The 144,179-nt window shown below is 32.7% G+C and overlaps 3 protein-coding genes and 1 non-coding gene across 4 annotated transcripts; 2 read left to right on the top strand and 2 right to left on the bottom strand.

The window, feature by feature from the left end:
- Positions 1-2,313: 2,313 nt before the first annotated feature.
- Positions 2,314-62,958, top strand: LOC118191516 (epithelial sodium channel subunit gamma-like). Its single transcript, XM_085822941.1, has 13 exons — positions 2,314-2,389; positions 8,074-8,411; positions 12,802-12,925; positions 15,210-15,349; positions 27,063-27,181; positions 28,677-28,837; positions 35,994-36,092; positions 41,467-41,635; positions 50,536-50,599; positions 53,925-53,970; positions 55,977-56,008; positions 61,720-61,792; positions 62,305-62,958. The coding sequence occupies exons 2-13, from the start codon at positions 8,134-8,136 to the stop codon at positions 62,455-62,457; spliced, it is 1,458 nt and encodes a 485-aa protein (XP_085679067.1). The 5' UTR covers positions 2,314-2,389; positions 8,074-8,133; the 3' UTR covers positions 62,458-62,958.
- Positions 37,404-37,476, top strand: TRNAT-CGU (transfer RNA threonine (anticodon CGU)). The gene has a single exon. It is a non-coding gene; the product is annotated as a tRNA-Thr (tRNA).
- Positions 62,959-102,255: 39,297 nt separating the features above from the next.
- LOC118191510 (uncharacterized) lies at positions 102,256-107,493 on the bottom strand. Its single transcript, XM_035362319.2, has 3 exons — positions 106,198-107,493; positions 104,949-105,104; positions 102,256-103,031 (listed from the first exon to the last, which is right to left on the bottom strand). Exons 1-3 carry the CDS (start codon positions 106,724-106,726, stop codon positions 102,427-102,429), a joined length of 1,290 nt encoding a protein of 429 aa, XP_035218210.2. The 5' UTR covers positions 106,727-107,493; the 3' UTR covers positions 102,256-102,426.
- Positions 107,494-113,268: 5,775 nt separating this feature from the next.
- On the bottom strand, positions 113,269-128,115 carry LOC146995864 (uncharacterized). Its single transcript, XM_085822993.1, has 2 exons — positions 127,984-128,115; positions 113,269-113,637 (listed from the first exon to the last, which is right to left on the bottom strand). The coding sequence occupies exons 1-2, from the start codon at positions 128,026-128,028 to the stop codon at positions 113,269-113,271; spliced, it is 414 nt and encodes a 137-aa protein (XP_085679119.1). The 5' UTR covers positions 128,029-128,115.
- Positions 128,116-144,179: the final 16,064 nt, after the last annotated feature.

Raw genomic sequence — 144,179 nt, forward strand, 5'->3', positions numbered from 1 at the left:
TTTTACCTCCTCCATGTTAATTGAATTTGGTATATATTTACTAATATATTTTCTTTTATTAAACTGTAAAAAACGTTTTTCGAAATTTAGGTTTATTCCAAATAAAATTGACCCATTTTTATGATTTATTTATAAAATTTGTATTTTTAAACAATTTTCATAAATTTTTCGAAATAAATTTTGATACATAACCTAAATCATTTTTACCATCATCTTAAAGTAGATGTATTACTAAGCATACCTACAAAAAATTAAAGATTTTATTCAAAATTTTTTAAGATATACGCGAATTTACATGCTGACACGTTTTGAAATTTAACGTATGTTTATAAGCGATAATAACTCCAAATGTGGTTTACGCGCTTTGTTAAAATTATTTGAAAGTATGAACGATGACGTTTTTCCCCTTCTGTACAATGAAAAAAAAAAAAAAAAAAAAAAAAAAAAAAGGGAAAAATAGGTTGCTATAAATTAAGAAGTTCGCCAAGTGAATTAATATTGGTGCAAATTGAAAAAAGTGCGCCAAAATAAAGTTTGAATTTCTCGATAAAATTCTCACCAAAAATTACGAAATTTAACATCTAGGCATAATTTGAATCGTAAAATGACAACATGGAAAAAAACTGGTATGTTATTTCAGAAAAAGTTCAATTTTGTGTCAAAATACCAATGTTAGAACGACGCTATATATAAATCTAATATATGTCCTAAGTCGCGCTTTCGGCACATGAAAGAAAAACCAAGCTGAAATCGTCAATCGGCCCTGTAGAACGGGAGATATAGAACTGTTAATTAGGTAAAATGATTACAGATAAAATACAAATCATTTTGATCTGCATGCTTTATTATTTGAATTTTTCTAAATAATGCTTAAGAAGGATGCTTTCTGGATAAAGCACTTTTTTACAATAATTATTTGTTGTTATTGTAAAATCCCCAGTCAAACTCAGTATCAAGACCCTTGAGGGTTTTCGGATTCGTCTTTTTCATTATAAAAAAATTTTTATTTCAACGACATTTAAGCTAACAGGCATGGATTTTCTATGTTTTTTGCACAGTTTTCAAAGTATAACGGGGACCTTTTGTGAATTTCGAGAAAAGACGTATATTATGTTTATCGATTTACATAAAATAATACAGAACTTCAGTTAATAAAAGTTGTATTGCAATTAAAAAGCTAATGCCGATTTCTCTGCAGAGAGGACGGTAATAAGCAAATAATACACCATGCTCAAAATTAATATCGATTTTACCCGTATTGAAGAACTCGATAGCTAATGATAAGATAATCGAATTCTCTCTCAGTTTTCGCATGACCAGAAATTAAGTTTGTTCTCTGAAATTAACTTTCGGTGAAATAGCAATTACGCTTGCTTTTCAGACCTTCTAAAATTGTCTAACATGTTCCTTTGTCCAACAAGGAATTGCCAAATATCAAACAGTATAACTTAATTTATGTTCTTAATAACCGCTACAAACAGCTGCTTCAATAACCTGAGTAAAAGAATCATTAATGAAATTTTTGCAGAAACCTTAATTATATCCAACAAAGTCACGGTAAAAGAAAAGTAAACAAAATTCTAACAAAAAGATATTTTTATTTCGTAATTAGATTTAGATGCCTATTTGTAAATACAAGTTTGATAGAATACATCTGTGCATTAATAAAGCTGATATTAAATGTTGCTTTAGCGATCTTGCTTTAAAAGCTCAAGTTTCATTTTTTATTCTATAACAGTATCTGGATGGTAGAATTCCTTTTAGGTGAATAGGAAAATGAAATGAACAGATTTGAAGGATGTTCTCGGAAACTTTTAAGTAAGGCCTTAAAAATCACGTTTATAGCATATTTAAGGAACTAAAAATCACTTTCTGTGGATTTTTTTCCCAAACTTTTTATGATTTTTTTAAAAATTAAGTTGAATAAGAAATTATCTGCTAGATAAAAAGATGGTAGAAAAATTGCTTGACTTGCAGAAAAATTTTCCATACTGAGTTGATGCAAAGAATTTTATCACGTAAATGTAATTTTTAAGATTTAACTTATATGATTTTTTAAAAATAATTCTATTAAAAATAAATTTTGATTAAGTAATAACAATTTTTTATTAATTGAAAATAAAAATTTTAATAAACCTGCATTATATTAATTTTAAACCAGTTTAGTATTTACTAAACTGACTCAAAACCTGTTTCTCCGCTAAGAGCCATAATATGCTTTTAGAATAAACGAGTATTTAAATGCATATCTTTATGATTATTATTTAACACTATCTTTATTATAGAAGGGGGATCTAATGATGTTGGTTTTTTCTTTCTTATATGAAGATCGTATTCAACAGGTTGATAGCTCTTGCTGTACTGTAGAGGAAGCAGCTTCATGTGGTAGGTGCGTTCTTCCAAAGTTATATTTTTAATTAATTTAAAAATTGCAATGAAATTATCTTTTTATTATATAAATGGAAAATTAAAGTCTGAATGGATAAAAAAAATAATATTAGTATTTTTTTTGGAAAGCCATGCCAATGGAATCAAATTGAATACAACGTTTGTTATGCTTATAAACTAAGCTGAATAAGAAATACTGTGTATGATAAGAAGATGGTGCAGAATGTTTCGACTGGCAGAAAAACTTCCCACACAGAGTTTAATGCAAAAGGATATAATCCAATTGTAAATTTTAAGATTTAATATTTTATGAAATTTTTAAATCATTTTACTAAAAATAAATTTAAACTCATTATTAACAGCTTTACTTGTTGAAAATTTTAAAGAAATTTAAATCTATATTTTGATAATTTTAAAATAATAAAGATTAAACTAATCCAAAAATTTGTAATGACTGTAAATAGAGTCAAACTGAATGATTGCTTCTAGTAGAATGACATCAGATGTCCAGCGTAGCTACAATAATTTAATCAGAGCTATTGTTCGTCTATCAAGTGATTAGGTAAAGCTATATTAAAAATGTTTCGAGTTCAATCATATTTTAAGTTGCTTAATATATTAACGTGTCTGTACTTGCATTCTTGAAAGCATTGTATTATATTTCAAAATATTTATTATTTTTTAAATATATTTTTTAGAAAAAATATAATGAGTATTAAACCACGGACATGTTATAAACTTTAAACTTTCTTTAAAACTACATGGCAAAGTTTTTATTCTTCTACTATCATATTTTACTCGTATTAAAACTTTTTAAGTTTCTGTTAAAATATATTTGTTGCTTTAATTAGAAATTTTAAGACACTTACTTAAAATAAATAAATCAGAGAATAAATTAATGAAAAGAAAATAACAAGGCCTTTTTGTTTTATGAAATCATGAAGCAATTAAAATTTATATTCAAAACAGCGACAAAGGAAGCAGGGTTAATACAATTTGGGGATTTGTAAATATTCAATTTGGGGAAAAGTAAATATGGAAGTTTTTGATAGGTTTGCTTAGAAACAAAATATAACTAATTTCTCCTCCCCTGTCAAAAATAAGTCTCGAAAGATCAATTTTACTAGTATTCAGAGAATTATTCATATTTTTTTGATTCAAATTGTAGATATACTATGCCGCGCTGGAGAGACTATACGTAATTAGCTTCTTTTTTCTTGTTACTTTGGTTTGATTTTGGTTGGTACTTTGGTTTGGTTACTTTGGATTACGGCCAAGCCTCAAGGGCTATCTGTCTAAGGGAAGGGATGCCTTCGTGTTGGACTTTCTAAGGGAAACTGGCTCGTATACATGCTACCCATGGGAAAAACTACGAAAAATTCGGGATTTTATTCTCAATTTAGATTATTGAGTTCTCTTTATTTTATTTTATTATATTTTTTCTTTTACTAATATTTTATTTATTTATTATTATTATTTTCTATTTTCAGGGCTATTGTATATTTATTTGGGGGTATAATTTACTTGAGTAAGGCTCGTGGTATACTTTATGGAAAGCGATGAGTTGAAATTACAATTAACCCCTCCTCCCCCCCAAAAAAGATAGCAAAATATTTTTGCTAAAAATTCTCGGCTAACACATCATATTTTATATACGGTATATACGGTATATATAAAATATTAATTCGTGCATTAAAAAAGCGGTTAGTACTGTAATACTATAGTTTGTATTACTTGCTGCATAATTCTAAGTTTTTTATAATATATGTAAAACTTTGAGCTTGAACATTTAATGGAGTAAATTCATTTTCAAATTATTATTATAATTTAATTTAGGTGTTATGCTGTTCAAATTCTCCAAAATTTAAACTTAGGTTGAGAAAATTAAGCATTACGAGAGAAGCAGTCTGTTTTTTTTCTAAATAGCGTCTCTGTTTTTCATCTCGAAGGAAATAGACTTACGTTATTTTTCCTCTAAACGCACAGTGTTGTCTATAAAATTAATGATCATCTAACCTAATGTCAAATTTTACATAGATTCAGAACTCTGTTAAGTTTGCTTCTCTTTTGTGTACTCACTTCTTGGTTAGCGAAGCTATCTTATACAATGTTCCAAAGGTTTCAGTTTCAGAAAAATATAGTACTGCAAACTTTGCGATGTTTAATTCAGTAGAAGGAAGAATTCAGTAGAAGACTTTTTACTTTGGACGGAAAAATGTCACAATTCATTCATATAATTGTTTTTATTTTGTTTCAGTAAGTACAATAATAATATTCTAAAATATAAACTGAATTAAAATTTAAACATATGAATGCGACTTGTTGGAGACGAGATTTCATATGATGAGCATTTCATCTCCACTGCAAAAGATTTCATTTATTTTTTTCTGTGATTTCTCTAAGCTTTAACTCTTAAACTTTTATTATTAAAATAATGAGATTCATAGTGAACAGAGTCTTTACGACTTATTCTATAACTATTATATGGCCAACAAAGCAAAAGCAGTAAAAGATATATATTTCGAGCTTTATATACTAGTTTTCAGTTTTTAAAGCCTAATTAATAAGAAATTGACATATTTCCAAAGCCATATTAATTCCATATTTAATTAGTAAGCATTTTGCAAATTTTATTCTTTGGTGAAATTTGTTTTATTCAAATACGTCGTAAGAAGATGTTCTCATTCACGTTATTTATACAGGATGAATCGTACAAAATATCATACAGTAACGTAGTCAATTTATATTGGAGCTGGAATATATCAACTGCAAAATAGGAATCTATGATTTCCGAAGAACATTTACATCGATAGAAGTTTTATAAGTAAGGAACTGCAATATGGGGAAAACCCTTAATTTTCTGACTGTGACTGTGTAAGGATCCTAAGTTTTACTAACGTTTATTTTATTTTAAAACTGTACTATCATTTCATATTTTCTACTTCCGGCCAGAATTAAATGCTTTAACTTGTTTATGCAAATTGTCTTGCTAACGCCCAAGTACTTAAGTTGAGGCTTTTTGACAAGCGAGAGAGAGAAGGAGTTTTAGGAAGCAAACCGCTTGCCACTGTAGTCTTACGAGTTTTCACTCGGTTGCTGGTTGCCTTTAAGGCCAGAGGTTTAACCCTCTTGATATTTGCAGACGTATCACAGTTTAATCAGCTCGGCGTACTACATACGTACCTTTTTTAAATGTAGGCCAGTCTTAGTGCTAGGCATTTGTATACTAATGCAAAGTTAGCTTTTAGTTAGAGTTTTAGTTAGTAGTTTTTATATTCTTACGTTCAAACCACAAGTGGTTGGTCTCTGTATTCCGAAGTTCGAAAGATCCTGTAATAGATTGAAAATAAAGGGTTTCGTATACCCTTCCTGCTTGTGTTGTCTACTTCACACCTTCTTGAACATAGCCTGAGTAAACTCCCGATTCAGGACCATTCATGTTTCCAACACAAATCAAGAGAAACATAAGTCCTGACAACTGTTTCTTTGATTCGAACTTACACGATCATAAATTACATGCGCATGTTTATACGATATTATAGAAAAGTCGTGCACCTCATAGAAAATAAATATAGTTTGATGGTTTCTAAAAACGTTGACTGCCACGGTAGGTTGTAAGAAAATATCCGTCAGGCCACAAGCGCTGCTATACGATGCACCAATTGTTTCTGACAGTTAGTTTAGAACGTGTAGAATAAAATGCTTCGGGACATTCATTGAGTTGAAAATCTTTCTTCAAGAACGAAGTATATAAGTAAACGTGTAAGATTCGAAAATTATTTCTTCTTTTCCAAATATTTTTTCGGTAGTGCCGAATGGTTAATATTTTTTTTGTGTGTGTGTTAAAATTGTTGCCCCAGTTTTCTGCAATGTCTAAAGTTGAAGAGTTAATTGTAAGTGAATCACATTACAGTCAAAAAGAAACCAGTAACGAGTTATAAAAATTTGAATTAATAGGTATGAGTGAAGATTTTTCAGAAAGATAATTATAAATGGAATTATATCGTCAGATTCTGATAAAGATACTGATAAATGCAATGATAATAAAGGTGATGTAGATACTTCTAATCAAATTTTACAAGATTGTTTAGGAAAAAAGAAAAATTGTTACCGAAGAAAGTACAATTCGTTTAGTGAATAGAATGAATTCAGCTGTCGGCAACTATCATTTTTGTTTCTTTCTTTTAACATTCAGCAGTTATATTATCAGTACCTAGTTTACCTCTTAAGTACTAAAATACGCGTCACCCAAATACAAATAACGCAGCCTGATCCGAAATTTTGCCCTCACTCGAATACGGGTGGCGCGGTATTCAAAGTGCAAATTACAAGACATACGAGTTTTATGATTAACGTTTGTAGTCTTACGTCGTATATATATGTAACATCAAAATGTCTTTAACATATAGGCTCGAAATGGCATCTCTGTTCAGTAATGCATACACGTGTTCTTTTTGCAATACCTGAGGCTACCTTGTGGAGTAGCTGTACACTTGTTTAAGGCCTTCTTAAATGTTTTTCTTTAGGTCTTACAGTGTATACGGATTCTATACGGATTATTTGTATAGTTTCTTTTTTCTCTGATATCCGCATGAAAAGAACTTCTTGAAGTCTGCTTTAGATAAATTAGGTTAACGTAGGCGCAATAATCCCTTTGAAATGATACGGCTGCCGAAAAATCCGAATAAGAACTGCTTGACTTCTTTGGATCAGGAGCAAGTGGCATAGTCTTGCTGTAACTAGCTCTTATATTCATCGACTTCATGAAACATGACCAACTGTATAACAATGGCTTGGTACACTGAAGTGTTCACTGTAATTTCAAATATTTTTCAACAATGAAAACAATAAAAAATACTCTTCAACAAATGAAAATTCATTACTTTTGAGAAAACGATAAGTATAATATATGCAAACATACAAAACGATATACATACAAGCATACATGCAAAATGATATATACACAAACAGAGCTCTAATGTAGATGTCACATGACCTTTGGAAGATAGAGATTGTTAAACTCCTACAGTGCCATCTGGCGACAGACGACAAATTCTCAAATATATATTATAAAATATCACAACTTCAATTCAGTAAGACTTTGCAGTAAGACTTTTTCATATACGCTACTCTGTACAAAGAGCTTTGTGAGACAAAGACGGTCACAATCGTTTCAACAAGTCAATGCTTCTTTGTATAATGTGATAAATCCTCCAATAGTCAACATATTTAAATGCAATCTTTATATTAACATTTTTAACCCAATACTTTCGGATACCACAAGCACATTTGAATTGCTACAAGCACCTTTCATATTTGATAATATTTATTAGATTTTCTTGTATACGTTCTTTTACTTACATAAAAATTTTGGGAATACATGGCAATATGTATTAACGCAGTTACAAAGTACAATAAAATTAGAAGAATAGATTATTTTGACGACCAAGAGTACCTACATTTCAATTCTCAAAATGCATTTCCAACCCATTATTTTAGGTATGAAAATAAAGCAGGTCCAGAAACTTTCAGCAAACATTTTTTTTTTGTGAAAGACTAGTTTGCTAATAACAGCATCTAAAAAACAACAATACATAACCGTTAAATTCAGTTATTATTATAATATTTAAATGCCTCTGGTTCTGTTTATTTGTGATGCTGTAATTATTCCTTTTCTTAACGTAGGTGAAAATAAGCTTATATAGAATTACCGGAAGATAAGGAAATAGATGGTGATCTTGAAAAATGCCACCTTACACAAAAAAAGATCAAAGTTTCAAGAAATATGCGGAGACTTTGTACAGCAACTCCATAGTGACGGGAGTTCCTGAAATCGTTCAAGCTGGTGATTGGCGTCTGAGACTGGTGAGACTGGCTGTTCTTTTATCTTGTCTCACTGGTTTTGTATATCAGACGCATAATTTCTTGAAGTTCTATTGGAAATATCCTACTATATTAGACATACAGATATCTAGACTGGAGGAGATTATGATGCCTGCTTTTACTGTATGCGATCCTAATGGGTAAGTGAAACTTGTGTCTGTTTAGACACACAGGCCTTAGATCTAATGTATACCAAAGCTGAGAATCAACGATACCGGAATTTGTTATAGATTTAGGTCACAACAAATTGGTATTTACTACAGACTCATTGGATAGTTTATTCTCTATTGAATATATTACTCCCTGTTAATTACCAATGAGTTAGATATATATGTCTTATACACCAACTATAGCATCTATTGCCTAAATCAGATGGCTTAATCTTGTATCTAACGATGTACTACAATGTAGCTACAATTTCAGTTCTGACTATTTATAAACTGTTTTCAGTGAAAAAGATTTTCGGTCACAAAAATTTAAATAAAGCTTTTATTTAACTGAGGCATGTAATATAACTAAACATTTAGCTTAACAGTACTTCTGACAGATCAGTAGTAAATTTGTATAGGGCTGTAATTGTCCTAAATAACAATCTGTAATAGAAATTACACATGATATAAATTAGTCTTCAAAGTTACAATGCAAAGTTAAAGGATAGCAGTAAAACTGATGCTAACCGTGCGAAGCTGATTAAAATTACCACTGAGAGTACTTACTTAAGTTAATGCTAGTAAACACAAAAATCTACGGTGGCGCAAATGCTAGCAAATAAAATATGTACGTAAACTGAATGTGAGCATATCATAAAAGGAAACATTTTCATTTCGAGCACATGTATTTGATAAATGTAAAGATGTAAAGTCGAAAGTAAAGATACATTGTTAATCACATTTGAAAAATTTCTTTTAAACGAAGGCCAGATGTAGGAGGTAATCCAGAAACTTTATGAAAGTCAAGCACATATTGACATCTCTAGACAGCTGAGCATTCTCCAAAAGGAAATCTCAAGTAGGTCTGGACAACATGGGAGTATGGAAATTGTTAGACTTTCTAATTCTTTCGAAGGTAACTATTGTAACTGCTAGTTCAAAGAAAGCATTCTAAAACCGGCAGATCGATAGTTTCGAATTGGCAGACAGGTAATTTGGTATTCGGATAATCTATAAATAGCTTTATTTAAAGGCAAAGAGTCTCATCTACTTAATCCTGCATGGTCACAGAACTTTTGTTTTAGATTCGAAACCCGTGTCTCAAGAGCCTTCTTCAAACAAGCAGCCATAACCACGAAATCAGTGTTTTACATGGGCTGCGATGGAAGCTTGCATGCTGTAAAGGAACATAGATCAGGAATCATTATGTAAGGTAAACCCGGACTTAGTTGCACTGACTATATGAAGATAGCTTTAAGTTAAATTATTTCCTCTGGAAAGCATAGAAAGCGAGATGCAGTGCGTAATCTTTCAGCAGAAAAATCGTACTTATGAATATTTCAGCAGAAAGGTGGTTCCCATATTCATATTATATTCAAGTAGCAATTCAATAATTATATTCAAGTAGCAATGGCAATACGCCATATGTCTAAAGTCTAGTATTTGGGCAACGGTTCCTTAATGCAAAGTAGTCATAAATAATGGTTTGGGTGTTTTAGGTTTCCTCCAATAATCTTGATAGTAACCTTCATTAATAAGATAATCCACCTTCTTATGTTTATTAACGACACTGGGTACTTGAAATTATATTTTAGGGAATGTTTAGCTCTTTGAGACGTCTAGTTAATAGTACGTACTTCAGTCCTCTCTAGTTTTGGATCACTCAAAGTCAGTCTCTCATTTACATGATGTCGCATCTACATAATTAACAACATCTGACACGTCATACTTATAATTTTACATTTAAATCAAGATATCATATAGACGTCGAACTTGTTTCTGTTTATTATTTTCTCCTGGTTTTTATGATTTAGTTTTCGCATTACCTGCATATTTTACGCCCAAATAGCAGTAATAGTTTTATGCGTTTAGTTATACACAATTACCGTAGGAATTACCGATGAAATTATAGTCAGCGTTTCTATAGTTAGCATCATTTTTACTGTTAATTTAAATTGAAATAAAATAGAAAAGGCTAATTTCAACTTATAAGCAGATATGGCATTGATGCTAAATCTAGCTGCGTACGCAAATAATTTCAAACAAATTCAATTAAAGTTTTGTTTTGGTTTTACATGTATTTGCTAGTTTTTTCTTCTGAATCAATTTGCATTCGTTTTTTCCATCGAGGCACGTGCTTGTGAAATCAAAAGAGAAAGTATGTTTAATTTAAGCCTCTTAAATTAAAGCAGTTAAGTGGTTCAAAAACTTAGTAGTCTAGAGTAACTGTTACAAGGCTTTAAATTTTGTAGCATATATTAGATAAATAGTTATCAACTAATGATAAAATTTAAGAATTTATATTAATTATTGTTGCATTACGGCAGTTTTTTATTCCCTTTTTCTATAAATTGCTCCATCTGAATCACAATTTTTTTTCTGGTGATCCCTCATAACAATTTAAGTTAAAATACCTTTTAATTGTGTGACGTACAGTACTTCAGAGTTACAGGTACAAAATAAAATCATTTGATTTATTTTTTAAATGCAATGAGTTAAATTTATATAGATGTTTTAGGGAAGAAAACAAGTTCTGAGAAATACAAGTATAGATTAGTATACAAAAAATGCCTACATTCTTTCGCAATAGTGTGTCATTCCTTTTACATGCATTATTTTTTCTATCTTTGAAGTCCGCTAAGGCTATTGCGTTACTCGAGATCCTCATGCAAATCCTTACCCAAATCGTTTTGTGTTAATCTTTAATAAGTCTCTAAACCAAACATATATACCTTCGTAAAAATTGTTCAAGTGTTTGATGTACACATCAAGATTTTTACCGTGTAGTTCGTTGTAAATTGAAATCAAACACAGAAATTTCTGGAAGGAACGAATTAATGAATTAACAGATACTCTGCAAGCTTTTGTTATTAAAAATAACCAAATATACCTGCTATAGAGATGGGTGATATCACGCTTAAAACTAAATTTTTTTTTATATAAGGTGATGATGAAAACATTCATTATCATAATGCTGAAATGAACTGGTTCGTTTGCTCATTTTTTTTTAGTTAGATTATAAGGATTTTTAAGTTTTTACTAACGTTTACTTTATTTTAAACTTTGCTATCCTCTCTTATTTTCCATTTCCGGCCAGAATAAGCACGAGTAGGATTTTTATGCTAATGAGTTGCAAAACTGTAGAAGGTACTTAAGAGTGGCTTCTAGCCAAGAAGAGAGAGAGCCTTCTGTTGCCCTGCTATGCGTGTGCTTTTCAATCAATTCGTGTCTGCTTTTAAGCCAGAATTTAGTCCCTGCTCATATACTAGACGTATTGCATTATTTGTATCTAGCTCACTACATACGCAGTATCAAAAAGCAATCTTCACTTTAATAGTCTCTGCAAAGAATTTGAGTTTAATTCTTATTTAGTTAAGTTAGTTGTTAAGTGAATATTTCTTATTTTTTACGTTTTAGGCTAAAAGTGTTGGTCTCTGTATCCCGAAGTGCGGGAGCACCTATGCGCTGTGTGAAATAAAGTGTAAAGTTAACCCTTTTTAACTTGTTTGTTGATTCATCTTACACACGAAAATTAACTTGAGTAAGCTTCTTGTTCCCACTCAGGATTCCTGTTGATGTTTTCCAAATCAGTTAGAAGGAACAGTAGTCCTGACAAGATCACTAGTGTAGATCAGCTATTTGTTTGGACAATGTAAAGTAATTACAATTATCAGCGCTGTTAAGGTAAAGTACAGTAAAATTACAACCGATTAAAATATATCTGTCGGTTTCCAACAGATCTTTTTCGTTTTCGTCGTTCCTAGCAATGTTGCATAAATCCCAAGGCCATGTACCACATATATCTACACATATTTTGGCATTAATTCTCTTCCTCGATTTAGTTAGTCATAGTTCTTAGATTTATGATTAAACTTTCCTTGGTTTTACTTTATTTCTATAAAGTATATTATATAATTTTATTTTTTGACTTTACTGTGTTTTTGTACAAGAAAAGTATATTGTTCGCTTTTAGGCTTCCAAACTGCATTTGCAAGTAAAATTGAATAGGTTCCCATTTTGTAGAATGTACAACAGGCAACTAAGACAAAATTAATATTTTTGCCTTAGCCGTACAAGAAATATTAGTGCTTTTGAACATACATAAAAATTTTTTAATCCTATATTCTTTTTTAAGCCGAACGTAATATTTTTCCTCTCTGACACGTTTTAACCAGATAATAAATTTTCCAGTCAAAAAAATTTAAGGCTGATTTTTATATTTTTTTTCATACATAACACATACTTTAAACTTTCGCTATTAACTGTAGAGAGTCAACGAGTGATACTAACCGGTAAGATTTTATATAAATATCATATATAACTTCACAGAAAGATTGTCCAGAGATATGATATTCAATGAAATAAATTGTTTATATTACAGAATTGTTCTTTCAAAATACTGCAAAAGTTACCCCTGCAAAAAGCCAGTAGAGGAGCGAAGATTTTGTAGATGCTATCCAGAAGGAAGATACTGTGAAAGAAAGAGACTACATCCATTCGTGAAGGTTCTATTTCTTATATAAAAACTGTTAATATTAGCAATGGTAAAGTTTCAATGTTCATTATTTTATGGTGTTTGTAATAAGTAAGAAAAGATTTATAAATTTTAATTTGTTATTAGTTAACTGTGAGCCATTATATCAACAAGTGGGTTTAGTGAGTGAAAGAGCTTACCGAGAATTTTGCTATGCTTTCTCTCTACTAGTCTATATTTTATACCGTAGGGAAAGCATTAAGAAATTTACAGAAATATAGTTAAATTACAGGACAATGTGACTGACTAAGTTATAAATGTAAGCGTTTAATTATTTCCACAATAATATTTATAATTTAAATTGCTTCTGAATGCATATTTATAATGGCAAAAACTTCATGCTATTAATTTCTTTTTAAGATTTTAAATATCATGGGAACTATTTAATTGGCAGTTTTCATGAATAATATTAAAGGTGTATCGGGATGCCCCACAGCTGGTGACAGGTTTTAGTGATTCAGTGATGCGGCAACAAACTAAGCAGTTAACAGCAACAGAAACTACTTGAAATTCATGCTTAATACAGAGGCTGTTCGCACATTTTTAGACGATTTTGGTAAGCGGTAATAAAACTTCGTTCGCTGCAAAAGAAGTAATTGCAATTGTACTGTGTTTTCAAATGTCAGAATTATCGTCTGTGGCTTGAAAGTTTTGTTTTTATTCAAAATGACGAATTTAATAAAGAGTAGTTCGAAGGCTACATTTACTCTCTTTCCGAAGAGAAATATGCATACTCCGCTATCCAAAAACGATATGAGAGTCATGGTTTTTTGATATCTAAAGCGTGTATAGGTAATATCATCAACAAGAAAGGAAAAAAATGTCAAATTGGAGCCTCAAGTGGGACAAAAATTCCAAACAAGTATCCAAGGAAAAAACGGACATCTTCGACTATTGCAAAGGTAGTACGTTGTTTAATGTTAAAAGAAAATCCCCCTAGTCAAAGGACAGTTTCTAAAATCATTAAAATGCTGGGTGTCCACTGTAAACAAAATGATAAACGTTGATTTAAATTTTAAGAAAGCGAAAAAACGCAATGTGCATCGTCTTCTTCCAAAGCATATCGCTCAACGCAGGACACGTTGCAGAATTTCTATATGAGAAACACTTATCCAAAGAAAAATGGAAAACAGTTGTCACAATAGATGAAGCATGGGTGTATTGAAAGAGCCATTTATTATCATAAAAGGGGAGAAAAAAATTTAAGTACATGGTTCAAAGAATCGAAAGAAAGTTTTTCTAAGGGATTCAAGATTGTTGCTGGTTTTTCTTATAATGGCTAGTTAAAAATAAAGAGAGTACAAAAAATGTCAAGATTAACTCTAAATACTATCAGGAACATATTTTATCGCCAATTTTTCTGAATGAACCATCGGTTTACCCACAGTGCCATCAATCTGTGAGACTCCATCAGGAAAAAGCTAGTAGTCACACATCAAAATCCACTGTAAATTTTTTAAAAGAAATGGAACAAAAACTCATATCAAGGCCATACCCTTCACTGATATCCCTACTAAATCTCGCGATGTGTCACCTATGGGTTTTGTGCTTTCGGACTTTTAAAAACTGCATCATCCAAACGTTGCCCCAAAACCCTAACAGGACTCTGGAAAGCTGTTTGGGAGGAATGGGATAGAATACTTCTTCTGCCACTTCAAAAGGCATTATTATCTTTTAAATTGCGGTGTCGAAAGATAGTTCAGAATAAGGGATGTCAAATAGAACATTTAAAACACAAGAATTTTATGTAATTTAGTTTTGTGAATACAATATACATCGTCTAAAAAATGTGTGAACAGCCTCTGTATAAACTCTGCGGTTTTGGAATAAATACAGCGTTTATATGTTTCAATAATACTCTATATGGCTTTAATTAAAGAAATAAGATCAGAAACGATTGCCATTTGCTTTTATAATTTTTTTACTAAACTATTCAATTTTTTTTCATCGCGAAAGTGACAAACTGACTAATTGTAAAAGTGCTATCTGTTTCCGTTAATTCTAGAAAAGAGAAACATTACTCATGAAATTTGGAATCAAAATCGAAAAGTATTCGATATGTAGAATATTTTTCGTAATAAAATTATTGATAATTTCAACAATTACAATTTTCGTACTAAAATTATTCATAATTTAGATGGGAAGTTCAGTTTCAGCAGAAATTAGAAGTAACAGGGATTCAGAGCAGCTAAGTTTTGCCTGTATCTATTTTTTGATCCCTAACTATTCAAATTTTAATTCACGACTCTTCCTAGATTCCTATGGCAGTTGGATCTATTAGTAAGCTATCATATGTGCCTCAAGAGGAAAGGTTTCATCTTATGCCAAATGCTGAAACATTTGTGTCGTCATGCATATTGAAACAACCACCCTTTACCGAGACTATGAGTTGTGGGTAAGTTCTACGTGGAGAAAATTTAGTATTTATTACGTTTTTTATGGCTACTTAACATTTGTTTGAAGCTGATGTTTTAATTTCAGTTTTCATTAATCGTACTAGAGCATTGATTATTTCTTTGTTTCTTTAAGCTTGTCTTACATTTTTCATTTCTAAAAGTCTTAAATAATTTATTTGCTTCCAAATTCGCAGTTTCCAGATTTTTACTTACACGCAAAATTGTTATCTCGTACAATACAAAAACATGTCATACATAAGGTTAAAATACAAAAGTTGTTATGTTTAGTAATCTACGCACTGTTATGCTAATACTCTCTTTCATAAATATACATGAAAACGATAGGAATTTCTTGCCGCACGCGATTTGGATACTAAATACCTAATGAATGGATTTCTGGAACAACGACGTGCCTGATGTAATATTCCAGAGATCTAAACGGTTTCTTTATAGAATTCCTACAGAAAGAAATAGCCTTTATTTAGGTATGAAAAGTTTAAAGGCCAAATGGATCCGATTTTGAGAACATGACGGTGTATTTTTACCATAGGCAGTAATATGTAACTCAGAGGTTCTCAACTTGCGGGGAGCGTTCCCCAAGGTGGGCGGGAGAACATTCACTTGGGGGCGTGAGCATATCGAAAAGAAAATGTCATTAAAACATTGATCCATTTAGCGAAGGAAAATCAAAACAAAATACATTCTGACTTAATAAAGCATAAAATGCACATTTACGCTGATGTAATGCAGTTATAAATGGAATTGTATCAGTGCTTCACAATGTGTTTAATGATTAACTTGTCAATACTAAATAAAAAAAAACCTGTTTAATAACTATTAGTGAATCCGTTAGGCCTGTCTTGCGGAACAAAGTTTACGAATTAATGTTTAATATTAGAAATAAACAGTTCTTTTTCCATATTTAACTGAGATCTATATTTTGACTTCAAAGCAGCCTACCCTAACCAAAATTCAAACAGTGATTTATTACTAAACTATCTTTTGATTTCCTTGCTTGCCGTGAAGTCTGTGAACATTTCTTTTCGGCAGTTGAGCACCCTTCGGGAACATTTGAAATGACCCCTTTTAACAAACATGTTATACTAATTACTTAGTATAACATGTTTGTTATACTAATTAGTAAAATAAATCAATAATCATTTTGACATCCTAAATACTTTTTTTTTTAATAACAGCAAATTACAAAGATGAGTGTGTCTGCACAGGAATACAGGCAGAACTACAATATTCACTGCAATACAGATGCTGTTACAGTTACATACATGCGGTTTCTTTAAAGTTACAGTTTTAGGTATGCTGCGCAAAAAACAAAATGGGGCAGTTCTATGTCTCCCGCTCTACTCAGTCGATTGAAAAAATTCAAATTGCGTTTTTCTTGTCTCGAAAGCGCGACTTAAGATATATATTAGATTCATATACAACATTGATCTAACATAGGTATTTTGACACAAAATCGGACTCTTTCTGATATAACATACCACTTTTTTCCCATATTTCGATTCTACGACTCAAATTATACCTAGACATTAAATTTTGTAAAATTTGGTGCGACATTTACAGAGAAATTCAAAAATTTACCTTGGCGCATTTTTTTTTTCAGTTTGTGCCAAAAATAATTAATTCACTTGGGGAACTTCTTAATATATGGCAATTGTGCATGAGCGGAAAAAAGTCACTTCGTTCTTACTTTCAAATAATTTTAGCAAAGTGTCTAAACTACATTTGATGTTTTATCGCTTTCAACAAATATGCCATATTTCAAAACGTGCCAATATATAAATTCAATTTTGAATAAAACTGTCATTTTTTGCAAGTATGCTTAAAAATACGTCTACTTTAAGGTGATGCTAAAAATTTTATAACGATTTTATATATAAAATAGTTTTTGAAAAATTTATAAAAATATTTAAACATACAAATTTTAAATATAAACCATAAAACATATCCGGATTATACTAATTCAGAAGTCAAACAACAAAAATCAGCGTTATATTTACAAAATTGACTGTGAAAATTTTGTAAATATAACGCTGATTTTTGTTGTTTGACTTCTGAATTAGTATTTATTCGGCGTGTTATTGTGTCTTAATTATATGCGGATTATATTTGGATTAAGCCTAAATTTCGAATTCTGGAAGAAGGAATCAAGTAAGTTTAATAAAAAAGAGATATTAATAAATATATATCAAATTAATACGGAAATACGGAAAAACAATTGGCATTTCATTTCATAAAAAGTCCGATTTTGTGGCAAAATACCTATATTAGAACAATGATATATATAAATCTAATACATATTCTAAGTTGCGCTGTCGAGAGATGGTAAACGCAAGTTGAATTTCGTCAATTGACCCAGTAGAACGAAAGATATAGAAATGTTTTTTTTTTTTTTTCCTTTTTTTGTCTCAGCGTTGATAAAATAATGTATTTAAATTAACATTTAGAAAGAAGTAAGGGTTAAAACGTGCGGTTAGTGTTAAACCGCCACGGGCGTTTTACATCTGACTATTTTATATGAAACTTTATAAGAACAAAGAAAGCGTTTTCATTGTGTGTGTGATTATGGCAAAGCCTCGAGGGCCATCTGCCTAAAGGGAGGGATGCCTTTCGTGGAGGACTTTCTAAGGGAAGCTGGCTCGTATACACGTTACACATGGGAAAAACCACGAAAACGCCCATGCAGCCAGCCCGTTCGCGGGATTCGAACCTCGGACCGAACTACCAGTGTTCAGCGACTTTACCGCTCGGCCGCTGGTGGGCCCTGTTTTCATTGAGAAACAAAGTTCTTTTAAAAAATAAGTTTTGCTTTTTATAACATTTCTGGTATTAATATTCTGGATACCAATCTGGAGCAGACTTTTAACATCCTCAGCTTTTCACACATGTCATTTTCTATTGGCTTAATACTGATGCCTATTTCCTTAGCAATTTGAGAAACTGTTCCTCGTCCAGTTTCTTTCACATATTTCCCAACTTGATCGCATATTATCTTCAGTGGTCATTCAATAATCATATTTTGTTAAAAATGACATCCCCTCTTTCGACTGTTAGTAGCATAAAAAAGGGGTTGTATAGTCAATAGACTGCAGTAATGCTTTCATGAATATTTGCTAGTGGTATGCTTTCTTTTGATAAGAAAGTTCAATCATCTAACAATAGTTTGTATTTTCAACATTAACAGATAACAATGATTGGCAATATTTAACAGCATTTCAAAAGTTAAACAATAACAATCGTTACATGCACTTTTCTTTTTATATTCCTGCAATAACTTTAAAATATTTCACCATACCATAAGTGTTACATCATTCTATAATAATTTAGCTTAGAATTCAGTTGAATATAGATATGAATCTTTCTTTAGATCTCGAAACTTATTCTGCGTCTTGTATTCATCGGAGAGTGCATACCATTTTACCATTTTACGGAAACCAATTACTGTACTGAAGTCCCTTAGCAAAATTTTTCATCGCGTTTAAAATCTCCTTTCTGTGACCAGGCTAGAAATTGGACTTCGCCACTAACTATCAATTTGGTATTTTGCTCATAATTATTTATTTCATTTAGCAGTCTAATTGGCTTCCAGTTCTTACACGTACACATACATCTGCAAGCTTCGCTAATTTCTTATTTTGTTTGATTGTGTAGGGTTTATATTTATTTTAACTAACATTTATTTTAAGTTTAAACTATCTTTCCTGTCAAGCCTTACTTTCCCCTGGAACTGCCAATGCCAGAATATGTAAATTTGAGTAGAACGCGCAAGGATTCAAATTATCAGCGGAAGTATTCTGATTTAAATAGAAGGAAACGAGTTCGGTGTGATATTCTTACTTAGCGAGCGCGGAGGTAGTTAGCGAGAATTGAAGAACCCCGCGTTGCGGCCTATGTGCTTGGCGGGAAGTAGTGGCAATTGTTCTAGTGAGCTTCAAGTCTGCTGAATTAGCAGCGGTATTGTAAAACGCGGTGAGTTAGTTATTTTAGAGAGCCTCGTAGTTAGAATCTTGTCTTTACTTTCTTTTCAGGTTATTATTTTTATTTGACTGCCGAGTTGGCACCGTTTGTAAGCGTCAAGAGAACGCAATTGTAATTCATTACGTTGAATAAAAAGGGACTTAAACCCTTCACAAGCTTCTATCTTTTATACAAGTTTTCACAGTCACCTCTTGGTTGCGTGCAAGTTGGAGGCGCGCAACGTTATATTGGCGCCCGAACACTTATCGAACTGAAATGGCCGAAAATTGGATGGAAGCCGCTGGACAACACCAAGAAATGACAACTCAGTTAGAAGGATTTGGATACCTGGTCCAGACTTTGAGAGCATCAATCAAGCCAAACGTCTATTTCGACGGAAAAAATTCGGTGTCCGTATTTTTAGAAGGTATAGAAAACCACTTTCAGCTCTACCCTGTGCCTGAAAGACAAAAAGTTGCCATCGCCACATCAGCACTAAGAGGACAGGCCGCGCTATGGTGGAAGAACATAGGCAAATTTCTATTAAGGGAATTTGGAAGCCCGACATATACATTTGAAAATTTCAAAAAATCGTTAGTAAAGGCCTTCCCCATAGTGAAAGATCGCGCACGGCTGGAAGCCGAGCTATATAGTTTCTATCAACGGGATACAGCAGAATTGACGGACTTTATTTTACGAAAAATCAAGCTAACGGATATGCTGTATGGGAAAAAACCCGATGCGGAGATAATTGAAATAATATTACCAAGATTGTTACCCGCTGTCCAAGACTACTTTGAAATTAGAAACCCAAGAACATTGCAGGAACTCTTCGAATTGGCGGTGAAGTTTCAAAATCGCAGAATCGCGGAAAGATCGAGAGGGGAAACATATTCTCGAAGTACCCGAAGGAAGGAGGAAACCAGAAATGGAAATCGCTCATGTGGGGGAAAGAACTATCAAGCTAACGCATCGAAACTCGAAGGTCAAGGCCCAAAAAGAAAATTTGAAAATAAGCATCCGCGTACCCAGAAGACACAGATTGAAAGGAAAGCTTTAAACGACTAGAGGGGCCTGTGAAAGGGAGGGTCCAGACCCCGGAAGTTTTAAAAAAACCCTCAAATAGACATTTAAATACAGTCATCGTAAAAAACTCACAGCTACCAATTATACAAGTCCTGGTTGGCGATGTACCAGTAGAAGCCCTCATCGATACAGGAGCAGAAGGAAATTTCATGAGTGAAAAGTTCTTCAAAAAGAATTTTTATAGGATACGACTCTTTAAAACCAGAAATACGGAAATTATAGCGGCGCAAGGAAAAACATGTCACTGCATCGGGAAAGTATCATTAAACGTACAGGTAAAAGAGGAAAATCTCAAAGTATTAATTTTTGTGGTGAAACACCTGCAACTCTCTCTTATTTTAGGTATGGACGTTTTAAGGGCCGCGAGGGCCAAATTGAATTTTCAAGATAGTTCCGTGGTGCTGGAGATGGACCAGAGGGTGGTGGAACCTGTGGAGACACCTGAATTGGACCTTAGCCATTTGAATGACCAGGAAAGGAAAGCAATACAGCAAGTGGTGAGTAATTTTTCTCATTTGTTTTCAGAAAAACCAGGAAACTGTCAGATCGTGACTCACAAGATTCAATTAAATGCCGAAAAACCTTGTAGGACTAAACCGTATCGCTATGATAAACAAAAAGACTTAATCATCGAAGAACATATTCAGGAGATGTTAAAGAATAAAATAATAACGCCCATAAATAGTGAGTACGCGAGTCCAGTCGTACTATGTAGGAAAAAGAACGAGTTTCCTCCTTCAGATAAAAGGGCTTGGAGGTTTGCTATCGATTATAGAAAACTAAATAGTATCACTAAATTTCCAGTTTACCCTTTGCCGGTTATAGACGAGATCATTAGACAGATCAAATCGACAAGATATATGTCTACTTTGGACTTAACGTCTGGCTACTATCAAATAGCTATGAGACCCGAAGATATGCACAAAACCGCGTTTATAACAAAATCGGGCACTTATGCATTTTTACGCATGCCCTTTGGGTTGTGTGGGGCCCCATCAACTTTCCAGAGAGCTATGGACATTGTTCTAAAGCCTGTCCTAGGAAAATCAACTTTAATTTATCTAGATGATATAATTATAACGAGTAGTACGTTGGAACAACACATTAATGACCTCGAAGAAGTTTTTAAATTATTAAAAGAGGCCGGTCTTACAATTAACGCCTCAAAATGCAAGTTCGCAACTAAAGAACTTAAATATCTCGGTTATAAAATTTCGCAAAAGGGTATAGAAACGCAAGATTCAAAAATAAAAGCTATTAAGAATTTCCCACCGCCCAACACCGCCAAGAAACTTTCGTCTTTCCTTGGATTATGTTCTTACTATCGATCTTTCATAAAAGATTTCGCTAATATTGTTGAACCACTCTTAGTAATCAAAAGAAAAAAGAGTAAATTTACGTGGACAGCGGAAGCTAACACAGCTTTTGAAAGATTAAAAGAAGCGCTTATTAATGCCCCTGTTTTAAAATTCCCTGAGGGGGACGAAAGCCTGGAAATTGCGGCAGATGCGTCAGACTATGCGGTGGGTGCGGTTCTTATGCAAAATAACCATCCGCTGGCATTTTTTAGTAAAACATTGAATCAGACACAAAGGAATTATACAGCTACAGAAAGAGAAACATTAGCCGTATTAATGGCTGTACACAAATTTCGAGTTTATTTCGGCAAATCGCCAGTAACAGTCTTTTCGGATCATGCGGCTGTTGGTAGACTTTACTCGGGAAAAAACCTAACGCCCAGGTTAATAAGATGGGCTTTAAAACTCCAAGAATATAATATCACAATAAAATATAAACCGGGTAAGGAAAACAATGTAGCTGACGCACTTTCTCGTATAAAACTGGACGATGAAGGAAATGAACTTAAATGCGCTGTGTTGACTTCAAAAATTTTAGATTCTAGAGATACGGTTATTACTGAACTGAAAGCTGATCCTGAATTTGGAAATATCTATGCTTATTTGAAAGACCCCGAAAGTTTTGAGCACACAGATATCGATGCGATAAGAAATAGAGCAAAAAAAACTATGAAATAATAGATAATTTATTATTCTATACGAAAACAACAAACGAAAATCTTGAGTATAAGCCAGTCATCCCAGCCTCGCTTCGATTAAGCATTTTGAGGGAGTTGCACGAAAAAAAAACAGCGGGCCACCTCGGGGTCAGAAAGACTATAAAAAGGGTACGCGAGGCGGTATATTTCCCGCAATTATACAAAATAGTAACGGCGTATGTCAGGTCCTGCAATCAATGTCAGTTAATAAATGATATTAATTGCAGCCCGGCCGGGTACTTAAATAGCATTCGCGCTACATTTCCGAATGAAATTTTAGGCATAGATCTCCTTGGTCCCTTCCCCCAGAGCGAGTTAAATAAAAATCGTTTTCTTTTAGTAATAGTAGATCATTTTTCAAAATGGATAGAAATTGTTCCACTTAAACGCGCGTCAGCCAAAACAGTCGCAGATGCATTCTTACACAGATACATTTTAAAATACGGTGCACCGATAAAAGTCATTAGCGATAACGGAAAACAGTTCATTAGTCAAATATTTGAAAACATATGCAATGGACTTGGCATACGCCATATCAAAATGGTTCCGTATAGACCACAGGCTAACATAGCAGAAAGAGTTAATAAAAACATTGTAAAAATATTTCGCAGTTACGTTAGCACACATCACAAGCGCTGGGATGGCTACATAAATGAATTAGCTTATGCTTTAAGAACGGCACATCATGATACTACGGGAAAACTCCAGCAGAATTATTTTTAGGCAGAAAGTTAATTACGCCTTTAGATAAATTATTCTTTGTGCAACAAAGAGAGCAGGAGTTTAAACAAAAGGACGTGCAAAAGCTAATTGATCAGGCGCTTAAAACCTCGGATATGGCAAGAAATAGGCAGAAAATTTATTATGATAGAAAACGCCGTGAAGCAGATTTTAAAGTTGGGGATAAAGTATTGAAGCGGAAATTTTCTTTATCAAGTGCCCCAGACAATTTTATGGCAAAGCTAGCTCCAAAGTTTGAAGGCCCCTATGTAATTCAGGAAATCAAAGGGGTAGTATTATATCTTAAGAACGACAGAGGGGAAACCTGTAAAGCAAGTCCCGACCAGGTGAAAAAATACTAAAATCCAAATGATTTTGAAATCCTTAAAAGTTTCTTGCAGGACTCAAGTCTAAACGAAATAGAAGGGCCAGAGACTGACTGCAACAACTATTCCACCACCCAAGAAACGGAGAACTGAAGAGAGACCTAGCACTTCTACAACCCGGACGTCGGTATCAAAAAGAAAAAATGATTTTCAAACTCCGGCGTTTAAGAAAAACAAAAATACAGATGAACCGGGTAAAGAAACCGTGGTAAAGACGAAAACACCACCTACAAAGGATGGCAGGAGAAATTACACATCAAGGAGAACGCGCACACGGCCACAGAGTCAGGTGCCAGCAAGGCCGCCGTTCCGGAAACTGAAACGACAACAGGAGGCACAAAAATACGACGAACAGAAGAAATTCAAGAAGGACTCCAGACCGGAGGACGTCAACACCAGCCGTCCCAGGCAGAAACGTAAAGGCCAACAACCAGACGATTACTCCGTCAAGAGGCCAGCATGTAGAGGACGCAAAAGAAAAAGCAACGGGGACGACACTCGGAGATCAATAAGGAGAAGATTGACATCCATGAAACCTCTAACTTGGGATCAATTTTGCCAAAAACGGATGACGGAATTTCAAGCATCGAAAACTCAAAGATAAGTTAAAACCTTCTATAAATTTTTCTTTCTGTTTTGTTTCGAAATGTTATGCATAAGTACGAAGTTCTATGTTTTGACGAAAGTCAATATGTCTCGGTTGAGACTTAGTTTTGTTTTACTTTATTTAGCTAAGGCAAAAGTATTATTTTCTTTAAGTGTAAAAGCTAAAAACAAGCATTTTCTGTTGGTCGAAAGACTAATTCTGTTATGTTAAAGCCAAAATTTGGCCGAAGATAAAAATAACTTCGTATTCTTGTATTAATAAGAATTTTAGTTTCAGTGCCGCCAGCTTGGCGAAGAATGAGTAAAGTAAAAATTTATTTTCTCTTATTCATTTTATGGTAAATTGTAAAAAGCATATGTATTAAAAATTTGTAAATGTATGTAAATACTTGAAGGTTATGTAAAAGTAGAATTTAGTCTAGAAGCATAAAATTGTAGATGCTAAAAGTGAATGCTTAAAAGCAATGAAGTCAAAATTTAAGTAGTAAATTGTAGATAAAGTCATGCTTTAGAGCGAAAGCCTGCATGTTTAAAGATGAATGAGGGGGAAGTTAGAATGAATGTGTTTTGTAGGGTTCTCCACCTACATTTGAATTTTTAAGAATATTAAAATAGCTCATTGAGTTGTAGAATGTCGAGTAAGGTGTGTCTATTTGGTTGTTGAATTCTAACAAATCATGGTGGTTAGGGGAAGTGTTGTAAGACTAAAACACGAATATTCCCGTTTGACACCACACACGGTGGAGAGCCAGGGTAAAGTTAAATTAATGCTTGAAAAATTGAATGAATGTGAAGTGAGCAATAACTAAGAAAAACGAATCGTTTAAAAACAAAAGTTTATTGTGTCAAGAAAGTGTAAATTATAATGTATGTAGAAAGATACTGATACTTATTCCTTCCAGATGCTGGAAGGAAAGACCAAGATTGATTGATGAAGTCCAGGAAAAGTTGCTGTAAGAAGAAAGCTTTGTAACGAGTAACAGAATTTTAATATATAATTGTTACATAAGATTTTTTTTTGTGTAAACGAGGCTTTCGCCAGTTAGTTCAGAATTAGATAAACTTACAACAGGTCGTTTGTAGGACCTGCTTCCAAGTTTTCCAAATTCTGGCAGCGGCAAATGTAGGGTTTATATTTATTTTAACTAACATTTATTTTAAGTTTAAACTATCTTTCCTGTCAAGCCTTACTTTCCCCTGGAACTGCCAGTGCCAGAATATGTAAATTTGAGTAGAACGCGCAAGGATTCAAATTATCAGCGGAAGTAGTCTGATTTAAATAGAAGGAAACGAGTTCGGTGTGATATTCTTACTCAGCGAGCGCGGAGGGAGTTAGCGAGAATTGAAGAACCCCGCGTTGCGGCCTATGTGCTTGGCGGGAAGTAGTGGCAATTGTTCCAGTGAGCTTCAAGTCTGCTGAATTAGCAGCGGTATTGTAAAACGCGGTGAGTTAGTTATTTTAGAGAGCCTCGTAGTTAGAATCTTGTCTTTACTTTCTTTTCAGGTTATTATTTTTATTTGACTGCCGAGTTGGCACCGTTTGTAAGCGTCAAGAGAACGCAATTGTAATTCATTACGTTGAATAAAAAGGGACTTAAACCCTTCACAAGCTTCTATCTTTTATACAAGTTTTCACAGTCACCTCTTGGTTGCGTGCAAGTTGGAGGCGCGCAACGTTATAATTCTTTAAAATTTATGATATCATTTTTTGCCAGACTCTTAAATCTGACTTTCCATACCCTAATTTTACTTTTCACCAAATTTTACTTGCTCGAATGCTCGAACGATATGTAAACGAAACAGCATATTTAATGGAAACGCATCTATGCCTTTCTTATATAATGCGGAAATAGTCAAGTCATGTTCTTATTATAATCTCATGAAGCATTACATGGCCTAACATTTGTTGGAGGACCATATTTATGATACGTTTGAATAATGAGCTAACACTAGCATAATTCTATAACAGTTATTTACGTACTATATTGGTTACGGATCTGCTTAATTATGATATTGAAACAAATGCTGTTATTTTCCAATGCTGGAATACTATTCCAGTGAAATTCGCTTTGAAATTATTTTTACTCAAATGTTAATTTTTCTTTTTTGAATTCTGATACATTTTTTCTGAGAGAAAGATAGGAAGACTAAAAATAGAATTAACTGATAATTAAAGGAATGTTGATGAATGATAGTTGATAATTGATAACTGAGGATGAATGGAAAATTGAAAAAATATGTAACGCAATTAAATAAAAATATTTAATGTTTTTAATAAGAGATATTAGAAACTAAATACATTTTTATTTAAATCAATCTGATTAAAAAGTGAAAAAATAATATTCTTAAGAACTGCAGCTATAGCTTTCAGATACCTTAGTTGGTTAATCAATAACAGACAGATTAAATTTGAAAGACTGCTGAGTTTTCAATTGCCAACTGGCAACAGACTGAAATGAAGAGTGAAAAACATTTAATGTGAATCAACTAAAACCTTTTTTTGAGACTAATAGCCCGTTTGGACTAAAACACCACATATTGCTAAAATACTTGTAATAATATTGGAAAAAGAAATTAAAACACCTGATTTTAAATGCAACTAATGATAAACGATCGAAGATTATATTTACCTACTCTTTCCACATTTTTGGCACATAATTGTAATGAACAGAACTCACGAAGTTCTGCAAATGACAGTAATTTTTTTACCATTCCTAATATATCCCAAACAGTAAGTAATTAAATGAGTCAGAAGAGAAATAAACTATTTTCCTAAATTTTCTTTCTTTTAATTTTCTAATGTAAAAGTGCACAATACTTCAAATTATCTTACATTATTGAAGTGTTCTCTTTTGTTTTTTATTAATTTGTTTTTCATTCTAGAAAATTTGTATTGAATCCTTCATGTTCTAATATTGTGAAACAACCCAGTACCTGTTACACATTCAACAACCTGTTCAAGAAACCAAAGGCTACTTCAAGAAATATTTCTACATCAGCAGGTAGCAATATGCCTTTCCTAATATTTAACAAATAATTAGTTTGATCATTTGTTTATTGGTCTGATAAAGCACTAGCTAAACTCTTACTACTCAAGACAAATTTAAGCTTTAACAAAATTTAGATTGAGAAACAGCTCAGCAAGAAGTAAATAATTAAAGATTATTTTAAGCAGAAGCTATAGGTCTATAAATTAAACATAATTTGAAATTAAAGGCTCTGAAGTTTGCATATTGAAAAATTTACGGTAATGTTATTTATTGCATCAACCACCAAAATGTAAACAAGACTCCTCTACGAAGAAGAACTTATTTAAACCAAAGATAATTTATTTGCCATTTAAATATCAAGACCACTCACTCCTAAATATTAATCCAGAATAATTTTAAGGCATTATAAACTCCAAATATATAAAAGAAAGCTAATAGCTGTGCCAACATACAGTAATTTATCATTAACACCGTTGTCATTTTTATGTAGTTAATAAGATTTTAGGCAGAAACAGAATATTTTATAAATAAATGAGTTATAACGCAGAAAAACTGAAATTGTTACTATTTGCTAAAACCTAATGCAAAAAACTGTTCGCATGAATAGATGCTTCAGACCATGGGATACGTCATTTCATTGGACTATTAATTTATACTAACTATAGCATCGTTGAAACATTTATGAGAAACCACAGTTAGTAGACTGTAACGTCCTTTTATTTAAGCACAATACAGTACTTCAAACAACCTAAACATATACACATGATACATAAAATTGTTGAGTTAGAACAAGTGAAGCTATTACACGTGGCATTCAGCTGTTATAATAATACCTCTGGCTAGCACTACGTGCCCTCTCTCTGATCTTTCTGCTAGATACTTGGATACTGTAATTATTCTGTCTTTAGCACTAAATATTTTGGCGCTGTTTCTAGCCCCTTTAAATAACCCAAGAAATGGAAAATCTCGCGTGCAGAAAGTCAGTGATGAGTTCCAATTCGGAGATACATTAGAGGTTTTGAGGTCACTTTGCCTCTGTGAACCGGAGCTATATAATGTTGAATATGTACACAATACGTAAAATAAATGTATTGAAGCAGATGAATGCAAATGAATCACAAGATGAATAAAATACACAGTTATGGACATAAATACAAAACAAACAAGGAGATTTCTCTTCACGCTAATATATGGATTGAGGTAAAAAATGACGTTACCGAAACAATGACACAACATATTTACAACATGCATTTTTATCTAATTTAAGCTTTAAAATTTCTTAATTTTAATTTTATTCTGAAACAAATAAACGTATATGATTATTTTTCTAAAAGAATAATATTCTTTAACTATCTAATTCCTTTTTGCTTGAAAACGAAAAATTGCAATTAATTTTAAAGAATGCTTCAGTGCATAACCTATTTATAAGAAATTGAAATATTTTTCTTATTAATTAATAAGAAAAAACTAATAAAGAAAATACTTTTGTTTTAAACCTTTTTTACAGTAATCGAAATGACATTATTTACTCCACCACATGAATATGATCCGGATATGAAAATGATGTACAAGACAATAAGCATTCACTCTCCCTATTCATTGTCTAATCCTTTTATTGAAGGAATTCTTCTTCACTCTGAGCACAGTTACAAGATTTTTGTTAAACAGGTGAAAATAAAATGTTTCATTTTATGAATGTTTTCTTATTATTTACTTTATAACTTCAACTTATTTGACTGAAATTACTCTTAATATGCTGATATTGACACGAACAGATTTTACTTAGACAGACTTTGTTGTTGTTAATATGTAAGAAAGTTCTCAGGTGCAATGTGACTTAAATGATGACTAAAAGTTTACTTGAAAGTCATTATTTAGGAATTTGGCTACAAAACATGGAACTGTTTCTAGCAATACTAAGATACGAATTGTGATCTGATTGTCTTGGTTTTATTTTAGAATAAACTCTTTACTCACTCAATAAATTTAATTTGTTTTGTGTAAAACTTGTGCGTTTAATTAAAGGCGCCTAACTCACGCCTTGAAAAGATTTAAAAGTATGAAATTGCATATCTCCGTAGCGAATATAATAATACGTAATACGTTTAAAAAATCTAAAAATTCTTTGGGCAATAGATGCTTTTATATTTAAAGCAAAAATGTATCTTTTGAAGTTAAAACTAGAATGAAGCGAGCTAATACTGGATAATTCAAGAATCGTCTTTCTCACATGCTTTGCTTGTGATTGCAACATTTTATTCCAGACTTCGTCCATTTTGTCCAAACTCAGAACAGAGTGGCTGTCTCTTCATTTCTTGCGATGAAATCTTCGAGTTTCTCGAAAGTAAGTTGCCAGCAGAATATTATTATCAGGTTATGTTTGCGAGCATTTGGAAAGATGTCATTAAACTCTGCAGGAAAGTTTCCGTAAGAATGCGTTGCGAAGTAATACTCAATTATAAAAATTTTTTCTTCTTGGAAAATCTCTCTTCTCCGTTTTGAAGCATTCAAAGCTAACAGCATGAATTGCAACCGAAATTTCAAGTGATACATTACTTGTAACAGTATAACGGTGTCATCCATTGAAAGAGTTTCCGTTAGCGACCATTTTTAAATTTACACAATTTTGAGAATCTGATGTGAAAAACTCAATAAACGGGTTAGCTGCAATGTTGTTGGCGTGGCTTGATGAGCCAGCTTCCGTTAGAAGTCCCCTACGAAGGTATCCCTCTCTTTAGACAGATAGCTCCTTGATCGTTTTCCCATAATCAGATAAAACAAACTAAACCAAATCTACCCAGCGTCATTTAACGTTTTGCAAAAACATGATACGTTGACCCCAAACGACTCATGCAAGGATGTAAACGATCCTCTAAGAGATGCAAAGATAAATTTTCTTACCCAATTACTGTTTGACATTGTAGTATAATTTAAGAATGGATTTGCAAAGCAAAAACACGTTGCTGAGAGTAGCATTTTCTTACCTAATAGATATTGTGTAATGCATGCTTTTATTTGTCAGAATTTGTGTACAGAAAATGCAAAATGAATGACGATAAAGACACAGTAAACATATAAATTAGATTAAAGAAATACTGCCAGAAGTAACGAATAATGAAACTGAAATATTAAAAATTTAGCTTAAACAAAACAGAAGTATTGTTGACTGTAACTTCTTGTCAATTTTCCTTAGGAAGCCCTCCATGAAAGCATCAATAGATAGCTCTAGAGTGCTTTGCCGTAATCAAATAAACCAAGCCAAACCCAAAATTATCAGAACATTTTTTACAGCGAATGCAGCAGAAGTTGTAGTGAAGCAGCATTTTTAAACTCAATTCCTTCATTTGTTTACTATTAAACTGAGAAACATATTTAACTTTAGTATCTTAGACTACAAGTAGTTTTTAAATACACTTTACCTTCGTGAACAACACGAATGATTCGGCTAAAATTAAACCGCGTTGCAGCCATGCGTTATATTGAAAGCGTATGGTTCTCTGATGAAGAAATGGAACATTATTACAGAGAATAAGAAAAAAAAATCAACTGTTAATTAAAAGATTTTAGGGGTAACAAGTACTTTGTTCATAATCCGCTAATTACACTACTGGCTATTAAACCTGCAACACCATGAAGGAAAACAAATACAAAAAAGTTATTTATTGCACGTAAACATTATGGCCATAAAGACAAAATGATTAAATTTGTAAGTATTTTGGGGGTTTATGAGATTGCGAAATTAGTAGAAACAGCTGCCACCCCTGGCAGCTAAAATGACCCTTACCCCATTATTCATGAAATCAAACTGGCGGGCCAGACGCTCAGCAACCCATGACCAGTTATTTTCAATGGGTGACAGACCTGGAGACCGTGCAGGCCAGGGCAGCAATCGAATACCCTGTGTATCGATGAAGGCCAGAACATGACGTACGACATCTGGTGTTGCATTATAAACTTGGAACATGGCTTTTGGGGGCCTCGAAGATAGGACACAACCACTGGACCCAAGATGTTAGAAATGTACCCATCAGCGTTCAAATTACCATCAATTCGAACTAGAGATGTGCGTGTTGTGTACCCAACGGTTGCCCAAACCATCACATCAGGTGCAGGGCCACTATGCCGATATCGAATGCAAGCATGTGACGTGCGGTCTCCTCGAACACTCCAGGCAAAAATACTGCCATCAGAATACTGCACGTAGAACCAGGGCTCGTTTGAAAAGGCAACATTGTGCAACTCCTGTAACCAGATTTGTCGATTTACGCAACAGAGTCGCCGTCTCTCTCATTTCCTGATTATGCTTCCTGATTGAAGGTCCGTGATGTGGTCGTACGGTTTTGCGGGGCTGACCTCACAATATGTCTGTCCTCTCTGGCGTTAGTTTTGGGAGGGCGTTGAGATCTTGCACGCCATTCAGTATGACCCTCAGCAATCTATTGATTCCACTTTCGCATGACAGTTGTTGGATATCGACTAGTGCGACAGACGATACTACGGAATGATATGGATAGGCAACGATCCTGTCTCTATGGGATTTCGAAACTTGCTGGTAAGCATTTCCTCTTCTTATTCGAGGCATAACGCGATTTCTGAGCAAACTCCAACCTTACAAAGCACTTTCCGAATGAGAAATTCACCACTCAACATTCATTTTAAGCAGTGCTTCAGATGTCGTTTCTCTCTCCTGCGTCGTCAAATGCGCTGAAATACTTATTATTTGCAAATCCTAACTTCTTCCTTTCATCTCATTTTGGTGTTCGTCAGATTATTCCTTCCTTGTGTTGCAATTTTAATGGCCAGCAGTGTACGTGTTCGCTGAAATTCATTATTTTTGAAAAATAAACGAAAAATCTCAACAGGCTTTGATCATTAGAAACACGGAGGTAAAATATATTTCCAAATTATGTAGGTTACATTTATATTGCAAAAACCTCTCAAAATGTATTCGAAGAGAGTATATTAAGTTTACATTGCAGTTTTAATACAATACCATCAAGCAAAAGTACTAGAGTGCAACAAATAAAACCTGTGCCTTCTTTGACCTGTGTTCTTTGTACCTGTGTTCTTCTTGTGCTTTCTTCAGCAGACAGACGGTTTATTTCTTAAACAATCTTTATTTTGTTGCTAGGTACGTTATTTCGAGAAACTGTTGTGTATCTTTGCCTATGAGAAATCATCATAATGTACTAAGCCGTGATATATCAATTTGCGCCGTAATAGGGAAGTGTTAAATCAGTTCTATTAAATTCAGATTCCGAAAAAGAAATTTGGTATAATAATTCTACAAATTTCAAATAGCTTCCTGATAGTACACCGTTAAGGGGGGGGAGGAACACAACAATTGAGGAAAAAAAATTAAATCTGAAAATGCAGTTTTTTTATTTGAGGGGAGGGGGGTTAAGAAAAGAAAACGTAATTATTTCTATTTTTTATTTGAAAATTAAAATTTCCGTATTACCATGAGAATATGTTGCATTATGAGGCAAAATGTGCTATGTGTTTGACATGTTTTAAAAAACACTCTAATAATACTGTAAGGATAGTATACTATTAAATGTGCACATAATTTTCTTACTAAACAAGGATCTGAAAATAATTTTGAGCTTATTCTCATTATCGTTTCCTAAGTTGCAGTCTACCTTAATCCAATAATCGTTAGATACTTGTTTAGAATTGCAGTCCTTTTCATGTTATATATCAAGACAAGCAAAATAAAAAATTAATAAAAAAAATTAAATTTGAAAGCCTTCAGATTTTATATTACTTGCAAACGGGCAATGGGCATTTTTTTCATTTACAGACACATACACGTTTCGAGAGCATTTGGGATAACGCCACTTTGGCTATTTAAAAACAACATATCTTTAGAATTTCCAATAGACAGTTTCGAGCGTTGAAGATAAAAATGCTTTGTTCCCTACAGCTTTGCCATTGCTGGTTTTGAAATTGTTGAGCTTTTTAATCAATTTGTTAACAAGTATATGGAATAGACAATACATATAACAGATTCAAAATTCCAAATCGGGCTTCCAGGTACTCGTGTTCGGGTGAAGGACTATATTATTCAAACTGATGACTGTAGGTACCGTTGTTTTTTCACAAAGCGAAAAATATATATAAATTCATGCAGATTTTTCATTATTTAGTTTCTTCAAATATAATACAGGGCGATAATATTTGGTGGCAACAATTTGAAAAATGATTAGATTCAAGATACTTCTATAGTGATTCGATTCAAAAGGCCATTTCGAGATTAATTGCCCTTCTGGGCTAACACCCCTTTGGCCTAAGAAATAAACAGCTAAATAAATACGAGACGATTTATATTTAAATGATCGCCAAAATGGGCTCTTTTAAAGCTTAACATGGTTTATCAGTAGAGATAACTGATAGAGATGGTCCAGGTGGGACAGCGAAATATTTAGAGGATATTTGATGAACATGCATTTCGTCTGACATGGGAACGTTATATACCTGCTTCCAAAAAAATCCTAATGTCTCTACAATATCATGAATTAAATGCATTTTTATTTAAAAAGCAGTACATAAACTGGCACATAAATTGGAAGGAGCAGTACATAAACTTGGTAACAATCCCAAAAGAAAGAAATATCATTGTGTTAAATCCGGTGAGTTGAATGGCCAAAGGAGAAGGATGTTATTTGATGTTGCAGCACGTTCAGTTCAGCGTTGGTGAAGAACGCGATTAAGAAGCTGTCGCACATTCCTGTGAAAATGGGAAGGATCACCGTCCAACTGCAAAATGTATTTATCACAACTGGTGTTCGTGTGGGTTAAGCACCACGTTTCCAACATGTTTAAAAATGAGTCAATAGTCACAATTTTTCGTTCTAAAAAAAGAGGCAGCGCATTTTCTCGAGATACACCGCACAGAAAACGTTTATCTTTGAAGAATCACACTGATGTTCTACCTGTGCATATGGTTTCTCGCTTCCCCGGATACGGACACTGTATTTGTTCACCTCTCCACTTACACAGAAACTGGCTTCATCGCAGAAGATGAAGTCTTTCTACAAAACCATCTTCTTTTATTTTAGCTGCATCTCTTCAAGCATGTCAAGCCATTTCACTTTGTATGCTAGTGTAAGGGCCTGCACTAGTACCAATTTCTACGGTTTAAAACATAGCCGCTTACGCAACACATACTTTTTAGGATGTTTAATTCCCTGTCTGCTTTAATAATTGATTTGCAAGTACTTCGCTGAAACGCCAAGCGCACTCTTTCAACGTTTGCATCAGACACACGAAGTCGACCAGAACTCTTTCCTTTACAAAGGCATCCAATTTTCACGGACTGTCGGTACCACCTATTTGTGTGGTAGGTCTTTGGTAAACTATGCACGAGCCTTACACTGCACTGTAACAATAAATCTGGACACTTCCAAACGGAACAGACATAAAGTATCTTCCTGTTGCGACTCCAGCTTGGAAGCTGATACTGCGCCAACACAATAAACATAATAAGCAGACATGGTACAATAAACATGGTAGCGCAAGAGAAACTTGGACAGTTCCCAATACCTAGCTATAGGTTTTCCGCGGTTAAGATAATATATCGATTTATTATTAATTTTTAAACCGCACCATGCATTCATTAACATCCCGTACTTTATGTTTGTGCTTTTATATTCATGTTTATGTTGGGTGTTATATGTATGTATATACTGAAAGTTCATGTTGTATGATATACTGTATGCTTTGTATAATTTTGTGGTATAGGTATATACGTTATATTTTATAATTCTGTGAGGAAACCAAAAATATCATTCTGTTCGACATGTACCATTGTAACCAATGTAAAAACCATTAGCTATGCAAAATCGCATGCTCAAAATTCGTAAACTACCAAAGCGGTACTCTTGTTGTCCTTGGGATGTGTTGCTGTGGATAGGAGAGGGCGTAAGACATACACTTTTTTAACCTATGTTAGACATCAGAGTTCCCACTCTCCATCACCAGTCACCACCACCAGTAGGGATAATCGATATAGATAGCCCAGTGAAACATTTTGTAGGATATTAGATGAATATGCATTTAGACTGACATGGGAACGTTATATATCTTCTGGATATTTAAAATGTAAAAAAAAACTATGTAATGTAATTAATTCTATAAAACTATTTATGTTTTTTAATTCGTTGTAGAGGCATTAGATTATTTTAAAGCAGGAAGACATGAAAATGTGCAATGCCTTCGCTGGGACTTGAACTTGGACTTCCTCGAATACGCGCCGAGCGTGCTACCGTTATACCACAAGGACATGCTGGAAGGAGAGAGAAAATTTAAAGAGCGACTGGGGATTAGGGGACCCAATCGTCAAATTCTGATGGTAAAGAATCATCATCCACCACCTTTTGTTTCTAGTTCGAGCGCCACTGTAGAAGCATTAGGTTATTTTGAAGCAGAAAGACATGAAAAAAATGTGCAGTGCCCTCGCCAGACCTCGAACCTGGATCTCTCGAACACGCGTCGCGTGTGCTACCGTTACACCACAAAGGCATGCTAGAAGGAGGGATAAAATACCTTATAAAGTTATATCATGAATTAAAGGCATTGTTATTTAAATCAATTAAATGAAAAATAAAAAGTACTATTCTTAAGAACTACATCTACTGCTTTTAAATCGGTTAATTGTTAATTAAAACCAGACAGATTAAATATGAAAGAATTACATCTTACGTTTCCCCGAATGGCAATAATAGACTTGAATGACTTGAAGAAAGAATGCAAAATCTCGTTTCGAGACTAATAGCCCTATTCGGCTAATAATAATCCTATACTAATTTTGAATTCTTTGCAGACCATAAAGAAACGAATGAAGTCTCCATACGACACAAATTGTTTTGATTACATAGAAGCGTGGATGAAGAATGATGGAACTGGACCTATCTCTGAGAGCGTAAGCCTAATTTGACATTACTGAATTACAATGAATTAATAAATTATTTACTCGAAACTATCAGAGCCATCACACTAGGTGTAGGGCTCCACTAGGTGTAGGCATCACACTAGGGGTACGACAGTTCACCCCAAACCATGACACTAAATGTAGGGATCCTATGCTGATTTTGAATGCAAGCAGGTGACATGTGGTCTCCTCGAAGCTTCCGCATACGTATACAGCCATGACAGTCCTGCACGCAGAACCGAGACTCGTCTGAAAAAGACACCATTATGCCACTCTTGTATCCAACTTTGTCGTTCGGCGCACCAGAGTAGCCATCATTACCTATGTTGCAATGTCATGGGAAGCCAAAGTAATGGTCGCCTTGATGATGGTTCACGCTGCTGCAAACGTCGACTTACCATACGAGCAGATGCTGGGGGTGATGTAAACATACTTATTTCCTGACTAATGGTCCGTAATGTATTGTAGGGTTTTGTAATTAATGCACGCAGAACCGAGACTCGTCTGAAAAAGACACCATTATGCCACTCTTGTATCCAACTTTGTCGTTTGGCGCACCAGAGTAGCCATCATTACCTATGCTGCATTGTCATGGGAAGCCAAAGTAATGGTCGCCTTGATGATGGTTCACGCTGCTGCAAACGTCGACTTACCATACGAGCAGATGCTGGGGTGATGTAAACATACTTATTTCCTGACTAATGGTCCGTAATGTATTGTAGGGTTTTGTAATTCTATATATATTTAGTCACAATATGTCTGACCTCTCAGGCGTTTGTCATGGGAGGGCGTTGAGATCCTGCATGCCATTCAGTACGCCTCTCAACAGCCCATTTATTCCATAGTTGCATGACAATGGTTGGATGTCGACCAGAGCGACAGCCGATATCACGGAACGATACTCTCTCCATAGACAACGATCCTGCTCTACCGAATTCCGACCAGTTGCTGGTAAGCCTTTCCTCTTACCCTCCTCCCTTCGCTACAAGTGCTACCGCGCATAGTTCGCAAACCCGCACTCAATCCCGGGGTAAGATGTTATTCGCCTTCTTTTCTTACCTTGGCTGTAGTGCGGCTGAATTCAGCAAAATTTAAACAAAACATCAGTATAAAAACGCTTTAATAAATCAGACTGCTACAAACATTGACGAAGTAAAAGGCATCGAAACTGAAATACTGAAATTAGAAACTGTGATAGTTTTAAATAAAATACTTCTTCTTTCAGTTTTCCAAAACATGTCATCCGTGTGTATTTGAAGCGCATTCTACCTCTTACTAAGTATACAAAGTGTACAGCCTGTCGCCACCATGGCTCAGTGGTTAGAGCACTGGTCTCGTAAACCAGGGGTCGTGAGTTCGACTCTCACTGGTGGCTGTCAGCTCACCCTTGTGTAGTTTTCTCCAAGAGAAGACATTTTGCAAAACCTTTTTCTTGGGAAATGATGCTTCACCAATCACTTGCATACTTCGAATCATACGAAATACTACTTTAGAAGAATCAATTGTTTCTGCAAGCAAAAATTTCTTCATTTCTAAACAGCACAGTTGTTACATAATCTTAATAGAAATGCACTCATTACTCAAGTTACTCATTGTTCTGAAAATTACACGTAGTAAATATCCAATTTAAAAATACAAGTATTTTGATGACACAAAAACTGTACTTTGATACTCAATGTGTCAAGAGTTTAGAATAGACCAGGTATGATTAAATGCAATGCTAGTAAGAGTCGCGAAGCAGTTATGAGGATCCGAATGCTTAAGCTACAGTCGTCAAAGCATCATTAGTTATTTAAAAAGTTATAAGTGTAACCTCATGGTTTAATATGGCTTAATGCAATAAGCTGGCAGGCACTTTTCAGGACATACCTTGCAAGTAGTTATAGCTTATGTATTGTGTTGTACCCATTGAAAAACATTTACCACTCAAAAATATTTAGTTTGATTACTTAAGAGGTTTAGAATGCCGAATTCAGAATCAGCTTTAAACACAGTATTTTTTGTATGTGAATTATCATCTCGCATACAATTTAGCAATAATTTCTGTTTCATTATTTTGACGTGGGAAAATTGCATCTTAAGAGAATTAATATTAGTTCTAATTCATGTATTAATTGCTACATATATGGATTTTAATTAAATATGTCAACTGTAAGGTTATTTTAGCAATAAAAGATAGAATTCAGGAATTTACTACTGAGCTATTTCTAATGTTTAGAATGACACAAATTAAAGGAATGATTTTATTATGATTTCTTATACCAACAGAACATTAAGTGCAATAATAATAAGAAAAAAAAACCCTCGAATAATTAAAAAATATTTTGCACTATTTCTACTGCTGTGTACGGCAAGTGAATTATGCGGCACTATATTCTGAGTTAGAATTCCGAATGGCTGGAATCTGCAATTTACAGTAAGAGTTTTTTATAATTATTGATGCCACACTGCAGGCACGTTTATGAAAGTTAACAGTTGCTTAATAATGAAAGTTAACAATTGCTTAGTAATGAAAGTAAATTTCATAAGTATTCTATCGCATAAAAGTGCACATTCTCTTATCCAATTAGTATCTATCTTGAATGAAAGATATATAAAAAACAGGTCAGTTGAACCCGCTGTGACTAACTTAGAAGGAAAGTATTGTTCGCTATATCCGATCTGATTAAAGAGGATCGGAAGATTAATTAGGAGAGGAAGTATTGTTCGCTATATCCGATCTGATTAAAAAATAGATTTCCTCACATAACGTGTAAAAATGGAATAATGAATTTGAAAAAAAAAGGTTAATAGTTCACATCTACCAAAAGAAGCGGATAATAAATTTAATTTATAAAAATCATATTAATTACGATTACAATTATTTTTAGAAGCAATCATTAAACTGATTATTTGCTTTTTTCGATTTCACTATCCGCAGACAGCTTTGCACGATAAATTACTTGGTATAAATATCATCCATAGCAGTTATAAGACACCAAAAAGGAATAGCAAAGAATATTAACGAATTTACTTTTAACTTAACTTCTGAGTATAAAAATAATTTGTGAAGTTATGCTGGTGTGATGCAGACTGCAGAGAAATGTTATCCATATTTGGAAAGGAAAGATTCAATAACCTTTATTATGAATATCCTATGTCCTGCAGAAGACTTAAAGAATGTATTATTAACCATCATTTGAAGGATAATAATTTTAGAGCATTTATACTGAAATAAAACGGATAAGGGTCAAAATTTCACTCTGTAAAGATATTGTAAACCCCAAGCTCCCGTGACTACTCCAACCTTTCCTGAATAGCGAAAGTTTCAAAATTTTCATTTCAACATCAGCCTTGAATAGAGCTCTGTTTAAAAGCTCAGTCAAAAATTTTGAATGGAATAAAAGAAGCCACTCATTTTCTTTGGTTCCATGGTCACTAACACTATATGATGTTTTAGTATACTGAATTAGAAAATTTGAAAGATTTAAAATCAGAATTTTGGGATTAATATTAAAATAACTTACTATTTCTTTTCTATTTACAGGAACTCACTTTGAAATATGTTCTAAAATTAAGAAATTTTTTAACTTTAAAGCTATCTTTCATATTAAAAATAATATTCTCTCTCTAAACTCTAACCTATCTGCTAACTATCATATTAAATAGGAAGAAAACAAAGTTATAATCTGAAACACCCAAAGAAATCTTCGCAACATGTAACGAATAAAATTAGATAACATTTCGGTGAAATAATTTTATTGTAAATTATATGAAAATTATTATAAGAAAGAAAAATGTCATAAAATCACTTTAAAAACCGTCCAGCGTCTAACGCACACTGGACGTTTAAACAAAAATGCCACGTTCCTCAGCTCTAGGTGCTACTTTATAAAGCTCGTAAAACCTCATTCAACCGAAGATGAAGAAGGTCTTCTTCCATGGTGATGCAGCTGAATTTAGCAAACTTTAAAGAAAAGAGCAGTTTGAAAAGGCTTTAATAAGTCAGACCGCTACAGACGTTAACGAAGTAAAAGGCATCGAAACTGGAATTAGAAACTTGATTGTTTCAAGTAAAGGTTTATACTTCTTCATTTATTTTTCCAAAAAATGCAATCCAAATTCGTTGCAAACTCTATTGGCAACTAATTCTACCTATTATTAATATAAAATAACAGAAAGTGGCCGTCATAGCTCAGTGGTTAGAGCACTGGTCTCGTAACTCAGCGGTCGTGAGTTCGATCCTCATTGGAGGCTTTCTCAAGAAGGAAGGGTTTTGCTAAAACAATTCAAAATCTTGGGGAAAGCCAGTACAACATTCGCTTACATAGTTCGAACCGTAGGAGATACTTCTTTAGAAGAATGGGTTGTTTTCCTAAGCAAAAATTTCTTTGTTTTTAGGCTGAACAGTTATCACATAATGCTAATAAAAGAGATAACTACTCATTATTGTTCTGAGAATTCGGCTGTTGTTGTTGTCTCTTCTAAATAAAAAATTCAAAATTTTAATGGCACAAAAAATTATCCTTTGATACTAAATGCCTCAAGTGTTTAACATAGACCAGGTGTACAACAGAGTCCCGCAAACTCGACATAAAGTAGACTGAGAGGCTGTCGAGTTTTACGGAATAAGGGCTGGGCTTTTCATAACTCTTAATATTTAACCCGAGATATTATTTTTATAATGTTTTAACTAAAAAACTCTAAAACTCAAATATTATAATCCTAGAGACAAATGATATATGAATTAAAAAAATCTACTCTTGCCCATTGATCTGTGGGTGGTGGTACCGCATTTTCCATCTGTCGAGCCAGCCAGCACTAGCAGTAAATACAGGCTTTTCTTTTTGAAATTCATCAAAAATTTTCAGGGTTTTCTCTCGTGAAATAGGTCCTGAAGTGGGTGTTCCTTTGTTGTCCTGAAGCACAAATAAATCGCCTTGTTCACTTTTTGGTATTCACCACCTTTCATACTTTTCCTTCGTTTAAACTATCCGTATATGCTCTTTTCACACACTAAGACTCGATTTCGGACCTCTTCGTTTTCCACCGTATCAAAGTAGTTTGTCCAACACCTAAATCCATGGTAATTTTGTTTACACTTTTCCCTTTGTCCAATCTCTTTAAAGTATCTAGTCTTATTTCCATCGTCACTTTAGTTTGCTTTCTTTTCTTTTCGGACGACATTTTCACTTCACAGAATATCCAAAGTTCCCAAAAATATGTAAAACTTATACGCCTGGATCTCAACTGAGGAAATTAAGGGCTAAATCTTTCTGATTCTATCATAAGAAAGGATTGATTTTATGCATCTTTCTATTAAAACTTTAAAACTGCTTGAGAAGTGTTTGTATCGAAATATTATAAAATTATATTTTTTTCATAGGACTGTGTACAGTTTTGTAAAATGAAGCACAATAGTTTGGATGGACGAGGTTGCCAGCCTTTCAGTATTTGGTATCCCCACAATGAAGCAAGATGCAATGATACAAAAAGGGATGCCTGCAAAATTGTTGATGATCTCTTTGTTGTTTGTAACGAAACTTTACAAAAAAGTAAGATGAAGCGATTTCAATCATATGTAGTAAATATGTGAGATGACATTTTGATAATCAGAGATAATGAATTTCTGAAAATAATCTGCTTAAAGATATATGATCTGAAAGAATATTTTCACTTTTCGTACAAGAATTATCTAGAAAAATCGCATACATATCAACTGAGCTCTGTATAAAGTATATTATTCATCAATCTGAGATTACCTAAATTAGCTTCGGATAATTTTCTCTATCCCAGTCTTTTAAAAGATGTGAATTTATTCCTTGAAAAATTTATTTTATACGTGAATAAAAATGAGTAATTTAACTTAGTAAATAAATAATCTGGAAAATTTTATCTTAATGACACTCTGAATTTTATTTACCAATAGGTGTTAATCAAAGATAGACTATGTAATTTATGAATACACCATGTACTAATGAAAAACGTAAACAGTTTCCAAATTTTTGAGTTCAAGAACTTAAATAGGCTTGTTAAGCTAACACTTTTATCTAAAGAGATCTTCAAGATTCATGGAAAGTTTCGGTGAATTACTACTTATTATAATGAAGCAGATGTACTTACCCTCTTCAACGCAGAATTTAAATATGCAAAGAGAGTTATCGCATTTAACTTAGAAATTTTAAAATAATATCTTATGCGCATCTTAATTACATTTCATAATAGTATGATAAATATAATAGAAAGATTTTGCATCGAAAGCGGAATATTTCTGAATTTATTTCGCTAGTTAAAGTAAACGATTCCCAAAAATGATAACTATATGAAAGCAAAATACTCTATGGAGAAATTTCATGTCATTATAAAAATATCCTTTTTGCTATTTTTGCGCAATCATTCTACATTGCTTGAATCTTGTTATGTTTGAATCTTAGTTTTAGATTTATTAAGGTTACGGTAAAATTCGATCTTTAGAACTTAGAAGGCGTAATTTAATTTAAAGTCGACATTTCGTATCATATGATTCTAATCTTATAAAAAAAGTATTTTAATCAATTGACAAATCAAATTTGGAAATGCATAAAGATTTAGATATTCAAATTTCAATTCAATCCTAAATTAAAACTACTGACTGAAGTAAACTGAGACGATTTTCGTAACCTGCGCAGTAAGTTCTTTAGAATTTAGGATATGAAGCTTGCTTTTGCTGTCTCTTGTACATTAAATAGGATAAAATTTCAAACAAAACGCTCCTTATGATGTTATACTGTAAGTTTTTTTATGCATATTTAGACATAAAAATATTTACAATACTTTTGATATGAATTATGCTCTTTATTTTATTCATGATAATGTTTAGATCAATTAAATAATCGTTGAAGGTTATATATGTTTGTATGGTGTCTCTTCATGAGTCATAATTTCTCAAGTTGATTTCATTTTCAGGAAACAGGTTGGGAGAGCATTAGAATTTCAAATCAAAACTTCAAGATTTCACAGAAATAACATTTATTAACGATAAACTTAAAGATATAGTATATTACTTCCGCCTATAGCGGCCATGAAACATAATCAAGCATCAAAAGGGTATGACATGCGTCATTCTTCATGTTCAAGCGTCAAAAGGAATATTTTTCATCGGCGCGCATCAAGAGCGCCACCTATCTACCGAAAAGACGGAACATACTCCGCCCCGATGAACATTGGTTTATTACAACATTATTATAAAGATCTTCAATTTTAGATTTAAACAAGTTTCCCAAAAGTTCAACAGTATATCATATAAAATAACAATGCATAATGACAAATTTAAATTGAATAACAACATTAAATTTAGCACAAAAGTTTACAAATAAAACATACTTACAATCTCTAGAAGGAAAACAAAATAATGAAACTGCTAAATTACCATAATCCACAATTGTGGTCCATTCTCAGAATCTGAAACATAGTTGAATTAATAATAATAATAAAGACACAAATTATGAATATACAATTAATGTTTTTTTAGAGTCTTATTCACTCAATGGTAAGCGGGAAAGTTTATGTATAGGACGCTTCATTTCGCCCAATAAAGTTTTTAGTTTCACAACACGAACTTTTCCATTAGCACCAGGATATAGTTCAATTACTCGTCCAAGTTGCCACTTTAATGGAGGCAAATTTTCGTCCTTTATCAAGACTAAGTCATTGATGGCTAAATTTGGTTTATCCCTCAACCATTTGGTACGCCCTTGTAATTGTGAAAGATAATCTCTAGCCCAACGTTTCCAAAAGCTCTAGAAAATTTGCTGTGTCAATTTCCATCTTTCAGCAGGGGTTAGCTTATTATTTGTAAGATCAGGTTCAGGAAGTGCTGTTAATGTAGTCCCAATTAGGAAATGTCCAGGTGTTAAAGGATTAAAATCTTCAGGGTCAGATGAGATGGAAACTATTGGCTTGGAATTCAAACACGCCTCGATTTGTGTAATTAAGGTGTGAAATTCTTCGTATGTCAGAACCTGGGTCCCAATAGGCCGCTTTAAGTGAATCTTTATTTGTTTCATTTCAGCCTCCCAAAGGCCTCCAAAGTGAGGGGCAGCAGGAGGATTGAAGATGCATTGAATATTTTCACCGCTCAGGTAGTTTTGAAATGCTTCCTCAGAGGAAAGTGTAGCTATGTATCTTCTTAATTCTCGATCAGCCCCAACAAAGTTGGTTCCTCTATCTGAAAAGATTTTTTGGGTTTTCCTCTGCGCGACGCAAATCTTTTCAGAGATGCTAGGAATGCTTCAGTTGTTAGATCACTGACTACTTCTAGGTGAATGGCCTTTGTGGTGAAGCATATGTAAAGGCAAAGGTAACATTTATATCTCGTTCCCGCTCTTCCTTTCCTAGCTTTAATTAAAAAGGGGCCTGCAAAATCTAGTCCTGTATTCGAGAATGTTCTATCCGGCAATACGCGAGAAGCAGGTAGGTCGCCCATTATCTATTATTATGCTTGTTCGATTTTTAAAACATTTTATACATTTCCAAATTATTTTTCTTACAATTTCTTGGCCATTAACGATCCAATATTTCTGTCACAGAGCAGATAATGTTAATGTGGCTCCTCCGTGAAGGTTCACTTCGTGAAAGTGTTTGACTATCAATTCAGTAACTTGGTGACTTTTGGGAAGAATGATTGGCTATTTTGTGTTTTCTGAAAGATTCGAGTTACAGAGTCTACCACCGATTCTAAGGATTTCTTCTCTATCAAGAAAAGGATTTAATTTCAGGATTTTACTGCTGAGGTTCAATTTCTTCCCTGCTTTCAGAAGTCTAATTTCTTCTTTAAATTCGGAATTTTGCATGATTTTAAAAATCAAATTGCTTGCCTTATCCATTGAACTGTTAAAAAACCCTTGAGTTTTAAAGATGTAGGTTTAATATTGTGGCAGAATCTTAAACACCATGCAGTTACGCGTTTCAATTTTTTCCAGGATGAAAACCTGGATATCAATTCAAATTCAGCCTCTTGGCTAATAACAGAACATACAGTAGTTTGACGCTGTTCTACCTGTACCTCTTCCACCATAGGCTCGATCAAAGGATCAAAAGATGATGAACGTAAAATTTCCTCTTTTAACCACACTGGTCCATTGAACCAAAGTTTATTTCCCACTAGATCAGAAGCTCTTAATCCACGTGAAACTAAGTCAGCCGGATTGTCATTTCCCTTACAGTATTTCCCTTGCGAAGGGGATACAACATCTTGTATTTCACGTACACGATTAGCAACAAAGGGTTTCCATTTATCAGCGGTACCCCTGATCCAGTGAAGAACAATTTTAGAGTCACTAAAACAAAATACATTATCTTCTTGGATATTAAATAATTTCCTTAAATATTTAACTATTCTTGCGGCAATAATGTCTCCCATAAGTTCTAAACGAGGCAAGGTTAATTTTTTAAGTGGGGATACACGGCTCTTTGAAAGAACAAAAGACGTACAGCAAGAATCAGGATCACGAAAATATGCAACAGCTCCATATCCCTTGAGGCTGGCGTCACAAAAGACAAAAAGCTCTATTTTATCGAAATTTACACATTCATCATTTAATATGTATTTTCTAGGAATACACAAGTTGAGAATAACTTCAATTTCAAAGTACCAAGTTTTAAATTTTTCACTCAAATAGCTGGGCAAAATTGTATCCCAATCAATACCCAATTCCCATAACTCTTGTAATAAGAATATTATTCTGATAACAAAAGGTGCAATGAAACCAACTGGGTCATAAATTTTTGCCACAATCTGTAATACCTTTCGCTTCGTAACGTGTTTCCAGTCAACTGGTTGTAAAAGTTCTTGTACATCTAATTTCAATGTGTCCTCATCCAAATCCCAAATTATTCCCAGCACCTTTAACGTTTTCTTATCCAAATTATCTTCTTTATTAATTAAACCAATATCTTGCCAATGATTTTTTAAAGATACGGATTTTGATTCAAATTTTCTTAAGTTCATACCAGCGTCTTGAAGAATTTTAACTGCATCAGTTGATAATGAGAAAACTTCTTCAACGGAGTCTGCTCCATGGATAAGGTCATCAACATATAAGGACTTATTTAACATGTCAACAGCTTTGCTATATTTCTTTTTATAACCCTTAATATGATGTTTGATAGTGGCGGACAAAATAAACGGACTTGTTGTCATTCCAAACGGCACTCGGCACATTCGGAAAACCTTAAAGCCTAAACTATTGTCACTATCGTCGTAAGAATGATCAAACCACAAGAACCTTAAAAAATTTCTATCTTCACTATCAATTTGAATTTGGTGAAAAGCCTTCTCTATGTCTGCACAAAATGCAACTTTATGAACGCGAAATTTTAAAATTATATCCAACAAGTTAGGATTTAAATTAGGGCCTGATATCAAACATTCATTTAACGATTTAGCTCCTTCAGACCTAGAGGAGGCATCATAAACTATTCTTATTCTTGTTGTTACTTTTCCTTCACGTATAACGGGTCTATGAGGCATATAATAACAGTTAGGTTCATTTTCAACAAACTTGCATTGTTCAACAATCCCCCTTTCAACTTGTTCTCTAATTATATTATCACATTCATTATATAGGAAATCATTTCCCTTTAATTTATGCTTTAGTCCTAGAAATCGTTGTTTAGCAAAGAAAAAATTATCAGCGAGTTGTGATTTATTGTCCTTCCAAAAGAGTTTTGTTTCGTACCTGCCGTTATTAAATTTTAAACTGTCGTTAAAATGCTTAATAGTATCCAAATCAGTTTCCGAAAATGTTTTTTCATTTTCAATTCCTATCGAATCTAATTTCCAAAATGACTGCAAATCAAATGTGTTTCCTTCAACGGTAGATAAAAACAACGCATTAATTCGAGTATTATTATTTTTTACTTTACCCATCACTGTGTATCCAAATATCGTCGATACTATAAACAAACCATCATTTATCATTGAATTACTTCCTGTTTGTATATACCAGAAATGCTTCACGCCAAGCAGAATATTTATGTTCTCATTAACGGGACTTGTATCCGAAAGTTCCAAACCCTTTTTAGTCATAAATTCTTTAATGTTTTGACATGTTGATGGTGCCTGGAATTCTACTGATGATATTAATTCTATCCCGATAGCTTCTACAACAAGGCAGCGTTCATCGTTTTTATTTTTTATTTTTAGACTATATACATCAAATTCTTGCGAGTTACCGCGCTGATTTCCAAACGAATAAATTGTTAGAGATTCTTTTCTAATGACTTGCAATTCTAAATCGCGCGCTAACTTGTGGGTGATGAAGTTTCGTTCACTACCTGAATCAATTAATAATCTTACGATTCTCGATTTATTTTTTCTTTGAGCAATAACAGAGCATGTCTGTGAAAGCACACTATTTTCAGGTTTTAGAGTGTTACAGTGGAAAGTACATACTAAAGTTTTATTTTGCGTATCTGCGGATTTAACATCTTCCATTTCTTTCGATTTCAAACGGCAGAAAAGTTTATTATGATTTTTTCTCGTTACAATTTTCGCATGGTTGTATTTTTGATCGACAATTCGATGACAAATGTGATTTTAGAAGGCATCTGTAACAGCGACCTTCCCGTTTTAATTTGTTTCGTTTTTGTTCGTCGGAAAATTTCAAACATCCGGCAGATGCATGTTCGTTTGATTTGCAGAATATGCAAAACATTTTTACCGATGTGTTTAAAGCAGAAGCTTGTGATTTGACTTTATAATTTTTGAACCCTTGTTTAGGATTAACCCCTGTGTATTTATTACCTTTTGAGCTATTAATTAAAATACTTGCTTCTCGGCATTCAGTTTCGATTTTAATGAACTCTATTAATTCACTTACTTCTATAGTTTGGTTAGATGTTCTTTTTCTATGGAATTCAAGAGCTAAATCTTCAGGTAACAATTTAAGAATTATTGGGTTCAATAACTGTCCATATGAACCGCTAGTAACATCTAAACTACTTACATTTCTAAAGCAGATTTGTAACTGATCATAGAGCTTTCTTAACTCAAAAACATTTGAAGAACTTTTAACTGGTTCTAACTGTAACAACATTTGCATGAATTTTGATATAATAACATCTTTACGACCAAACCTCTCTTCTAAACTTTTAATGCATAGATCATAATTTTCTTCAGATAAAGCATAACCAGAAACACAATTATATGCTGAACCAGATAATAAACTTTTCAAATATGTAAACTTATCTATTTTAGATAAACTTGGATTAGAATGAATAGCATTATTATACGAATTAAAGAATTCGAGCCATTTACTGGGATCATCAGCAAATTTTTCAATATTTAATATAGGTAACTTTACTGAAGCATTACTTGTAACAACATTATTACCATTCAGAGTACTACTAATACCATTACTAGTTGTAATTATACTTCTTTCAACAACTTCATTACTGTTAATTTTCTTTACTTTACTAACAATCTTAGCTTTAAATGTTATAATTTTTTCATCATACTCTTCACATACAAGTAGTTCGTTATCATATTCCTTTTCATCAATTATGAGAGCATCGATCTTTGAGTCAAGATTTTTAAGTTTCTAATGGTATTCAATTAACAATTCATATGATGAATTTAGATCTTCTAGATGTTCTTTACTTAATTCTTCCGATAATAATTTTTCAAGTTTATTTAGAAGTGTAGTAACTTTACTACGTACAATAGCACGTTTCTTTTTCTCTTTTGCTAAATCATCCATTATGTTTCGTTTTCAAAAATCGATACCAAGAACAAATAAATCAAAATTCTTACCTTTCAAAAGGTAATTCAAAAGGTCAACCCCTTTTCGCGGGTTTCAGACACCAAAATGTGTATGGTGTCTCTTCATGAGTCGTAATTTCTCAAGTTGATTTCGTTTTCAGGAAACAGGTTGGGAGAGCATTAGAATTTCAAATCAAAACTTCAAGATTTCACAGAACACAGAAATAACATTTATTAACGATAAACTTAAAGATATAGTATATTACTTCCGTCTATAGCGGCCATGAAACATAATCAAGCATCAAAAGGGTATGGCATGCGTCATTCTTCAAGTTCAAGCTTCAAGTGGAATATTTTTCATCGGCGCGCATCAAGAGCGCCACCTATCTACCGAAAAGACGGAACAATGTTGAACAACCAGAATGAACTATTGGCAAAATTCTATACAATTGCATATGGAAAATTCATATCTAAACCTTATTTAAACTATTATAGTTCATACATACTGTATGTTTTCCAACGCATAAAAGTATTTGCATTCTTTGTAATGTTTATTCACATAGGATAATTAAATGGGAGGTAGGGATATCTCATTTTAGATTTTTAAGTAGAGTAATTTATGCCAAACATTTGAAACAGAGTAGTAAAAAGTCAATAGCACTTCCATAAAACATATAAAAATAGAACATATGCTATTCTTAAAATCAATCTTCTTAGAATCCTTTTCTTATTTTCTTAATCCTTTACTACTTTTAATTACAAGTTACAATTAGAATTTTTATTATCCTTTGCTCAAAGTGTTTATGTAAAATTGAATGCAATTCAGGGAATTGTTTATTTATCTTTATGCTATCTATTAGCAAATTAGTTAATTACTGCATTTGTATATATTTTTTAAGGGCGAGGCAATATGTTTTCTTCGAAATACCTGTGACTTTTTTTTACTGAAAATAGCTTATATATATTGTTGAATTTCATTATATAAAATTGTGAAAGAGTTTAAATCCCAGTTTGCAAATTCAAATAGTATTCAATGTTCAGTCCTAAAGTAGAATACGAAAGACAGAATCTTGCCAATCTTCCCAAATAGCTCGACATTTACGTCAAGAAAATCACAGTTGTAATCCGAACTGACAACAAGAATTTTTGGTACATATGTGAATAGAATAATAGATTAATAAACCTCAGAGTTGTAATACGAGTTTAAATAAAGCCTTTTCTATGCATGAGCGTAGAGTTATCAGAAAACACATTATCAGGACTATAACATGAACACAAATTAAGTATTTTATATGTTTCTGTGTGTTAGAATAATTGGAAAATGATTATCAGAACTGTAATAAATTAAAATTAAAAATTTGCTGCTCATTTGTGAGTTATAATAATCGCAAAATAAACTTTTGACTAAGAAAGTAAGAAATTCTTTACTATAAAACAGCTGACATGCAGAAAGCTTTAGCTAACAGGCCACAAATTCGTAATTTTGCCTTTTCGTCCGAAAGTGATTATTCTGAAATATTTATTATATTTATAAGCAAAGTAACAACTAGTTACTTTTAAATAAGTTAATTTTATTTTACTTCTCTTAAGATTCAAAGAAAGTCCTTTCACAGATATGCTTCTGTTTTTTAAATTTATAAAATAAGAATATTCCTAATGATATTGAAACCTTTGTTATAAAATTATTGAAATTTATTTATTTATGAATTTTAGTTTCAGATGAATATTCCCAGAAAATCGCAGAAACATGTGCTGCGGAATGCAAACCTGCATGTTGGTAATAAAGAATTCTGTATAATTGTTTGACGAATTATATAATTTTATAAGAATATTTTAAGTGTTGGCAAATCATCCATATTCAGCTGCTTTTATTGCTAGAGGCAATTCCAGTTTTCAATTCCGTTCAGCATAAAATGTTATATTGACTCGTTAGAGTCGTCAAATAAACAAAAGATACTTATAATCAATTTAAATCACGTAATCTTAAATAAACGTTTTATTTCTTTTGTGCTGTTTGCTCTTAGAAAATGTTTTAAATTAAGAACTGGTGACTTCTTTGAAACAGTTTTATTTTAAAGCATTTGGTCAGACTTCGAAATCTTGCAGTTTCATTTTGGAAGTACTAAAGATTAGAATTTTTTTTTGATCGAAGATTACATTTATGCATTTACATTTACCGAAGAGATTACATTGAGACAAAGGGCCCACCAGCGGCCGAGCGGTAAAGTCGCTGAACATTGGTAGTTCGATCCGAGGTTCGAATCCCGCGAACGGGCTGGCTGCATGGGCGTTTTCGTGGTTTTCCCCATGTGTAACGTGTATACGAGTCAGTTTCCCTTAGAAAGTCCTCCACGAAGGCATCCCTTCTCTTAGGCAGATAGGCCTTGTCTGCTTTGCCGTAATTAAATACACCAAAACACACACACATTGAGGCAAAAATAAATTCCCAAGTACCCAAGAGGATACTCAGTTTAACTGTAAACATTAAATTTAATACCTAAATTACATTTTCTAGGAATAATGAAGTTTACCTATCTTGAACAAAATTAGATTGTAAAAATTTGTTTCAGCTTTCAATGCCAAAAATCGTATTTTAGATTAACTCATCATTAAATATCAAAACTTCTGTTCGCAGTAGAAAGTAAATTTAGTTATTCTTAATTTTATTAAAGCATGTGCATGAAATATCCGTTTGAACACTTGCATACATAGAAACAAGATAAAATTATTAAAAGGAAAGATGTAAAAATGAAATTCATTTTATCTGCAAATGAATCCGAAGCATGTAGAAAAAATTAATATGAATTATTATCTATTGCAGGTATTACTATTTGTACGATAATGTACTCATTCCTAAAATAGTGTTATGAGTTATTTATATTTAATGCAAATTTATATTGATTTTTTGAAGTGATAATAGTAAACAGAAGGAAATAAATTTTTAAATTAACTAATTTTGCTCCTGAAACGTCAAGCATACTTAAAACCAGCCCTTACGTTTTGCAGATGTAGAAAAAATATATTATAAATAAACTTGCCATGAAAATAAGGAGATATATTTGCTGAAAAGCATCTTCTAATTCTATAACTCTGGCCCCTGTACCGATAAAATTGATAGTTCAATATGGGCTCGAATCCCAGCGATTAGGCTGGTTGCCTGTTTTTGTAAATGTTTCCCCATGTGTACTGCTGGCCATTAAATTGCAACAACAGGAAGGACTGATCTGACGAACGTCAAAATCACATGAAAGGAAGACCAGGCTGGGATATGCAAATTATTAGTATTTCAGCGCATTTAAACGACCCTGGAAGTAGACACCCCGTCTGAAGTACTGCATAAAGTTGTGTATGGAATTTTTCATTCGGGAAAAGCTTTGTAAGGACGGAGTATGCTCAGAATATCGTGTTATGCCTCGATAATTAAGAAGAAATACTTACCAGCAAGTGGCGGAATTCGGTAAAGGCAGGATCGTTACCTATCAAAAGTGGGGATTATCGTTCTATGCTATCGCCTGTCAAACTGGTCGACACCCAAACACTGTCATGTAAATATGGAATCAATGGGTTGCTGAGGGTCATACGGAGCAACATGCAGGATCTCCTCCCTCCCATGACTGACGCCGGAGAGGAGACACATATTGTGAGGTCAGCCCTGCAAAACCGCACAACCACATCACGGACCATTAGTCAAGAATTGGGCATGTTTTCCAGAACTCCCAGTATCCGCTCGTCCGTCGGCGTTTGCAGCAGCGAGGACTATCAGCACGGCATACTTCGGCTTCCCTTGACAATGCAGCATAGAGAGATGGCGAATGTGGTGCCCGAACGACAAAGTTGTATACAGGAGTGGCACAATGTCGTCTTTTCAGACGAATCCCAGTTCTGTGTGCAGTATTCTGATGTCAGTATAACTGTCTCGAGTCTTCGAGGAGACTGCACGTCGTCTGCTTGCATTTGATATCGGCATAGGGAACCTGAACCTTGTGTGATGGTTTGGGTAGCCACTGGGTACACGGCACGCACATCTATAGTTCGAATCGATGGTAATTTGAACACAGATCGGTACATTTCTGACATCTTAAGTCGAGTGGTTGTGCCCTATCTTTGAGACTTGCCAAACGCCATCTTTCAACAAGATAATGCAAGACCACGTGTTGCCTGTCGTGTTCTGACATTAGTCGATACATAAGGTTGCTGCCCTTGCTGCTCTGGCCTGCACGGTCTCCAGATCTCTCATCCATTGAAAACATCTGGTAATGGGTTGCTGAGAGATTGCCCCGCCACCCATCTCCAGCTAATAAGGTCAATAAATAGTATGTGGTATAGACTTGATGCAGCATGGAATGAGTTGCCCGTTTCTGACATCCAAGCCATGTTCGACCCCACGCTTAACCGGGTAAAGGCCGTTTCAGCTGCCAGGGCTGACAGATATTTCGACAAATTTCGCACCCCTGTAAATTCTCAGACTGCTTAAAAATATGGTAATTTTGTCTTCATGCCATTTTGTATACGCACAATAAATATCTTTCTTGTATTTTATTTCCTTCATGGCGTTTCAACTCTAATGGCCAACAGTGTATAAAGAAAATGCAAATCAGGTCCACCAGAAGGCATTTGTCAACTTAAGCCGATAACTCTTACTTCGGCTTTTTTTTTTGCTTGATTTTGCACCTGATGGGGCTGGCTGAAAGACGCTGCTTTATTCCTTTTGTATAAAATATGAATCTTTTTCTCTTAAACCTTTCTCCACTTGCACAATATTTATTGAGATTTTATTTACCGTCAACAGCTGAAGCTATTCATAGCGCTATATTGTTTTTTTCCTTAGGATTGTATTTGTTTCTTGAGGTTATACTAGGAACTTTTAATCTAAAAAAATAGCTTCCATTCCAATTAATATTAATTAATGAATAAATTCCAAACATACTTGTTACGCCAATGGATTAGTAATATAATAGATAGAGTTTCTGTCTCTGAATGTTTTCCGAAATGTTTCATTTTCCCTTCTTTCAAATGAGCTCTCTCATTTGTAATATTTTTTGTTATATTTATATTGAATTCTTGAACATAAAAGAATATAATGCCATTCTCATTATTCTTAGGCAAATATCATACGAAGTAACAAAAGAAGAAGCAAAACAGATACAGGTAATATATTTATGAGTACATTTATATATGAATACAAATCTAATAGAAATGATTTCTTTTTCTTGCATGAAAAATCACAGTTCGGTAATAAAGTTTGAAATTAAAATAGATTACAAAGAGCTATCAGCGTTTAAAAAGCTCAAATTATGATGAAATTACAATATGTGGCAAAGAAAAAATAGGCTCAAGTTTCTATTTTCAAGAAAATATTTACTGTGTAAACTTTTCTCAGTTATATCCCATTAATCCTCTCCCTGCGTACTTTTTTTTTATAAAAATAGGTTCAAAAATTGCGTATTTTTTATCACATATTTCAAATCTACATATATTTTGGAGTTGAAACATACAAATTTTTTTTTTTGTAAAAGAGTTTTTTTCAATATAGAATTAGATCATAGAGAAAGGTTGTCAGAATACTGAAATTGAAGAATAATGATATAAAAGGAAAATTTTGAAAATTAATATTGGTTAAATTATAATTTATTTTATAAAATACAAAAGTAAAACATATATACCAATGATAATATTTGCATAATGTAATATTTTATATATCAATTTTGCACCACTGTCGAACGTTTTCAATAGAAACTGACCTTTTCAGATTCATCACTATCTGCAGAGGAATCCGAGAAATTCTCATCAGTTTCGCTATAACTATCTTCAATATATTTGAAATCAGAATCAGAACAACTATCAGTGTCGGAAATATCGTCAGGAATATATGTTATATTCACTCGCGAAACGCTTCCTGTCTGACATCTTTGAGCTCTGAAAAGCGCGCGCAAAATGCTACATTAACGTATATTTTATTATTTGGCAGAAATGTGGACAACTAACGCCATCTGTTAGCCCACATCTATATAAACAATTAAACATCACAGAAAAGCCGAAAGGAAATCTTGAGCGGGGAAAGAGCGGGTTCCACAGTTAAATAGACTACAAAAATTCATCCCCGCGGAAACCGCGGGTTGCGCAAATTTTGCTACTTTTACGTTGCCCGTGGAAATCGCAGGATGTGCAGCGAGAGGATTAAATGATGTGGTACTATAAATACCTGCATGTGTGATTCTGCGTTTAAAATATCACCATCATTCACCTCAAGAATACACTAACTTGTTATGAAATAATAACTGGACGTTTGACATTGTTTGCAAAATAAAATGTCCTGCACTGCTTCCTTATAAGTATTTTTTGCTCTCAGTTTTTGAAGGGATTAGAGTTATAGGCTTCTATTTTCGGTATAAATGATCATCCAAATACCAAATAGTTTGCATTTTTATTCTGAATCGCTAAAAATTCTAACTAAAACAACAAAAAGAAAAAAAAATCGCATGGGAGATCTGGGCCAGTTTATTTACAAGATCTGTATAATTCTAAAAATTATTCGGTTTTCGGAAATTTTTCCCCACCTTTCACTCATTTTAGCTTAAAATTAAAATCAACAATTATATAAACGAAATAAGCTAATTGGGGAAATGCCAGAGAAGATCACGCTGTCCCACGCTTTTTTATTACTCGCTGTCTGCAGAAAAATAATTATAAAAATTAAATGTACAATTTTGTTGAGTAGTTTTTCGAGTTTTACCCTTTGAAATTTAGTCCTTTAAAGCCAACATTAAACAATTAGCCAACATTAAACAATTTAAAGTTTAATGTTGGCTTTAAAGGACTTGAATATGAATTTTTAGTAGAGTGAGGCTATATTTTGAAACAGGAGACGTGAAAAATGTGCAATGTTGTTGCCGCCACTTGAATCGTGGGCCTTTCCAATACGCGTCTAGTATGCTTCCAAATGCACCACAAAGCCATGCGGAAAGGAGGGAGTAAATACCTTATACTTTTAATAAAATTGTTGTTATTTTTTCTGGGTACCAGTTTCCCTTTATTGTTTTGAATATTTTGCATTTTAAAGAGCATGTTATTTTATATGAAGTGTTACGTTTAGTAAATAATGAATATTTTTTACTTTATGGAATTACTGATTTCCTGTTCATTTGTTGTTCAAGAGGAAGAAAGGTGTAGCACCGAAAAAGGAAACGTAAGTGAGATTTATTTCTTCCTTAGATTGAATTTTATTCCGTACATGTGCTAATTTTACTGTTAGAAGAATGAAGTGTAAAACCCAAGTTATGCAAAGTGCATCAGAAAGAGACAGCTATTAAAAATATTCTGAACAATTAATCTAAATTCACATTTACAGTTAAAAAATAAATTAGAATAGATGATCTTCCGCTTGTAATACTTACCGGATTATTGTTCTTGTCGGAATTTGAAAAACTAATGTAATATATAAAACTGCATATTACATTTGAATTTATTAAACTAATTTGAAAAATGACATTAACAACTTTATTATAGGAAAATTAACTTCAGTTTTAGGGGTCGTGAAACAATTAATAAGAGATTTCAAAATTTAATATAAAACAAGAAATTTAAAAGTTTTCTCTATATTTTAATATTTCTTTGACATAAATGCTGTCCTTTAGAAGGACATTTATTTCGGTTTCCTATGATAAGTATAATTTTCTTTAGTGTCATATTTTCTAATTACCTACTGAAAGTCTTTTATTACTGTTTCGAATAATTGTGATTGTTTGACGAGGGTTTATTCCATTAATTTATCTTTATTTTTCTTTTGGGCTAATAAAACTTAAACTTTATGTCTGGAAATGTATCAGATTACTAAAGTTTTCTTATCTCTAGTTTCGTATTCATTCATGTTTTAAACTGGAATGGCGGGTCTTTGGTAAACAATTCAAGTGATGTTAATTGATTTAAAACTTTTGAAGCAAACTCTATTTCATAAAAAAACAGGTATTAAACAAATACGTGATTTACCTTTACTTTAGAGTGGTGGTAGTGATTTATTCTTAACAATATGTGAGTTATTTAAGAGTGGTGGTGGTGATTCTTAATAGAGGGTACGAAAACCATATTATTAAGAATGGTAAATAATAGTTTCGGTTATATCAGAGAAGGCTTATATGTTCTTAAGGAAAGTGAACATGCTCCTTCGTTTGAAAGATATCCATGCGAAATACCTTCATGATTGGCATATAAAATTAGTTCATAAAAGTCTTGTAGATATTTAAGGGATGTATAAAGAAATCATAGCTGAAGATATGAATATAGCTCCCTGTTCCAGTGTATTGACATATGAGGATTATATTGCTGTCAAAGTATTCAGAGAATAGTCTCCCAGAAGGTCTACTTCGCGAACCTTCGAAATAGTCGATTTAGTGCATACAGATCTCCGCAAACAAACGAAAACTATAACTCCAGGGTTTGCAAGATATATATTAAGAGTAATTTATGATTATAGCAGATGCATTACAGTTTACATTCTGAAGCGTAAAGAAGAAACTAAAGAACTTATACTTCATCAAACAAGTATTAACACAATTTGAGAAAGCACCAAAACGATTGAGGTCAGATCGAGGAGGAAAATACGTAAGCGACGACTTTGAAAAATTGTTATGAGAAAAGGAAATAGTACACAAGAAAACTGTTTCTTCTTCTTCGAAACAAAATGGAATCTCTGAAAGAAACAATTTCACACTAACTGAGATGGTTGGTTGGTTGGTAACGGAGGACGGGGACGCCTGATGTCTAACATAGGTAAACAGGCATGTGTCCCGCGCCCTCCGCTAACCAGGAACAACTCCCTGAGGCCTCAAGAGGCCGCCTCGGGAGCTTTTTAGGATGTTAACAAGAGCATTTACATGGCATACAAGAGCAGTTTGCATTCGTTTTACTGTTTTGACATTTATTGTTGCAATTTGTTATGGTAATTTTGCATATTCATAATAAAATTCAAATAAAAATACAAATTAAATATACAGATACAAAAATACAGTTACAAAATAATAGGATTAAAATACAGGCTCATAAGTTAAAAAAAATAAGTATTATGCATATACAGAAGAGGAAATGTTAAATACATTTGACTGTACATTATTTGATAAGTGTCTGTAACAGGGACTTATGTAAGTTTTAGGAGTAGACTTATGTGGTTGAGAATGTGGAACTGCATGCTGACTTAGTGTATCATGCCTTGAGAGTTTTGGTTAATGAGGAGAGCACAAATCTTGGACCATTCTCTTGAGCTTGTTAACAACTTTGCAGATTGTCTTTACTGTCGGTTTGTGCTTTATAAGGAAGCGGTGATAAGCTTCTCTATTGTTGATGAGAAGAGGAAGGTGATTTCCTGCTGTCAGATGGCATTCAAAAACATAGTAGTCTGGGGAGCCTTCCGCTCCGCAGGCGCATATGTCCGTGGTTGTTATGCAATGTCTATTAAAGTAGGTTGGGAATGGGCCATGTCCCGTAATATAAGCCGTAAGAGGAGCTATTGCAATGTTGCGTTCAGTGCCGACTTTCGGGAAGAAGCTGTATGTACGTCTTCCAGTTGTGCAGTGCGTCCAGTCTTCCTGCCAAAGATTTAGGCCTTGACCCCGTAATAGCCCTTTGAGGTAGGAAGGAGGGGCTGGGATTTTGATTTTTTCAGCTTCTGAATCAGTGGTTGCTTGCTTGGCCAGGCTATCAGTTGTTTCATTTCCCTCATTTTCTGCATGTGCCATGATCCATGTTAAGGAGAGATGTTTCTGCGGGTTGCGCTGTAAAAGTTGTTGTAATTCGATGATCAAGGGCGAGGTGTGGTTGTGATTATCTAGTGCTAGAAGTGTTGACATACTGTCTGTGAAAATTTTCGACCGTTCTATATTATTATTGAAAATGCAATCTACCGCCGTTATAATTGCCTGTTCCTCCGCCTGGAACACACTGTGGTTTAAGTCAAGGCGTCCTTTCCATACATGGATGATTCTTCCTTTGTCATAGTGTGCAAAGGCGCTGCCTACTCCGTCTTCCTGCTTAGAGCCGTCGGTGTATATTTGCGTATCCCTTGAAACTCGCGTCGTTGACAGTGGCTGTATCCGTGAGATGTTAATGCTTATTCCTGTGCCTTTACGTACGGGATGAGTGGGAAGATTGTTACCTGGGCTTTGAAATTGCAGAGGGCTGTATGTTATGTTGCGAAATGTTGCATCTTTGCGGGGGTATATGAGGGTGGTGTACACTGCCTCTTGTTCTGCCCGTATGTGGAGTGGAATGAGCCCTGCAAGGACTGTCGCTGAGCTGGTGGCTGTGGTGCGGTACGCTTTACAGAGAATTAGGGCGAATGGTCGTTGAAGAGATGTAAGATGTTTGATCTTTAGTCCTCCCATCGGTTGGGCCCATACGGCAGCAGCATATAAGACTATTTTTTTTTCAGCTACCGCATGGAACATGATGATTCTGACCCCAGTTTCTACCTTGGAAGGCGCGCGCCTTTCTGGCTATAGCTGATGTTTTGTTCTTTAGTTCTTGGTTGTGCGGGATCCAGGCTAGTTTTTTATCCCAGATTACACCTAGGTATTTTAGCGTTTGGATAATTTTTACGTTGGCTCCTTGTAGTTTGATGCAGGGGCGGCGCGTTGGATTCGTGCCTGCTTTCGGTATTATTATTGCTGTTGACTTTGCGGTAGAGATTGTAAGCTTTAAGTTGCTGCAGATATTGTCGAGGAGGGAGCAGACTTCGGTGCCGTTTTTCTAGAGCTCCGCACGAGTGCGACCTTTGACAAGAAGAGCTGCGTCTGCCAGTTTGCATCCAGTACAGCGTTGATTGTTAAATTCCAGAGAATCGGTCCAGCACAAGAGCCTTGGGGACATCCTCTTTCTTGCACTTTGAAGGTAGTGTCGTTGTTGGTGGCTATGAGAAGACTATGATTCTCTAGATAACTACTAAAAACGCTAAAGAGGTTGGATGGACACTGTGCGTCGGGGAGAATTAACTGAGATGACAAGAACGATACCAAAAAGCGCTAAGCATCTAGACAAGTACTGGGTGTAGGTTTTGTTACAGCAAATTTCCTGTAAAACAGATTGCCGAGGAAAGCAAATACTTATAAAAAGGAAACAAGAAGCAAACATCATTAACACTGATAAAAGCATTCGGTACTCGAAATGCATACACGAAAGGAGAAGAGGCAATATTTGACGACACTTCTGTTAAATGAATTGCGATTGGATATAAATAAACAACAAGATCTTATCGTTTGGTGGATACAAATTACCAATAGTATCATAATTAGTCGGAATGTAACATTTGTACTGAAATTTCCTATCCGAAGGATAAAGAAGAGGATACTAAATATGCAACTACTTAAAAAATAATTAAGAAAGAAAATATATTTGAGAAATTACAGAACTAAGGCTATCTTCTATACAAAACAGAGGGGTACCGTCTGATCGAAGTTCATTAACATCACAGTAGGACGAATTAGCAGATTCAACATCATATGATGAAGCTTGTTCGGGTCCGACAGGTATTTCTGTCACCTTAAGTTCCCGATACCTAAGCCCATGATAGGCGCAAACCTTGCCTTTTGGTCACGACAGAATTTAAGGACTGACCTGATGTTACTATCAGATAAGTGAGATGAATCACAGTAACAGAAAGAGAGGAAGTTTAAAAGTCAGAAAGATTTTCAGAGAAATCAAGTGAAGATCGATTTAACTAATGCAAATTTATCTTTCAAATCCCATGAAAAATCCATTAGTATCGATGTTCTTAAAAAAGCGAAAATGAGTAAGAAACGTACCTTTTCTCTTATAGCTAAGTAAAAGAACAGGTATTTAGAATAAAACGCATTGGTAAAAAATAACTTTACAGAATGAAAACTATATAGAGGGTGCTCCAGAGTAAAACCATCAAAATCCTAGAATGAACTTTTGTTTCCAAAGGCAAGGGCAAAAGACTTAGTTTCGGAGTTGTAGGATACTGAACATAATGACAAGCGTATAAGAATAATTGCTTACCTCGAATACGTAGAGTTGTGAGTCTGTTGGACAACGACCTCAATATGGTGCCGTAATTGTTGAAAAGGGATCTAGGTATTTAAAGGAAATTACAGTTCATCACATGATACTCACTGATAAGAGTATGAGGGCAGTTAGCTTGCGCGTCTTCTTGTTACTGATCTCCAATGTACCCTTAAAAGTATACTACGCTTTTCTCGCTATCAATTTATAAGAATACGTTTTCCTTATTTTACTGCAGAATTCACTTGCGATTCTATCTGCTTTATTCTGGATGGTACGTAGAAAGAGAAATAAATAATTTAATTTCCATCTCTCATTATAATCGATTTTACTTTGTGCACTGTTCGAAAATATGTGTAATAACTTTAATACATGCACAAGAGGCAATGAAAAATAATATCAGGGGAAAATCTCAAAAAAAAAAAAAAAAAAAAAAAAAAAAGGGGGGGGGGAGAAAAATAAGTGTTTCGCACTTTTTAAAAAGAGAAATGTATTATTAATTTGAATCAAGGCATTTTATTTGGATAATTCTAATTTTATTAAGATCATAGGGCATTCATGTTTATGCTGTGTAGAAACATTTTTTCCCTTCTCACAGAAAGCGTGTAACATCGTATGAAGCTAAATGAAAAATATTCTTTGCAGAACAATTGATTTCGCGAAAGAAGAAAGGACGTCTAAGAGAAAATGAGCTAACAGTACAGTACACAGATTAACTGTGGAGCGAGAACTGGAGAAAGATGGCATTTATTTTAACTAATTTCTTCTTTTCTAAATATCACACTTTTCTTAAGTATTTTCATATTAATATTTTCTAACCGATCAATACTACGCTGATGTTCATTTTCTTATATTTGTATAAAAATAATTCAAATTCTCTCATTTTAGAGGTCTTACTTTCGTCACTATTTCCTTCCAAAAGATGGAACAAACAGTTTACTCCTACACACCAAAGTATAATGTAAGTTCTTTTCATAAATATATGATGCATTTTAACAACGTTTTAGAAGTTAGCCGTAAAGAACTAAGACATTCACCACCTGCGTGCTCTAATAGGTGCACTCTGGTGCAACAAATAGCCCGCCGAAAAGAAAACAGAAAATCTGAGTTTCGAATCTCAGAGCAAATGCGGATGGGTTTTCTAGTACCGAAAATTATGATAATGTTTACATATCTTCTTTGGTAAAAATAAAAAAAAATGCTTTTTATTAATTTGCTATCTATTCCATAATTCCTATACATTCATATAAAATTTAATTTAAAGTTAAATTTTTAAGTATTTAAACCATTATTTGAAACTGGTTGTATTTGAAATGATAATTTAATTAAATATCAAGAGAGCATCAAATAATAAATTTAAAAATATTAATAAGCTACGTTAAATTGCGTAAGATATGATAACTATTACTTTCAGTTTGAGGATCTTATATTACGTTTGAAAAAATTAAGCATTTTTTTCTTTAATTTTTTTAGATCGTTGAAATTTTCAGTTACATGGGTGGATACATCGGCATCTGGCTTGGAATTTCCCTAGTAGCTCTTTTTGAATTTCTGGAAACAACCATTGCACTTCTCAAGTATCCCTTCCGAAAGAGACGTCGTCGACTCAATCCAAAACATGCGTAGATCAATGATTCCAGAAACAGTTATAGAAATGAGACTAAGACTGTGAACAAAATTGTATAGCTTTCATTGTGTTATCTAATAAGCCCTAAATTCAAGTTCTTCCCAGTTCGAAATATGAAACTTGAGTCCTAATAAAAACATCGTTCCAACCTTACTTAATTTGTACCGCTATCAACTAATTGCATATGCAGTTTAAAACGACACTGCAATATTTTTTGGCATTATATGGATATGATTCTTTTCATATTGAGTTGGATTCTTCATATTATTTCGTTAGAGAAAACTGAAGATGGCGCATATTTATTAGAACAAATTTTATGCAAGGGCTAAACCTTCTTTCTTCTTTCTAGTGTTTCTCAGTTATCAACACGAAACGCTTAAAGCAAGATTTTAAAAAAAATCTTAAAAATTTTTTGGAAATATTTTATTTACGTATATGTTTATAAGTATTTAACTTAAGAAAAGAAACAGAAATCCTTTAAATTAATACTGTGTAGATGAAATATGATGCTTTGAATAAACTACAACTCATATGAATTCGTTTCTTAAACATTACAACTGAAAACCTTGCCACAAAATCTCATTTCTCTCATTAACATTATAAGACTTTTTTGCCGTTCTGGTTCACAACATAATTACATAATTTACATTATTATTACATTATTTCAGATACTTAAATTACTTTGCAGCAGAACATACACTTAAATGCAATTTACAAACTTTACAGAATTTTTGAAACGTATATTGCAGGATATTCAAATACACACACACACTCACATATATATATATATATATATATATATATATATAGTTTACTTTTTTGTTTTTTTGCATATATATATATATATATATATATATATATATATAAGCTATAACAAAATACGATGGCTGCTTTAAGAATAACTGGCGGCCTCAAAATTAACTATTCTAGATTTGGTGCTCTTCCCCTAAATTCGTGTCTTCTCCTAAATTCGAAATATTTCTATGTTGCGTAACACTTAATGCAGACACCTCTTGCCCAATGAAATAATTGTAAACCTACAATTTTTAACTCAGAACTGAAACTTTTGACTCCCTCCCTTCTTCCTTTGAATAGCTACTTCCTTTTCGCTAACGCTTTCCTCCTGGCAAGACGCTTCTCATCCACCTGCTGCTTACTTGCCTAAGATGACGGCGTACTTTAAAACCCGTGTACATGCAAATTATTGCATTCAAATATGGTTCAAAAATATCTTATCTACAGGGAGTCTGATGTAAATTATCCTGCAATATAATTATGTTTCGAAATGGACATACCTGGAAGTTTTTGGTTTATGTATTCATACTTCCAACTACGCAGTAAAGTGTCTTCGGATACCAGAAATTAAAGTACTGGATTCCTTCATCTACGAATTAAAACATGACATATATATATATATATATATTATATAAGAAGGCATGGTTAGGCTCCGACAAGCTTGTCATTAATCTGGGCGAGCCTTGCCACAAGATGACGCTGTTTTACCATACAATTTCAGAAAGCTTTTACTAGGGATTTTAAAGTGGTGTTTGTTCTCTTTTAAGTAAGCAGCGGGTAAAATGATGGTCTAGAGTACCAATTTCGCCACAGACATAAAGGTCGGTGTTGTTGACGCAGTGTCTTTTAAAATATTCACACCATTATGACAAGAAGAATATGCAAAACTTCTTTGGAAAGTGATGATACAGAGTTAGTCCACGCTTCGAGGTACATGGTCTGCGGTATAAAGGTGTGAAATTTTATCCTTTTCATCCAAAGATCGGGCATAATTTTAAACTGATTTCATAAATACAGCAAATTAGGTATGGTGATTTTTAATCAAAATTTTATTAAAAAACCTCGAACAGTCCAGTATTTATCTTACTTTAATTTATTTTTATTGTGCACGTATAGAACTGCGAAATGTTTTGTCACGGGTGCCAATGAATATCGTCACCACAAACAACTGTTGAAAATAAGCAACTGAAGTTTAGTATTCATATGGAAAGCATATACAGTCGAAACCTTCTGTAATAAACTTCAAAGGTACCGATAATTGGGTTTGCTATACCCGATCTGATAAGATAAAAATTTATCATCGCACAAAACTAATTAATGAATAAACTAAAAAATTCAACCAGATTAACACGGTTGCTTTTAAGAAGCGATGTTAATAGTAACTTTCATTTAATTAAATAATAAAAGTTTGTAGAGTCGTTAGGTTATTTCGAAGCAGGCGTCGTGAATGATGTGCGATGCTCTCGCCGGGACTTGAACCCTGTAACTAACGACTACGCGCCGAGGGTGCTACCGTTACACCACAAAAGCATGATGGAAGGAGGGGAAAATACCTTAAAAATAACAGCAATTATTATGCACCCCAATTGCTAAATTCCTTTTTTTTGTTGTTGTTGTTGTTTCTCCATTTCCCCACAGCTTAATAATTTTACACAACAAGTTATTTAGCGTAAAAGTCATGATTTAGAACCGTGAGTCTAATTACACTTTTCCGTCTAAAAGAGTTCTGTCTGTTATCTCAGTCAAAGAACTCGAATAAAATCAAAGAACCGATATAAACCCTTTGTAGCAATGGTTCTTTTACTCAATGCGTGACACGGTAGGATCTCACAAGATATGTTTATTGTATGTCCTTAGTTTTCTAAGCAATGAATGCTACACATACCTGGCATAGTCTCAGATAGAAAGATGGATGTGAAGGTAAAAGAACAATGCCTAAAGTAGCCTTTCGTAATTCTAGCAACATAAAAAGATGAATGTAAGGATTAATAATTTTTCAACTAAAACCTGCAGAAATTCTAAAAAATTGGAAATCTTGTTGCATCCGATTTTTATACATTTAGAAGTTCACAATAACAGTTCACTATAATTATACAGTTCATAATATTAAATCTATAAGAAATCGGATGGCACGAAACTTTCCTTCATAATATCCGTGGGTGAATTATAACGTGTTCTCTACAGCCGTGTGTGAGTGTTGGTAGATTTGTTCTGGTATCAAGTAGATCTGCGTAGATTTCAATCTTCAAAGTTCTCGTTAATGTGGCAGCTACGCATGACAGTCAAAAGCTGATGGCTGCATTAAATGTAATATATAGTCTTTAATACAAGCTGTTTTCGCTGTTTTTCTTACAGCTACAGAAACAAAGAAATGGATAAAATACCCTTTTATTCACTAAAAGAAATATTTGAAAGTTGGCTCTTCTCTGGGTTGCAGGAAAGCCTCCACTTGGTCTTTAACTTGAGATAGAAAATAAGAAAATAAACTAATTATAACTAACTAAAATTTAGCCGATGCTCTACAGAAATAACTAACCCAGTTGGCCCTTAATTAAACCTCACCGGCAAATACTAACAAGTATGTAAAACTACGGCGAACGTAGTAACGAACGTAGTAAGATAAGCTTAAAGCAACGGACGTGGACCGTACACTCTACTGAGAACTACTGAAGTGAATGAACTTCCTATTAAATACTAGTTCTATCTCATTTACATAAAACGCAATGCTGAAAACTCATTCTGACAGGGAGTTGTAGGTGGGAAACTTAAATTTAAAGAAAAGGGTTTGGAAATTAAAAATAGCTATTAGAAAATTAAAATAATCCCTACAGCTGTAGCCAGTAAAACATAATATTATGTCGTACTTTCAAAATGAAATAGTTAGGTCAGCATTGTTTTCGGGCAAACTTGTAATAAAATGTTGTTCTTTAATTCTCAGCAGTACTTCAACAATTCGTGCGGTCAAGCCATATAATTGCCCTGTTGGAGGATTTTAATAACATATTAGTTATATCTTGTTGGTCTATGTTTTCCGTCCCATTTAAATTAGACTATATTTTTTTTTTCTATTTTGCTGCCATGTTCTTCATTCACTTCTCATCTTGTATCTTCTGTTTATTCGGAAAGCAATCAGACTAAAGCTTGTAGCAGACATAATTTATATACGGTCTAGCTATTTTGAATGTTTTTCAATCCATCTTCAGTTCTTAGTAATACAATGTCTGTTTGAATTTATCGTTACAGCTCGAAGGAACTGCGTTTTCACTTAACGTATAAAATCCCGCTTTGTTCCCCCACGCCTTCGAAAAAGAAGGGCAACGAATATTTACAACTCTAAGATAGAAGAAAAGTTTAATAACAATAATAAGGTATGCATTTTCTTTTTTTTGCCACACATTGCGCTAAAATTACTCTGTTACTATTATGAGTACAAAAGAGCAGCAAAGTGTGGACGTGATGTACCTATACATAAAAGACATTAAACAATTAAATAAAAAAGAAAATGTGAAGGATTTCAGATTTTAAATTACGTCCAAAGGGGCGTTTTTTTAAAAACATTTTGTCTATTATCTTTATTTATTAAATATCACGTTCTTCGAACTTAAACCATAAAATTCAGTTCAAGAGTAATATCGCAAAATAGTTTTAAATTGAACATACCTTTAGAATTTCCGATACAGAGTCTCACGCGTTGGAGATAAAAGTGTTTTTCTGTACAACGTTGCCATTGATCGATTTGAAATCCTTGAGTTTGTTAATCAAAATTTCTTTAAAGTTTTAGAAAATATGAAATCGATGATAAAACAAATTCTAAATTTCAAATTTGGGCTTCCACATGCATGTATTCGTAGTAGGATTACGCCTTTAAAAATTCGATGGCTCTATTACCGTTGCTTTATCACAATACGAGAAATATACATACATTTATGCAGATTTTTCGTTATTTAATTTCTTCAAATATATTGCAGGACTGTAACATTTCGTGGCAACAGATTGAAAAGTTTCAGGGACAAAGCTCCTTTAAACTAAAAAAAAAAAAAAAAAAAAAAAAAAAAAAAAAAGGTTAGTACATCAAAAAAAAAAAAAAAAAAAAAAAAAAAAAAAAAAAAATCTTAAATTTTTCAGATTTTAAATTACGTCCAAAAGGGCGTTTTTTAACGTTTTGAGTGTTACCTTTATTTATTAAATATCATGTTCTTTGCACTTAAACCATAAAATTCAGTTCAAGAGCAATATCGCAAAATAATGTTAAATTAAGCATATCTTTAGAATTTCCGATATACACAGTCTCGCGAGCTGGAGATAAAAGTATTTTTTTTCTATATAACGTTGCCATTTCTCGCTTTTAAAGCATTGAGTTTGTAAATCAAAAATTCGTTAAAGTTTTACAAAATATAAAATCTATAATAAAACAAATTCCAAATTTGGGATTTCAGATGCCCATATTCGCAGTAGGATTTCGTCATTCAAAATTCGATGGCTCTATGTACCATTGTTTTATCACAATGCGAGAAATAGACAATCATTTATGCAGATTTTTCATTATTTAATTTCTTCAAATATAATGCAGGACTCTTAACATTTTGTGGCAACAGTTTGAAAAGTGAACCGACGTTTATGAGTCCGACGCAAAATGCCAAAACGAAAGCAATAGTCCTTAGGGACTGAAATCCCTTTGGACTAAAAAAAAAAAAAAAAAAAAAAAAAAAATTAAAGGAGATCTTGGCCAGCATTGCCAACATCCTGAAATAAAATAGTTTTAATTTCTCTGCACATAGGCAGTTCTCAGAATTCTGCATTTGTATAACTTTCAAATTTATTAAGAGAATTATAGATTGATGATCTGAGTAATTAAATGCAATGTGTTCCTCTCTATAAAACAAAAATGTTTTAATTTATCTTCCTTGCACTCTCTCTAAAGCTGCTTATCAAAATACTACCATTCAGCAAGTATACAGATCTTTCTTTTAATTTAATCATTCTGTTATTGTTTAAAATACTTAAAAGCAATAAACATACTACTAATAACAAGAAACTGAGCAATTTAAGCACAATGAATATACATTTCCAATAACTTATTTAACTGATATAAACTAAGATATATACTGAACTAAACTAATATATCGAATAAACTAAGATATATGTTGTTTTATGAACATTAGGAACTTTGGTGTAGCTAATAAATGATGCTAATTTTATGTAACTGACACAGAATATTTTTTATACATAATTTTTACCCTGTTCTATAAATTTTTAGTGAAAATTATTATTATTTTTTTTGTGGAGTACATTTTTATCCGTAGCTTTCAGGTAACCCTTAAAAACATTTTATTTACATTTATGACTTTAGTTTCATCTCTTAGCGATATAATTTTATTAGAACACTGGAACCATTTTCTTTCTCGTAACTTATGTATTTATCATCCTCTATAACTGTAACTTAGCAGCTTAAAAAGACAAGCATACATAAATTGAGGAGGAATAAATCGAATTATCAGATCCATATTTTCTATAGCTGAAATGTATTCAAGTCAAATTAAATTTCAATTCACAGTTGTTCCTTTGATATAAATATTCAATTAAACTACCAATCACCATAAAAATATCGAGAAGCTATTTGTTATTTGCTCTGCTTTATTTAAAAGGTGATTTGATTTTAAGGAAGGCAGTTTCCACAGAGCCAAAATTGAAGGGGGGGGGAAATTGTGCTTTGTGGTTCAGTTTATATACCTGTCAAGAGATGGCGCCACAAACTTAATTAGCGGATTCTGGGGAACTAATAACTAATATCAAAAGCAAATTTTTTTCTCATATTTTTCGCTAGTTTTATTCTATTCCCATTACGTTATTAAACTCGATCATAATTTTTTCCAGAATTCTAAAGTTGTAATAGCCCTAACTTCTTTTTTCTTGCAATTTTACTTTATCGCTGGTAGCATATCTTGATTATTTAATAATAAACATAAACTGGAGGAGGATCAGAAATTGAATTATGATGAGGTCAGAATTTCTAAAAGATACTTTGTTACGAAAAATTGTAAGACAGGGATAAAATAAAGAACTTTTTTTTTACACTTTTTTTCCCCTATGTGCGTATGTGTATGTATGTGAAAATATTCGTAAGTGTATTTTGAGAATATACAGTTTTTTTATTTAATGAAAAATGAACAACCATGATTTATTAAATTCTAAAAGCTCACGTATAAGAGTAATTTATTAGAAATTGCTTAGTTTAGTTTCTGTAACATTTTTTAATGTTTCTTATTAATATGTTTATACAAGTTTAATTGCCTTGAACTAAAAAGCATCAGCTTTGTATAATAAACTTTATTGATATTCTAAAACATGAAATTCTTTAAGAGAAAAAATGCCTGCAGTGCAGTGCGGCTATAAGAACGCTATTCTCCTGAAACATAAACATGAACAACTGTTGCCATTCACACAATCTCAATAGTAAAATAAAGCACGTTGCCAGTAACACGATTATTGTAAATCATAACATAAAATTAAGCAGTGAGAAAATAAAATATACAAAGAAAAAAAAGAAATGCAAATATTAAATATACATCCAACAAAGTTAATATTTTAGGCGAATGCATAAAAAAAACATTCTGCCGTGATTATTTCTATTTCATAAATATTTACTATTTATGATGGCTAAGGGTTTTGGTGCATAACCAGGAACTGCTTATTGTACCAAGTTAAATTAAAGTTATATCATTGTTCAATGTAAATGAGTTAAATATATATTTTGAAAGTAATATAAATAAAATCATGTACACTCTGTAATCACTGTACATTCATGCAATCATGTAATCATGTACACTCTGTAATCTGTAATCACACTGTAATCATGACGGGTCGAAAGTCATAGGAGAGCAATATGCAGATTTACAAGTATCGCTCGTAAAGATGTAAGCAATTAGATGTAAGCAATTCGATGTAAGAGTGCTGTCTTTCAGACTCCCTTCAAAGTTTTGTGAAATGTTTACACACGTAATAATCGCTATGTTGCATAATCGAGAAAATATTGTTAAGAATTTTATTATTACTATTTTTATTATTATTGTCTATTTTTCAAAAGTGTGTTTTTGTTTTATTATTGTGTGAAGTTGTAACTATATGTCTTTTCTTGTGTGGCAACAACGCTTCTGTAATTCTTCAATTTGAACTTTTGGATGTGTGCCAAGTTTGATGGCGTAATGCTCTGGTGAGAGCGTCTATTGATTGTGGAGATGAAACATGTTGTTTCAGAACGTTATTTCTTTAAAATATGTAAAATAAATGTTTTGTTTTCTGAACTCGGATTATGCAAACGTTATTTAGTTTCAATATAAAAGTTTGGCGTCCGTTTGACAGGACGTTTGTGTGATTTCGAGTAGTTTTGATTTAGGCGTTTTGTTAAAATGGAGTTGTTAAAAGCAAAACGTAAAAGTGAACGTACTTCGTTTACGTTAACTACGAAGATTGTGGAAGAAGAATTGCCTACTTGTACGGATCCTGAGAGATTGCAAGTGTTGTTGGGGCAACTAATTGACAAATTTGAACGCTTGGACAGTACTCAAAGCAGTGTTTTAGAACAAACCAAGGAAGCGGATTTCGAGAATGAATTTAATACGGCTGAAGGATACAGAGATTCCTTTATAGCTTTAAAGGTGAAACTTCAGAATAAAATTGGACAATTGAATTCGATGAATGTTACTACAGATATGGCTTCAGTTTCGATTTCGGATCCTAAAGAAAATAAAAACAGGAAGTTCAAACTTCCTAAACTTGAACTGAAAAAATTTTCTGGAGATGCAAGAGAATTTTTAGGCTTTTGGAGCCAATTCTCCAAAATTCATGAAGATGCGGATATTGTGCCGGAAGATAAATTTTTGTACTTAGTGCAAAGTGCAGTACCTGGCTCAAAGGCAGCTCAACTTTTGAACAGTTTTCCTGTTACCGCCGCGAATAAGAATAAAAAGCTATCGAGCAGCTGAAAGAAAGATTTGGTAGAGAAGACCTTCTGGTGCAGATCTATGTAAGAGATTTGCTTGGGCTTGTTACAAAGAATGCTACAACAGGCAGAACGGCGTCGGACTTAGGAGTACTTTATGATAGTATAGAAAGTAAATTACGAGCGCTGGAAAGCTTAGAACGCACCAAGGAAAAGTTTGCTGATTTCTTGGGACCTTTAGTGGAGTCGTGCCTACTTGAGAATATTCTACGTGCCTGGGAGCGGAGTCGAACTTCTGAACAGGGACAGGAAAAGAGTTCTGAAAGAACGCTTGAAAAACTAATGTGTTTTTTAAGGCATGAAGTAGAATCGGAAGAAATGATTAAATTAGCACAATCAGGATTTACTCATTCTGTTAAGCGTCTTAATAAAAATGTTATTTCAGGTAATTCAGATTTAGCAACAGCTGCCGCGCTGGTAAGTACAAATGAAACCAGTAAAGGTAAGCAAAATGTTTGTATATTTTGTGGTAAGCCTCATATGAGTGCTAAGTGTTTTAAAGCTGAAAATATGAGCTTAAATGAAAAGAGGCAACTTGTACAAAAGAAAGGTGTTTGTTTTTCATGTTTAAGAATTGGCCATTTAAAAAACCAATGTAAAGCCAATATTAAATGCCCCATTTGCAGTTGTGATCATATAAAATTTATGTGTCCTCAGAATGTTAGTTCTGTAAAACAAAATGACTCTAAGTTGGATGTTTCCCTTTCTAATAATAGTAAGAGCGAGAAAGTTTATTTGCAAACTTTATGTGTTCTAATTAAAGTTAAAGATCGAGAGAGAAAAATTAGAATTCTCTTGGATTCGGGATCCCAACGATCATACGTTGGGGAGAAAATTATGAAGCGAATGAAGGCTGATCCTATTCGACAGGAGAAAGTAATTCATGGTTTGTTTGGGGGGAGGGAAACTGCGCCTGTAACCCATTCTGTTTTTGCTATTGACATAAGCAGTTTAGATAACACTTTTAGGTGTTGTTTAGAAGCTTTTTCTGAAAAAAAGATATGTGGATTTGTTCCAACAATCAAGAATGCTCAGATTATAGAGGAATTGAAAAGCAGGAAAATTGAGGTCAGTGACACATTTTGCGAGGAAAGTGAAATTGATTTATTGATAGGTGCAGATGTCATTGGTAAACTGTTAACTGACGAATACCTAGAATTACCCTCTGGTTTAACTGCAGTCAAAACAAAACTGGGTTGGACGGTTATGGGTAAAGAAAATGATACTGTCAGGGATAATGCCCTAATAAGTCTTTCCTTACATGTAAATAATGCTTCTTTGAAATCTTTATGGGAGCTTGAAGTTTTGGGTATTTCCGACCCGACGGAAAATAGTAAAACGAAAAATCTTCATTTCGACTACGAGATTGATTTTCAGAATAAATTATCTATTCGACCCGATGGTAGATATGAATTAGAATTACCCTGGAAATGCGAATCTACCAATTTATCAGATAGTAAAAGCATTACTTTGACACGTCATCAAAAAATGATAAAGAGGGCAAAAGAAAATAATTCTTTGAAGGAATATCAAGAAGTGTTTAGAGAGTGGGAAAATTTAAATATTATAGAAAAGGTTCCGGAAAAGGATTTAAACAATAAATGCCATTTTTTACCACACAGACCGGTTATTAAGATGAATAGTGAAAGCACTAAGGTAAGACCCGTTTTTGATGCTTCATCTTGTGAAAAGGGAAAATCATCTTTGAATCAGTGTTTATTGAAAGGACCTAATTTAATAGAATTAGTCCCTGATATTTTAGACAGAATGAGATTTTTTCCTATTGGTCTGAGTGCAGACATAGAGAAAGCATTCTTGCAGTTAGGAATTTCTCCGAAGGATAGAGATTACTTGCGATTTTTCTATCCAAGTGATGAGGGAGAATTAGTGTATAGGCACTGCAGAGTAGTTTTTGGGGTTTCCTGCAGCCCTTATCTACTAGGTGCGTCTATTAAATATCTCTTGAATAATTGCCCATCTGACGTTTTAGATGTGGCTGACAAATTAAAAAATTCGTTCTATGTAGATAATTGTATTACGGGTGTTTACAATATTGAGGAACAAGAGGATTTAATTCAAAAGGCCAAAAGTCTTATGTCGAGAGGCAGATTTAATTTAAGGGGATGGGAGAGCAATGTTGCTTCCAAATATACTACAAAACATTCTGGGGACACACCTCTTTTAGGAATATTGTGGAATTTAGACAATGATACTTTAAGGTGTAATATAAATGTAAATATGATAACTTGTGATACTAAGGTAACTAAGAGACTGATTCTGTCTATTGTACAATCAATTTTTGATCCAATTGGAATACTTGCACCAATAACTTTACTTCCAAAACTTTTGTTACAAGAAACATGGAAGTTGAAATTTTCTTGGGACGAGGTATTGCCTCATGATTTTGTAAGTAAATTTTTTGTGTGGTTATCTGATATACTTTTGTTGAAAAATGTGGCAATACCCCGATTCATTGGAACCTTTGCAACAGTTGAATTGCATGTATTTGTCGATGCCTGCAAATATGCTTATGCAGGATGTATTTTCGCGAGAAGTGTTGATTCATGCAGTGTAAAAATTACTCTCAAGAGCAAAATCTAGAGTACCTCCTATTAAGAATTTGACGATTCCTAGATTCGAATTAATGTCCTGTTGCATTGGATCCCGATTATTATATTCTGTTTGTAAAGCTCTTAATGATTTTGATATAAATGTAACTTTGTGGTGTGATTCCACAGTCGCATTATGGTGGATCAGAAATCCTGGTAATTAGTCAAACTTTGTAAGCAATCGTGTTAAAGAAATTACTAAATTGACAAAACCTGAATCATGGAGGCATGTGCCTGGTAATATGAACCCAGCAGATGTGTTATCTCGAGGTTGCTCTGCTAAACAAATGATTAATTCGGAGTGGTTTAAGGGACCTCTCTGGCTAAGAGAAAGCCCTGAATTTTGGCCTACCAATATTGTTTGTCAGCCGAGCGAAGCTGACTTGGAAAAGAGGAAGGTAAAACTTATTAATGTTAACTTTTCAGAGGATACCACTCCTTGGTATGCAGAAAGAGTTTCTGATTATGAGAAAATGATTCGTGTAACCGGTTGGGTGTTACGTTTTATTTCTAACTGTAGGAAGAAGTCAAATTTGTGTAAAGAATCTAAACTGACTGTTGCTGAAATCATAAATTCCGAAAAAGTTTTGATTCGGTTGGTTCAAAGCTCAAATTTCCCTGACATTGGAGCTCTTAATTCACTTGATGTATTCATTGATAATGAAAAAATTATAAGAGTTAAAACTAGAATATTGGAACGCAAAGACAATTCTGAATTTTTAACACCAATTTTGTTACCGAGTAAATGTATCTTTACTACATTGTTAATTGAGTCAGTTCATAAGAAACATTGTCATGCTGGAACTCAAATGCTTCAATCTATTTTAAGAGAAAGATTCTGGATACTAAAACAACGTAAAACTGTGCGTAATGTGTTAAAAGGGTGTGTAATATGTCAACGATATAAAGCGAAACCGATGTCTTGCGAAGTGACTCCTCTTCCTGAAGATCGCGTAGGAGATTATAGGGCTTTTGAAATTTTGGGAGTAGATTTAGCTGGCCCATTGTTTTTGAAAGACGGTAAGAAGGTATGGATGGCACTCTTCACATGCGCTGTGTACAGGGCAATCCATCTAGAACTAGTGACTTCGTTATCAACAGAATCTTTTCTTTTGGCTTTAAGACGTTTTATAGCCAGACGTGGCAGACCACGAACCATTTATTCTGACAATGGGACTAACTTCCGAGGAACGTATAGCGAAATGTCTAAACTTAACTGGGACATAATAGAGAATGAGGCAAAAATAAAGAGAATAGTATGGAAATTCAATCCACCAACAGCCTCCTGGTGGGGAGGTTGGTGGGAACGGCTAGTTCGCATGGTTAAAGAACTTTTATGACGTTCTTTGGGAAAATCGGTTTTATCTTATGAAGAACTGGAAACCTTAATTTGCGATTGTGAGTCGGTAATTAATTCTCGACCTTTAACATATATTTCGGAGAACTCTGAAGATGCTATCCCTTTAACTCCGTCAATGTTTTTAATTGAAAATTGTACTTCGAATGTAGCAGATATAGATAAAATTGACTCTCAGCATTTTTTGAGAAGAATTAAATACCGCACAAAACTTCTTAAAGATTTAAGGAACCGTTTCCGAAAAGAATATTTGGGGCAATTAATAATGAAACAACCACAAAATAAAGTAACCCGGTTGCCTAAAATTGGGGAGATAGTCTTAATAGGCGATGATTTCAAAAAACGCTTGTTTTGGCCTTTGGGTAAAATTATAGAGAAAATTCCTGGTCGGGATGGCAAAATTCGAACAGTTAAACTAAAAACTCAGAATAGGATTTTCATAAGGCCCGTTCAGCGTATTTATCCACTAGAGATACAACTAGGTGAAAATTATTTAGTTGAAGAGCCTAACGTTAACGACGATAAAAAAAAAACGACCAGACTGACGTACAGCATATAAAACAGAAATTTACGTCGTCAGGACGGCTTGTTAAGAAGCCTAATGTACTAGACCTTTTTAATAGGATAACATATGTTTTTGAGTCGTTTGCCACTGACTCAAAAAGGGGGAGGATGTTGCATAATCGAGAAAATATTGTTAAGAATTTTATTATTACTATTTTTATTATTATTGTCTATTTTTCAAAAGTGTGTTTTTGTTTTATTATTGTGTGAAGTTGTAACTATATGTCTTTTCTTGTGTGGCAACAACGCTTCTGTAATTCTTCAATTTGAACTTTTGGATGTGTGCCAAGTTTGATGGCGTAATGCTCTGGTGAGAGCGTCTATTGATTGTGTAGATGAAACATGTTGTTTCAGAACGTTATTTCTTTAAAATATGTAAAATAAATGTTTTGTTTACTGAACTCGGATTATGCAAACGTTATTTAGTTTCAACACGCTATCCGACGAATACCGAGTACGAAAACGAAAAGATAGCTGGAGTTCGAAGCACACATATTTCGGAAATTATTAAGATTTTAATGCTTCTGTCTTCACAAAGATAACAGTTTAAAAAAATACATTTCTTTATCTCCCGTTCTACTGGGCTGATTGACAAAATTCAAATCACGTTTTTCATATTCACTTGCCAGAATTTTGTAGTTATGGCCAATTATAAAAGCAACATAGCTGAACACATCTCTCGGGGATTTGCGCCCACTGGTTGAGTCGACGGTAGGTTGCTGTATTTTGTCGAGTTAAAAGAAGTTGCACATATTAGAGATGTATCTTATGACGTTTATCAAATCAGTAGGTAATTGATAATATTCAGAACTATATACGGGACTATGATAGTGTATACCAAATTACTGTTAAAAGCGTGTGCTGCCCTTGAGCGGCACACGCTTTTAACGATCAAAACGGAGCAAAATAGTCTGTATAATTTTGTGATATTCTGTATATCTGATAACAAGAAGATATAATGTATATTTTCCTATAAAGGTTAAATGGTTGGGGAGAAAAATGGAAAACGAATTTTCTTAAGCCTTGTGGTTCTTGTGTTAGTCTGAAAGGTTACTGAGTAATAAACTCAGCCATTTAAGAGCAACAAACACAGTTCTTAAGAATGTATCTTTTCTACTTTTTAATGCCACAGATACAAATAAATATGTATTGAAATCATTATATATCTAATTAAAAATATTCAATATGTTTATTAAATTAAATTAGATGGACTCATTAATGAACTAATTAATTAGATGGACCCGTTAAAACCTGAAACTATTCAGACGTCCTTTTAAAACTTCGTCTGTAACCTGGTACTTTGTCTTTAATCTCGTACTTAAGATAAAAACTTTGTAAAAGCTAAACCTGATAGTATAAAGATTCAGTTTATTATTGCAATAATCCTTAACACCTAAAAGAATTTAAATATTATTGGTTTCATTTCACTTAAATCACGTCCGAAGCTTAAAGTAAAGACTTATATGGTATTTCTCCTGCTTTCTTAGCGTGCCTTCGTGGTGTAGTGGTTCTGCACTCTGGGCCGGTATTTCGGAAGTCGGTTGTTCGATTACCGGCGAAGGCGCTGCTAATTTTTCATCTCTCCGGCTTTTCCAATTAATCTAATGTCTCTGCGCTCGAACTAAAAGGGTGTTGGGTGTTTATTCTCCTCACGCAGGATTTGGCGATTGGGTCCCCTAAAAACCCCAGTCAGCCTTTAAAAGGGGGAGTACATAAGGTATTTCTCCCACCTCCCTAGCGTGCCTGTAGTGGTCAGCACACTGAGCCGGTATTTCAGAGGTCCGTGGTTTGATTCTCGGCGAATGCGATTGCTAATTTTTCAATCTCCCTTGCTTCCAAAAAATCCTAATGTCTCTACAACTTAAAACAAAAACAAACTGCGGAGCAAAGCGTTTTTCATTTGTACCTTCCAAAATAGAATAATATACTGTTTATGAAGTAGAAAACAAGTTGAGCATTTAACAAAAATATGTGCTAAATTCAACAACAAATTTACACAAAGCATTCTTCAGTATTTATGTCATTACTATAACTAACAAAAGACGTTTCTAGTGCCATATATAAATTTATTTATATCTAATATACATATATATTAAAATCAGGCATAAAATGGTAAATTTCTGTAACAGCACTTGGATTATTCTGTTTTTTTTTTTTTTTTTTTTCATTTTTAAGTTTTATTTAACTGATAATGCCTGATCTAATGATTTTTGTCTGTTTTCGGTTTATTGTTTTATTTCCAAGAAACAAAAATATTAAATACAAAATCATAACATTTCCAGAGTTAAATTCTACATAAATATTCCGGACAAAATGGCTGAATTTATTTTCGGCAAGCGCAATGCTTACCAGTGTGAACTTAGCAGTTAATTGAGAATTTGTTTCAGGTATTTGCATCAGTTTTTACTTTCAAATCATGGTTCTAAACCTTACAGAGTCCATTTTGGAATGATTGATTTAGAGTACGGATCAGGAGGGTTTTGAATAGACTTTTTATTCAGTTTCGCGACACTGAAGGTTTTGCTGAGTCATTTGCAGAGACATTTTTGCTGATTTCGATAGCTTCGTAGCGATTTCCCGCTAATATATTCAAGCATTTATGATTATTGTCGGAAATTTCGCAATGCAATTTATCTTGAATAATATCAGTATTTTACTCTAAATCATTTCACAATTATAACCATAATTATTAAATTTACGCTGCATTCGATAGGCTAAAAACAAACATTTCGATTCTGATGATCTAAAATCCCTTATTTGGAGACTTTATTATATTTTCAAAAGTAAGTGTGCATATTTAACTCTAACTTACCTTGATTTTCTAAACTACATAAGTTTGCATATTCTTTAAGAGGTGAGATATAGATTAGAAACTACTTTTCTTTTCTTTCGTGGAGGGGAGGAGATTTATTAGATTATAAGGAAGCATACTATCGTCCTAAGCGAAGAGATTTCTTCATGCAGACTTTCTAAGGAATAATTGTTCATACTCATGATACATAATAAGCGAAAAAGTATAAAAACTCCTATGCTGCAAGCCTGTTTCCCAGAATTTGAGCCGGGATCGAACTCCAAACGCCTAGCGATCTCATTCACTTTGTCATTCTTTGGTGCACAACAGAAAGGTCAGGCTCAGTTGAAATGTTAATCTTCCCCTCGAACGTGGTTACCCCTCAAATGTGAATGTCTGTAATTTGGTTACGAGAATGCACGCTAGGACTATTTTGAAAAGAAGAGGGATGCTTTAGTGGAAGTCATTCTGAATAAAATTGGCTTTTATTTACGTTTCATATAAGAAAAAACACTAAAATTTTATTCAGACAGCACTTTAGCTGACAAATTAACTGAAAACAAACTACCATTGTAAACTTATCTGATCCGCTCACACACTTAATGTAAAAAAAAAAAAAAAAAAAAAAAAAAAAAAATAGTTAATGAAGTCTCACACTTAAATATGTGATATGTAGTAAACTATCGTTTACACGTCTTTCAAAGGAACAGTTCGGCAAACATATTGTTACGTTTTTCTTCTGACACCAGTTGTTACGTTATTTTCTTCCTTCACATTCATACAGAGTTCGTAGATTTGAAGTGAATAACGACGACACTTGATGAAGTATCGAAACACACTTTATTGGCCAGTATTGTCAGGATAGCTCCAAAACACGTTTTTACAGTCGTCGATGAAGTACTATTAACACGCTGACACGATCAGCGACACAGCCTCCAGGTTATCAGGCTATCACGGTGGAGACAGCTTCACGGCAAATCACTGGAGTACAGCTCCCAACTCTGCTTGGTCGTTCTCGGAATTCCACTTACTGTCTAGACCCGTGTTTCCCAAAGTGGGGCCCACGCCCCCAAGGGGGTAATGTTATTTTTAAGGGGGGCAATTCGAAAATGGACTCTTCCAGAGTTTAAGGGGACAAAGGACGTTCTAAATATGTTTCATGAAGTCAAAATTTTTCGAAATTTCGTTTTTTATTCCCCCAAATAAAGAAAAATGTAAGTGATGTATACGTAAAAAAGTTTTTAAATTGCGGTGCATTTTAAATATTTTGTAAAGAATTCTCGCTTTAGACATGGACATTTAAATGCTTTTAAAGGCATTTAAATAAGTGGCACATGCTTTCCAGACGTTTCTCGCACATTTATTTTATTTTTTACTGTAGGAATGGCAACCGGTATATTATTCTTTCCTTGAATGCAACAGCTGCTTTCAGCTTTGTTTATGTTGATCTTATATTTATTTCTTTCAGCCTTTAGTGAAAGGAGGGTGCAAGCAAGAAAAAAACGCTCGTCGGTATTCGGAGGCATATTTAAAATTTGGTTTCATACTCGGTCAACTTTTGTCTTTTATACCAATAATGCCTGACCAATGAATTAATGAAACTAGGTCGTGTTGAGGCAAATTTGATGGCGAAACATAATGCTGATATTAATTCAGATTTGAATTATTTTTACACTTTAAGAAAATTTTTGAAAAAAGAGTAATATTAAAGTCTCTATTTACTGCTCATAATGCGACTGTTGATCGTGCTCTTGAGGCTATCAAATTTCATTACTCATTGCTTAATCTGGGAAAAGCCGTACTATAGTGGAGAACTGAATCAAACCATCAATATCAGCATTTAAAATTGTTCTAGAAAAATATGACAAAGACGTTAAAGCTATGCTACTAAATAACAATACTGTTTGCAAAAGAAAGATTAAATGAGGATATTGAAATACAACTTGTTGAAAAGCTGAAAGTAAGAAAATTTTCGGTGCAAATGGATGAACCAACTTTGAGAGATAGTGAGGCTGTACTTGTAGCTTATGTAAGATATATTCATAAAGGGGATTCTGCCAAAGAAATGTTATTCTGTAAATCATTAGAAAGCATCACTACCTCCAAAGATATTTATAGTACACTAAACAATTACTTAGATATAAAAAAATATACCAATAAAAATATAATACATCTTGTACTGCAGATAGTGCTCCTAATATGTTGGTTGAAAAATAAAATAAAGCATGGAATAAGAAAAAGGGTTGCTTAAAATTGATAAAAGATGAGAATCCAGAAATGCTTCTTGTGCATTGTGTTATTCATAGAAAAAACCTGCTAGCTAAAAAGAGAAAACCAGCAGGGTTTATATAGCTTTTGGCTTGTGTTCGACAGCATTCTGGGCTAAACCGGTAATAATTCATTCCAGAAGGTTCTCCAGCCATCCATGTTATATCGCCAATTTTGTCGCTAAATGTCGTCAAATGGGCGATTTCTCGCCAAATGTGGCAAACCTGCCTTCCCTTTGCATTTCATGCCAATCCTAATACTGCTTTGCGGAGAAGACATCTTACCGTGTTGTACATTTCGTAATAATATGTAAATGAGAAAGACATACTCTGTTAACGCAATTTCCGTTTAAGAATCACAATTTCTGTTTTAAGAGTATGGTTTAAACATTTTTAATGTGTAATTTTAAGGCTAATATTGTGTTATTACTGTAGTAACAGTATGTGTGGAAATAATAGCATTTAAAGGATAATAGACCTTAGCTCAATTGTTATCCAAATGAAACGTTCTCAAGTCTAATTGTGGAATGCAAGGCTCATTATTCATCACGGCAGCTATGGGAAAGCAAAACCATATAGTTTACGGCCATGAGTAGTTTACCGTGTATTTTTACCTAAAATGTTTTAGTTTATATTTTTGATGTAAATCAAAAATTTAATAAGAGTGATTGTGTAGTTAAGGATATTACTGATATTTTGTATCTAGCTTAATTTATTTCATCGGATTCGAGCGCTAAGTTCGAGCGCATTCGAGTTCAAATATAATGCAGTTGGGTAATGATAATAGGATGGGGGCATTATCATCCCCATCCATGTGAACGTTATTACCTCCTCTTTTGGAAGTGAGCGAGAAATTACATTTCATCAAAGATGTTTTAGCACTTTAATAATTATTTTGTAGTTCATCGAAACCTATAGGTGACCTAAAGTTAAATGTAAAAATTATGATAAAATTCAGCAACTGAATGCGACAGTATTAGGCGAGCTGCTGTTCGATACAATATATCCTACAGCCACATAAAAGTTAAAGCAATGTACCTCATTTTTATGCAGCTGTTTGGAACATAATTGCTAAGAAATCAACACGACACCTACATCAAAGGCAGCAAAAACTGAAAACAAATTTCTGCTCCGAAAAACGCTAAAGGAAAGGATAAGGGTTAAAAAATGTATTGCTTGGAGAAACACAAGGACTCAAAATAAAATCAAGACCCTTTATACAATAGTGCCAAAGAAAGAAAAAGAACTGTTAGTTCAGATGAAGAAAACACCAATAAAAGCATTATATGTGACGATGATAAGATGACATATTTATTTTTGAAAGACTTTTATTAATGAACTAAATGTCGCCTGTAATTTTTGTAGGGACTGTGGAAAAAACAGCGAGTTGCGGTGTAAATACGGTTCTAAGAAAATTCACAGAAATTATTGTAGAGCCAATAAACCAGGAAACTATATTTGTGTTGTAAAGCGTAAAGTAACTTCATAAGTTGTTTAAGAACTTTGCGCAGTCAGTGGGAATACTTGCAATTGTGAGCATCTTTGGTAATAGCGCTCAATGTAATATTTATTTACTTTTATTTTTAGGCACATTTGCTAGTTTTAATGTTTAACAGTGTGTCCCGTTCGATTTTTCTGTCCCATTCACGTTTATCTGAATACGCTTAACGATATGCTATTCGGAATTTTTTTGTTTGACCATTTACAAATAACAATAAAATCATAAATTTAATGTCATGGTATGCGCGTTGCAGTTATTGTTCTTCAAATGGATAGAAATTCTCAACGCTTTTTTGTATTAATTTAATTTTATTATTTTTGTTTTAGTTTTACTAGACTGCTACTATATTTTGAAAACTTTCATAAATTTATTTTGGAAAGTAGAATTTCTAAACGTATAATATTTAATATAAAACTGAAAACGACCCTATTTTTATTTCAGTTAAATATTGTGAATCAATGACACTTTCTTTCAGGAAGATTTTAACAAGGATAGGTATGTTGTAGATATTTTTTTACAGAAAAAGGTCTTCAACTGTAGTCTACTGAGCTTTTTACAAACAGCGCAAAAATAAAAGAACAGTTAAAACTTGCTTACCTGATAACACAGGTATGAAAAATCTTTCTTCAGCATATTTGTCAAAATCAATCGATTCTTTTGTCTGTGTTAACTATTCAACAGACCTTTTCATCGATCTATAAGTTTGATTTGGATTTCTCTTAGTCTGAAATATATCATGTCATTCTTTGTTTCCTTGGCATTTCAATGTAAAACTTCCAGATACTACCGGCAGAAAGGAATAATTTTCGGTGAAGCTGTTTAAGGGGACTCATACACCTTAAACCCCTCATGATCTTCGAATATGTGACTGTTGCAAGAATTGGGATATTTTATTTATTTTAAAAGCAATTACTTCCAACTTTTTACAGCTCACTACATAATATAGCTGCTTTAGAAACTAGTAACCAGAAAGTTTGTGTTGCCACAAATATTTTTGTAATTTAATCCTCTTTGTGACAATATATTTCGCCATGTTTCCACCTTGCGCGCATGATATTTTAAAAATGGCTAATGGTACATACTTGAAATTGGATGGAATTCTTCATATGGGCACTATTTTCTAACTGAACTAACAATCTGATAAATATTTTAATATTGAAAAATTTTATGGACGAAAACATTACAAATTTTGTTAATAAAATACATTTTATAAACTCAACTCAAATTAAAATAAAAATTGAACATGAAATGTTTAGAATTTTAGATTCACAGTAGTTTCCAAATTTTATAAAACTATATATTAAATATGGAATTAAATTATGAAACAGAATGTTTCAAACTGCGCGCGCAAGTTGGAAACATGACGAATAATTTTGTCCCAAAGCGGATTAAATTATAAAAATATTTGTGGCAACACAAACTTTCTGATTACTATTTCAGAAAGCAGCTATGTTATGTAGTCAGTTGTAAAAAGTTGGTAGTAATTGCTTTTAAAATAAATAAGTTATCCCAATTCTTGCAACAGTCACCTATTCGAACATCTTATGGGTTTTAAGGTGTATGAGTCCCCTTAATGTGCTTAAGAACTCATGAATAAATGAAGACATATAATCCAACCTCAGGGTTGTCTAAATCAAATATTTTACTGCTAACAGTAATAAAAATGAATTGGAACTGATCTGGAATAATGAATAGCTGTAAAGGATATAAGGGATGTTTACAAATTTTAGAACGATTTCGGGCCAAATTTTTTAAAGGTTTGATCTGATAGCCATTTTTCAGAACTATAAGTCTGCATCGCGATTTTCATGATAGAACAGGGTTTCGTAAAATTTCCAAGGCTATTGATTTCCATTCCTCTTCCACTACTTTTCAGAGTCCATCAATCGTGGTGAGTTTGCGCTCAGAAAGAGCTCTTTTCAAGAGACCAGAGCCACAATAGTCCATAAGTGAAACGTCAGAGATGAGTTGATTTGCAGAAGACGATATTCTCCTTTTAATTAATAAGCTGTTGCCAGAAATTTTTATCTAAAAATATTTGATTTTTAAAAAAAAATTCTTATCGAAATCGTTCTAAATTGCATAAACACTATAAACATGAGAAACATATAAATAGTACTTCACTGTATTTGAACAAATATTTATAAGAAATTTAATAATTTAAATTTATAACGACAGATCTCTTTATTAGTATATTATATGTATTTAACGCTGTATTATAATATACCATATAATTTTTACTATCACCAGCATAGTCATTTCAGGAAACCACAACTTTCTAGATTATTATAACTCATTAACAGTTGAATAGTACTAGCTAAATGCTTATTGTGAGACGGATTTTTATGAAGTTCATCTAAATTGAATGACGTATTTTATAATTAATTATATACTTTTTTTATTAAAATACGATACTTTCATTTAGAATTCATAATTAAAAAGTGCGACATGAACAACCCAAGATTTACGAAACGAATAAGCACAAAAAACAGTTTACATTATATCTTTTCTTTAAACTCTTCTTAAAGGCAAACTTCAATTTTCGTCTCAAAGGTCAGCTTAATTTTCTTCTTTATAAGATTACGCAATAATCAAAATAAGTACATAACTTATAAAATTCATTGGTTAGGAGAAAAAATTATAATCTTTACAAACAGCAAATTAAAATAAATATTACAGCGACTTATTTAATGTATTATTTATATTCGTAATTAACTGTTTAATCTAAATATAATAATTTTACAAAAGCAAGAGTCATTTCCAAAAGAAGTTTCTGAAATTTGTGAAATACTTGCAAATATCCTGTTATCCATTGCTGACTTTAATTAATCAGCAAATAAAAATTAATTAAAATGTCAACAGCTAAATTTTTTCGTCCCCCATATCTCCCAGTTTAGTGCCTTCAATTCTTAAACACCAGTTTCACTTTTTTGGCGCATAAAATAAAAACAAAGGTATAGATATATATGACTATATTTAATTGAGCCTTCTTTCGCTGAAAAAAAGAGCTGTCAAAATAATCAAGTTATGCTGGCAAACGATAAACTGATAAAAAATGTAAAGGAAAAATACTATCATAGATAAGTATATGCAGAAGGCTAGGAATTATTTTGTTATAAAGTTTAGGGTGAGTAGAAAATGTGTTTCCTGATTACCTGGTAAATTCTGCTATTCTTTGGGAGCATAAACTACAGACTTTAGAAAGATCCTAGAAGAATTATCATCTGGTCTTGTCAATATAGGAACACAAAGTCAGAAGAAGGGTGTATAAGACCCTTTTATTTGAACACAAAGAAATAACAATGACCCAACTTGGCTTTACGCAAGTCAACATTTCTGGCTTAACTATTAAATACGTAATGTTGAACTAACTCAAATGTAATAGATTAGTGAAGCGGCTAACAGGATAATTTAAACGCGCATGAAAGGCTTTGATTTGTAGGAAACCGGCGAGACAAGCTAAATAGCTGGAATTACTCAACGCCACAGAATCAAGTCTCTAATAATGACGGTACAACGTGGCTTGAAGTAAGCAGAACACGCTCTAAAAGTAACTTATGTAACTTTTACTTAAATAGCTCTTCTTCCTTTCTCAATCTGAATAAACGCTATCTCATTTACATTCTAACATGAATAAGCGTGGGTGAAAAAGAGAGTGACAGAAAAGTAATTGAACTTAAAGTTAACTGTTAGTTAAAAATAAATAGATGAAACCTCATAACCTTAAAACATTCATTAAACTTTACCGAAAGCTAGCAATGTTAAATAAGCATTTTATAGAGAAAGCGAAAAGTGACATTTTTCTGAAACTCCTAGTTTTTAGTTTAATAACCAAACTCTACGACTTTAAATTCATTGGTATAGAGATTGATGATATTTTTAGATCCGTAATTTTTAATAAAATAGCTGCAATGTTTACTTTGTATACGGGCGTTTTAAGTTAGCCGCATGGCATCGGACCACATTATCTTGATAGCTGAGATTGTATTGCATTTTCAATTTATGTCATTTTATTATCAATTATGTTTATTTCTTTTGATATTTTAGATACCGAATCTGTTTATTTATTTTTAAGTTGAAAAAAAAAAAAAAAAAAAAAAAAAAAAAAAGGAAATAAATCAACCGGATAAAGTATTCAGAAACTGTTGAATAAAATAAAAGGAATTTTTGTGTCAGAGAAAATTTTCAGCTCATAAATAAATGACTAAAAAGAAGGTGGCAGAATGAATTCGGTATTACAAAGGCTTGTTTTAAACCACATAATAGTAGATCACGTAATCTGATGCTATTATACGTAAAATATTCAATATACCGCTAATGTTTATGGAACATAAACTGAATAACTATATCTCGACAGGCAAACTATTCAATTTGAACTCAAAGTACTATATTCGAATTGCCATGTATAGCGTAAGAAGGTTTCACCATTCGCATTTAAAAATGAAAAATACCTTCCACATGGGAATATTTTTCAAGAATAGTTAGAAACACCATTTCATATTCGTTGGAGAAACGTGGATATCGAGTCTGTGAAGGGAAGCGCTTTGAATATCTGAAATATTGTTTCACATAAGAGAAATGAGGGTTGCGTGGCTGTATTTTTATCTCTTTTCCTGAGTCATAAAACATTGGATTTTGATATTTTACAAAATTGCTTACTTTTATGATTCCCGATGGACATGTGTGGGTATGTTTTCTTTCTAAACAGTTCAAGAGAAATTGACCGTCGGAGCTTTATGTATTTTTCTGACCGAGAAAGACAATAACTAAACTCTTGTCTACTTTTATTCAAAGAAACAAGTTTTAAAGATATTCTGTTTTTTCTGTGAAATATGTCTTTTTGAATTCAACATGAAGTGGAAATTTAAAAATGATATGCCTAAATTTTGAATTGAAGTTAAAGGTTTATTTCGCTGCTTTGTATCTGAAATCGACTGTGTTTCCATCTAAAATCAGAAAAATTATTTAAAATTTAAAAGAACTCCGCGTAATAAAACAGAATTTTTTCCCTTTATCTTTTCTAGCATTTTGCCCCTTTTTTATGTTTTGTACTTGAATTTTTGCATATTTTTTCTTGACGTGAATTAACTGCAAAAAGTGCATTTTACAAGTGAGAGCTTAAAAAGTAAAGTTAGAACTTAAAGTAGATTCTGATCACTTTAAAATAATTAATTTAGATATCTTATAACAAATATTATTATTGCGCATTTAAAAATGTAAACAAATACCGACTGTCGAATTAAATGTGATTTATATGATACACAAAATATGCTAATAACTTTGTATTGGACTAACTGCGTTAGTTTTTCACTTGATTTTTATTTCATAATAGCTGGAGAATTTTATATTTGTATTTTATAATGAAAGAGGTAAAAGCTGTTCTTGAAATGCGGGACAATAGCAGAAATATAATTGCAGCTTTAGGTGGTATATTATAATACAGTGGACTTACTTCTCTCTCAACGGTTATGTAAGCGTTGTGAAATAGAAAGATGATTAATTTTGTGGTCGTATCAAAGTACTATCTTAAATTCCAAAATACAAATGCAGAAGAGCATGGCCCGTAGAAATATTTCCATATATTTATTTCAGCCACACTTATGTATTTTATGTATTTTAGTCACATGGAAGCGACTGTTATATTGAGTATTTAATCTATCAGGAGTGTGAAATAATGTGTTAATTCATTATCAGGAGTGTGAAATAATGTGTTAATTCATAGTGTGAAATAATGTGTTAATTCAAAAACGTTTTCAAAGTTTCAGATACTGACATTTGCGATAATGACATACATATCTAAATCCTGAGTGCATTTGGGCATGCATAAAAGTATGGTATCATAACTGTGATCTTCGTACACTGAGCTTGCAAAAAATCTGTAAGATGGAAAACGTATTTCTAGTCTTGAGTGCCTTACAGATTCACGAATAAACAAAGCTCAAAGTGATTATGGGATTATTAATAGTCGAAACTTTTCACAATGTTTCTGGGAATTTACTTTTATCTACTATCTACAGATGAACCGTTGTAAGATGGTGTCTCTATACTAGGACCGGGAAGCTGTTGTAGTTACAATAAAATTAAAGAAACTGGTGCACATTATTCATATAACCGTTTTTCTACCAGCAGCTGTTCTATCACCAATATTCACAGTCTTCAGATATCATATTGGCAGAAAAGATTTAGGGGGAACCTTTCATAAGTGTATGCAGAGGCTCACTGAATGTTTTTAATAGCTGTGTTTGGGAATGGGTACAGAAAACAAAATTTTAAGCCTTACTACTTTGAATGTTAATGTAACAGGTAAGTCATCTAGGTATACGTGTTCAGGCAACACTGACTTGTGGCGTTACACGGATCGGCCCTACACCTCAGTATTAGCGCGAGGCTAGAAATCTGGTTAAAACGTTCCGAAAGAGGAGAATCGTTGAGCTTTCACAAACGGCATGGGTCTCCAATATACAGACCCGGGGATTTTAAAATTCGAACTCTTTCTTCAGCCACACTTCTGTGAACCAGCTCCTCAAGGTCATGACTCCCGTAAGGAGAACCAGAGGTTAGGACAGCTTATTGAAACACCTGTAGTTCTTTGTCACGTTACCCACTCGGATGGCCTAAGCCACTACCGTTCAGGACAGTGTACCAGAGTGAGAGATACCCAGACCCAGGCCATCGAGTAGCTTAAACACGGCTTTTACGTACTCACACCCAAGACGATTCCGGGACGCCGAAACCCCCAAGGACAACCTTTTAAATTATTTAATATCTAGAGATCATGCAGCCCGGGAAAGACTTTACAGTACCGCTAAATTTCCTAATGAGCCTGAGCGAATCACCGTATAAGCGATGATTCTAATCAAAGTGAAGGCAACAACTAATTTCCTCCATACTGTCCACTCCCAAAATATAGACTCTAGTCCATATACGGCATATAGAGTTGTCAAGTCGGGGGGGGGGAGGAACGGTTCATAACAGCGAAGGCTGCCATTTATGACAGTAGGAACCGGGCTTATGTATTTTATGTCACGGCTACTAAAGTACGATGCTAAGGCAATGTATACTGTCTGCTTGAATATTGAGTCATGTAAAAGTATTGTAGTCTATAGCAATTATCTTTGTGATTAACCTACAATGCTACTCCTCAGATAGAGAAATTACGTATTTGGGAAGCAAAACTCAAGATTGAAAAAAATCTGTCGAAAAAGGCTCGAACAAAACTAAATTTCCGAAAAAGAGAATAAAGAATATGAAAATAATGGGATTAAATGAACATTTAAACTCTTAAACATATTTAATTTTTAAGTGATAATGCTTAAAAACCTTTCTTCCAATATGCTGTTTTTCAAACTTTGATACAAACCTCGGGGATAATGTGACACATACATGCGCGAAATTTTAACAAAATTTTAAATTAGTGATTGCCCATCTAGTAACTGAGTTTTCTGCTACAGAATTTTCAACATGTTGTCATATCGTTTAAAAATTTGTTTTTAAAAAATTTCAAAATATGATAAATAAAATTAAATTTATTTTTGAAAATTTTATGATTTCTTAAATTAAGAAAAATATTTTTAATGTCTTAGTATAATTTCAAGGTAAGAGTTTTACTCTGAAATCATTGTTCAGAAATTTGTATAATATGTCTGTTTAAAATACGTCCGTTTACACGGGAGATATAAAATAATTTATGAACGAAAAGGTTTTTTAAAACTCTCATGAACATTTTTTGTAATGAAATGTACTTGCTTAAAGAAGATGTAGTCATTTAAATAATAGTCAGAATTTGTAGGTTTCCATTTGTCACATATATTTCGGTTCTGTTAAGAAATATATACTTAATATATATATATATTATTACTTTATTTTGAATTATATATATATATAAATTAACTCCAAAGTATTAAACCAATAATTCATAATAATTTATTGTAAGAAAACTTTCCATATACTATCGCCAAGGAACAAAAATTTAAATATACTCGTATATATATATATTATGGTATATATATATATATTATGACATATATATATATATCATAATTTACTGCTTAAAACGCGCACTTTTAATATAAAAAAGTAATATAAAAATGTTTTTAAAACTCAATCTTACTTAGGTCAACAAAAAAACGTTTGTTTTAGTAAACTCGTAAACAGCATATCTTTAGTTCCTATAAACAGGAATAAATAAGTAGGAATTGACTTGAATATGTGAAAAAAAAAACTGTATTAACATCAAGTATCATCCACTATAAGTTTAAAAAGGTGATAATGCTTAAATATATGGGTTTACGGCAAACCGATATCAAAGGAGAGAAGGTTTACTTGTGAGATTGAATAAATTTATGTTTTTAGATATAAATTGAATCCAAGAATTCAATGGAAACAACTGAGAATAAATTTTTGAAACAAAGCATATATGCATTAACAGACTTCATGACTATTATAAAAACTTATGTTGCAAAGTATTTACGTATCATGCGCATAATAAGAACTTGAGTATCCCGATATTTTTGGACTGATGTGACATGGATTTATGTACTATGAATGTATGACACGTGATGCAAAAATTTGACATAGTATGTAATACCTAATATGACTGTAAATATTATAGGAACAAAAATAAATGCCAGGTAGTCTGCTAAGACTTCCCTTGGAGGGGTCTAGCGTAGTAAGCAATAGAAAGCAAAAATGGAACGATGTCCAACTATGTGCTAACTAAAGTTCAAGATTCCAACTTTTTTTCAATTTCAAGCTCAAGAGTTTTTATTTACTAACACAAAACTAAATTAAGTATGCCTACGCATTGCTATAGGAAAAGGAAGACCATAATATTCCGCATGCTTTCTTCGTAATTTCTCTCACATGTGAGCTGCATTTTTCGCTGGAGGTATTCGAGCTTTTATTTTATTACACTTTCTGCTATTGATAAAAGTGTCACTTTGCGAGTCTGAATTAACAGTATATGATACTGATTTGGCTTTATATGGTATTTTAATATTGTTTCTTTCGATGTTGTTATTCATGCAAAAAAGGTTAAAATAAATATTGGTCGTTTCAGAAGAAAAACAAATTCCGTTTTCTTTCATTTATTTCTCATTTATTTACAGTGACATAAAAGTTTTCGTTCTACTCACTTTTCTTTGCATAAGAACAGTAGCAGCAATAAATACAGTGCTATGATTTTTTTCCTCCATTCTAATTGATAGAAAATTTAAATAAATTATAGTTTATTGTGATTCTTTTATTATTATGTTGTACAATTATTTGTATCGCTTCAAAGGTTTATGACGAACTCTTCTGAAATATATTTATCACAGAAAATCAGTAATATTAATTCGCAAAATAATATAATAACTTAAGCACAATTACTAAATTAGAACTGCGTTGTTATTTATATACAATAAACACTCGTTTACACGAATCCCAAGAGACCGATGTATCAAGAATTAGTGTTAAAAAACTTCGTGTTAATTGGGGACTCTATTTTTCAAAAATAATTTTTTCTTCACATTCACTATTTACAATATATATGTACTACATACATATTACAGTATATTAGGCATGTCGTCACAGAAAAAACTAAAATATGCCTTGATCTAAAGGCTCAAGTTGACTTGTTGAATCAATGGTGTAAGTCGACCTTTACTTGATTAAGTTCAGATTATGTATGTAATAGCTCCACAGCTTTTCATGCCTATTATGATCCACCATTCGATTATTAAAACGAAGAAACCACTTACGAAACTATAAGCTGTCGATCCATGCTGTTTTATGGTGAGAGTAGATGCAAGGTAAAGTAATATTTATGCTCTTGAAACAACATGGTTTCTGGGACTTACGGATCACCCAAAGACAATGTTTATCACAGCTCTCTGCATTGCACGCAAGCACAGCAATTAAACGTTGTTTACCGCGTGCTCAGCAATGGGAATTTTTATTTCTAGGGTGGAATTTGGGAAATGTTTGTTAAAAGTACAGTTTCGTTCATATTGTAGACAAAATGGAGGCACATTTTTATTTCACTTGGTCAAATTCATGCAGCCAGTTGTTTGCTCCTTCTTCATCCACTGTATTTGCTTTACCACAAATCTCTAATGATGAAATTGAGTGTCTCCTCTGAAACCGGTACAGTCAATCAGCGGAACAACTACACTGGTGGCCAAAATTGTGGAAACTTTTGGAAATTTTTATGTTTTTGAACTTTGTATGCTTATAGAAAATGTTACGTTTTGCAAAATGCAAACTTGTATATATCATTTTAAAGAGAATTTATTACTGAATTCAATACAAAAGATAAAATTCAATTATTTGGAATACAAAAAAGTTATATGTACTTTAATATAGATAAAAAACACAGTTATGAAGTGGTTTGTAATGTGTATCTTTCCTGGCCAATCACTGTTCTTATTCTGAGAACCAATCAAATGTTAGTAACTGCTAGTAGAAGCTGACATCATGTTTACACTTGAAACAATTCATTATTTTGCTTTGTTCTGTAGAAGGAGGACCTGTTTCTCATACACTGCAATTAAAAATAGAATTTTTGTAAAAATTTTTAATATTTAGTCAAGAAGCAATGACATCAAATAAAATAGTAGATTGGACACTTAAAAAGAGATGTAATATTATTGTGTTACGAGAAAGTGGTCTTTCCTATGCTGAAATTGCAAGACAGGTGGGTGGTTCAGTGACTACATCTGGAGTCCGAAAGTTTTGTTTACGATATCAGGAGACAAATGCAATAAAAAACAAAGGAGTAAAAGGCCGAAAAAGGTGCACCACATCTATTGATGACAGAAGAATAAAAAGACTATGGCTCCAAGATAGAAAAATGTCATCAGCGGCCATCAGAAGTGATCTGAATGATGCTGGTGTTTCTGTCAGTTCAAGAACAATCAGGAGAAGATTAACAGATGTTGGACTGAGAGGTAGGATTCCACGAAAAAAGCCTTATCTTAATATTAATATTTCAGCAACGAAAAAAAAAGACTACAGTGGGCAAAGGAACACATTAATTGGACAGATGATCAGTGGTCACAAGTTATATGGAGTGATGAAACTATGATATCGTTATTCGGTAGTGATGGGAGAAAATATGTAAGACGTAGAATAGGAGAAGAGCTACATCCTGACTGCATTCAAGCAACTGTGAAGAACCCAGTTAGTGTTATGATTTGGTCATGCATGTCAGCAGATGGTATTGGTCGCCTTCATGTCATCGATGGGACACTGAATGCCAGAAAATACATTGACACTATTCTAGAACCAAAACTTCTACCTTCCATCAGAGATCGCTTTCCCAACAATGCTTCGTTTATTTTTCAGCAGGATACTGCTCCTTTCCACACGGCCAAAATATCGAAAGAGTGATTTCGTACAAAGAGCATTAAATTTTTGTCATGGCCAGAAAACAGTCCTGACCTCAATCCTATCGAAAACTTGTGGCACCGTTTGAAAACTCTTGTCCGAATGAGGCGCTCATCAAATAAAAAGGAACTAATTGAGGCTATAATTGTTTCCTGGCATCATGTAATAACGAAAGAAGAGCTTAAAACTCTTGTCAGCTCAATGAAAAGTCGATGTGAAGCTGTAATCAAAAATAAAGGGTACCCTACTAAGTACTGATAACTCATTGCAATCATCACTATCTAATGTATATCGATAACTATTATCGTTTAACTTTTTTGTGTTGCAAATAATTGAATTTTGTGTTTTGTATTGAATTCAGTAATAAATTCTCTTTAAAATGATGTATACAAGTTTGCATTTTGTGAAACGTAACGTTTTCTATAATCGTACAAAGTTCAAAAACATAAAAATTTCCAAAAGTGTCCACAATTTTGGATACCACTGTATGTCTAAATTTGTCTAAACTGTCTGAAGCTTTCAGTCTCGTTTGTTTTGACTGAAATGTATGCCCATGGAAAGCGCACATATGATTGAACGTTCTAGGATTAAAGTTTCGACAACTTTGTACTTAGCGTTGAGAAATCGCTTATATTTATTCCCTGAATGTGATACAGAAGCATTAAGAATTTTCCTACTTTCATTCAGTATTGTGGATAAGACAGATTTGGCAATTATACCTTTCTTATTTACCCCAAGGTCTACTTCCTCTAGGATTTTTAATTTTATTTCCAGAGCTATTCCTGTCTACTTCCTCTTTGCCATTACTCACTCTCTTACTGCTTGTAACATAATGTTACATGTCGCGTCCTGAAAACAACCACAGAGTTATTTGCAGGACTATCGAAAAGTGCTGCTAGAACTTTTGGAGAATAAAGACATGTTTGGGTGAGCTGAAAATTCATATGTAACTAGTAAATTTATGTAAATACTTTAGTTATAATAAATACAAATCATTTAAATTTTAACTGAGGAAAGAAACAGCAGGGAAAAAAATGGAAAACTGTTAAAACGCCTTATATAAGATCATGTACGTCGCTGCCGGGACTGAAACCTTTTTTGTGTAAACAAGTGTTCGCCTTAAGCGCTTTTCTGTTAAGGGGGGGATTACTGTATTAATACACTGGCGTACATTGCAAAACATTCTTTTATCGTTACTTGCAATTCAGTTACGTTTACTTAAGGTATCAGCTTATTTTTGGTAAAAACTCTAAATAACAGTAAACAATAATTATATTTGTTTACCAAAGTCTGGCTACAAATTAAGCAAGTTACTAAAATTCATATGACGAATTGAAATCAATAGTTTAACTTAAAAGTCGATAATTTAAAACTCAGACCAATATAAAACTTAGCTTTCACGTAGAAAACTTTTAATATCAAATCAAAAGCTAGAACCACAAATAGTTAATTTCTAGATGACATGAGTTAAATTCAGCAGCTATTTACTCAAATCAGTTGGACTCAGTCACTTACATCGGATAGTAAATATTAGCAATTACAAAACCAATCAAGGCGGTAACTTTTATGGGTTACATAAGTTATATCCATGCCAATTTGTACGGTTTTCCGTTTTTGGTGGGACAAACCAAAAATATAGAAATAGAATGTAGAAAATATTGAGGTAGAACCGAAAGGTTAAAGCAATAGAAATAGACATGCAAAAGATAATGTAAATAATTAAGGTAAAAACAATAATAATTGCAAATAACAACAACAACAATAATGTAAAAATAAATAAGATTTAACGCATCAACATTAAGAAACTATCCTGCGTATATTATAGACAAAAGTTATTTGTATTCAGAAGAGTGATATCGTAAGGTTCTGAAGGGTTACAGACCTCATTATGAATACAGTTTTCAGTTTATTTTTTTTTAATTGAATAAGTACAAATGTGTTGTTCATCTTAATTTGTTTTCCTAATAAAGCTCATGCAAACATAATGGAGAATCAAAATTTAATATAAGCTAAATCTTGATTAAACTTTGTACCTGTCTTTAATTTCTCCTTTACTTTAAAATTTAAGACAGATATAACAATTATTTTATTTTTATTTTGACAACTTTATCTCTTGATCGGCATGTAAACACATAAAGAGGAGATTAAGAGATATTAAAATTAATGCATTCAGGCAGCATAAAGTTCAATTATAAAACACAAAGGAATAATAGATTGGCCAGCATAAGTAATCTGAGTATTCGAATATATTTATCTATGCAGTCTGGTTTAATGTTTTATCAATTTATCTAATCAAAAAGTCGAAGCAGTTCTGGTAATCTTACAAACAAATTTATAATTGGAGAGATATATGCTGCGTAAAAGATTAATTAAGCTAAAATATATTTTGATTGTTTTCAAATCCATAGATTATACAGTGAAATTAATTGCAAGAAATTTTCTCATTTATTTTACATTAGAACTTTTGTGAAGTAAAATAACATCAAGAATTACTAAATGCTTTGTCTAAAGCTTTAAAAAATTAATCTTAGTTTTTTTTCTCTAAATTAGCTAAAAAAAAGTGAAAAGAAGTCAAAATTCCGAAACAGTGAGAAGGAAATATCTTAAAGACGTTTACTGATGACTTTTATTTTAGCAGAAGATTAATCTATGTGGCTTCAACAATTTCTTTTTCTCATCGAGAGTTTTTCTTTCCTCAGAAAGAACACATTACTCTTTCTTAGAAGAATCAAATGTTGTTAGCAACGCTGTATTAAAGAGCTACAAAAAATGTACTTGCTGCTATATTTATTACTCGCAGCATTTCAGGTTTGAAATAACATACGAAATCGTATTTAATAGATAAGACGTAATGTATTTAAATATTTTACTGTGAAAAAATCAGAACTCGTCAAATATACGTAATTAATAAAATTGAGTGAATGTTGCATGGAATTCTTGAAATTTTGTCCGATGAAAGAGCTTCCGTGACATAAAAAAAATCATTTGGCATTAGGAAATGTATCTTTTTGAATATATGAAGGAAAACTTCAGTATACTGGATAACGCAGAATTAGAACATTTAGTAAAAATGCATTTAATTTCAAGAAAACTAATTTAAAATTATTCTATCCTATATTTGTAATTTCAATGATCTGTAAAATTTTAGTTTTGCAAACCGTTACTCATATTAGAAAAGGTATGGGTAAATCATACCCAAATTCTGTTACTGTTTATGCTGAAACCCGTGTTTCTAAAAGCGCACATACAAGTATTAAATTTTTAACAGAGACATTTTTAATTTTAGTCATGCGTGTCATATTAACTCCAAACAAATATTTTTGCATCCAAGACATCTTTTGTAAATTGTTCTTAATTAATTTTCAGTGGAAAATTTCAAAAGATAATTCTTTAGAAAGGAAACTGAAAGCAACCTTACCTAAAAAACTAAACGCCTTTTAAAAAATAAAATAAAAAGAAATCCTAAAATTAAAAATAAGTATCAAAGTCACGACGTGCTTAATTTAAACAAGCTTCTGCCATGATATTTTATCATTAAAAGGAGAATTAAAAATAGAAGGTTTGGAGATAATTAGAGTATATTAAAAATTTCCACAACATTTCGTGTTTTCTAGCTTGCATCTCGGAAAGATGATTCTTCAAAAATCAATCACATCATCTATCTCTTTACGTTCCTTAAAGTTATCCAAATAAGCAGTCTTTCAACCTTTTCGAAGAACAGTGAATGTTTAAAAAAACAATTTTTTATACGCAGTAAGGCATTGTTATTAATTTAATAAGTCAGATTTAATAATAAGAGTTATACTTTTAATATGGCAGTAAAAATAAATTTAAATTAACGTTGTAATTAAGTAGAAAAATAGTTAAGTGGCAAAATATTAGAATATGCCTATGTTTTCCTCCCTTCCCTTTTAGAATAAAAATATCAAAAATATCACTGAACATAAGATTGCAATCCTTGTTGATATATATTAAGAAAAAACTTTATTTGATATTTATTAGCATCCTATGAAAACGTACTTTATAATTATTGTAATAATGTTGGGACCTCTTTTATGAGGTTTGAGTTAATTGCAGTCCTTTCTACAAACCGACGAGAAATAATTATCATTTGGAATCTTTGCATTTTGTCCCTATCGGTTTTCATCCCATGTATTTTATTGCATCCTATTTAGCTGTAACATTTTCGTGATTTTATTCTAAGCAATCTGTTCTGAGTCAAAATTTTCATCTGGTCCTCACTTTTGCGGTAAGTAACTAACTCATTGTTTAGCAATAAGTAAGAAGTAAACACAGCTCAGAAAACAAAGGCATCTATATCTTTCTCTAATCTTTATTGTACTGTGAAAAGAATAAAAAGATTTATTTTTAAGGGCATTTTGACTTAAGTTATTATCTGAGTAATAAGCGTTGAAGTTGTTATTTCAATTGCAATTTAAATTTTACTATAAATTTAACTACGTTAAATAATTTTTTTAGGTACAATCTTACAACTGATTTCAACTTGCAAAAACTCTTCTACTTCTGTGAAAACTATAGGTACAGGTACAAGTGAGCGAGACACCAGAATCTCCCCACTGGTTGTACAGGTACAATCCTACCACACTAAATATGCAGCTCAGCCCTAAGTTTGATAGAAAACCCCCAAATGACGATCCAAGTGTCTCTCACGTCTCTTCTTTTACCACCAATCCACTCCAAAGGAACTTCTCGCCAGTATTTTAATTGTCCCCATTCTGCATAGACACTTTTAAACATTTGTGAATTCTACAGGATTCGACTTCGTTATGGGCCCTTCGTTACCGCAGACAGAATCGTTAACCACAGTATGATCAGGATGGCTCTGGAAACTGCTGGGATTTTGTTTCTACTTGCGATTGAATAGGGGTTAATACGCTTAGTTTCTTAAAATAGTGCTGCAACCTGTATGGGCCAAATCGACCCTATTTTTCCTAAATCTTATGCATTTATATTCAAAATGATGTGTTCAAAACGATAATTCAGCAAAGATTACTACTTAAGTGGCTTTGCTAGTGACTGTTCATAGGCGGAAGAGGCTGGATTTGCATTGTTACAAACAGTGGTCTTCTATAATATTTGTAAAAGTTGCTTCTCTGATGAATCATATTTTTTGCTTTATCGGATGGCTGGAGGTTAGCGCATACGGCAAGAAAAATAAGAGAATAAAAAATCGTTGCAGACAATACGCGCCTTTCCTCCTGGAACTGATAGCATTTTCGAGTAGGTCAGTGTGTGACGAATCACACTGAACAAAATATGATTGAGTGGTTGGATGAGCATGAGGAAGCATTTATTGAATTTCACGGGCTCTTGAATTCTCTAGAGTAAAACTAAATCAACTGGAATCTATTGGAACGCCGCTGGTCTCTAGCATGGATGTTATAATAAGAATTCTCCAGCACCTATAAACTGCACTGCGGTTAACACCGCGTATCTCTTTGATTACTTTTCAACACCTTACTGAATTCTCCGCGGTTAGTCTAACCACTATACCATGATTATTATTCCTAACATCAACAGGTGATCCTGTTAGTGTAATTCGACTGTGTATTATGTACCTGTTACAGAATCTGTCCCTTCCTTAATTTTTTTCTATTGGTTTTTGATGAATACTTACTGCTCTACAGAACTAGGTACAAGTGAACGTTAATTTAAAGACGCCCTATGTGAGACTGTATACAATGAAATTCTGAATTAAAACGCATTATTGACGGTAGTCTTACGACTTTATTTTTATTACATATGGCAAAAATCTTATGATAGCTAAAAAGGTTATTTTCTACTTTTTGATAACTTTAACTACATCTTATAAATTTAAACGTTATTTTTAAACATTTCGTATTTAAAACCAATGGTTTTTATTAAATGATAATAGGAGGATAAGCACTGTTTTGAAGCCCATCACAGTTATTACTGTCTATCTCAACTTCATATTTAAGATTTGCATGTAAATAACTAACAGCATTCGAAATTTAATTTAAGAAAATTTGTTGTAATTGGTCGTCTATGTTGCATACATTATAAGTCGTAATAGAACTTTTTTTTTTTTTTTTTTTAATTTTTGTTTTAAAACTAACTTGGAGAATATGATTTAGAATTTTGTAAATCAAAAAATGATTTCCCTTTGAACTCTAATCAATAATTTCTGAGTAAACCTTAATTATCACTTACAAGTTTTTGAATCTTTTTTTTGACCGCCCCTCCCCAGGAAGAACTGGCTATAAACGGACGTTAGTAATCATCTTTTTTATGCTTTAGGTCCAAGTTAGAGTTGAGGATTGATGCTTGTAGGTTTTAAGCCATATTAGTTATTAAAATATACTAAGCGGTTTTCACTTTGCTCTTTACCATATACCTCGTTCTGCTGCAAAGTTCTAATGCAATCTTAGCAAAAAAATAGAAATTAGAAATATTTGAGAAAATTTGATACCATGAAAGATATAAATATTCAACGTTTTATACATCACTGTTACTGGCTTTTCTATTTATAATATGAAAATTAAATTTTCACTCAGAGTAACAAAAAGGTACAAACAGTTTATTAATGTCTTCGACAAATTTTGTTATACAACGCTTACCTTCACAGAATGCATCGAATAGGAAAATAAAAAATGATACAGTGTGCGTGCTATTTAATCTGACAAGCTGAGGCGACGAAAAATTTTACTTGTGGCTGTAGGGAATTAAAGTCCGAAGAGAAGATTAATGGTACTTTAAGTTTTTCTCTGATCTAGACAAGTGGAGGCTTTCCTTTTAATGCGCTTTTGTAAATAAAGCAGGATATTCGTTAACATATTCCAGTTTGGAGTTGAGTATCTTTTAGGATATGCGCTTATGTTCTAATTAAACAATGGATGCTTATCTCCTGCTCGAGTTTGATGTACTAATCTGAATAACCCTCATTAATATTTACATGAAACTCCTGTTGGCTGAATGCAACCAAAATTAAGCTAATTGTAAATGGTGCTGTAAACTAAGACTTAATGGATGAGCCTAAAAACCTTCATTTTCATTTCTTTGAAATGAACTTTGTGCGGTTTCTCATTATTGATAAGCGTATTCAGTTTTTTTAATACAAAAAGTGTTGCCCAAACGGTATAGTGGTTAGGAGAGCCTACTACGGTACCGAAGAGCCCGGATTCATATCACGGAGAAGGCATTGTAAATGTATAGTGTCGGTGCGGCATGGCGGTACTCTAAATATCCGTCGAGCTGAAAGTCCTCTCGTGTAAATGGGTGGAAGGGGAGAGGGGGTGGGAGATCCCTGGATTCCTGCCCACGGTGCTGCCCCTCAAAATTGGGGTGGAAAATATAAGACCAACCTCTCTTTGAAGTAGGCTCTGGCAACCATTGTTCCATGCAATATGGGTAAGACAACAACAACAACAGCAATACAAAAAGTAATTTTACTCAAAAATGATGGTTTTATTAAAAAAATGCATTATCATGGAAATTATCTGAAGTCATTTATTGATAATATTGTATGAAGTAAATGTTGGTTAGGAATACTGAGAGATTTCTTGTTTTGTTGTAGCTTACAAATTTTAATTTGGAATATAATTTTTATAACTGCTTTAGCACTGCCCTGTGCAATTTAATAATAACATATAATAGATTATATTAGTATATTAGTCTTTATAGTATTCGCAGGTCAGATCTTTGTAAATATTTAGGTATCAAAATTGTGAGGTACTTTACGTGTGACGGTATTGACTGAACTGCTTAGTGATCTTCGGTTAATACTACCGTCGTTAAACAGGACTAATAGCTTAATGCTTCATGTTTTTTTCTTTTTATATATATATATATATATACGATCCTTTTAACATTGATGTAATCACAATACTAACACATAAATGAAAAAAGGTACATGCAGCTGAGACGGTATTGTAACGCAAAATTCACATGGTGTAATACCGTCCTGTATTTACCGAAGTTTCATTCGAATAACGTTTTCTCTACTGTAGTTACAAAAAATTGAAGCAAAATTTTGAGTGACTATGGGATCTATTAAAAGCAATAATTTTTGATAACTAACATGATGATAACACCATATTAATGTAGTATATTAGTGCTTTTAATGCATTACAGAGTCTTAGGAAGGCGTTAAATAGTTTTTTAAAACAAAGATTTTGCTCGGTAGTGCTATTGATAATACTAGATAAATAATAAGTAATAAGAATTTGAACAGTAAAACGCTTTTGTTCTACGCAATTTCATTAAAATTGGAGTTCGTAGAAAATTATAGGTATAATTATTATTGATAATATTAAAATATTTATTATTGCCTGTAATTAAATATTGCTTATTTTATTTTCATTATCCCTGAAAACTATGCACTTTTAACTCATGCTTTGGAAAAGTATAATCTAAATGAATAATTATTAAGATAACACAAGTATACTTATAAAAATAACTGTCAACATTATATTCTCTGTTGCTTCTGGAACTATATTATATACAGACGTATTACATGTTTGTTAAAATAGTATTATATTTGATATAAAAAGTAAATCGGAACTCAAAAACAAGATAATATAATATTAAAACATTTTAATGGATTACAGGAAAAATAGAAAATGTTATCAAATTTTGAGATGGTATTATTTAATATAAGGACATCCAATAGGAGTTACTATTGCTAAATTCATCAACGGTATTTTTTGTTGTTGAATGAGCTCTGCAATGTTTTCAATATTAGATATGAGGCTGGATATCTGAGGCTGAACGTCGGCTCTTTATAAGTTGACCAACTTGACATTTTTTTGTCTCTTTCATAAAATCTTCCCGGTCAAACGCGTTAACTGCAGCTGAGTTTTCTTTACTTAATGTGTTACCATACTTATTGCGATAGTTCTCCAAAGCTTCTCTGTTAATAAATGTTTCAACAACTCTTAACGGTGAACTTTCTTTGTCCTTCAAATCTTCATTTACCATACACCGTCCCTTTGTGCTAAGAGTTTGCAAAGGATCATCGCTCCATGTGTTGCATTTGGGGAAAGTCTGTAATGAGGATCCTTCCGGTGGCATGTCGACAAAGGGATCAGTTCCAGAGGGAGTGAGGTGATCTAGTTGAAACACCCTTTTACTGTCCAAATCAGTTTTCCCTTCTTTGAAGTGTTGGCTTAATCTCTTGCCCGTATCAGTGAGATGTACTATTTTATGAGGATAAACATGTTTTCTGGCTTTGATACCTTTCAGCTGTGTTGGCTGCTTTCCGGTTCTGCGAGCTGCATGTTTTTCGCTTTCTCCGATTTCGCTAGTTTGGGCGATATGTTGTTGATGCATTGCATCAAATGCACCTGAAAAATAATATGGGAATATAATTAGACACGTTCTTAATTTTATGAAACGTTTGAACTTATAAATCGTTTACTGTTTCATAATTTTGACACTTCTTTCAAAAGGGAATCTCAAGAACCGATATTAGTGCTCTCCTTTCAGTTGCTCGGTTTCCACTAACAGTTAAAAATGCCTCAAACTTTGATAAAACACATGCTGATTAACTTTAGATGATGGAGTAACGTGATATCTTTAAACGTTGTGGTTATATATTAAGTTACGTATACATATTATGCTTTGAATAGTTACTGAAAATGGAGATTTTCGTTATTTATCATTCGCTGAAAAGAAAAAAAAAAAAAAATGCTAAATATTTATAACCACATTATAAACTGAGATATAGCACGTGCTCTTCTCATGCAAAAAATTATAATATATTGATGGATACATATGATAACATCTTTCACATCTAGACGCAAATTATTCTCCTGTGGGAAAAATACATTTTTATATTGCTATCTTTACGTATTTGTAATTTTCACTATTATCATTGATATTCGTGTTAAGTTATTTTGCCGAATAGCTTGTCTGCTAATAATTGTTTAATTAATCGTCTAACTGCTAATAATTATTAATATCTTCAAAGTTGCTCTTGGCAAATTTTATTTCCTTGTGCGAAGTAAAGGAAGAACTGTAATCGTGAAAAATTTCAGGTATAAAATTTCAACGAAAATATCCATTTTGAAAGCTCTCGAATCCATTTAACCGATAATTTAGCGTAATATTTATGCTTACGGACATCATAAAGGACTCTTCTTCGCCAAACGGATTAGAAAATAGATTCAGGAGAGATTTCTTTCGTGACGTCTGTACGTACGTGTACGTATGTACATACGTACAGTCGCATAATTCAAAAACGAATATATTCAGAACGTTGAAATTTTGTATATGGGACTACTATAACATGTAGTTTTGAAAATTGTTTTTAGATTGCAATCGGCAGCACCAAAACTATATATATATATATATTTATATATATATATATATATATATATATTTATACACACTCTATTACCCGTGTCGGTGAGCTCAGTTTTTACTTCTTATATGTTAGTAAATTGCGCTTTTTGATTTAAAAGTGATGTTGTTCTTATGCTCCAGTTATGGTTTTTATGCCTTTAGTTAATCTGCATGCAATAATGTCTGCATGCAATGTTGTAATCCAAATTTAAACATTGTTTGAGTGCTCCTAAGCCTGACGAAGCAGCCATTTGTTTACATTTGAAACTCTTAGTAGAACAGTGAATTTAATCAATTTCTGCACCAACTGAACAACTGCCTCAATTTCTTGCCGAGTGGGACGAACAGTAAACTTTCAGTTTTGTTTTGTGAACCGAGATATCTATTTTCCTGCCCGCTGTCCGAATTACTTTTTTTTTGCTTAGAAAGTCTAATTTTAACTGTTAAAACTGTTTTTTTAACTGTTTTTAATTCTATTTGTTTTATGTTTTTCTGTATTTTACAGTTTTAATGAAGGTGTTTTGAGGTTTTATGTATTTTTGCCATGCCACGGAGTGAGAAATGAATTAATTTCGTGAGAAATATATCTCTAATGAAATTCGAGGAAATGCGTTTAAAAAGAAATGCAGCAAAAAATGTGCATAATTTAATAGGCCGTACTAGGAAGTCATGTCTTATCCACATCACAATTTTTTTTTCTGATAACCACATTTAGCGATGTTTCGTGGTTTGACACCAAATCTCTGAAGAATTTGTTGCTAATGGAATAGTACCAGTTAGCCTTTATGATTTGAAAACAGAAATTTGCATTAGTACTTATTTATTAAATCTTTACAAGAAATGAATATGTTTTTTAAAATTGCACTCATATTAAATCTTAAATTTTTTTGCTATTTTACAAATTTCACCATACTTACCATTTTCGTCTTGTTCTTTATCTTTTTTATTATCTTCGATTTGTCTCACCTCTTTGCTTTTTGATGATGCGTTATCATCTTCGTCAAAAAATACGGTGCAGATGCTAGTTTTGGAAGTGTTTGGTGAACTTTGATCAGCGTCATCGTCTATAACAGCTAAACGAATTCAATCGAAATATATTAGTCATTACTTATAAATATTGTAAGGAAATTAAACTTAAGTGTCATACGTTTTATATATAAACACGCTTTTTTGGAAACTGATATCGAAATGATTAAACCACTGAAATTAAACGGAGTTCCATTTATAATCATGAAGAGTCAAAAAAAAAAAAATAACATTGAACCAAAAAATGAATAACAAAATAAGTGTAAAGCGTGAAGAAGAGCTTTAACCTTTAAAGACAACTCGTGGTTAACTAATTGGGGGTGCCGTATTCTAGACCCATAATTAAAATATACTTTTCTCTGATATTTTTCAAATTCGAGGAAATGAAGATTAATTTTTTCATCCCAGGAAATAAACATTACTTTTAATTATTTTTACTGAAAATAATCAGGATGCCAAGATACGCATAATAAATCTCAGCTAATTTAAAGAAATAATTAGGCTTGTGGAACATGTAAACCTACTAATTAAAGGTTAACAGCATACCATTCATAAAGAAAATAATTGTGGGACATAAATGTTTAATCTTTGTCAACGAAATATTGTTTAATTTACTTTTTTCTTTTGTTGTCTCTTTTTGCCACGAGATCAAGTTTTATAGATTTGATTGGTACCCAGCTTTATTTGGAGATTTACGGATCAAAGTATGAGAGTTTGTTTTACAGCTCCGATGCGTTGCCGAATTAAAGCTGAGTTCGTTGGCAACGATAATCCTAGTCTTGCAGTAAACATGTCGATTGAGTTTAGGGATTGTTTCTATAAACGGGAGTTTGAATTTCTTAAGCGGTCTAGCCAAGCTTGTAGTCTATAGTCAAATTAGATTTAAATTGTTGAATTTATATCCAATTTTGAAAGGAAGCTTTTAGTTTAAGACAGATCAAGATTGGCTGGGAAATTTATGTTTGTATATTTTAATTTAATCACTCAGACGTGGTGAGGTAGAATAAATATGAAGTGTTTTAATGCTGTGTCTGTCTTTTTGATGGGCAGATAATCTAGGGGTGATAGTTCTCCTCACAGAAAATATTATTATTATTTGGAGTCCACAATAAATATATTACAATATTATCTATTTCTTACCTTGACGTTCTTCTTGGCTTACTTTTGGTACAAAAGGCTGAGTAGAGATACTTTGTACTGATCTTGTTCTGTCTTTTATTGAGGGTCTTCTATCAGGAATAACGTCTCCTCGGGAGAAATGTCGATGGCCATAAGGTTCACCGATTTGCCCTTCTTCTGACAAATCATTTCTACAGATTCTGCTAGTTTTGTCTGTGTACTGAGAACGATAATCATGTTTCTTCTGAGGATCGAACTGTCGATGCTGTCTCAAATGTCCTGGTGATACCTGCTTAGATCCTGGAAGAATAGCCTGCGCGTGAGGATGTTTGGAAGATTTTACAGGTTGTGCTGGTAAACTCTTGTGTGGACTTCTAGGAATAAAAAATGATACGTAATTTTGTAAAGCAGGTTTTTCAGGAGTTACTGATATACGTTTCAGAGAAGGACTCATCTTTCGCTGTAGAGAACGGCTTCTTTCTTCAGCAGATCGATACATCTTCTTCGGAGATTTAACTGAGGATTTGTAGTGTCCCGAAGTATGATGCATTATTTTTTCTGAAGAGTGTTTAGATACGTTATCATTTTCCTCAGTTCCTTTTCTTGAGTCGTGTGTATTTTCGTACTTTCCTCTTATTCTCTTTTCTGTTAATTCTTCCCTCTGTGATTTTAAATATCTGTCATCACAATGCTGCTTATTTTTAAAATAATATTCGTATTTGTTACGTACTTCTATAGAAGGTGATATTTGTTTGCTCTTCTTTCCTAGAAAAATTGAATGTTTTTGTTAAGGGAAGTTTATCACGCAGATAAATTAAATTAAAATTAGTCTAAGGAACATAAATTTAAAAAAATCTAAAATTAAATTGATGGACGTGCAAACCAGTTCCATGCAAAATTCATGATTCGAATATTCATATGAAAGTAGCTTGGTAAGGTATTTCTCTCGCCTTTTTAGCATGCCTTCGGGGTGTAGTGGTCAGCACTCTCGACGCGTATTCGAGAGGTCCGTGGTTAGAGACACGATAAAGGCATTGCTGACATTTCATGCTTTAAAAAAAAAAAAAAAAAAAAAAAAAAAAAAAAAAAAAAACTAATATCTCTACAGTGGCGCCCGAACCAAAATATGGTGAATGATGATTCTTCACCACCAAGATTTGGCGATTAGGTCCCTGAAACACCAGTCGCCATTTAAAAGGGGGAGTATATAAGGTATTTCTCCCGCCCTCGTGGTGTAGTGGTCAGCACGCTCGACGCGTATTCAAGAGGTCCATGGATCGAGTCCCATCGAGGGACATTTCATGCTTCCAAAAGAAACCCAACATCTCTACAGCTTAGCTTATTTAATTTAAATAGGAAATTAAAGGAATATAATTTAGCATCTTCATAATTCATCGGATTGGAAAGTATATATCTGTATATAGAAAATAAAACACGAATTGTCTTTTTTAAAAAAACTGCACATATAGCTTTTAAAATACTTGTAAAGGAATTTTTTTGAATATTTCATCATAATAGATGCGTCGTTTTCATTTCCATGAAACTTCGGTACGTTTCGATTCAAAAATATTTTCAATTATACAGATACCAACATGCATGATTGAATGAAATTTTTTCCGCTTTTACTCATTCCTTGACAACTGCATTCTTGAGGAATGAGCAAATTTTAATAATAAAATCATTATCCAGCATATTAGACAGATTTAATTAACTTATATTAACTGATAATAATTTTATACTAACTTTTACACTGAAGACCCTCATCGTGTGGTGGCTAGAAAAGTCTTAAGTAGTATACTTTTGTTCAAGAAGTGTTCGTATTCGCAAAGAAACGCATAACTAGTAGCGAGTAGTGTTGTTTCAACCCGTCATTATGGGTGTAATTACAATCTCTTGTGCACAATATTATCTGTGATGATTGGGTGAAACTATTAAATGAGATGATCACCGTATGACAAATGGAAAATCGGCATCTGCTTTACTAATGATTGAGGGATTTTATTTTCAAGAGTAAACGATAGAAATAAATGCACATTATTTTCCCTCAAAAATAAGCAAAGGTTTGCTTTAAAATCAGAAACACTGTTTTCTCCAAAATAAGAATTAGCTTTCTCTATGTTTACAGACCTAACATAGAATATATTAAAAATTAAAATAGAATAAAACAAAACACTTGTATTATGAAATCTTCGAATTATAAACTACCACTTCGGTAAAGATGCTACCATTAAGTATTAAGTTGTAGTTCTGCTGGTAAAAAACTGATGTGTGGTTTACTTTTTCGTTATTAAGATAGAAATAAAAATAGCAGAAATAACAAAATTTCAGAAATTCGAATAATATTTTAGATAATTTTTACAGATCACGTGGAAATTTTATTTATTTTAAAGTTCTGGTTCCACGAGCATGTGATTCGTTAGAAATGAATTTTTTAAAATTCCGATTCCAAACGTCGTGATAATTGTTAATATTAAATTTCTTAGGGAAATTCTGTATTTTCGTCTACAAAATGAACATTAATTTAATATTAAATGTTACTGTTATTAGAGCTGAAATGCTTCTGTTAACGTAATGTTATCAATTTTACTTAACAGAAATGCAAATTCAAGACATTGCAGATCACACGTTTCACATACTTACGCAGTTTCCATCTTGCTGTACTTTCTTTAATTCTTATAAAATAGAGTGATTTTATAAATTTTATTGTTTATAAATTAAGTTATCAAATTGAATGAAAGATGGCTGTAGACTGGAAGACGAAACCTCCGTGTTATGGGTCTACCCTATTTTTGCTATAAATGGTCAAAGTTGTTATAAAATACCTTTCTGTCTTTGACATTATCTGCAGTTGAAACTAGCGAATGGGATATACAGACTGGGGAAGGCATAAAAAAGATTATTCATTTTCTAATTTGAAATAAAATTAGTTTGAACGCACACCGCATTTGCGTTTTATTAGTAGGTTTTCTTCAGTTTTTTGTAAGTTCTTATTAATTTTACTTATTATTTGGAAACACAAAATCATCGAGTAAAATCATAAATTATAATGAAGTTGTTATTTTTTCAAACAGGCAGAAATTTAAAAATAGGCTTTAACTCAAAACCGTTTGAACATCACTGCATTAGAGAGTCAAATGCTGATATAAATGCTGCTGCGGCTGTTTAGGGAATTTAGAAGATTTCATAATGTATGTAAAGGTCCAATGTCTGTTGTAACATTCAGAGGTATGATTACACAATTCGTGGAAAGTGGATTGCTAGGAGTTAGAGCCGTCACAGTACAAAAAGCAGTGTCAAACAAAGCAAGAAAAGACGATGCCACTGAAGTGTTCGACGACTCGGGGACTAGCAGTGATTCAAGCCGTTGCGCTCGTCAGACAGGTATTCTTTATGCTGCTGTCAAGAAAATCTTACGGAAAATACTGCATTTCTATTATTTCTAAACAACGAAGCATAAACTTTCTACTATTTCTGAAACAACTAAGCATGAATGATTATGATAAGAGCTTGACTTTCCCGCTAGTGTTTCTTGCCCGTGTGGAAATCGCCAAATATTCGCCTTGAAAAATATTGTGGGGAGATTAGGCCCATGTTTACTTGAATGGTTCACTCAGTACTCACAAGTGTTGAATTAGGGGATATGAACACCCACAGTGATTCATCAAGAGGCACTGAATTTGAGGAAAGTAACCATTCACGTCTGATTTCATAATAGGACCGTACCGGTTTTAGAATATTACTTCTATAAAAAGAATTCACATCCAGTTTCACAGCAGGACCACACTTTCTTGAGAATATGACTCATGTTTCCTACACCTTTTACCAATGAGAAATAACAACAAATGCTGAAAACTTTTGTCATTCCTGAATTACAGCAAAGACAATTCTTGGATTCGATAATGTTTACACATGATGGAGCACAGCCATATATTTTTCGTTCAGTACATAACCTTTTTCTCCAGACTTCACTAATGTGAGAGTTATCCGCTTTCTGGTGAAATGGCCGTCTCTTTCCCCGACCCATATGATTTTTGGCAGGAGAGGTATCATAAATCTGCGAAGTATACTGGTGGCATTACAAACCTAAGTTCCTTGAAAAAGAACATGAGACCCCAAGTCCAAACTAACAGTTTACGCGCAGGAATAAAAAACATCGAACATTCCGGATGCAATATTTTGTACACAGGGAAAGATCATCACATAAAAAATGTTTGGTGTGATGTAAGGGACTCTGAAATTTGATTAATAACAGGTTCTTTTTTGTGAGTTTCGTTCTGTATGTTATTGGATTTTGTATGTGCATTTTTTATTACAGAAATATTAGTGAGATTTCGCAAAACCTATTTTCTGGGCCTTCTATAGTCTGTACATGAAATCTGGTATCATTCCGTTCATTAGTTTCAGCTGCATATGCTTTCAAACAAGGAAAGTTTCTTTGTAACCATCCTGTATTTAACTAAACTTACATTTATGAAATTTATAATTTAATGACAATCAGAAATTTTACGGAATAGTCTTTTAATCGTTTTATCTGTAGAGTGCTTGGTTGCCTCAAGATTAATGATTAAGAATAAAAAATTATGGTTAAAACCAATATTTCTAAAGAAGCTTGAATTTCAAAATGTTTAATACTTACATTTCATATTTATTTTTATATAGTAAAATGAATTAGTTCAATGTACTGCAGCAGTTTGCCAGAAATATAGAAAATAAAAAAGCTTACTTCCAGCACTTTTATAACGTTCAACTATCGCTTTTTTCTCTAATTCATTGAAAATATCAGACATTTTTTTTCTGGTGGACTTCTCTTTAGTGACATGGCCTCTTTCTTCTTCCTCGCGCTTAGTTAAAATGGCTATAAATGCGAAATGAATTTCATTATTACCTGATATGTATAGGAAGTAAAGATTTAATTTTTGTGTTTTTAAAGTTCAGAATTATCTATGTAAACTATACAACGTCTAAACTATAGTCAAATCTTCTAAATATCGACAATAGATCTGAGCGTTAATGCATGCAATGCAAAAATTCAGAAGTAAGAGGAAAGAGCAATTATAGGTTTCAGTTGGCTCAAACGAAATGCACGGTTCTGATGATTAAAAGATTGAATCTCATAATGAGACTTTATACAGAGTACAAATGAAACTGAGTGCCCTATTATATACAGAAAAAAGATGGGGTGCGTGATATATTTATTCTTTTAGATTTAGATGATACTGCTATAAACAATTGAAAAAATATTCAAATTTAATAAATATCCACCAGTCTGTTAATATGTACTTTAATTTAACACAGAGAAAAATATTAAAAAAACTTATTATATAAGTGAACAGAAGGATGAGGTTCACTGAATGATAATATGAAAAAACGATAAATTCGCATCATATGGCAGTTTAAATGGGAATGGAAACTGAAGCATATACAAGAAAAGCAAATTTAAAACAAAAAATGGTTATAAAGACAGTTTTAAGTATTGGAAAATTGTATATTTTAAAACGTTAAGTAAATTCTCAGTTTTAAAACAATGTTTAAATATCATATTATTCGAAAACTATTCTTCATACTAAGGAACCGTATTCTTAAGTAAAGAAATACTAAAAAAAAAAAAAAAAAAAAAAAAATATTATAAAACTTCTTTTTAAAAATCAATGCTAAAAGACAAGATAAAAAAACCTTTAACAAAAAATTAAAGTGTACTTAAGCACGTTTTTGAAACTTCATATTCGCATGAAAAAGCTCATAAAATTTAATGAAGTTTCCAATTGAAAATAGTCCGTGAAAAACTTTTCACTGTGAACTAACTGTATAACTGTAGATGCGAATAGGTCCCTCCATTTTATGAAAATTTGCATTTTCTTGAGAAAAATTAACATCTTTTTCAATTAACGAAAGAATTAAAGACGGTTTTCGGTTTCATGAAGAAAGGTTAACACTGAAATTATGTTTCAGCTTTAGTTTTACGAAATTATTGAAGAAAATTATGATACAGCATGTCGATTTCAGGTAATTTTGACAAGTCAACTTGATTGCCTTTAAAAATATATAATATAAAACGGGTTTTTAATGTCAATTGTATTATCTGATAACTTTTGCATTCAGAAAAACGCAGGTTTCGTCTTTTGACATCGGAGTAGGCAGGCTTAGAAATTGTAGATCCAATAGATGCGAGTGATACAACTCACGATAAAATAATGACCTTCGCATCCTTTATCTTACATTGTAAGCGTTGTATCTTCTACAACCGAATTTCCGATAGTTAAAAGTGCCACTAACTTTGCATTCACATTTAGGGATTTCAGTTATCACTCGCTTTTCATTTTTAAAAACTGGCATTATATCATACATATTACATCTATATTAGTTGAATATTTATCGTTTCATTATTTCTTTATGTTATTTTACGTTTGATACCCAGTGGCGCAGTGGCTAGCGCATCGCGCAGCAGCACCGCAGGTCCGGAGTTCGAACCCCGGGCTGGGCAAGGTCGACCCAGCCTTTCATCCCTTGATTTCCATCCCTTGGGTCGATAAAATGAGTATCAAGTTCGCTTGCGGACTAAACACTCGGGGTCCTGCGAGAAGCTGATCACTTGTTCAGGGCATATGCTAACGCACTCCGGGGCCCACGGTCAAGAAAGCAGATTTCGGGGCACTACAGGCCTTGGCCTATTAGGGCTGTTTGTGCCACTGAGTTTAGTTTTAGTTTTTTATTTTATGTTTTAAGGTATGTTTGGCATATTTATATAGTTCTTTGTTTGACAATCTTCGCTTGTCTTGAGCTATTTTTTGCATAACATTTGTCGCAAAATCTTTTTGGCTCTACATCATTTCGGTTTTGCAAAGGGGTTTAAGGGGGCGTCGTATTTATTTTCATAACGGAATCTTGTTCGATAAAGGAAAACAGTAGACAAAGGAAGATAATGAAATTGCTAAATGATTTAGGATAAATTTCCTTAGAAATTTCTAAGCCGTTTTCTTAAAGAAATTTTACAGATGTTTAGAAACCTTTCAAAATGTTGTTATAAATCTGTTCAGGAGGTAAACCAGTTGTGAGTTTTTGGTATATGAAGTATCATAACTTAGAAAGCTTCTGTTATACTTTAAAATTACCCTCTTTATTGCTTGTTATGCATCGACTATGACATGTTTCCCACCATCTGTTGAATTTACCAAGTGCAGTGGATAATTCAGGAGTCACTTGTTGCGTTGATGAATAAACCAGCTGGCCATTTTTAAATTTGTGGCAGGAGGAAAACAGCTTAACGAGGTCTCCCAGCCGTGATTCCTCCGTATAGAAAGTCACCTCAACTTCAGAAGGCTCTGAAGTCAAAAGATCCTTTTGTTTTCTCCCTACTGTGAGAAAGCCAAGATTATCCAGAACATTTAACGGATCATTAGAGTCTCCTGAGTAGATACTGGCTTTCTTTTTATCGATAACTGATCCGGGAATGTCTTCAATTACCTGAAAAATAAAGACTTTCTCAAAAGATGATGACTAGGAAAATACTTATAATCTTTAAGAATAAATATTTCTGTGTTCTCTTATTAAATGACTTGAAACTGATTAGCAGAAATTCAATTGTGTAGGAATGCCGTATTTAACTTCTCTATAACTGGGTTTATATATTTAGCGATTTACTCGATAAAATCAGTTACAACTACTCTTTACAGGAAACAAGCTTAGGTTCTATTACATTTTAGACAAAGAAAAAGGATAAATATTATGTAGCAAAAAGAAGTTTCATTTTTGGCAAACTTCTATTTGGGAGAACCTACACTTGCTTACATAAACTGTGAGCGTAAAGCTTCACTCAAAAATTTATTTTTAAGACCTAGTATAAAATATGATCTTCAAAATATCACTAAAAATTTAAAAAAAAAAAAAAAAAAAAAAAAAAAAAAAGGAAATTAAAAAAAATAGGAAATCTTTCAGAATTTACATTACGTCCAAAGGGGCGTTTTATTAACACTTTGTGTGTTACCTTTATTAATTAAATATCATGTTCTTCGCACTTAAACCATGAAATTCAATTCAACAGCAATATCGGATACTAATTTTAAAATGAGCATACCTTTAGAATTTCCGATACACAGTCTCACGCGCTGGATATAATTTTTTTTCCGTATAGTGTTGTCATTGCTCGCTTCGAAATCGTCGCGTTTATTAATCAAAAATTCGTTAAATTGCTACAAAATATGAAACCAATAATAAAATAAATACCAAATTAGGACTTCAAGATGCCCATTTTTGTTTGGAGACGTAAATTATTCAAATTTTGATGGCTCTAGGTACCGTTGTTTTATTACAGTGCGAGAATTATGCGAATATTTATGCAAATTCTTCATTATTTAGTTTCTGTAAATATAACACAGTGCGATAATATTTGGTGGCATCAATTTTAAAAGGGAAACATTTGAAATTTTCGACGCAAAATGCCAAAACGAAATTAATAGCACTTCTGGGCTAACGCCCTTTGGGCTAATAATCTGAAAGCTTTCTGATTACCTTTATTTATTAAATATCATGTTATTCGCACTTGAACCATAAAATTCATTTCAGCAGTAATATCGCAAAATATTTAAAAGAGCATATCTTTCAAACTTCCGTCTTGCGTGCTAGAGATAAAAATGTTTTTTTCCCCTGTAGAGTGCTGCCATTGCCCGCTTTGAAATAGTCAAGTTTGTTAATAAAATATGTCGTTAAAGGTTTACAAAATATGAAATAGGTAATGAAACAAACTCCAGGTTCCAAATTTGGGTTTCCTGATGCCAATATTCGAGTGGAGGACTACTTATTCTAAATTTGATGCCTGTAGGTATCGTTGGTTTTCACAATGCGAAAACCATACATGCAATTCATGCTTATTGTTCATTATTTAATTTCTTTAAAGATAATGCAGGGCTCTAATATTTGAGGGCAAAAATTTTAAATGTGAAACGCCGTTTATACTGAAACGCTACAAAATGCCAAAACGAAATTAATAGCTCTTTGGGCTAATAATTATCAAGTATTATTTTGAAATTTCAGTTAAATTATTTTTTTCTTTGATTTCTTTCCCCCGAGAAACTTAAAGGAAATCAGAAGTTCCAAGACAGCTCTACTTCCTAGTTCCAAGACAGTATTTCCAAGAAGTGCTTGGAAGAGTTTAAAATAAATTATTTTAGCAATAATAATTATATATTATTAATTATTACCCATCATAATAATTAATAATATATAATTATTATTGCTAAAATAATTTATTTTAAACTCTTCCACGCAGATGCGAACTAATTTTTATTTTGTAATTGAAACAAATATGTTATTACGGAAAACTGGTGGAAAATATTATTTAAATAATATATTATTAATATATAAAATATATAAAATATTATTTAAATAATATATTATTAATATATAAAATATATAAAATATTATTTAAATAATATATTATTAATATATAAAATATATAAAATATTATTTAAATAATATATTATTAATATATAAAATATATAAAATATTATTTAAATAATATATTATTAATATATAAAATATATAAAATATTATTTAAATAATATTTTCGATGGATTTCTCATTTTCGAACATGTACAATATACAGATGGCTAAACAATCTATCCAAATTTAAGCATTTCCAGTTTCGCAAGCTTTGGAATAATTTAAGTTATTAACGCGTACTGATTGTCGAGAAGTTGGTCTGCTAGAATTAACGATCTTTTAGTTTACAAAGTATCACCTCCAATGAAATCATTTCAACTAAAAATCACAATTTTTAATTTTTTGATTTCAGAAGCAAGAAGCAGCAAGAACTTGGTTTGCATTATTTATCTTATAAAATGCATTTTCAATTACACTCATGTCCATAAATTAAATATAATGCAAAATCAGGCAAAGGAAGAGTTAGAAGCAAACCAAATTTGACTTATTTGTAAAGCTTATTCATTAAACAAAAGGTAAAGAGCAAAAAAAGATGTTATATGTTTGATATTATTAAAAAAATTAGCGATTTTTTCTCCCTGGAGCAAATTACAAAAAATTCCTATTTACAAAAAACCAATATTACATGGTTGGTATGATTGTTAATACATTGTATGTCTCCCAGACGATGCAATACAGCCCGTACAACGCCTAGGCATGCTGAGTATCAAATTATCGATCTGATCTTGGGAGATATTACACCACTTAAAAAGCAATGCTCTCCGAAGTTCCGGTAGACTTGTAGGAGGAGGTTGACGGGCAGTAACTTGTTGGCCAAGCATGTCCCACACGTGCTCTACTGGATTCAAGTCCGGTGAGAATGCTGGCCAGTTAATACGGGTGATATCCTCCGACTGAAGCCATTCGCTTACGATGTTTGCAAGGTGAGGACGGGCGTTCTCATCCATAAACACAAATTGTGCACCCATGGCGTCCCGAAACAAACGTACACGTTGTTCCAGAATGACGTCCCGATAGATTTGGCTTGTCATGGTTCCAATTTGAACATGCAGGTCAGTTCTGGAACCCAGAATAATTCCACCCCAAACGCCCAAACGAGCACTCCTGCACCACCGTAACGGTGTCGTTCAATGATGTTTTCTTGGTGGTAACGGGTACATGGAGTTCTCCATATGAAATTCCGGCGAGTATCAGACTGCAAGCTAAACCTGGACTCGTCGGAAAACATCACACAAGCCCACTGTTGCGGTGTCCACAATGCATGCTCTTTACTCCAGGCTAATCGCAGGCGACAGTGAGTTGCAGTAAGTGGAACGCATCTGACACGTCTACGAGCATATAGACCAATCTGCCCTAAGCGTCTGTACATGGTCTGCCTTGAAATTGTAGTACCAGTGGCTGAAGAGAGCTGGCGAGACAGGTCTGAGGCTGTGCTCCGCCTGTTTCTTTTGGCAGTAACTGCCAAATACCGGTCCTCATTCGGCGTTGTAGCTCTGGGGCGACCTGTGCTGTAACGTCTACTCACATTACCATCATCTTGGAATCGTTACCAAAGCCTGAAAATGACACTCTAGGCAATTCCAAGTTCGTCTGATACTTCCAGTTGGGTACGCCCACATTCCAGACGGCCGATAATTCTTAATTCTACCACGTAAAAAAACATCCAAATGCGTCCTTTGTGTCATAACTATTCGGTTATTGCACTGAAATGCTTATAAAGCGCCTGCGAACAATTTTACTTCTTTGCCTTTATTCCTTATATATCACTCTCTTGCACTCTCGTCATTGTGACATACCATCGGTGTCATCTGGTTACTTCCTGAAATTTGCATATGATTCTTGAAGATGTGTGTAGTGATTTTACAGGTGATATATTTGTTTTAGAGTTCGATTTCCGCGTGACTCCGAATTATCTTTAATTTATGGACATGAGTGTAAATGAATTTTAGTTGTTGCTAAGTGTTCAATTAGACTCCACGGTAAATCTTTAGTTGAAGATTTTAAATTAACGAGCTTGGTAAAGCATTTATTTGACGATGACTATCGAAATAATGACGGTAATTTCTTGTGTATGACAATAATCATTCGTCAATGATCATGAATATTCCGCAGCACTAACGTAAATTCATTTAAAGATTAACCAGTTCATGTTGAACTGAGATATTTATCGCTGGGAGCAATTCGTCAAAAACATACTAGTTGTTTAAGTCAGTGATAAAAACAAAACAACATAACATAAATACTGCTTTTAATTAGACAGATGATGATAATTACAAGAAATGTAAAAAGAAAAAATAAGGATTTAAATAAATGAATTGGAATAAAACAAATAATTTACCTCTTCTACGAATTCGGCAAATGATTTTTGTTCATTACTTTTAGTGACAGTAATTTCATCTGTGATTAAGTCATCCGCCAAATCACAACAAATCGATCCGTTGTCCATTTTGTGAGAATATTTCTGGGTAATTATTTTTTTCAAAGCAATAACAATATTTGAAAAATTAATAAGTTATGAAACCAGTATACTTATTTGCAGCGTTTGGATGTACAGGAAAGCTTTAAAGTGTACTAGTAAAGAAATGAAATCAAGATTTAGGATTTTGTCAGGTTAGAAATTCATTGTTAGGAAACAGAAAGTTAAAAACAATAATACTGGAAAACTTAACAAAGATGCATTGATATTGTTAACACTGGCATTGTTAAAAAGAAAAGAATTAATTGTTTAGGAGAAAATGTATGGAAATGTCTCGCATAATATAAACGTATATTGAATGTGTAATTAATTTGCATTATTTATAAAAGGAACCTTTTCCCCTTGATTCAGCATAATAAATGTAGTTTAACTATTCACTCTAATTAATAAAATTCAACAAGTAGCGATTAAAATGAGCTGTGACAAATAAAAGGCGAAGCAAATATGTTATATAAGAATGTAAAAACGCATGGGTAAAGAAATATTATATATATTATAAACAGCATATACTTAATTCCTGGTATAATATTGCTAAAAATACACTATCAAGAAAAAGAGATCTTAAAAAGGGAAAACGTTATAATTACTAATAACGATTGGGTATATCAGCAGAACACTGATACGTCCAAACAAATTATTACAAAATTTGCGGAGAAAAGCAGTCTAGAATGTTAATCTAAAATAACATATTAGTTAAAACAAAGGAGATCTAAAAGCTTTTAAAATAAAATCCAGTCATTTGAACAAACAAAAATACAATAGAAATGTTATTAGATTTGTAATACAAGTATTAAATCACATTTACAAAAGGTTACAATATATATTAACACAAAAATAATTTCAAATTAAAGATAATTAAAATAAAACACGAAAACAATTGCAACAAGCTGCGAAACCGGAAATTTGATTAAACATGCTCTTCTTTTTATTATAGCAGCTATATCACGCTTAGATAATACTGCGTGATCAAAAGTAAAAAAAAAAAATATGTTGTGTACACCACATGACTTCCTTGTACGGAATATTAAATTATACGCATTTTTTCTTGCATTTCATTTAAACTTATTAGATTGAATTAAACCTACTTCGCCGACAGCGCATAAACCACAATAGAATAAATGCATTCTTTAAAATTCACTTTGTTTACCATAGCGACACTCTGGCGCTAGGTTTACTTAACAGTATTATATTTCGTTCATATTATAACTCAGAATGCACAAAATTTACATCATTTAAAGAATTATCTAATCGTTGCCACATGTTCTATTCAAATACTATAATAAAGCTAGAACGATGTATAATAGAAATTAAGCAAACAAAGCAAAAAAGAAACAGTTCTTCACAGACGATTGAGTATTTCTCATTCAATTAATTCCGTTCTCACATCGCGACAAGGCAAAAATACATAAAAACTCAAAATATCTGTATTAAAAATTACGAAGTAATTCTTAAACACTTATTTCCTCGAAAAAATTCTATAAAGGATTAAGCATGATTTAAATAATAAATGAAGGCGTTATCTTTGTTGTTTCGAAGCTAAGTTTCTCTAGATTGGCAACAAATCCACTATTCTGCTGTTTCAAATGTAAACAAGCAATGGCCGCCATCAAAAAAATATTAGGCTTAGCGGCACTTAAACAACTTTAAAATTGTTGATAATTCTAAAAATATTGCATACAGATTTACTAAAGGCATAAAAACCTTAACCGGAAGATAAGAACAACATAATTCAATCATTTTTAAAGCAAAAATTTACAATTTACAAACATATAAGAGTAAAGAAACTGAGATCACTGAGCCGAGTAACAGAGTGGATATATATATAAATATATTTATATACGTTTGGTGCGGCCGATTGCAACCAAAATACGGGGTGCACATCTACATGTTATAGCAGTCTTATATACAAAATTTCAACGTTCTGAGGCTAGTCGTTTTTGAGTTATGCGAGATACGTACGTACATACGTTTGTACAGACGCCACGAAAAATTCTCTTCAGAATTAGTTTTAAAGCAGTTTTTTAGTTTTTTAGAGGAAAAGAGTCTTTTATTCTGTTCTTACGTACAGATATCATGCAAAAACATCGTTAAATTGCATTCGAAAGCGGTCAAAGTGGATATTTTCGTTGAAATATGCTGCCTGAAGCTTTTCGCGATTACAATACTTCCTTTTTACTTCGTACAAGGTAGTAAAAATTGAAAATATGGAATTTCCAAGATGGATATTAATGGCAATTTTTTCAATGGATGACGTGGTTATAATATTTCAAGTAATATATCACCTGAAAGTTCATTTGCGGTTAATGCTGTTTAACTTTAAAAACTGTTGAGTGCAACATGGAGATGAGTTTTTCCGAAGCAGAACGAAATTTTATGACTAAGTATTACTATCCCAACACATTCTTTCGAAAAATAACTGAAGCTATTAAAGCTACCTTCTCAAATATTAATGAGTTTAACAAGATAACGATTTTCCACTTACTAACATGAGTTAGAGAAAGTGGAACTTTCCTTATAATATATACACTGAAGTTAACTGTGACTCAGTGCCCAACATCTGTGTTTACATATACTCAAGTAAATCCAGTGCCTGGTATATAGAACATTTCAAACAATGAATTATAATTTTCGCACTCACAGATTAAAGAAAAAATCAAATGGATGGGAGGGAAAGAGTAACACCCAATTTCAAACTCGAATGAAAAATCACGAAAGTAAGTGAAAGTGAAGAAAAAATTTGAAAGTGGGAAAACTTTAGAGATGATTGGAACTTCGAAAATGGAGGTAAAAGGATGGAATAGGGAAAGGAAAGAAGTTCAAAAATAAAAATGAAATAATGAAAAAAAAAAAAAAATCGAGGAGCGGAGATTTATTCAAATCACATCGTTTAAGGAAAACTGAAGCTTGCACATTTCGTTATTACTCTTCTATTCAATAATATTAAAACTTTCTAGAATTTAACTTACTGCAGTGATTGGATGAAAAGTCAGGTGAAATAATTTATCATTTACTAATAAGATTTAAATTTCATTTCGGAATTTCGCGAATCGAAAAACAATAAAACTTGGAAGAAAATGCATTAAATTGTTTCAAGTCCCTTTTCTGCATCATGAGGGAATTCATACTCTGATTTTCTTGTAGTTATTCAAAAGAAATTAAGGTTTTAATAAAATTTGATTTTTTAAATTTTCTTTCGAAATATTTTGATATATTTTACTTATCTTAAATATATACTGAGATGACAAAATAATTTTTGTCCTAATTTAAAAGATTATTTTAGAAGATTATTAAGGACCCATAATGAACCATCTTTCAGAGACCTGAGAAATGTTCTCCTCAAAAAAAAAAAAAAAAAAAAGGGGGCCAAGAATGAAATCAGCAGTAAAGCCACAGCATGCAATAATGTAATCAGGACGCAGGTACCGTTCATCCACATTATTAGGACTTTAGGCTCTCCACATGCGACAATGGATAATATTAAATGCTCCATTGAGGTCAGAATGCAATTAAGCCGACCACAAAATCTTCGAATGCCACATGCATTGTCAACGGCTATGCTGGTCAAAAGGATGTTAGTAAAATCAGTGCGTTTGCGCGTGATTGCAGGAGGCGCTCCTAACCCTTGTATGGATACCACTTTCCAATGGATCGCATAACGTTTCGTACTATCGACAATGGTAAGATAAATCACGAGCCTCAGCTCGAGTGCTTCTCGAAGAATATTGGGAACCAGTCGCTCTTTTGAACTACGCCAAGGACAACTTCTTCCACGGTTTCATTTGAAATCCGTTTCCGTCCTCTTCCTCGCAGCGCACACAACTTCCCACGAGTCACTTCAAATTTAATAATAATATTTTCAAACATTGCCTCGACATACGCCATTTTTATAAACCTTTCTCTCGTCGATATTCTTGCAGTGCAGTTAAAAATTCCTGCAGTTCTGATAAAACCAATTTGATCAGTAAATCTCCTTCTTTCTTTTCTAAAGTCATGAAGAAGCATGAGTTTACGACATTGAGAACTGACGTTTTAAAACGCTCCAAATTTACAAAACTTCTTTTACACATTGCATAAAAATAGGGTAACTTTAATTATAACCTCTGTATAACTGTATATACCTAGAACTATAAATAGCAGTTATTTTAACTGCTCTTTCCTTGCTTTGTTTAGTAACAGGCTAACTCCGTTTTGTTTAGCAACGGCTTCCCAATTTGTTTGGGTTTTCGTTTTATTTTTATGTTAAATGTTGTTCGATAGCTGATTGGAAGAAAAGTGAGACTCTCCTTTCCCAAAGTGGTAAAGTTCCAAACAGATTTCACTTTTCTTGTCTGTTTTAGTAAGTTTAGTTTCTTGACTGTTTTAGTAAGTTCTTCGCCTTCTTCTGTGCCAAGGCTTTATTTTGTTTGCCTTGTTAGAAGCTTCCGATTCCCTTTTCTAATCTATAAATTTTCTCAATTGAGCATGTCACGTAGAACCGTTGGAAGAACATATCTACAGATTAAGAAATAGTAAAAATTTTACAAGAATTATTCGATGACAGTTCTGCTTCGGATATTAGTTCTCACGAAGAATCCAATACCGAAATTCATTCTGTTTCATTATCTTTCATCTGATCTTAATACAATCCTAGTGTATTAATTCAACTGCAACAATTGAATTCGATTTATCAAATGATAGTTATATTATTCCATCAAAAAGAAATTGCCAAAAGACTTCAAGATCTGGTTCTGAGAGACAACTCAAAACTCTAACCTTAAGTACATGCGAACTAACTTTAATTGTAGAGGGAAAACGGAAAGGGAGAAGTGACAGCCAAAATATAAAATAACTGGTTAATAAAATTAAAGGAGCCTCACACTCTTATCAAATATCGACACGCCCTTTACTTTTATTTGAGGTGTCAGGTCCTTGGGGGTTTTCCTTGCATGCTTTCTGTGGAACTCAGCTTTTCTGATGCGACGGAACAATACAAAATTAATGCTCAGCTTGATGATACCTTCTGGACTTCAGGTTTTTTCTAAGGTTGCGAAGACTGAATTTTCATCCGATAATGAACTTGCAAAGGTTTCATAATTTCATTAAAAATCTCTCAATAATTTCCTTTTTTTACGCGTTGCGTTATTGAAAATCATCAGAAACTTGTCAAATTATTTCTCAAGTTCCTGCGCAGCATGCTAACAACATCTATTCTTAAATCAACGACAGTGTTTTAAATACTAAACACTGTAATAATATTATTGATCCTATGATTTGTTTTTAGGACTCCTTTTCCTGTGAACGAATTAATATTAAAACTACCACTGTAATATCTAATTCACTTAATTAAAATATTGTTTGCACTAAACAACTCAAAAAGCCTATTAAGAAACAAATTTATGTTTTTTTTTTTCTAAACTTTCAATGATCTCACACCTATTTGCAACGAGTACAAGTTTACAGAATTATATGGCAACATTTTCTCTTTTACAACATAAACAATTAATATTAATGTTATACCGTACAAAAGGCTTTTGCACGATTGATTTGCACGATTGATGCAACATAACTATGTCCTTCATTAGTTCATCTTTTATTAATTAAAAAAATAAAGAATATATATATAAAAAGAATATATATATAGTTATCCCTAGCAGCATATCTTCCGACGTTATAAAAGGGTTAGACCGAGTATCAGGTATTTATCCCGCGCTTTCTTAGCGTGTCTTCGTGGTGTAGTGGTGTGCTCGCTGGGCGCGTATTCCAGAGGTTCGTGGTTCGATTCCCGTAGAAGGCGTTGCTCATTTTTCATGTCACCTGCTTCCAAATAACCTAATGTCTCTACATGAGAAACAACATGTTCTCCAAATGTTTCTTCAATGGTCTGCCTTAGATCAGCTAAAAGCCAAAATTTTATGTGGAATTTATGAGATTTCTTGGCGTATATTGTATAAAGCGGTATTTTGCCATTTTCGAAAGAACTGTTCAGCAGTTGTAAAAGTTTAATCTGCTTTCTAACACAATATGCAGTTTTAATAAAGTTATTCCATACCTATGAAGCAAGAAAAAAATGGATCATTTTTAAATCTCTGCGATATAGTTGACTTAATGTCAAAGAGTAAGTATTTCATTATTTTCAATAATCTGTTCCTATTATTGTTTCACTAAAGAATTAAAGAATTTTGGACCTAAAGAATCTGATAATTAACTCAAAACAGAGTTTTATGGCAGCTAAAGGGTCATAGGTAGATAATCTCTTCTCTACATATACGAGTAATAAAAGAAAGAGTCTGTCTGTGTGTGTGTGTGTGTGCCTTTCGTTCGCGCTGCGCGTAAGCTAATAGACCCACGGCTACGAAATTTGGTACATATGTGCATCTACACAAGAGCCAGCGTATCTCAATAATAAATCTCAATAATCGAATTTTTCGAAATTCGAATTCGAATATTTTTATTTTATGTTTTGTGACGAAATCGCGTCATTTTGAGACATAATGGGCTATAGGAAAGCGAGATTTTACTCTACACACTCCATTTTCACATCGTCATGAAACGTAGGCACTTAGCTATTTTACAAACTTAAAATAAATTTCGTGTTTCAATAAATCGATTAAATACGAATTTATTTAACAAAGGGAGCTTAACACCTTTTCAGGGGGATTTTTTCTAAAAACGTTTATTTTTTAAAATGTACAGTTTATTTTTTTTATTTTTCTTTGATTTTTGGACGCGTTAAGCTTTCATCCTTGCGATTGCTTTTACAAAAAAAAAAAAAAAAAAAAAAAAAAAAAAAAAAAAATTGGAAAAATGATAATATTTTGTATTTTTAGAAATTTTTTTAAATGAAGCTTCCGAGTACACTTCTCACATCTCACATCTTTAAAAATGTGATTTTGGCAACAATTTTTCTGTCTTATTGTTGTTGATAGCTTTTTGATGAAATCGCATCATTTTGAATAGTTTCATTCTTTTAGAAATATGGGTTTGGCAACAATTTTTCATCGCATTTATTATGTCACTGTTTTTAAGAGATTGGCATATTTCATTGTCATTTATATATATATATATAATACATTTTTATAGATTTTTTTTGATAAAGTTGTTCTGTAGAGTAAAATTCCGCGCGGAATTTTATGTTTTTTGAGTTGCTTTCATGTTATTTTTTGCTTATTTCACTGTTTGTAAGATATTGAAAAGTTTTGTATGATTTTTTTTCTTCAACGGAAAGTTGGTTAATTTTTTTATTAGGATAATTAATATTTGTATTAAGGGATATAGCTTATTTCATAGTAATTTTTTTCTCTTGAAAATATAAGATAAAATATGATTAATTATACTTTGCTTTTCAGAATTTTTTGTTTTTTGTATTCTTTTATGTTATTTATTGCTCATTTCACTGTTTTTAAGATATTGAAAAATTTTGAGTGATTTTTTTAGGAAACAAAGTTCTTAACCTCCTTTATACCATTTCAGTTCTTAAGATTTTGCAAAGGGACGTTGCTTAATTTATTTATTAGGATAATTAATATTGGTATTAAGGGATATTGCTTATTTCATTGTAATTTTTTATACGTAATAACTTTTTTTATGAATTGTTCTGCAGAGTAAAATTCTTCGCAGTTTTTAAATTTAACGTTTGGTGTTTCCTTCAGACATTTTTCAGGTACATTTAAAAGCCTCACGAAGGCTGGAAGCGAAGCTGCTAGTAAAGCAATAAAAGGCTCTAGCTCAGTGGTGCGCAAACGTTTTTCGACTGCGACCCCTTTTGTAGAGAGAAAATTTTTGGCGACCCCTAGACATAAATGTTCACAAATACGATGTTCGCGCATTTCTTTCGTTTCATCGAATAGAAACATCATCATATCTGACTCATATTAATTTTATTTATAATTTTAAGAAAATACTTTTTGTATAACACAAAAATCAGTAAATTGCCCTTTAATGAGATGTATGTGGCTGCAAGTTTCTAATTATCTCATCGATGTTTGGATGTATGTTGCTAATTGCAATTCGCATATCATCTTCACGGTTTAAACGCGAGCGGAATTTAGTTTTTATTGAAACTAGTTTGCTAAATCCAGTTTCACATAAATACGTTGATGTAAATTGTATTAACACTCTGATGGCATTCTTGCATAAAACGGGATATTGTTTTTCCACGGATAGCCAAAATTTTTGGCAAGGTTGAGTCTTAAATTGATTTCGAAGAGTATAATCACTAATTAGATCTATCAATTGCTCTTTCTCGCTAATTTGAAGAGTTGAACTGCATATGTCAAAGGAAAATGGATCACGAATCCAACCAAGATCGTTTTCAGGAAAATCCTCGAATCTTCTTGAAAAATTTTCCTTTAACTTTTCAATGTGATTGGAAATGATGTTTTTAAATGGAAATATATCTATATTATTTTCCTTGATAAAATCGTTAAAGCAAGGGAACATGTCGGTGTTGTTTTTATTCAGTTCATTTTGCCAGAGACTAAGCTTATTCTTAAAAGCTTGAATTTTACTGGCTGAAGTTATGATAGTTGAATTCTCACCCTGCAAGCTCAGATTTAAGTCGTTTAAGTTTTTCGAAAATATCAACTAAATAGCTCAGCTTCCCTAGCCAAACTTCATTGATACAATAACTTGCCAATCTATGTTTCTTTTCGATTAAAAACATGTACACTTCATTTCTCAAATCAAATATCCGTCGCAGTATTTTCCCACGTGAAAGCCATCTGACTTCGGTGTGTAACAGTAATCTCTCATACATTGAGCCCATCTCATTGCAAAGTATTGAAAAGAGACGGCTGTTGTGGCTGTTGCATTTAATGTAGTTAATTGAACTAACAACGTCTTGTAACATGTTGTGCAACTCTTCATCCATATCTTTTGCAACAAGAGCTTGCCGATGAATCATACAGTGATTAAATACCATATGAGGCGCCACCTTCTGAATTAAGCCTCTTAGCCCTTTATTCGAACTTGTTAATGCTGCAGCATCATCAGTACAAACCGCAACACAGTTTGCCCAGGTAAGGGACTTTGTTTCAAAATATTCATTTATTACTTCGAATATTTTTTCTCCAGTTGTTTTTCCTTCCAAACTTTTGCAACATAAAAACGTTTCTGTTATATCTTCATTAAAAATAAACCTAACGTAAATAATTAGTTGTGACATTTTAGTAATATCGGTAGTCTCGTCCAGTTGTAAAGCAAATAGAGATGAATTTTGTATGCGTTTTATGGCTTCTGACTCGATATTTCGTGACTTCGGAAATACGCCGAGACACGGTATCTCTTGATAACGGTATTGTTTTTAGTTCATTTCCATATTTATCGCCATGCATAATTGATGTCATCTTAGTTGCTGCAGGAAGGATAAGGGATTCTCCAATTGTATGGGGTTTCATTGTTTTTCCTATTAGATAAGAAACTTCTAAAGAAGCTCGTAATGCTTTCTGAGGTATTATTGTAAATTTCTTTAAATGTGCACTTTGAATTTTCAGATTTTCAGCTCGTCTTTGAAAAAAATCGGCATGTTTATTTTGAAGTTCTTTATGTTTAGTTTCCAGATGCCTTTTTAATTTAGCTGGTTTCATGCTCTCATTTGCTAATTTTTCGTTGCAAATGACACATATCAAGCGTTCTTCATCATCAACAACACAAAATGTAAAACCATACTTAATAAATTCCTCATTGTATTTTCTTATTTTTTTAGATCGGGCATTTAGTTCAGTATTTTGCGACTCCTCATCAGTATTTGTTCGTTTGTTAGCTGAAGATGTACCTGGTATACGTATTACCCATTTATCCATTATGAAGATAGGGGTTAAATTATTTAAACTAAAACAAATAATATATAAAATTTTATCAGTTTTTTTCGAGAAATTCAATAAAATTAACAGAAATCTTTCTCTAATGATAGTACATACCTGATAACAAAGAGTAGCAAAGCCCGATAAAAATATAAAAATCATAATTACACAACGTCACATGATAAAACTCGAGGATAAACAAAAACAATTGCAGGCCAACTGCTATATGCTACAACTTCATGCGAACACTCCACGTCTTCCTCTGACTATCAGATACACCACGTACCTCGCCATCTGATTGGCTGATCACGGAAGCGAATTTCCCCCCTCTCCCTGCGGTCAACGTCTAGTCAAATAGGCGCTTTTCAGTAAAACTAGTGAATTACCGCGAAGAGAGCGCTATCTACCGGAGTGAAAAACTTGCGTCATCACACTTTACATATATTACGCATTACGGTCAAAGAAAGAGCGGACAGCATGAAATTGCAATTAAACAGTGAGTGACGGCGCTTCACTCTTTATATGTACACTGTATGGTATGCATCATGCAGGCATAATGCATTTCATAAAAATTTGGCGACCCCAAAAATCTTCTGGCAACCCCCACAGGGGTCGCGACTCCTAGTTTGCGCACCACTGCTCTAGCTCATCAAAGTGACAAATTCCATTTTAATTTCCTGACTTAAATGCTTGACTTCAGTGCTTGTTTAGTATTTTTTATTGACAAAAAGGCCCAATGCATTACGTGTACTCTCATCAATTACTTTTCACTTAGCAAAAGTACATTCAACATTTTTGGATGGAACAAGCTCCAAGCAGATATCGAAGAAATTCCTCTGGTGATGCATAAAGAGCTGCGCATTCGTTGGAAAAAGTTCATTTCTCGTGGTATCTACGACCCTTGTCAGTTGCATTGAAATAATTAGGAATTAGGTTCAATACTAATATTATAATTATTTTAACGTTTGCGATAAACATTCTGTAAATCACATATGCCCTGGTTTTCACTAAATGCTGTAACAAATATTTCGTTATCATTTTAAGTTGGGGTTGTTCGACTAATATATTAATGACTTTCATTTACGGGATTATATTCAATACCAGTATTATAATTATTTTAACGTAACAGGAAACTTAAGCAATCCGCAATGCCCTCGCCGAGAGTCTAACTCCGGACCTTCCTAATACGCATCGAGCGTATTCCAGATAGACCGTGCTTCCGGTTAGATCGCGAAAGTGGGCCTAATAAAAGGATAAAATGCTTTATATATTATCCCTTTTTAAAGCGCGACTGCGGATTAGGAAACTCACAGATAAAATCCTAGTGGTGATGAATTATCATCAACCACTATGTATTTCGGGAGCCAATTTAGAATTATTTGAAATTTTTTTCGAAGTCAGAAAACTGGAGAAATCTGCAATGGCTTCGCTGAATTGGAACGCCGAACCTCTTGAATATGTGCTGAGTGTGCTTTCAGTTACAGCATGAAGACGCGTGGAAAGGAAAGAAAAAATGCCTTATATGGAAAGTTTTATAACAAATTAGATCATTAATAGCATTGTAAAAAGTTAAAAGCAATGATTTCACATTCGCTTGTGATGCAACGAATAAGACGTTAGTCCGATTATCGGAAGCTTCCTTGTTCAAACCCAACAAGAGTTAGGGATATTTCTGTCTATTTGAGTCAGCTACCTTTCCTCTCTATAACATCCTTCCCAACAAAGAAACATAACTAAGATAGGTGAGCAAACAAACAAAACAAAAATTTGATGAACGATAATTCTTTTCTGAATGAGAGTTGTTCATCTGAATAATTTATATGATCTTTTCCACTCATCTGGCCCCCAGTGGCTTAGAGACGAATGCTGTTGGACACTGTTGGTGTGGCGTTTAGACAATGGGATATTTCATTATTTTACTCTAAGCTGGCCAACTAACCAGTTTCTTGCTGCACATCCTACACAAAGATGTTCTCCTAAAAGAAGGATGCCTTCGTCAAAGACTTGCTTTGCCTTGATAAAGTACCCAGACAACTAACCAACTAGGAATTCTCTTTAAATTATGATGATGTGGAAATACAATATGTTAAGGCATTTTCTCCCGTGCTTTTGTGGTGTAATTGTTTACATACTAGTAAGGTAATAGGAAAGTCATGTTTTTGTTTTACTTATATACTTGCTCCGAAATTTCAAACTTTCCTATACAATATAACAATTATAATCAATCTATATAAGAACCACAGTTCAGCATTGTAGTAATCTCTAAACAACACTTTTAAACTTAAGTTTTCAAAGCTTGTAAGAAACTTCTTTAAGGTGATGAATTAGGTTCCGTAAACCCTTTCTAGGTACAAAAGAGCATTTTAGTAATAATACAGATTCCAATTTCAATAACCTTTGGTATCTAACATTTTCCTCAACAGACTTTACACTAAATTCTAACTATTCTACTTTAAGTTCTGCTCATTTCTTAAAAGCAGGAAGCTGTTTTCTTACTCTCCTTACAGTTACGAAAGTCTACGGGAGTTATTGCATTTGAAAAAGTCTTTTTCCTTTTTCTTTTCTTTATATTTTTTTAGCAATTTTCTTCTTCAGCGTTTTACAAGCAATAAAAGCCTAAGGAAAGGGAAAGGAAATTACCTCAAGGATTTTAGAGATAGTTCCAAAATCAACGAAGCTGTCATGAACATCAATGCTCTAGGAGTTGTGGTGTGTGGACTGCGTCTGGTTCACCTCTAGTTTAAACGAGATTTCGCAGAACTCGAGAGAAGGAGAAAAAAGACACTCTTGAAAAATTTACAGAAATAAGGAATATCTCCAAATAAAACTTGAACTGATATGGGAGAAATGTTTTAAGTAATTGGCGTGTTCTTGTTCTAAAGATATAAATAAAATTCCATTTTCTGTCACTAATATTATAGATGCATAATCAATTATTCATAGCAGTGATTAATTATTTTAATTTAGGTTAAAATAGTCTCAATATTCCTATCGAAAGTAATAAAGACAAATGTATATACGTGATATTTTGAAGGTATACTTTATGACTTTAATTAGGTCGTGCTTACAAAAAGAAAAGAAAAGAAACACACAAAAATGAAAAGAAGAATAACTTATGATGCGGATTATTCTCATAGTATAGTTTTTAAATGGGCAAGTGTTTTCACAAAATCACTTTTTATTGAAATCAGACCTATTATATAAAAATTTATTAAAATTTATTTCAAAGCAATAAAAATTAGTCTGCTTTGGGTTTTCGATTCAAAAACTTCCCTATGTTTCGAATTTTCCATTTAGTTTGAAACCTGTATCTAGAACAAGACTGGAATTTGGATATATTAAAATATGAAAATTTTAGCATTTCTGAATAACAATTTGAAATATCATTTTACATTCATTTAAGTCCACAATGGCTTTAAATTAATTTAATGTAGTATTAGTAATAATTTAAAGTAGTATTAGTATTAATCTTGGAAAAAAGTACCGGTTTGAAAAGGAAAACCCAAGAAAACATTTCTATACATTGACACAGTTAACTCGATATACTAATCTTTTTATGGAGTTCAAGTTTCACACATTTTGAATGGCGGCGGATTTGAACCACGCCCCTCGTTTCTGTTTTTGTGAATTCGAAAGTAGAACACGACGTTAAGAGTTTGATATTGTGTCATTCCAGAACTTCAGTAAGCAGAAAAAAAAAGGAAAAACAGCTATGAATAAATCGTATCCATTGGACGCGAATGTTAAGGGTCAAACAAAATGGAAATTTTGGATGAGGAAATAAAAATATCGCTAAAAAATAGATATTTTCTTTTTGAAAAAGATGCATTTGGAGGAGATAAAGTTTACGATGCCTTCTGGAATTTTGCCAACTGCTATTAAAGATTTTCTTTTCCTCATATCTTAATGTATCAAAATATTCGACCAGAAGGGAAGCTACGCAGATCGTAGCAAGAAGGCTGCGAAACAGCAGTATTCTAAATCTCTGTTAAAACTGCCGATTAGCCAGCTTCTTTAAACGTAGATTAAAGTACATAAGTCATAGACTTTTTAAATATAAGAAGCAGAAAGTAATAGAAAAGAATAGAAATGTAGGGAAATTACACAGCTTTGATTTAACTAAAAGAGAGCGAACCTAATATAAAACTGTAGTATTATACATATATTTTTGAACATATATATTAAAATTATAAGCTGATTCTTTAAATGCAAAATTGAAAGGAAGTAACTGAAGTTTTTTAACTGAAAGACTAGTTTGAATTTATTTTGACCACAATATTGTTTTCACATAATAATAAATAAGCTAAGCATGTGACCAATTTAAAATTTAATCCTGATTTTTATCCCTCTTGTGCTAAAACATTTGTTCACCATCTGCTGCCCATATCTGGTGGTGATGGTCGAAGAATTTTTTGTTGTCTCTCTATTCTATTATCCGGCACAACTCCCTTGAGACTGACGGATAAAGTAAGTTCCCCTGTCTTTATTTACGCAGAGAAATTTTAAAAGAAATCCCTCATTATTTAAAATTAAGTATTAGTTGAAACCGTATACGAAAAGGCAAAGTTAAACAATTTTCAAATGGTTATATTATTTATTTTATTTCTTGACAGCACTTTCAGGATGATAACCTTCGAGCTTTCTGATGTAGCCGAAATTGGAACATCATTAATAAGATGTCATTATTCTCTGCACACCTCAAACTTTACCGTAATTTTATCGACATTAATATTGCAAATATCAACAATTTATATTCAGTTACTATTCTAAAAACTAATGTTAATTTATCTTCATAATATTTTGAGACAAGACCTTTAGACTTTTTAATGTCTCTTTTGAATCCCTTGCAAGATTAGACAAAATTAAGGAAAATTAAGCGAAGTTTATATAGGTGATAAGTTTAATTTATTAATTCAAAAAAATCCTGAAACTTCATTTCTATTGCTGATTTATTGTAACCCTAGGCATTGTTTAAGAATAAATAATTTCTTAACCCTTAAGAAAGTTTCCGGCTACGTGTCTTTCTTCGCTGTTGAATTCACCAGCGTGACCAAACTCACATATGAAATATTGATGACTGAATTTTCTATTATTTATTAGTTACTTCGCTTAAATAGTTTTACTCCTGAGTCTCGAAAACGGTCCATAGCTGACCACAAACTTTTAAACTGATATTTGGAGTCAAACAACTAAATTATATTCTTTGATAGATTTAAATTAAGACATATTATCAGTGAAATTAAGTACGTCAGAATAAAAAATTATCATCTTTCATCTTACTTATTAACCCGTTTATGCCCAAGTTTTTTTTTGCAATTTTATTAATTATTAGTGAATTTATTTCACTTAATATGAAAGATATAAATACACTTTAGACGTCAAAGTGATCACGATTGCCATATTTGCTGAGTTAATTAATGTCCTGTTTATGGGAGGATGGGCATACGTGTAAGCAAAATACAACTATACTCGTATTTGAAACTTTCAGTGTTGCAAATTATTAATGTTGCAAATTATTAATAATAAGTAAAGGTTAATATAAATAAATTTTAAGAACATTTCATCATTTGCATATTATAAGCAATGGACATGTAAAAAAATTTGTTGAAAGCGTTTATCATGCAGTCCAACGTTATACCTTTCACATTTTCTTGTGGTCGTACCTGAACACTGAGCACATTGCAGTTGTGTTTTACCTACGTAGTTGTGTGTACAATTTTGTAGCCAATTTGGTTAAATAAAATTTCATTGACACACGCTTACTCATCTTTGTTGAAGTGGTTGATCTTCCAGGTTTGGGAAGCACTCCAAATTGTTTGAGATAGTTCTGTAAAATGATGCCGAGAAATTCTAGTTCATCCATTGTGACCTGTTTCTTGCAAAACAACGATGTATGAACCATGAATTTTGAATTGAATACACCTGCATTCAAAACTTTAACATAGATAAAAAACACAGCATTAAACATGGTATTAAAACAATCATCATGGCAATTAAAAAGCATGATAAATGGAAACCACCACTTCTTTCCACGCATTCCAATGCGATAATTTGAAATATTATCACCCATTCGATCGATTTCTCCCATAAACAGGTTGTGTGTAATAATTACATCTTCTGTTGTTCAGAAGTCTACCAGCGTTTGGTTCCCGGATAGTTTTCTACTCTGTTTTTTCCTTGTGTGTACCTACAACCGCAAATCCAGAATTTGACAACTCCTCAATGAACTTTTTTGGATGAAAAGTAATTGTCTATTGCTATCGTAAATGGATATTTCCTTCATTTAAGGTTAAGTATCTGAAATAATTGATCGAATTTTCCAGTAAATAACAATTAGAATTTTTTTTGTATGCACAAAATAATAAAAATCATATTTCCGTTTCAATAATATGCGAAATCTGAAAAAAATGTTTCAAGAAAAAATTTAAAATTGATTTGTTTCACAATATTACGAATATATTTTCTGTACAAACAAATATATTTTAGCAAATATTGTACAAATTTATGTATTTTGTATACAATAATAAAAATAAGAGAGTAGATTTTGAAGTTTTATCGCATAAAACATGCATATTTGGAATAAAAATGCGTTTATGTTTTTGATGTCAACATCTTTTAGGATTAATGCACTCACTCACAAATGTCCAGTGCCCCATAAATAGGACGTTAAAGATTAAACGTAATTATACAAAAGTGATATTGTTATTTTTGCAAAATAACTTTGCAGAAGTTTTTTGTAATCTATTTTAAGGAAATCATTTTAATCGTTTTTAGTTTTATGAAAAAGAAGTTTGCAAAAAATACTTATTTCGTGTGGCTACCCATCATTTGTCGATGCTCGAATGTTTCCTATAAAAATAACTTGTTCTAAAATAATTTTAATATCAATCTAGTGTTTCCACCTTTTGATAACAGTAAGAACAATCCTCATGCACATGAAAAATTGCTTTGGGTAAAAGATATATGCATTACAATGTTTCCTACACAGTAATTTCTAAGCGTCCCATATTTTAGCCACTGGGTCTTAAATGGGTTAAGAATTTACTCAGATGTCGCCATTTATTATTGAGGGTTGTAAACTTCTAGTTACATTGTGATTTCGAAAGGGATACAGAATAAATAAATAAAATGAAACGATTTAATAAAAAAATAATTTGCTTAGGAAGTATGGTTATAACTCTATGACATCTATCTGCATTAAATTGAAAGTTTTGGTTGTAAACTTACAGCCAGCTAGGTGAGTTCGATTAGCTGCCAATAAATTCCGTAAGAGGGATGAAATATCAAAGTTCATGCAGACAGAATAGTGAATAAATTCAAATTTGATTTAAAAAATCTTTATTTGAGATCCTAACATATAAATATATTACAGACAACAGTCCACATGATTGGACATTAGTTGCAGAATAAAAATTAAAATCTCGAGGTATTCACAATGCATTTTAATTAAGTGGTACCACAAACCTCTATCGAATATTAAGGCATTAAACTTTCAACTGCAGCTTACCATTTTGGACAAGTTAATTCAATGAAATCTTCTCCGATGACCAGGTTAATCAGCAGACATTCACCAACAGCTAATTCCTCGCGATTCCATTGTTTCGCTCCTTCCGGAACATGAAGACGCTGCTTAAACACACTTCTGAGGTTTTCATTAAACTTTTATTTAGCTACACTTGCCACATAAAAATCTGCATAGCTTCCTGGAAGGAATGAGCTGCATTACTAATTGAGAAGGACAATAAAACATCAAATTAAAAACAACCTGTTAGTTAAATAAACTGAACTATTATAACTGGAGACCGTGTTTCCTCTTTAAAATTCATTGCATTTTCGGCGCTGCTTTAAAGGACGTTTTTTACTCAAAAATTAAACAGTCACACGTTTTTCTGAGGAAACATGTTTTTTTGCCCATTTTTTCAGGTAATTTAAACTTGCAAAATTTAAAGATATTATCGGTTATGAATACACTGATTTTGTTTAGATCTTCTGTACCTATAAGTATTTACTAATTTTAATATGACATTTTTTTTCACTTTATTTCATTTTTAACTTCGAAATTGTTCAATGGACATTTTATAAATTACATTTTTTCAGTTTACTTCATGCTACTATGAAAAAGAGAATGTTAATTTATTTTTGAGATCTCTCATTGAAGAATAATTAAATTAAAGGAAATTGGAAAACATTTTGCATTTAAAATAAAATAAAACATGAATTTTTTAATACCCTACCGGAGAGGTTTAATCATTTAATTCCTACAGTTATAGGACGTCAGTTGGCGGGAAACAGAAACTAATAAATAAGCTCCGTACATGTTAATAAAAACACTCAGACCTCTAGGGTTTATCACTTTTACATAAGTATTACTTCAAATGTAGAATTAAACTGAAAACAGAAACGAATACGTTTAGTAAGACACTTAAACAAATTTTATATTTTTCTATGAACAGCGCATAAAATTTATAATTACTTGTGCAATTTAGGTTATTATTACAGGCTTTATCTTCAGTATATCTTTATCAATATTTCATATTACAGACATTTATAGACATAAGTTTTACATTATGGATGTAAACTGTCGAATTAAAGCCGGAGTAGGGTAAACAAATTTTGAATGTCAACAAGGGACATTATGGGATCTCCTGATGACAGTCACCACGAAACTTCCGGAAGAGGACAAGTATATTAACAAATCAATAAGCTGACAGGGGGCATTTCGCAGTCGCTCGTAGTCCTCAGAATAGCACATAAAAATGGGGAAGAATGCTCAATATTCACACCCGCTGGCTGGTAAACATAATGGTTTTTCGAATTACGTGATTTTGTTACAGGACACAGCTTTAGACGTGGCTTGTGTTTATACGGAAGCGTTGGTTATGTAACAGGATGCAGAGTATAAAGCAGTTCGATCGCTAACCAGTAGCGCTGTAGAGTAATAAGCATGTTATGCTACTGGCAGATCACTTGTGATGATCCATGCGGATTGCAAATTTTAGTGTCAGATGTGATTAGAGTTACCGTACTCTATATCAGTACACTGACACAACTCCAACCTACCTTAATATATGCAGAGCACGAGAATTTTTACTTGTCGGAGCAACAAAAATTTTCAAAAGTCTTGAAAATTAAATATAACGCCAGACAAATTTTGGGACATTGTTACAATTATTGAAATAGGTGGTACACAAGAAGAAACTGTTCATCAAATCTCAAAATGTGGTTGATATGGGACTCGCAATTTATTATTCGATAAAAATATTAAACCTTACTTTCAGAAAATATATTTCCTTCATCATGTTAAACGCATTTTCTATTCTGTAAACTTTACAATGTGTGGCACATGCTGTGTTTTTACCGCAAGTGTAGCATCGTCACTACGTGCTTATGATGCAGCAATATATTTTGCTCGGAGCACTGCTTATTCCCGATCAAATTGTAATGTCATTGAATTGAATGATGTACACGTATAATAAGAGCTAGTTTATGATGGAGTTTGTGATTTCCTTTGATACAGCAGTGTCTTGTACTTCACAGATACAGTATGTTTGCCAAAACTGTAGTACAAATATATGAACTCGCGCCCCACTTTATGCTCGCTGTTCTGGGGGTTGCCGGCGACTGCAAAATGTGACATATCGCATATGTTGTATCCATCACGCTTGTGAAATCTTTAAAGTTTTATGACGATTTTCATCGGAAGGCCTGAAATCGCTCTCGTAATCAACTCTGCGCGGCTGACAGATCCTACAATACTAATGGCTATTGATTAAAAATGTGACAGAATATAAGACTCACGAAACCACACAGCACCGGATAAAAGAAGTAAAACGTTTGTTTTCAATACATTAACGAAACAATTAGTGCAAATAATTTAAAATTTTATTTTCAATAGAGCTGCTTTAAACGAGAACTGTAGTGATGATATTAATATGAATGATAACTCTATGCAAAGTAGGCTTTCGAAATTCAATGTATGTAATGATTAACTTATTACTTTATAATCAGATCTGAAAAGGATCTGATCATAAAGTAATAAGCAAATCATTAGATACAATAAATATATAGAAAGCATGGTACTAGAAACGTTATTTTCATTAAAGAACTGATTTACATAAAGCAATAACGAACGGACAGTACGTTCCCAACGTTTACGAAAGTAGAAATATCATGTGAAATTTTTGATTATACCAAACGGCATAAAGAGAAGAAGCAGTTGCATATTTAGGAAAATTTATGAGCATTTTCACACTGAAATATATTTTACGATGTTATATCAATATAAGATAGCAAAAATGGAAATGAAATATTAAATATATTACACATATAAAGTGAGTGAGTGAGTGAGTGAGTGCACCGCTATGATGGCTTCCGACCACGGACATGAACCAAACGGAATTATATACCATCACGGCGGGGAAGACTCCAGAGTAACAAGGTTGAATATTATAAACTAATAACAGTTTTTACATATTGTTAACTGCAAGGCACTAAGCGTTATTCTGGTTATCTGCTTTAAGTTCTGAACTTTTGAAACATTATAATATTATCCACGGTTGTTTCTGCTTAGGCAGTGTTCTGAGATTTTCTCTGTTTTATCAATTCGGGACGGCAGATTGACTGGAGATGCGAGAAACATATACAGGAGGCAAAGAAGGTTACCATCTAGTATTAAAATCTCATCGGTAGTGTGTATCTATCAGGATTAACGCAAGCCACTTTACATCCACATCTTCTCGCATATCTGCCTGCTTCGACGGAGGAAATCTCGATTTGTTATTTGTTACAGAAAGTTTAAGAGGGTTTGAAATATTACAGTATACTTAACTGCTTAATTAATGCATTTTTTTATTACAAAGCTCACTTCAGTCTCGCATAATAGCTTACAGCCTTACCGTAAACAAAGAGCTCTTTCAAAATTAATATATACTTTTGAGCAACTTCTGCTTAAATATAACATTAACTCTATTTTAGAATTTTTTCTCGCAAAAGTTAAAATTCCTTTTCGGATTTTCTTTTGTTTGTTTGTTAAGGAAATGGATTAGCGATTATTTCAGTACGGCAAAAGGTCATGTTGGTTTTCTATTTATTTATTGGTTTTTAATTATTTTTGGTTGATTGAAGTTATTTTTATAACTCTAAATATAATCAGGGCAACATTAAATTAATTATTTGCAAAGTATTTTACATGATAGATTTGATTTAAAATACAAGCAAATTTAGTAATTCGAACTTTATATTTTTCACATTCTGAAAAGTGCATAGTTGTCTGCATATTATTTAAGACAAATCGGAATAAAATAGTTTCGTTTGGAAACACAATGCAAGGTAAAGTATGAAAATAATACTGTGGTTACCAAGTGATAATAGTGATAACAAGGAATTTTGTCCCCCTTGCGATTGCGTAAAATTATTGCCTTTTTAAGGTCTGTTAAGATATTAAGCCAGTACGAACATTTCAAACAGTTTAAGGTTTTAAAAGTAGCAATAATATGTAGTATGATTTCAACGAATGAAAATGGCATAAAGAATCGAATAAACATTTTCAAATAAGTACTGTTGCGCTGAAATAAATTCGCGACTTTACTATGTGTTTTACAATTTATATGTATACTATTTTATTAATCAAGAACCTCTGGTACGTGGTTTTGAAATTTTAAAATGCTATTAATAGTCTACGTATTCACTAAAAGACAAAATCATTTTCCCTTTTAATCAAAATACTTAAGTCGAGTTTTCGACCTCCTTCAAAATACGTTTTTTAATTAAAAAAAATAAATCTGAAATTAAAACGTTTTGGAATACATACGGATTAAAACTTTTGGTATAGCATTATGAAAGGGTTTTAAACTGAAATTTGTGTAACATCGAGAAGAAGGGAGAGCACATTAAACATGATTTCAGTTTTTGTAATTATTTTTAGACAGTAAAATATAATTAATAGAAATATTGCATTTCAAAGATTAGTCTACACATACATTATATAATATCACATGTAGATCAAATCTCTGTTTTGATTCAGGCATTCGACGACTGTAGTATTTTGAACTTGCAACTATGTTTTGCATTCTTCTGAGCAAAATTATGACTCTTCCATTTTTGGAAGTGAACTCTTCATAGACAGATTTTAAATGTATAGTTTAACAGTACTGGGGAACTGCAAGTCAGAATAGGAAGGCCTAGCGGCAAATAAACTGTCATCTATAAAATTAATAAATATCTAAGGAGCTTGTGAAAAACATAATATATGAAGTGCTTTTTATTTTATCAGGATTAATTAAGGATATTTTATCTATCAGGATTAACGCAAGCCACTTTACATCCACATCTTCTCGCATATCTGCCTGCTTCGACGGAGGAAATCTCGATTTGTTATTTGTTACAGAAAGTTTAAGAGGGTTTGAAATATTACAGTATACTTAACTGCTTAATTAATGCATTTTTTTATTACAAAGCTCACTTCAGTCTCGCATAATAGCTTACAGCCTTACCGTAAACAAAGAGCTCTTTCAAAATTAATATATACTTTTGAGCAACTTCTGCTTAAATATAACATTAACTCTATTTTAGAATTTTTTCTCGCAAAAGTTAAAATTCCTTTTCGGATTTTCTTTTGTTTGTTTGTTAAGGAAATGGATTAGCGATTATTTCAGTACGGCAAAAGGTCATGTTGGTTTTCTATTTATTTATTGGTTTTTAATTATTTTTGGTTGATTGAAGTTATTTTTATAACTCTAAATATAATCAGGGCAACATTAAATTAATTATTTGCAAAGTATTTTACATGATAGATTTGATTTAAAATACAAGCAAATTTAGTAATTCGAACTTTATATTTTTCACATTCTGAAAAGTGCATAGTTGTCTGCATATTATTTAAGACAAATCGGAATAAAATAGTTTCGTTTGGAAACACAATGCAAGGTAAAGTATGAAAATAATACTGTGGTTACCAAGTGATAATAGTGATAACAAGGAATTTTGTCCCCCTTGCGATTGCGTAAAATTATTGCCTTTTTAAGGTCTGTTAAGATATTAAGCCAGTACGAACATTTCAAACAGTTTAAGGTTTTAAAAGTAGCAATAATATGTAGTATGATTTCAACGAATGAAAATGGCATAAAGAATCGAATAAACATTTTCAAATAAGTACTGTTGCGCTGAAATAAATTCGCGACTTTACTATGTGTTTTACAATTTATATGTATACTATTTTATTAATCAAGAACCTCTGGTACGTGGTTTTGAAATTTTAAAATGCTATTAATAGTCTACGTATTCACTAAAAGACAAAATCATTTTCCCTTTTAATCAAAATACTTAAGTCGAGTTTTCGACCTCCTTCAAAATACGTTTTTTAATTAAAAAAAATAAATCTGAAATTAAAACGTTTTGGAATACATACGGATTAAAACTTTTGGTATAGCATTATGAAAGGGTTTTAAACTGAAATTTGTGTAACATCGAGAAGAAGGGAGAGCACATTAAACATGATTTCAGTTTTTGTAATTATTTTTAGACAGTAAAATATAATTAATAGAAATATTGCATTTCAAAGATTAGTCTACACATACATTATATAATATCACATGTAGATCAAATCTCTGTTTTGATTCAGGCATTCGACGACTGTAGTATTTTGAACTTGCAACTATGTTTTGCATTCTTCTGAGCAAAATTATGACACTTCCATTTTTGGAAGTGAACTCTTCATAGACAGATTTTAAATGTATAGTTTAACAGTACTGGGGAACTGCAAGTCAGAATAGGAAGGCCTAGCGGCAAATAAACTGTCATCTATAAAATTAATAAATATCTAAGGAGCTTGTGAAAAACATAATATATGAAGTGCTTTTTATTTTACTAAATTCTTATAGATGTTCATTCTTATTTATTTTAAAGAGATAAATTCAACAAATGAAATTCATATAAGAAACTTATTCTCAGAAAAAGCTAGTATTTCACTTTGTGAACACAAATGGCGGATTATATACTGCTTGATAATATATTTCGTCCCATACACTTGGGAAGCTTTTGAAAACAGAACAAATGTTCATTTTGTAAAGAGCTTCTCTTCCAAATTGAACATAAAGACTTTTTCGACGCCTTAAAATTTGATAAATGTCTCCATAAACGTGGAAACAAAGTTCTCTAAATCTTCATTTACGAAGAGCAGTTGCTTTCGTAAAGAGCTCCAAAGTCATGTTTCACTCAATATGTTTGTTTCCAAAATATTAGTGTTTTTATATTTTTTATTTATGACGCATTCTTTTAAAGAACAAAATCTAAAAAACTTCTTTTAATATGGGGATTTTCTTCTGGATTGCGACCAAGAGATCAGCAGTTTTTCACCTGAATTTTTTTATTATGTTTATTTACTTGTACACAAAAGCAGATCCATAACGTGAACGGGGACATGAAGAACAAAAAGAGTTCTATTAATAATTCATGTAAGGGATGCACGAATTGCATTATGTTGCATTTAAGTGAAATTATAATTCTCGTATAAATAAGTTAAGTGAAAGTGATGATAGTGAAATTATAACTCACAATTCTAAGCGAAATAACCTTACAAACCTTTTTAGCTTACAAATTTAGCTGAAATCTGTGCATTCAAGAATCACCATGCAACTGTATATTGTTGCGTTTTTCTTTTCTTCTGAGATCAGTTGTTACGTTATTTTCTTCCTTCACGTTCATACGGGGTTCGTGTGGATTTGGAGTGAATAACGACCACACTACTTGATGAAATATCGAAACACACTTTATTGGGCAGTATTGTCAGGACAGCACCAAAACACGTTTACAGTCGTCGATGAACTAGTATAAACACGCTGACACGATCAGCGACACAACCTCCAGGCTATCAGGCTATCACGGTGGACACAGCTTCACTGCAAAGCTCCCGACTCTGCTCGGTCGTTCTCGGAACTTTACTTACTCTCGAGATTCTCCACGCTACAACTCGCGATGCACTCGACGACAGACGAGCACAGCTCCCAACTCTTCAGTTCAGTCGTTCCCGGAGCTCAACATGCTCTCTCGACGATGCACTAACCGCGATATTCTACGAGACTCTTGCGGTGCACTCAAAGACCCAGTCGGCACTCGCTGCCTGGCTGTCAACTCGATCCACTCCCCAGGGACTAACTCGCTAGACGAGACATACACACACTGACTGAGGACCAGCAGTATAGCTTTCGGCTTGTGTTCGAAAATATTCTGGGCTAAACCAGTAAGAATTCGCTCCAGAAGGTTCTCCATGCGTCTATGGCATATCGCCAATTTTGTCGCCAAATGTCTCCAAATGGGTGATTTCTCGCCAAATGTGGAAACCCTGCCTTCTCTTGCCATTTTATGCAACCCTAAAGCCGCTTTGCGGGGAAGCCATCTTACCGAGCCTGTACATTTCGTAACACTATATATATGGTATACCTAACAATCAAACTTTTATAAAAATCGCATATAGTTAAATAATAGCCTTTTAAGACAAGCCTAATATCAATCAGGTCATAAAATTCTGACATGATACAGGTCATAAAACATTGTCTAGATCAGGGGTTTCTCAACCCTATGCCGGCGGGCACCATGACGCCCACCGATCGTTTAACGTGTGCCAACCGCTGTGTGATCAAAATAAAAATGTTTTAGTTTTCAATAAAATTTTAGGTGAAAGTTTTCTTATTTTTAATGAAATAGAAATTGCGTCCAACACAAATACCAGCACTAAGCGAAATGCGACCGATCTCTTTTTTATGTGCGTGTATTAGTAACTCTATCCAACTATAAATTCACCTTGAAAAAGTAAATGGTGCCTGCCATCCTACAGAGATTCTTGAATGTGCTCTTGGGAACAAAAAGGTTGGGGACTCCTGGTTTATATGTTACTAGAATTTAGTTATTGGTTTTAGTAACTCAGTAAAACCAGTATGACCGCAGTTAGATACTGGATTGATACGTCAATTCAAATCTATTGAAATATTCGAAGCTGGTTTTCTGGCTTCAGATAGAAAAGGCATCATCTGCAATCAACAGTGCAATACCTCTTATCGTTCAGAAACATAATCTGTATTAGAAATATGAGCATATGCATTGAGTAATAGTTACATGCAAGACATTAATCCGATATAAAGTATACATACAGAAATATTATTGCATAACAATGGCACAGTAAAGAAGTTAGCACAACAAAAAAAGATGGATTGTCGAACTTCATTCTTTATTTGCACATTAAATGTTGCTTTGCTTATACATGTTTTTTTCCCCTGAGCTGCAATAAGTTTGGCATTTTGAAATTTTAAACAATCCACATC

This window comes from Stegodyphus dumicola, chromosome 8, assembly GCF_044657685.1.
Source record: "Stegodyphus dumicola isolate Sdum_Otavi_A_Nest chromosome 8, ASM4465768v1".
In the NCBI taxonomy this organism is placed as follows: domain Eukaryota; kingdom Metazoa; phylum Arthropoda; class Arachnida; order Araneae; family Eresidae; genus Stegodyphus; species Stegodyphus dumicola.

What these genes read in the sequence shown, in the direction of transcription:
- LOC118191516 (XM_085822941.1), top strand. Translation starts at nt 8,134, where the DNA reads ATGCCACCTTACACAAAAAAAGATCAAAGTTTCAAGAAATATGCGGAG. An exon ending in TAACGAAACTTTACAAAAAA is followed by an intron (nt 41,636 to 50,535) that starts GTAAGATGAAGC and finishes TATGAATTTTAG; the next exon opens with TTTCAGATGAATATTCCCAG. An exon ending in GAATGCAAACCTGCATGTTG is followed by an intron (nt 50,600 to 53,924) that starts GTAATAAAGAAT and finishes CATTATTCTTAG; the next exon opens with GCAAATATCATACGAAGTAA.
- LOC118191510 (XM_035362319.2), bottom strand. Translation starts at nt 106,726, where the DNA reads ATGCATCATACTTCGGGACACTACAAATCCTCAGTTAAATCTCCGAAG. An exon ending in AAGCCAAGAAGAACGTCAAG is followed by an intron (nt 105,105 to 106,197) that starts GTAAGAAATAGA and finishes GAATTCGTTTAG; the next exon opens with CTGTTATAGACGATGACGCT. An exon ending in TAAAGAACAAGACGAAAATG is followed by an intron (nt 103,032 to 104,948) that starts GTAAGTATGGTG and finishes ATTATTTTTCAG; the next exon opens with GTGCATTTGATGCAATGCAT.
- LOC146995864 (XM_085822993.1), bottom strand. Translation starts at nt 128,028, where the DNA reads ATGATTTTTATATTTTTATCGGGCTTTGCTACTCTTTGTTATCAG. An exon ending in TTGCTACTCTTTGTTATCAG is followed by an intron (nt 113,638 to 127,983) that starts GTATGTACTATC and finishes TTTATTTTTCAG; the next exon opens with GTAATTGAAGACATTCCCGG.